Source organism: Tachysurus vachellii, chromosome 7 (assembly GCF_030014155.1).
Source record: "Tachysurus vachellii isolate PV-2020 chromosome 7, HZAU_Pvac_v1, whole genome shotgun sequence".
Lineage (NCBI taxonomy): Eukaryota > Metazoa > Chordata > Actinopteri > Siluriformes > Bagridae > Tachysurus > Tachysurus vachellii.
The window spans coordinates 10,323,642-10,467,820 of NC_083466.1; the positions used below are offsets into that span (position 1 = coordinate 10,323,642).

At 37.8% G+C, this 144,179-nt stretch overlaps 11 protein-coding genes and 1 non-coding gene across 21 annotated transcripts in view; 8 read left to right on the top strand and 4 right to left on the bottom strand.

Annotated features, from left to right (window-relative positions):
* myom1b (myomesin 1b) overlaps nt 1-7,195 on the bottom strand; it is a 32,308-nt gene extending 25,113 nt beyond the window's left edge. For 3 of the 6 annotated variants that reach the window (XM_060874186.1, XM_060874185.1, XM_060874182.1), the window contains exons 1-9: nt 7,055-7,195; nt 6,291-6,500; nt 3,673-3,807; nt 3,137-3,311; nt 1,945-2,102; nt 1,340-1,432; nt 477-565; nt 221-265; nt 45-68 (exon numbers count right to left, since the gene is read on the bottom strand). In XM_060874186.1, the coding sequence (XP_060730169.1) occupies nt 45-68; nt 221-265; nt 477-565; nt 1,340-1,432; nt 1,945-2,102; nt 3,137-3,311; nt 3,673-3,807; nt 6,291-6,430 (859 nt within the window). In that variant the 5' untranslated portion in view covers nt 6,431-6,500; nt 7,055-7,195. The remainder of the gene's footprint in view (nt 1-44; nt 69-220; nt 266-476; nt 566-1,339; nt 1,433-1,944; nt 2,103-3,136; nt 3,312-3,672; nt 3,808-6,290; nt 6,501-7,054) is intronic. The other 3 variants (XM_060874187.1, XM_060874183.1, XM_060874184.1) reach the window with 2 other exon arrangements.
* Nucleotides 7,196-10,716: 3,521 nt separating this feature from the next.
* Nucleotides 10,717-17,803, top strand: myl12.1 (myosin, light chain 12, genome duplicate 1). The gene is made up of 4 exons (XM_060874188.1): nt 10,717-10,818; nt 13,569-13,777; nt 16,047-16,208; nt 16,964-17,803. The coding sequence occupies exons 2-4, from the start codon at nt 13,591-13,593 to the stop codon at nt 17,134-17,136; spliced, it is 522 nt and encodes a 173-aa protein (XP_060730171.1). The 5' UTR covers nt 10,717-10,818; nt 13,569-13,590; the 3' UTR covers nt 17,137-17,803.
* Nucleotides 17,804-19,029: 1,226 nt separating this feature from the next.
* Nucleotides 19,030-24,483, top strand: fastkd3 (FAST kinase domains 3). 2 transcript variants are annotated; one of them, XM_060874190.1, is made up of 7 exons: nt 19,030-19,119; nt 20,790-22,243; nt 22,997-23,079; nt 23,171-23,345; nt 23,663-23,732; nt 23,815-23,929; nt 24,147-24,483. In XM_060874190.1, exons 2-7 carry the CDS (start codon nt 20,815-20,817, stop codon nt 24,243-24,245), a joined length of 1,971 nt encoding a protein of 656 aa, XP_060730173.1. In that variant the 5' UTR covers nt 19,030-19,119; nt 20,790-20,814; the 3' UTR covers nt 24,246-24,483. The 2 variants fall into 2 exon arrangements, 1 of the variants encoding a protein (XP_060730173.1); XR_009648737.1 differs by lacking the exon at nt 24,147-24,483 and having other exon boundaries at nt 23,171-23,263; nt 23,815-23,830.
* A 235-nt stretch (nt 24,484-24,718) lies between these two features.
* Nucleotides 24,719-30,910, bottom strand: chmp5b (charged multivesicular body protein 5b). The gene is made up of 8 exons (XM_060874192.1): nt 30,755-30,910; nt 29,081-29,185; nt 28,779-28,825; nt 28,607-28,700; nt 26,715-26,786; nt 26,437-26,545; nt 25,249-25,364; nt 24,719-25,112 (listed from the first exon to the last, which is right to left on the bottom strand). The coding sequence occupies exons 1-8, from the start codon at nt 30,821-30,823 to the stop codon at nt 25,062-25,064; spliced, it is 663 nt and encodes a 220-aa protein (XP_060730175.1). The 5' UTR covers nt 30,824-30,910; the 3' UTR covers nt 24,719-25,061.
* A 9,389-nt stretch (nt 30,911-40,299) lies between these two features.
* On the bottom strand, nt 40,300-45,918 carry LOC132847929 (delta-type opioid receptor-like). Its single transcript, XM_060873423.1, has 4 exons — nt 45,829-45,918; nt 45,244-45,461; nt 41,484-41,836; nt 40,300-40,832 (listed from the first exon to the last, which is right to left on the bottom strand). Exons 2-4 carry the CDS (start codon nt 45,450-45,452, stop codon nt 40,300-40,302), a joined length of 1,095 nt encoding a protein of 364 aa, XP_060729406.1. The 5' UTR covers nt 45,453-45,461; nt 45,829-45,918.
* Nucleotides 45,919-72,481: 26,563 nt separating this feature from the next.
* Nucleotides 72,482-76,315, top strand: LOC132847930 (regulator of G-protein signaling 20). The gene is made up of 5 exons (XM_060873425.1): nt 72,482-72,554; nt 73,594-73,781; nt 74,297-74,380; nt 75,013-75,247; nt 75,368-76,315. The coding sequence occupies exons 2-5, from the start codon at nt 73,597-73,599 to the stop codon at nt 75,557-75,559; spliced, it is 696 nt and encodes a 231-aa protein (XP_060729408.1). The 5' UTR covers nt 72,482-72,554; nt 73,594-73,596; the 3' UTR covers nt 75,560-76,315.
* Nucleotides 76,316-78,613: 2,298 nt separating this feature from the next.
* On the bottom strand, nt 78,614-85,689 carry lypla1 (lysophospholipase 1). Of its 4 annotated transcripts, none has more exons than XM_060873428.1 (10): nt 85,581-85,689; nt 85,229-85,390; nt 81,844-81,875; nt 81,688-81,753; nt 81,532-81,579; nt 81,365-81,435; nt 81,206-81,279; nt 79,430-79,531; nt 79,064-79,237; nt 78,614-78,926 (listed from the first exon to the last, which is right to left on the bottom strand). In XM_060873428.1, exons 2-10 carry the CDS (start codon nt 85,295-85,297, stop codon nt 78,873-78,875), a joined length of 690 nt encoding a protein of 229 aa, XP_060729411.1. In that variant the 5' UTR covers nt 85,298-85,390; nt 85,581-85,689; the 3' UTR covers nt 78,614-78,872. The 4 variants fall into 4 exon arrangements, with proteins under 4 accessions (XP_060729411.1, XP_060729409.1, XP_060729412.1 ...); XM_060873426.1 differs by having other exon boundaries at nt 85,229-85,368; nt 85,581-85,676; XM_060873429.1 differs by lacking the exon at nt 85,581-85,689 and adding an exon at nt 85,463-85,576 and having other exon boundaries at nt 85,229-85,368.
* Nucleotides 85,690-87,433: 1,744 nt separating this feature from the next.
* Nucleotides 87,434-87,505, top strand: trnaa-ugc (transfer RNA alanine (anticodon UGC)). Its single transcript has one exon. It is a non-coding gene; the product is annotated as a tRNA-Ala (tRNA).
* Nucleotides 87,506-87,784: 279 nt separating this feature from the next.
* Nucleotides 87,785-91,994, top strand: mrpl15 (mitochondrial ribosomal protein L15). The gene is made up of 5 exons (XM_060874191.1): nt 87,785-87,991; nt 89,413-89,570; nt 89,690-89,855; nt 90,415-90,538; nt 91,574-91,994. The coding sequence occupies exons 1-5, from the start codon at nt 87,887-87,889 to the stop codon at nt 91,909-91,911; spliced, it is 891 nt and encodes a 296-aa protein (XP_060730174.1). The 5' UTR covers nt 87,785-87,886; the 3' UTR covers nt 91,912-91,994.
* A 10,956-nt stretch (nt 91,995-102,950) lies between these two features.
* sox32 (SRY-box transcription factor 32) lies at nt 102,951-104,408 on the top strand. The gene is made up of 2 exons (XM_060873617.1): nt 102,951-103,221; nt 103,783-104,408. Exons 1-2 carry the CDS (start codon nt 102,951-102,953, stop codon nt 104,406-104,408), a joined length of 897 nt encoding a protein of 298 aa, XP_060729600.1.
* Nucleotides 104,409-120,595: 16,187 nt separating this feature from the next.
* On the top strand, nt 120,596-124,020 carry sox17 (SRY-box transcription factor 17). Its single transcript, XM_060874193.1, has 2 exons — nt 120,596-121,065; nt 122,691-124,020. The coding sequence occupies exons 1-2, from the start codon at nt 120,783-120,785 to the stop codon at nt 123,728-123,730; spliced, it is 1,323 nt and encodes a 440-aa protein (XP_060730176.1). The 5' UTR covers nt 120,596-120,782; the 3' UTR covers nt 123,731-124,020.
* Nucleotides 124,021-130,676: 6,656 nt separating this feature from the next.
* On the top strand, nt 130,677-143,853 carry LOC132848127 (oxygen-regulated protein 1-like). Its single transcript, XM_060873618.1, has 4 exons — nt 130,677-130,868; nt 132,541-133,205; nt 136,570-136,720; nt 138,461-143,853. Exons 2-4 carry the CDS (start codon nt 132,561-132,563, stop codon nt 143,713-143,715), a joined length of 6,051 nt encoding a protein of 2,016 aa, XP_060729601.1. The 5' UTR covers nt 130,677-130,868; nt 132,541-132,560; the 3' UTR covers nt 143,716-143,853.
* The last annotated feature ends 326 nt before the right edge of the window (nt 143,854-144,179 follow it).

Genomic DNA, 144,179 nt, shown 5'->3' on the forward strand with positions numbered 1-144,179 from the left:
GCAATGCTTAAAGAACAGAACACAAAAACCTTTAACCTGGTTACCTTCAGAGCCGGACCACCTCTTATCTGTGCCCAGTACATGGGAAACAAAACAACTGTTAGCATTAGTAACATTAGCCTTTGTCTGACTGCTGTACTTCTCCTTCACATAATGCACATCTTTAAAACAAGCTGTATTAAGTTAAGACAAAAATAACACTCAATCACTGGAAACTTACAGATTTTGGGAGTTGGGAGAGACTCATCAACTTCACCTTTGAATCCTAAATATCAAACCAATTAGAAGAAATCTTAAATATTTTCCAAAATATATTTTTATATAAAATGCAGTACATAAGAAAGAAATAAAAGATTTTCAAAGTACTGTTTGTAAAATTGAGTTGATTAAATGTTGCATTCATTTATACATTTATCTCAGGAAATGTTTGACATAGCTACATTTACTAGCTAACAAGAAGATCATTTTTGACATACTTTTAACCACGACAGAGGCAAAAGCTGAAAGCTCCCCCTTGCTGTTCATGGCAGACACACGATACTGGGCAGTGTCATCAAAGTCACATCTACAATGACAGAAATACATGTGACATTCACACACAGACAGTAGCATCACATGGACCTCTAGCAAGCACACATGAATTAATGCACTGTAAATCATTGAGGACGTTGCATGCCTACCATGTATCTCTGATGCGTGCAGCTACCGGAAGCCAGTGGTTCCAAAATTAATGTTCAAGGACAAAAATAGACCACAAGCAGTGATATCACCACACCAGGGCCAGATAAATTACCAGCACAGTAAACTATCATGTAGCCCATGAACTATGGCTCCGGTTTATCTAGAATGTGAAAGTATGAAAGCTGAATATAGTCAAAGTACAGTTCTATCCTTATTATTCCTTGTTTATTTATTGACTGTGTGTACGAGTGTGTAGACTTGTATGTGAGACAAAGAGATACCAAGGCTAAGAAGGAAGGAATGTCAATGATGCATGGCTTTATTTAGGTGTCCCTTAGGTTATGGCAAACTGACAGAGGAAAGTTTGGATCATGTGTCGGCATTAGCATGAACTATGAACTATGAACTATGAAAGACTCTGATTACTTTTTGGACAAAAGAAATTTACAACTATATATCACAGCTGATTTTTTCATCAATTTGCTCAAGTTTCATGCTGCGAGAGGTTTCATGTACTGTAGTTCCTAGATGATGTTTGGATATTTGGATATAATAAAATGACTGAAACTAACAGGTGTGGATTGTATAGTATGTGTGTGTGTGTGTGTGTGTGTGTGTGTGTATGTGTGTGAGTGCAGGGCTTTATGAGTGTGAGTACCTGTTAATTTCCAGAGAGTGAACATTGTAGCTGCTCACTAATTTGTACTTTCCTGGATGAGCCATTGGGTCAATGCTAACATTGTTCTTGTACCTGATTGATAAAATCACAATAGAGTGAAGAGATGGAGAAGAATCTTGAGAAACAGAGGCACTAAAAATTATATTACTTAAAAAATACTTCAAAATAAGTATTAGAACAAAATCATGCTGAAGTTATGTTGAAATACCTTGAATTAAGTCACATTTTGTTAGTATTTTTATATATATTTTCATTCCAGTTAACAATAAACCAAACATAAGGCAATTAAACCGATTTCAGATTTTTTTATGCTCATATCATGCTTTAAATAATCTTGTTATATTATCAGATGTTTTTAGCAAATATATTAATTTAAAATATTTTTTAATTAGCATGATTATCTAAACCAAAATAAGAAATATTGTAAATATAAAACTTACAAAATAAGCTGCATAATCTTTTACCTGTATGCCAGTAATACAATGCTGCTGATGGTGTGTGTGTGTGTGTGTATGTGTGTGAGTGTTTGTGTGTCTTATTGTGTGTGTGTGTGTGTGTGTGTTATTGTGTGTGTGTGTGCTCACCACACAATCCGGGGCTCAGGCCATCCTGTAACCGTGCAGTGCAGCCGCACACATTGTTTTTCCCACACAGTGTGTGAGCGAGGCTTGATCACAAACTCCGGTGTATGCATCAGGTTATCCTCGTTCAGGCGCTTGTGGTACTCTTCGTTGTCATGGATCTACAGGCATGTGGTCACACACAGGCTTCATATACAGCTAAAACAGAGTTTTGTTTTGTTTTTAAATGCCAACATTTCTACCATGCTCCTTATACTCTTACTGTCGGTGCTATTCCACATGCACCATTCATATTCATATTGTTACATTCCACAAACATGTAAATAACACAAAAACTTTGACAGACAATCATCATGCTTGTTTATTGTATATCTATCTGCAGTACGGTTGATTAGGCTTTGCTTTCGTGTGGATACTACAGCTTTCATCATTGAAACCTGATTCTCATTTGGGCTTCCCTTATTTTACAACATCATTCATAACATTAGCACACATGCCAGAGACATCAATACACTGCTGCAGTGTAAGAAACCTCAGGCATCTGGCACAAGGAGGGCATGGATTATTGACTCTGCTTATTTGAATGCAGTTATGATCTCTCTCTCTCTCTCTCTCTCTCTCTCTCTCTCTCATGATGATCTTGTCACAGGCTGGGCTTTAAAGTGTTCAGTGAGTGGAGACAGCTGAAGGTTCTAATGCAGCGATGCACCTTCAGCTAAAACGATTAACAGTTCGTTTCATATATACTTTTTGCAATGAGACATATGAATTATCATTACAAACAGCATAGATTCATTTATACACATTCATTTTAGAGAGATTAATGCTTATAAAATTCAAATACATATCTGAGTACATGAAACAACATATTGTATAACCAAAGCTGTACCACTGACACTGTTTCATGTATTTAAGCTATGGCATCAAAGTGAGTGATTCCGCAGCGGAAAAGTAATGAATCAGCTACATGGGTGCAAAGCTCCCACCCACTAGTCACCTACAGTATTCACATGTATCCACTACATACATAGAATCAATCAATCAATATCCAAATATTTTATTAGTTATCAATCTATTACTGTTTAAGTCACAATTATTGTTATGTTCATTTCTATGTATATCAGACTTAGTTATTAAAGAATGTATTACAGATCTAAAATTAAGGATGATTAACACGCTCCTGAACTGCACTGACCCTCTTGGTGAGGGAAATGCGTTCTGCAGACTCCCTCATGACGGTTCTGCGAGACTTGTGTTCCATGCGTTCCAACTCCACCCCACTGGAGAAGAGGTCCCTGCGTGCCAGGTAACCAGCAGTCTGTTTAGCCTGAGCCTCTTCAGTGTCTGACAGACCACTTGCAAACTCCTGACTTGGGTGGAGAAGGTGAGTGTGGAGGAGTAGGTGTGGATTGGGGTGTCAGTATCATGACAGAAGCAAAAAATACTCTATATATATATATATATATATATATATATATATATATATATATATATATATATATATACTATATATACATAACACATTTGCGTTTGGAAAAACCTTTCAAACGTTTTTAAATTAAGTTTGAAGTTAAAAAGGATGACAGCATTCCCAAATGCACTGCTATCAATATTGTATTTGTGCCTGAAAACCCAGTATCAACAGATTGATTACCCTTGAAGTCTAATAAATGCCTAGTTGTTTTGCCTATTATTATGACTATGTACACTCTCATGAGTCCTGGCTCATACCTTCCCCTGAAGATGGGCACCACATAGCCTATAATCTGGTTTTCTCTGTCCACAGCCAGGTAGGAGGGCTTGGCTCTCTTTGTCTTAGGACTCACCCCTGTCTCATCCAGAGAGGCAAAGGTGGTATCTCTGATGCTAAAATGCCCACAGCAAAAATATAATATATTAGGAAATGTCTGACATATATAAGAACATAGTGAGGGAATATATATGGAATGTTGGAGAGAAAGAAACGCAGAATTAGCAATTAGATGGGTGAGGGAGGGGAAAAAACGTTTAGTTCCCTTTAGTACTGTTGCCTAAAAGTAATATATACGATCTCTTAAAGAAAGCAAAATCCGACCCAAGATGGTCAACCAGAGCATTAAAATAGAAAAATATCAGTGTTCAAAAAAATTAATTATTTTAAAATATTTTACACTCTGGTATTGATATTCCAACCGATTTAGAATCATTATATTATACTGTACATTTGAATACACAAACCAGCAAGCACATTTGAGAGAAGGGAGCTCAAGAAAAGCTCCACAAAATACACAGAGTGGCTGTCTAAGTGCATACTGTGACCTTGGCATATGAGGCAGGTGTATTTACAGACTATAAAGAGGGAGGTGAAGAGAAGACGTAGGAGTAAGACTATCTGCTCAGACCTAAAGTGTCTGGACATGGCTATGTAAAAGAGTATCCATGTCTGGAAGGGCTTTTTGTATGAAACTTATCTTGCTTATAGCTCCACAAAACAGTTTAAAATGTACATAAATAATTGAGAGATTTCAAGTGCACATCTAGTTTAATATTCAGCAACATTTCTCACTTTTGCTGAGTATAAAAGTATGTCCTTGATGGATTCACACTTTTTTTGTGCATATTGTACATAAATAGCACTTTGGGATATGATAACTTTCCAGACCTGCTTATTGCCATTAAAATTCTCATGTGGTTATTTTGAGGATTCTGAGCTTTAGTTTGAACACATATTTGTTGAATCCATAGGTTATGTGTAAAAGCATTACACACTGTATAGTACAATTCCTTAAGATCCCAACACTGGCTCCAGATCAGGTCTAGGCTTTCGAAATCACAGCATTTTAGTTACTGAGCACAGAACCTTGAGTACGATGCTACAACTCTACACTTTACACATGTTTCTATGAATTCAGTTAACCTCTTAAACATCCAGGACTTGTAAGCAGAGCCAGAGTTAAATTCCCCACACTCATAACTATATATCATACTATTTGTTTTACTGTAATTACTCACACTCAATACTGTTTACACTCAATAACTGCATAATAAGTCAATAGGACAAATGCCTAAAATATAGTAAGTTCCATAAACTTCCTTGCAGTCAGACATTTGACATTACAAGTGACTGAAGAGTGTCTACTCATATCTTTTACTAATGTCCAGTATTATTAAGATATCCTGATAAATAATGAAATAATGTTAACTGACTCATTGGTTTGTGAAAACAAATTGTCTTTGCTTCCAGCAACACAAATGGTGCTTCTCCTATCTGTTTTTTGTATCTCTGCATCAGCATTCTTTTGTTTCATAATAAGCATTCATTTGCTTGCTCTCTTATAGACAAGGAATAGATCATCACTTTAGGTGAGCTTTAAGCTGATTTATTTTATTTGTCTTGAGAACAAAATTTTATGCATGTTTCACATTGCATACTCAAACCGGTTAAAAATCAAAACCAAAATCAAGACCAGAGTCGTCGGTATTCACCATTACATTTTTTGCAAAAGCCAAAGAAAGAAAGTAAAATCAAAATGCCTACTCGAGCGATTGTAAGACAAGTTCTTAATTTCAAATAAACAAAAAAATCCATGAATCCTGAATTTACAATTTATTAAAAATACAACCAAATTACAAATCACAATAAAAATGCAATTTTATATGTGCAAAGAACTAAAAACAAAAGTCCTCAAACCAAAAAATCTTTCCAAATCGCTATCAGTGTTGTAATTGCAAAAAACAGACAGACCCTTCAGATGTCTGTTAAAACATTAAAGCTGTTTATTTCTGTACACACTAAACTACAAGACAGTATTAAATACAGTATATTTAATGTACACCTAATGTTCTCCCAACTTATAGTATGTTAGTCAGGACTACCTAAAGATGTAATACCTCTAAGGTCTGTACTAAAAAGCTGTCAGTATTAACCTTACTCAGTCAAAACAAATGCAGTGTTTGGATATCATAAAAATCTCACAGGTAGACCACACTGTAAAATCAAGCTTCATCCTAAACTGTGACACCACAAACATGACAACTGAACCTACAATGATTCCCAAACTCAGACCTGAACATGGATCTGGAATAAATTTGCAGACGATCATTCTTGTGGTGTCAGCAATTACCACCAAAGGCAAAACAAAAAAAAAGCGAACAAATAAAGCATGCAGGATTCACAGACAAGTTGCTTGGTTTCAGATAGATTTAAATATATTTAGTGGGAAATGCAGGGAAATGCAAAGAAGCAAAGAATGATCAGCTAAAATGAATTACTGGGATTAATCAGTGATTAAACTGGATCAAGGAGATGTTAAACATGAGTTTAAGGATGGGACAAGATTATGTTTGTGGATTTCTCTCCTTGATCTTACCCTTTCGTGTTGGTTCTGTGGGCGGAGTAAGTGCTGGAACTCTGCTGATATTGGCTGATTGTAGACTCCGCCTCCCGGCTACGGTAGGCACGATCATAGTGACGGTGCTGCTTCTGGTAGAATGGGATCGATCCAGACATCGCCTTCTCCTTCTAGCTCAGTGCCTAGCTTCTGCTCTGAAGTTCTCTTACACTGAAGGCTTAAATGTTTCTACACACAAGTTAAATGAGTTCAATTATATCTGAATAGAGTTTTTTTATTCAGTAAGGAGCCTCATATTGTCAAGTTCTATTTTCTATTGCCAAATATTTTATTTAGAACATTGTTGTGTTTTTGAAATGTCTACAAATGTCATATTAGCTTTAGGTGTTTTCATTGTTGGATTTATTCAGCTATGAAAATGTTATAATTACAAATGAATTTATGATATTCTCCAATGTGTAAGGTGACGTTACTCAGATTTGTAGTTGGGACTGAGGGATAAATCAGAATTAAATCAGAATTTAGCTTTCTACTCATTTTACAATCCAAAGAGCCTGTGAATCCAAACCTTTGGTATAAATGTTTAAAGTTCAGGAAGCACATGCAAAAGGATCATGATGCACCAGCAAAATCCAAAGGACATTTTAGGCAAAATCATGCATCATAATAAATGTAATTTAATTCTCTGAGCATCTGACACAACATTCATTTTAACCATTATATATAACACTGCAATAACACTTTTTATTATAAAGTTAACACATACACTGAATCATTCTTACCTTAACCAAAGCTCTGTGGGCTGGAAGTCAGGTAGCACAAAAGCACAGGAGGTACAAACAAGGCTCCAGTTCTGAGGGAGGATCAACAAAGCTCAAAATTCACGCAAAGTACTGTGCAGTGAAGAAGCAATCTCCAACAACCAAAATAATACTGAGGCGGGCTGACATGCCTCAGCCCCGCGCGAGACCTTTTATGGCTAGAGAGGCGTTAAATATAGCTCTAGCTCAGTTATCCCAGTCATACAGATAGGCTGCTAAGGTATATGTTGATAAGGTAATGATGTGGAATCACTTAGTGAGGTCCATTAGAATCATTAGTGGTATTTATAAACTGATGGATGGGATTAATCTGACAAATTCTCAGCCCCTAAATGAAATCCGATGGAAAGAATCATTCTCTCCTACACACCAATAACAAGTCTGTCACTACCTCCCCTATCATACCTGTCACAGAATTGTTTCTCCAGAAGTTTTTTTCCCAATACAGTAACTTTTTTATGACCATAACTAGAAACTTACCAGAAACTAGTAAGCTATACTGGCCAACAGAGCTTTGTTCCACACTAACAATAGACATGCTATTGTTACCTCTGTTACGTACCAAAGATGCCATGTAAAAGTGTGTGTGTTTGGGGGGGAAGGTGGTGTTTGGGTGTTGGGTTTGCTGTCAAGTCTATTTCATTGTGTTTTTCTTGGACAACATTATAAGTCCCATGAACCTTTTCATACTGTGTACATTTTTTTTTTAATTATTTAACTTGAAGTAAAGTCACATAAATTTCCTTGTTATAAACTATAATTGTGAAAAATCCTTCACCGCTTCTACTCTCCTCTGTCACCCATATAAAACGTAGCTTAACTGTAAGCCATCTGAATGTAACATGCCAAGCTTTTGCAAAGTTGTAAGGCCTCTAAATATAAAAGGATTTACTAATGAAATGTTATGAAGAATTGACAAATTATGAAATCATTTCCAAAACAGTTCCAAAATGCAAATGTTTTTCCTCAATTGCTCTCAGGGCCCAGGACTTCTTGTACTGTAGCTTTAGACCATGTCCTGTTTCTCTGGGATATGAATGTAATAGGGATACCACATAGGAATAGTGCACAGATAATGTTTTTATTTTTGTTTTTAGAGAAAGATTTTCAGAAACATTCATAGTAACAATGAAAAAAGAACAATATCACTTACATCTCTAACTGAGAAATTAACATTTATGTCATTCGGAAGATACCCTAATCCAGAACAACTTACATTACCCAGACTTACCCAGCAGTGGCAGCACGGTGGATGTGGGATTCAAATTCACAACCTTCCAATTGGTAGAAAACACCTTAAATAATAGGGTACCATATCAAATTATAAACTTGAGTGTTGTGTCACAGTTTGAGGAACTGACAGAGCTGAACTGACAGATGAGGATGAAAATGTCTGCCATTTCTATCTCTGGGTTATCACTGGACAAATGTCCAGTGATTCCATGGAAAAAATAGTAGTGCTCATATTTACTATTTTACAAAAGCAGGTTTGCCTGCACAATTCATGCGATGGATATGAAAAATAAATAAACATTTCTAATCTTTTATATTTTCAGTTTTGCTAGTTTTCATGAAGGGTGCCAGCAATTCTGGAAGACACATAAATTCATGATGCAAGAGAAATAATGATAATAGCAGGAAAGACCACTCTTTTTTTGGAAATGGTGTCCACTGTCATATATATACGTTCACATCGCATCAGTATTAATACATTGTTAGACTTGACATACAGTACATACAGTACATACAGTATCTACATACAGTATTTACACTGGTCGGTCATCGCTGGTTCTGTTTGCTGTCTTTTGTGTATTGTCTTTTTTGTAATTTGTGCATTGTCTTGTAACTTTTTGTCTGCACTGCCTTTTGTCCTGCACTGTCTTGTCTGTCTTGTCCTGCACTGTCTTGTCCGGCACTGTTTGCACCAGGTTGCACAGTTGCACTTTATGTGGCTAGGACTGCTTACTTAAGTCCTAGCCCTGTCTTTGTTTTATGTAGCACCTTGATCCTGGAGAAACATTGTCTCATTTCACTGTGTACTGCAACAGCTATATATGGTTGAAATGACAATAAAAGCTTCTTGACTTGACTTGACTTTAATTGTACGTTATACTTGCTATATTTTAGCATGTATTATTTTGGCATTTTTATTATATACTTGTGCATTACTCACAATATATACTTGTACTCTTACTTTATTCATTTTGCAATAACATATCATTTTTTTACTCCTTAAAGGGCTTTAAACTATACATTAATATACTATACATTAATCAAATGGGCATGGTTTTTACATTCAATCAAGTTCATTAATATGGAGTGGCAGTTCATAGTCTGCTGAGACCTTCTCATGCTACACAATGTAATTAATACTGTATTTCTTCCCATGGCCCTTCCTCAACAAAATATTTCACTATGCTGGATAGAGACTCATATAAAATTGGAAGGCTCCTATGCCTCTCTAATAGTCATTAACTCCATCTAATATGAATAAACATATCAAGGAAATTTTGTTTATTTCGTAACATTCAATCTTCAAACAGTTAATCGAAGTATCAAAGTCATTTTTCACAAAAAAAACAACTGAATTTCTTCACATTAAATTTTTGAGTAAATTTAACCTTCGCTTTTGTACATATTCAGTTGGATACTTCCACTTTTAACTGAATAAACTTTTGACATATTATGTATTCTTTCACTTAAGTTTAATTTCTCAGTATTTTGTCCACCCCTGATTAAAATGCTGATGACACAATAACAAATGCAGCCACACAATTCTTGTGTTTCCTCTCACCTGTTTCCTTTCTTCACACATAAAAAACCTTTCAGGAATGAAATGACTCATATGAGCTGGTTTGGGATTTATATTACACCGATCCACTCCTGTACACATCCACTGTTGTACTGATGTCATCTCTGTGGCTCAAAGCATCTACAGTGACACTTTTCATTTTTCCTGTATGACATTTTTAAATGATAGTAAAACAGTATAGTATTTATTACTGATCAAAGTGCTTTATGGGATCATCTTTTTTAAAACTGAGATGATTTTGAATATGTTTGCAAACATGACAGTTTAAAACACTGTAAAATACAGGGGCTGAGCATGTTTTTATAACAGGTTTGTATAGTTGTATAGTTTGTATAGTTGTATAGTTTGTATAGTTGTTTTCACTAGCTATTAGGACTTTTTATAGGTAAAGTTTAAGGAAAAAAACATAGTATGTGGCTAACATTTGTATAGATTCGACTGAAATGGTGTTGCTAATAAGCAAGGGGTGATTTAGAGTCTGTGGAACAAAGGTACCGGACAGAAACAGCTGTTTTTCTAAACGCTCATTGTGTTGTGTTTGATTTTTAAGAAGTCACAACACCTTATATGGACATGTTGAACAGCCTACGTAGACTAGACTTTGGGTGAGCTTGGATGAACTAAGTCACATCACGCAGGGGTGTCGGTAATGTGTGTATTTAGTGTTTTTTTTATTGTCGTTAAGAGAAATGATGAGATTAATTATACATGCAAATAAGATGTTTTTTTTATGCTGTGTGTTTGATTAAAGCTTATTTAATCTTGTTATGTGTTGTTTTATTAATCCGCGTTGTCTTATCCACCCCTACGACCCTGGTTGAGCCGATCTAGATATCCTGTCCGGAAGCAGTCTCTTCTTTTATCAGGAAGTTTGGGCGGTGGTTGAACAGCCATCGGTTTTTTTGGGTTCCAGGTATGTGTTGTGTTTAATGTTTATTGATAATTGTCTGAATTGTTTTCGTGTGTCACGTTTTGTCAATGTACATCTGAAACCTGAATAGCCATTTTGGCTGTTTTCGCCAAATTCAGTCGTTTTGTTGATCTAGCGCTAGCTAGCAAAGTTTGCTAATCGTATTAGCTACGAGCCGGTTAGGTAGCGCGAGCGAAAACCAGTAATATTTGAATCATTTAAATTGACCAGATACGTTATTGACGTTATCGAGCGTTTTAGGTTTTAAACGACCGACTTGGTTTAACTACCGCTTAGTGTATGATATTTTCTGAACATCACGTAGTAAATAGTGTTTTGTCGGTGAGCTCCTTTTAATAAACCAAGGTGAATTGTTAGGAGTTAGCATAATGTTTTAAATTTTTCACGACAAATGAAACAATTTAACACAAAGTGAGTTTTTAAAATGCAATTATTAACCCACATGTTCTGATCATTTTGTCCCTCTGGCCCATGATATAACTGATGTTCTTGTAATGCAGATAAGAAGAGAAAAATGCCAGAAATCAGCTCACTGAACACAATCGCATGTCTATTTTTGTCCATCCTTTTCCTGAAATTGTTTTGTATTGAAGGCATGTATTATTGGGGCAGTACATTGTCACCTTTTATAAACATTCAAATCAAATTTATTTGTATGTCGGTTTATACAATTGACATCGTCTCAAAGCAGCTTTACAAAACAAACATGGAACAAAAGGTTATTATAAAGTATAATATAAAGATGAATATAATACAAAATTCAAGATTAATATTAGATATCTGTTTGAATGTGTATGAAGGGTAGTCAAGGAAGAAACCTTGAGAGGAACCAGACACAAAGGGGAACCTCATCCTCATATGGGTGACACTGGAGGGTGTGATTATAAATATACAGTCTGATTAATGTTGTAGTGATGAGGAGCTAATTATCCTCAAAAGACCACATGGAATTGGCATCTCCTCTTTAGTATCACAGAGTCCAACTGGAGCTGGTAGATCTCTAGATGTCTCAGGATCCTCACCGAGTCGTCCTCATCTCAGTAGTGTTCCAAAATCTTCATGGCATAGAAGACAAACATGACTCAAACATGCTTGTAAAGGGAGTAACACATGAAGTAAAGAATCATTTTAGTTTAGGTAAAATTGGTTCTCTTGAGGCAGACCAATAATGCACATGGGGGAAAATGTGTAGGTTTTATTAAAAATGATTTTTGTTAAGAATCTGTGTATAAATATCTGTGACAGAAAAGCACAAACGTGTTCCAGAGTAAAGTAGGTTGGCTTGTAGTGTGTCTATGTATAGAAGACTCAAGGGTGAAAATATAGGCCAGTTTCATCAATGCCTTTATATCTAGCTATCTTACTCCGTAAAGTTTTAGATGATCTCGATGCCTGTACTTTTTTGCTTTATCAATATTATAACTGGCTTATGCTATTTTAAAAGCGTGACTGTTTGGCATTATGAAGAATGAATTCCAGCATGCTGAGGAAATGGTGTGGTTTAGAACAACAGGTCTCTATCAAGCAGATTTCTTCCATCTGACTGGCAGCTGGTCCGTTTAATATAGTTTGTTAATCATCTCCTCATCCTCAGTGTCTTAGTGGTCCTGTAATGTAGGCATTTTTAATGTACATGCAAGCAGGAAATGGCCTACCACTGTATATAGCTGTAATTTCTTTGAAAGCATTTGTAACTTGTGCCTTATACTCTTATTTTTTGTGATACTCCCATTTTTTTTTTACTCTATTCACCTTTGTGTCCATTTATGAACCATTTTTATGTTGGCTTTGTAGAAGCCAACATTCTGTTTTCCTATTTCAGCTTAGACAAAAATTTATAAAATTTAATGCGGCCTAGGGCTTTCGAGCCACATGCACCAAATTCGGATATGTTGTAGATCCTGGTCTGAAGTTTGTTGCTATTACTTTTCTAAGCGATCCGAGTACCGGTACTTCTGGTACCGGGTCTCACAGTGGCCTTTTTTCCCATAGACTCCCATTATAAACTTTGGAGGTTTATAACTTGGCAAGCTTTCGAACTAATTACACCAAACTCGGCCAGCTCCTTTAGGGTGATACTCTGAACAAAATTGTAAATTGGTCTACCGACTGGCCTTTCGGTTGTGCCGCAGCCCCGCCCCCAAAATATGCAAAATCAAAAAACTTTTACGACATGGACAAGTGACGTCAAAATACTCAGAACAATGAGGGGAACTTCCTCGCGTGTATTCTGATGACGTCACGTGAAAATAAAAAAATTTGAACAACATGGGCATGTGACATATCAAAACACACATGATGACATCACATGCTCATCTCCACTTGCCTCCAAATGTTTTTGCACCCTATCTTTCTGTCCACTTGCCTCCAAAAGTAACACTGACCCTTATGTCCACTCGCCTCCAAAAAGCACCGGCCTTTGCGAATACTTGCCTCCTCAAAGCCAACATCAAAGTTTGTCGTGACAAACTTTACAAATCTAGTTATATATTTCCTTTTGAAGAGCTACTTTAGTATCAGCAGTGTCCAATTACATTTCTCTTAGACCTGCTTTGCCAGACAAGACAGGACAAATCCCCCTTTTTCCTCATAATGATATTTTACACAGATTGAACCAGGATGGATAATGACTACTAATGGCTGCTAAATTTGTGCTCAAAAAGGCAAATTTTCCCTTCATTAAACTGTTATGAATGCAACTGACATTTAATTACTTTTTGTTTTTTTATTAGGTAAAATCACAACAGAGCCAACATGTCCAGCAAAAGTCGTGTGAAGGCAAAGACTGCCAGGAAGCGCCCTCAGCGTGCCACCTCAAATGTCTTTGCTATGTTTGATCAGTCACAGATCCAGGAGTTTAAGGAAGCCTTCAACATGATCGACCAGAATCGTGATGGCTTTGTGGACAAGGAGGATCTGCATGACATGCTGGCATCTCTGGGTAATTTTCACCTCCTTTCACTGCCTGTTTTATTACCCTAAGAAAGGTAATGAAGCTAATTACTTTAGGGGGACTTTAACAGGAATAGGTGGAGTAGGTCTGAGGTTTTGTACATCTCTGCAGAGGGTGTAGCCTTTTGTGCCCTGTCACTTTGACTGGCTGATGACCTCATGAATGTGTATTGTCGTAACAAATATTTGGAATAGTTCACCACTAAGTGTCACCCTACTGGTAACAATAAGCAGTAAAAACATTTCTAGTTGCAGTGTGTCACCTAAAACATGTCAAGCTTTTTAACATCTTTTTTACTCTTACCTCTCTGATTGGTTTCCAGTTCACAGCAGACAACGCATCATGCAAGAGACGTATTATTTTTCTGCGATCAGCTATCACACAAATGATGGTTGGCTCCCATATCAGTGTTACCACTGTATACAGTTTCATATTTAACCTTCATGTTGTCCCTGGGTCTTTTTGACCCCGCTGGAAGAATTTAATGTGTCATAACTTTGGTTTTCTTCCACATATTTGCCTGAAATTTACCAGGATTGTTCCAAATTATGAACTTTGCAAGCAAAATTAATTTTGTCTATTTTCGTTGAACTATGTGTTCAGAACAATATATACTATGCGTTTGTTATCCTCTTGGGTCATTTTGACTTGGCCACATTTAGTGGGGCAATAGGTCACACTTTTGCCCTTTTCAGCGCAATGAACGAACATACAGACACAAAAATGCACACGTAAAATGTCCACTAACACACGCACCCAAAACACACACTCACACTCCACACACACATGCGCACACACACAATCACACACACAAATTGAGCATTGCATTTCATTAGGCCTCCAGAAAAGAAAAAAAGCCAAACATTTGTAAATATTTCACACTTTTGATATGCCTTCGCCTAGCAGAGGGCAAAATATGATCTTCCGAAATGATGCTACACACACACAAACACTGTTCAAAGCATTGGGCATTGCAATTCAGTTGGCCTCCAGACAAAAAAAAAGCTACACATTTGTAAACATTTCACACACACACACACGCGCGCGCGCACACACAAACACTCATACACACACATATTGGGCATTGCATTTCATTAGGCCTCCCGAAAAAAAAGCTACACATTTATAAATATTTCTCACTTTTGATATACCTTTGCCTAGCAGAGGGCAAAATATGATCTACCAAAATGATGCCACACACACACACACACAAGCACTTGGCATAGCAATTCATTAGGCCTCAAGAAAAAACAAAAGCTACTCATTTGCAAATATTTCACACTTGTTATATGCATTTGTCCAGCTGGGGACAATATCTTCTTCTCTTCTTCTACCAACAATCTTTACACACACACACGTTGTGTTTTCATATTCAAATCATATTTGTTTCCTCTCTTATTTATGAATTTAGTTGCATCAGTCAGCTTTGGCCTGGAGATATGCTGAGTAATGTTTGACATTCATCAGTCAGTGGTTATCCAAAATAATATTTAATAATTTCTGCTTATTTTACTCAAAACGTGGCAAAATTTCCATAAGGGTTATCCTTCATAAATTAAGTATAATAAAACAAAACATAAGGAGGTAAACAGTTTTATTCACATGAAATTATGGCGTGTGTGTGTAGCCTGTTGTTGGTTGATCAGATGACATCAGGTGGGCAAAATACATATTACAAGTGTAAGATATTATACACAGAATGGTGCTAATTGTAGAATTTTTGATTTATAAGCATTCAAGTCAATTTGGCCTGTAAAAAAAACAGGTTTTATTATTTGCTGACATATTAAAAATGGTCAAAATGGTTTCAAAACAATCTCCTGCCCTTGAAATATACCAGCCTGTAATCGTGCATCAACTTTTGTGCCTCTATAGTGAAAATAATTCAATTTTTTTTTTTTAACTAAAAAATGAGGCTTTTTTGTATATAAATAAGGTTTATTATACTATATATATATATATCTCCATCATATATAGTTCATTTTTTATAAGCAGTCAAAACAGACAAGGTCAAGTTGACTCAGTGCTCCTAATTTGTATAGGAGGACAACGCAAGGGTTAAATGAGATTTTTCACTCTTGTGCTCAGTGTTTAAAATTTTCAACTCTGTGAATTATCCTGATATTTAGACACCTAGGTATGTCCTCTATGATGATTTTAAAACCCGTGTAAGCAGGTAGCCTGATACTGTTCAGATACTGTAGTTTTATGTGCTGTCCCAAACCTCAGTCAAACTAACCCCTTTCTCTAATCTCAGGTAAGAACCCGACTGATGCATATTTGGAGGCGATGATGAATGAAGCTCCTGGGCCCATTAACTTCACCATGTTCCTCACCATGTTCGGAGAGAAACTGAATGGCACTGACCCAGAAGACGTCATCCGCAACGCCTTTGCCTGCTTTGACGAGGAAGGAACCGGTAAGCACCATTAACCAGCAGACTTTTACAAACAACTAATTTAGTTCAGACAACATAAAATGTGATTCTAAATGTTATAAACCATTAAAAACAAAAAGGAAATACTTTACCCCATAAAGAAGAAAAGTTAAAGCAGCTTTGAAGGTCCAGAGGTTTATGTCCAGAGAAGAAAAATGCATATGTTGATGTTTATTGCCAAAGCTCTATTAGGTAAACTGTATCTGTAGTCTCTTATCTTATTGTTCTGGTAGTTATAAAACTAGATTATCCTTTAAATTACTTTTAACTGTGCCTAGATCATACTCTGAGTTTGGTAAAACTGCCTTTTCTTGTTATGCACCTAGATTATGGAATGAAATGCAGAGTGTTTTGATGCTAGACGTGCTCCCATCTTTAAATGTTTTTATAACCCTTTTGGTGTCTCGTTTGAAGGAATCATGTTCTTATTTTAGTTAATATTTGTGTATTTTGTTGATTCTGAGTGCTGGACAGGATTTTTTTTTGTTTGTTTTGAAGTGTTTTTGTGTGGAACTTTGTGTGTTGCCATTTTGGCCAGGACTCCCTGGTAGAAGAGATTTTTTTATCTCAATGGGATATTTCCTGGTAAAATAAAAGATAAATAAAATAAAATGTTTAATAGCTTTTAAACAAACTGTTACCTCTATGATTGGATTGAGAAATCTGGGATTAAATATCGTCTGTGGTTTGTATAATCCTTCATCTTTTCACCCGTCATTCTTCTCATGCCTATTCAGGCTTTATCCAGGAAGACTACCTGCGGGAGCTTCTGACCACGATGGGTGACCGCTTCACAGACGAAGAAGTCGACGAGCTCTTCAGGGAGGCCCCAATTGACAAGAAGAACAACTTTAACTATGTGGAGTTCACACGTATCCTCAAACACGGAGCCAAAGACAAGGATGACTAAATCCAGAAACCTCCACGCATCATGAGTCCTTCCTTTTTAATCTTTATTCTCAGCTAAAGGAGCTTTATCTAATGTTTCTGAAAATATTCTGAGATAAATGCCAACCTCAAATCTGCCTGGCTGCTCCGTTTCTGTGATTTATTTTAAGGTAAACTTTAAGGGGGAAATGTGTCTAGATTAAGACTTAATCACTGAACATGGTAGGATAAGTATTTTTATCACCCTGTTGCTGAAGTTGTTTTGTATTGAAAATGTTTAGTACTGGACACAGCACAGTGGTTTGATTAGGGGGTGAGGGAGTCATTGGTTGTGGTTGGTTTAACAGTGGGTTACTTCACACTCTTTTAAATCCATACATGTGTTAAATTGGGTTTTGTATATGCATTATTAATTAGGATATTTGATGGTATATATTTTAGGTCTTTTTCTAAGTTTCCCATTAAAGTTTACCTTCCAGTAAATTCAGGACACTTAATTTGGATGCAGCAGAACTGCACATAACAGTATAGGACCTCATATAGGTTCAGTATCTCAGTGCTTTAAATGTGGTAAAATGTGAAGTGGTGGTGGGGTCTATAAGCATGTTTGCTGTTATGTCCCAATCTATCTGAATTTTTACATTGTATAATAAATATGAACTTTTTTTCAATAAATTACTCAAATTGTAGCATCTGCTATCTCTCATTTATTCATTCAACAGGATTTCTATTGGTAAGGAGGTGCATGAATACTACTGCATGACCTTTCTGAAACCCTGTTAGGTGTCGGTGTTTGATTAGTGAGATGTACCTAAAGTACTCCTCTAAAACTGTTACCATTACAGTGGTGATGTTTAAATTTCAGATTGTGTGGTTAGGTGTTTAGGTAACCCTCCATGTGCAGTGAGTTCATACATGGGTATGAGTGTTATGCTTTTTTAAACAAAAAAAAAATAAAAAATCAAAGCGGTTTCCCTCATACCAGGCAGCATGCCTTAGCTTGCTTGAGCTTAGCCACAGAAATGAGTGTCCCTGCAATTCTAGTTTTGTTTTTTGGTGGGTTACAAAACGTGACGAAAGTTAATGTTTAAATGGATTTAATTTGAGTTTCTGACACAATTTGAGTTCTTTTAAAAAAAAAACAAGTGATAAACCTTACAAGTGATAATAGTGTTATCACTATCTATGGTCCAACATCCAAAAAGTTACACCTTTTTAATTGATCTCCATTTACAGTTATATCCCTTAATCTGTTAGAGTTTACTACAAATTTGCTGACACAACATGCAACATCCATACAATGGGTTAAAAGGCAGTGATTTTTTTTTTTAATGTTTTTTAAAACACTGTATGACCAGAAGTATGTGGACACCATAGCTTTAGACCCATTTATGTTTTCTGGACATCCTTTTCTAGATTCAGCCTCTTCATTACTGTTACAATAAGTTCCATTCTTCTAGATTGACTTTCCACTAGATATTGGAGTGTGACTAGAGATCTGTGCTCGTTCCTACACAGGAGCTTTAGTGATTTGTGGCATTCAGAATACAACCACAAAGATCAGTGTTCATGAAGGTTGAGGTCAGGGATCTGTTGAGGTTTATACACTATAACCTTAGAAATCCATATAATAATATAGAGCCTGCTTTGTGCACTGATGCAGCGTCATGTTGTAACATGTCCCTGAATAAATGATACGCTGGACTGGAATTTATTAGTAGTAGATTTATTTTATTTACCTTTTGAAATGTACGTGTCTTAGTGAACGTTCCTCCTTACTTAATCTAAGGACGTGTCACAAAATCGATGCTCCCTACGTAAGGCTCGGTATCTTCACATGGACCACACGTGTGGCACGTTTCTTATCATGGGGTAAGCTCCGCCCACTATATCGTAGTTCAACCAATAGGAATTCAACATACCGCACATGCGTACTTTGCACGGAAACATGGCAAGATAGCACGCACACAGAGTCATACAGCTATAACCTCTGCTGATCATTCTGGTACAGTACTTTTTTTTTTATGTCGAGTTCATCTACATGTGAATCGAGCCGTATTTAAGGTGTTTTCTCGTTTCAGCTCAGATACCAGATCCATTTGATCCAGTAGATCATTAAATACATCAACTTCCGCGTGCACTCGGATCTAGTAAGATCACTGGCACGAGGGCACATAAAATTTATTCTAATGTGATCGTAGGAATGCTTAACTTTAAACAGTTGTTAGGTTCAAACTATACATAATGCAGGTTATCCTAGTACTACTTCTATTATTAGAAATAGGACTTCTAATGAACAAAAGTAGAATAATCCATCACAACACCTGTTATTATGAATAGACTTCATTTCCCCCAGTTTTTGTATTTGTAATAATTAAAATTAATTCAATTTCTTAAGTAAAATTCAGCCCCACATGTCCAAATTCTATATAACAAATACTTTCTACTGCTACTGTCAAAGTATAAACCATCATTAATACATTAAACTCTCAGCTTCTACTTTTTTCTTTTTCAGTTGAATTATTCACTACTAAAACAGGGAATGTTAGAGTAAGACTTTAGTGAGTTTAAGGGTGTTTTCACAAATATTTATATTTAGATGAAGCATAAACCATCTTTTTAAAGTGTAAAATTTCTCGTGTTTTTGGTTTTCAAAAAAAAAAAAAAAAAAAAAAAAGGACTCAGAAAAGACTCTTACTGGTTATTTTAGCATTGAGCTGATCTTAGATCACTTGTTCACACAACAGAAAGAGATTGAACAAGCTGGTTAGGAGATCCAGCCCTGTCCCATAGGACGCTGTGGAGGATGTGGATGACAGGAGGATGTGTATTAAACATTTCTTTCATTAAGTCTCTTATACCTGCATTTTAACTGTTGTGAGCTGCTGTAATAAGTGAATTTCCCCATTGTGGGATCAATAACGTTTATTTTAGCTTATGACACTTTTACCGTAGTAAATAGCTGTGTAATGCTGAATAATGTTATTTAAGGTGTTGGTTTAGTTGATACTATCGTTTGGCTTAAATGATATAATTTGACATAGCAGGGAAAGCATATTTGAGGCTGAACCAGAAAAATCAATTCAGGCATCATGCTATAGAGCTACTGACTGGAGCTACTGGTGGATTTTAGGGTTTGGGGTAAACCAAATATGTGTATACACTATATACTACACACATTCTGAATACTAATAGTATTATACATTAACTGTTGTTCCTGTCACTAACACAGTACTATTATTATTATTATTATTACAGATTAACAAATAAAGCTCAATAGCGTAATTGTTATTGCCACAGCTAGCCGATTTTCTTATCTTCCACGATGCTATCCAACATCTTGTGGGACCATATGGACCCAAGGAAAGCTGACAAAGTGTGAAAACACCTTAAAGGATTTCATTCACTAAAGCAGTAGCTTGTAATATGAAATAGGACAGTGTTTCAGTCTTAGCTTTATCTTTTTGCTTGTGCCTGAATCAAGCTGTCGTGAATACAGAACAGGGTTGGTAGTGGGGAGAACTGGGATTGCTCAGACATCTCAAATATATCAGACATCTAGTGGTCCACAAGGTCCGGGTTGGAAAATACTGCATTCTAAAATGAAGGAAATGCCTAATTCTGATTGAGCTTCTCCACGTTGGTTATTCATTTATTTATTTTTAATCACTGCAGGTGAAGGATGTCATAAAGCACTTTAATGGCTCTGAAAGCTGTGCGAAGGCTGCATGTGCTGAGGCAAGCGGCTCTTCCCCATCTGCTCTCTCCCACCACTCTGAATGCGTGTGCTCCAGGCAGTCTCACCTTGTTTCAGGGTTACCGGCATTCTCTTTCTGGGACAGAAGAAAAACTGCAAAAAAGGCAGCTGTGCATCACAACCCGCGAGCCTCTCTTTCTTGTAGCCGGATCCATCTGCCTTTCTCATGACCCATCTGCACGAGGTGCTTTCGCCTCTCTGCTGCATGGTCTGAGCTCTGATGAGGAACGTGCCTTTAAACAGCGCCTTTTTTCCAGAAAGACTTCTCAACAAGTGCTGCATCTTGTTCGCTCCACCCCACATCTCTCAAGTGCAGGTGCTGTTGCTGTTCTCCACCGACTGGCTGATCTGGAACAGGATGGAGCCAAAGGACTCAAGGAACCAGAGGTGCTGCTGTCTGATCCAGCTTTGAACAAGATGTGTCTGAAGTTACAGCGAGACGCAGGTGAGCTGGACGATGAGGTGGTGATACGAGCTTTGCTGGGATGCACACGTCTTTATTTAGACCCACAGAGTCACTTGGTGATGAGATTAATGTCCGAGAGTCAGGTACGGCTAAACACTGGCCGACTGAGCATTGAGACGTTATGTGAGTTAGTGCAAGCCATGTTTGCAGTCGATGGGCCGTATTGTGGCATCCTAGAGCAGGCTATGAGGCAGATCCAGAACAAAGATCCAGCTCACTGGAATCCAAGTGAGCTGACCTCTGTCTATAAAATGCTAGCTGCAGGGTTGGGTGAGAGTGGGCGTTACCAGGAATTGCTGAATGAAATGAACACTCAGGCACTCCGACTTTCCCCAAGAATGGACCCTGTAACAGTCAGTGAAACATTTGAAGCTCTTGTGATGCTGGACCAAACGCAGGCACTCCCACTGGTAATTGCTTTGTGCAAACAGGCCGTGCGTCACGTGCCGAACTTTGCAAACACACAACTGTCGAGTGTACTGTCTGCACTTATGCACTACGGACACAGTGATCACTTTCTCATCGAGGCTCTGGAGCGCCATGTACCCAAAATAGCCTTTACGGCTCATCCTGAGACGATAAGCAGGGTAATGCAATATTTTGGAAAACGGCGAATTTTTTCTCCCTCAGTATTTGATGCAGTGGCTGAAAGCTTTGTGTACAGGGCAGATGAGTATACCACAGAACAGGTATCTCGGCAGATAGTGGCACTGGGAGCATTGGGATATGTACCTCAGGAGGCTGGACGACTTTTCCGGAAGGTTGAGTCTGTCTTGAATGCGCGTTTTTCACACTTCCAGCCTCGGACCCTGCTTGACTTGCTGCACGCTTGTACCCTTCTACAGAGATTTCCACTCAACTATGTCTCGAAGGTCTTCAGCCCATTCTTCCTACAACAGCTTCAGGGTAAGAGGGTCTATCTTGTACCTGCACAATTTAGCCATTTCTATCAAGTACAACTAGAAAATATGTGCGCTTATAATCACCACAAAAAATATGCATTCAGCTCTGGTGCTGTGGTCAAAAAATTGGCATTGATGATGTACACCTACTAACAAGGGACAGAAAAAAATGATGAAAGTAATGACATGTCACTGCCACGGTTCCTTAAGTCATTTTGTACAGGGGTCCAGTGACGGTTTCTTTACATTAAAGGAGCTAACAAATTGCTAGCTATTAAATTTGGGGGCAGTGGTGGCTCAAGTGGTTAAGGCTCTGGGTTGTTGATTGGAGGGTAAAAATCCCCATAACCCTCTCTGCTCCAGGGGCACTGTATCATAGCTGCCCCTGCATTTGGACCCCAACCTCCTCGGTTGGCATACTGTAGGCAAAGAAAATAATTCCACTGTGCTCTAATGTATATGTGGTGATGATAAAGTCTTCTCTACCCCAATTTCATTTCATTTAATAAATAAAATACATAAATTCATACTATATTACATACAGTTACGCCCACAATCTCATGCCTGCCATTCAGTTGCTTTATACCAATGTGGAACAGTGAAGTTCATACACACACAGGCCATTTACATCACATGTACTTGATAACGTGGCTAGTGAGTGTAGCTGTAGTTTAAATGGACTTTAAATGCCAGCTGAGTGTATGTGTGCATGTACAGTAGTACATTTTGTTTACTGGCTCCCCCTGTATTCTGTCAGAGGGCAGTGTAATGGATCAAGGAGTGCTGGCTCAGCTTACACAGCTCTACATCACGATGAAATTGGAATGTCCGTTCTATCGGGTGTGTATTTATCTCATGCTGTATATTTACACCAACATGGCAAGTAAAAATACATTTAAAATGTAGTCTTTTTTGTATGATCATTGTTTAGGGTCCACAATTTTTACCCAAGCTGCGAGTGAAGTCATTTCTGTCTCCTGGTTGTTCCTTGGAAAGTCTGGTAGACCCTCATCTCTATAACAGGGTGAAGAACGGCCTAGTGGATTTGTTAGGGGATCGAACTTATTTTGCCTCCAGAGTCCTTACGCCATATTGTTACACACTTGGTAATGTATCTATACTTCTGTTAAAGAAAATGGTCAACACAAATACATGGAGTAGAATATGGCACGATAAATGTGCTTATATGTACAGTGTGGATAATCGCTGTAGAATGAGCTGTGTACTCCAGCACATGGGATTCATTTGAAATAGAAAAATGGCTGGTAATAAAGTGTAATATGTCATGAGTTTAAGATCAGCGGTTCACCATACTTACAAAATAACATTAATTTAAATCGCATGCAATGCTTTGTCTCCATCCCAAATGTGCTGGAATACAGACGCAAACTAATTCTGACTGTCTGAAAATGTTTTTCTACAGATGTAGAGATAAAACTAGATGAAGATGGCTATGTCTTGCCTGCTAGCCATGTTGAGGAAGTATATAAAAGGTAAGATGTGTTTAAAAGAGTATATTTTAAGTATGCCAGTGTTTTGGACTGTGTTAATAAGCATCTCTGTATGTACGTTCAGAATTGCTGTTTGTATCAATGGGCCAAAGCGCTTTGCTGCTAACGCCAGACAGCTTCTGGGGAAAGAAGCTATCAAGCAGCGACACCTAGAGATTCTGGGATATGAAGTTGTTCAGGTTGGTTTGTTTCTTTGCCTGTTCATTTCTTGCAGATTGTATTAATATTTCAAATTGAACTAACCGCAACTGTCAGTTTCCTTACTGGTTATTTATATTCTGATAAAAATCCTGTGATCAGTTCCTGTATTATTTTGTTGGTTAGCATAATAATAGAGCAGAATAATGAAAGATGTAGCTGTGCTTGTGGTAAAAGTCTACAATTATTTCTCTATAGATTCCCTATTATGAGATCGAAAACCTGAAGGACAAGGTACATACAGTTGAGTACCTGCACAAGAAGATTTTCCCGCACACATATCGACTCAGCTGGTGATCGCTAGTTTTCCACATGCAGCCTATTCTGATACTAGACTCACACAAAATACCTGCTTTTCACCTCTTGTCAAACATTCAGAACATAAACAGATAAGCCAGAGTTATGTTCTATACTGCTGATTTTTTTATCAATGTCCTAATCCTAGTATTTTTTTTTTAAACTTGAAAGTGCCATGATCCTACATTATATAACTTATTTATTTAAATAAAGGAAACAGACTCTGGTGCTTCAAAATGTCTTAATGTCTTGTCTATGTTGTCATTTCACACCCATCTATATTGATGCATTTGGAATCATTTTCTTCCGTGACTTTTAATTCCATTAAAAAAAAAAAAAAGGACAGAGCGAATGGCCTGTTTCGAGTGAATAGATAGATGCATTTGATGTCATCCGTAGCTTGTAGACTGGTCCTCAGTTCAACGAAGTTTTAGTGATACAATGCAGCATCTTTTCAAAGCCTGTACCCACACTGCCAAATATAGAATAATTTATTTGTTGGTAGTTGGAAACCCATTGTTGCTGTACAAAGTCAATGAGGTACATTGTGTATATGATGATGATCAAAATGGGAAGAAAAAAAAAAACTTAGTTACAGACTTTAACGATTATTCCTTACAATTAGTTAGACTACATTCCTTATAAAACAAGAAAATAAGCGAGAGAGATAAAGACTTGCTGTGTTTACCATTGCAAATACTTTTTTGAATTTTAACCCCAAAGAATTAATTTTTTATAAGCCGGTTTCATACAAAAGGATCGCAGTGTTGTAAATGTCAGATGCATAAGTGTAACATGATAAAATCTGTCGTGTTATTATGATGCTGGAATCTGAGGAAGTCCAAATTCATCGACCAGAACGCCATCCTGTGTCAGGGGATAAAAAAAAGTGTGTCAAATTGATTAAACTTTTATTTTGGCAAGGGAACAAAGACAAAGAAGAATATACCTAAATGTGGGACAAAAATGTGGCCATATAAATAATTCTAATGTTTGTCATTACCCGGTTGGTGCTCCTCTCTCCTGGAGTGCCTTCTGGTATAGCTGGAGCGGAGGAAGCCTCATCAAGGTAAGAGCTGTCATTGTCCATAAGCAGCTCATCACCAAGTGCATCAAGCTCTAACAAACACACCACAAAGCCATCAACGGAAATGGAAACTACATCAAAATGACACAAGGCATTATTAGGATGACTCCACCACCACAGTGACTAGTTAGTAATTTGCATGCCAAAATACTGTCCACTTTAATAGGAACACCTTCACTCTTGCACATTTATACAATCATCAAATCACGCAGCAGCAGCACAATGCTTAGTATCGTGCAGATACAGGTTCAGAGCTACATGTAATAATTCACATAAAACATCAGAAGGGGTATACAAATATTATATATATTTTGACTCCCCACCCCCCACTAGCCAAAAAAAAAAAAGTGCAGAGAGCCTGTAGGCTGAAACACCTTGTTGATCAGTGAAGAGTGGCCAGACTGGATCTGAGCTGACAGGAAATCTGTTGTATCTCAACTAGCACGGAAACTGTAAAGTTTAATCTTCATCTGTCCAGTTTGTGTGAGCCTGTTCCCATGACAGCCTCAGAAAAGAGGAGTAGAACCTAATGTGATGTGATGAGCTCATCCACCTGAAGGTTTGAGTTTGTGCATACAAATAGGCACCCTGTATTTGACAAAAAAAAAAAGGACTTCTGGAAGTTGCTATATCTTTCCTGATATCTCGAGGTTATCTGGCTGGTTAACTTTGACCTCTCTTAAAAACAGGGTGCTTCCACAGACAACTGTTGCTCATGATTTCTTCTTTCAGACCGTTCAATATAAACTGTAGAGACTGTTGTGTGTGAAAATCCCTGGAGGTCAGCAGTTTCTAGTAACAGCAACAGTGCTATGGGTAGCGTTACAGATATCACACTTTCCCCCCAACCTTATGTTTGATATGAACATTAAATAATGATTGGCTGATTGAATGAGTGCCTAAATAAGCAGGTGTTCTTATTAAAGTGGAGTTCACACATGAAGGAAGCTATTGAAGAAAAACTATTTTAGACATTTGATCGTGGATCAATTCCAACTTCTAGTTGGTAGATCTGCTGGGAACATAATGCCTCCATCACTCAGTGGCAGAAGCATAAACCATTATGCCTGGGTAGTATAAGTCTACACATCATTGTATAATAACCTGCTTCAAGATCATCTTCATCAATATCTGGTGTTCCATAGCTGCGACTCATTGCCTCCTGCACCTCATTAGCGTCCTCCATCATGTCCTCCAACTGGTCTTGAAGGTCCTGCAATAAACAATAAGCATTAGCCATATTTTTTTCACAACACGTCAGGTCACATTACTGGTTCACTTTATATACTTAAAGACTTAATAATGCATCAAATCATAGGAAGAGTAAATGTTTTCTGTAGATGGCTAATTTTGTGTGTAAAAATAGAAAGACTGTATTTTACCTCAATCTGATCAATCTTCACATTCTTGTAAGCTTTCTTCATTTCTTTGGCTCCAATCTTCATAGCGTCCACCTGTCAAATATGAATCCATCAAGAGTTAGATCATAGCCAACAAACATTACATGAGCCTTTAATTCAAGAAAACTAAATGTAATGCTATTTACTTTTTAAGAAACTATTTATGTGGCATAGCAATTTGCTGTACAGTTAGATGTGCTGTGGAATCTGACAGCAATATTTTAGCATCAGATCCTCTAAGGATTGTAAGTTGTTTCCTCCATGGATCAGACTTATTTGTCCAGCACATCCCACAAATGCTGGATTGGACTGAGATCTGGGAAATCTGGAGGCCAAGTCAACACCTCAAACATTTTGTCATGTTCCTCTAACCTTTCCTCAACAATGTTTGCAGTGTGGCAGAGTGTATTATCCTGTTAAAAGAGGCCACTGTCATCAGGGAATACCGTTGGAATTAAGGTGTATACTTCTTGTCTGCATCAATGTTTAGGTAAGTGGTACGCAAGAAAGTTATAGCCACATGAAAGCCAGGCTCGCAGGTTTCCTAGCAGAACTTTGTGCAGGATATCACGCTGCCTCAGCCGACCTGCCTTCCTACCGTAGTGCATGCTGGTGCCATCTCTTCCCCAGGTAAGCAGCTTACACACACACTGGGCCACTGACATGATGAAAAGTGATTCATCAGACCAGATCATCAGGCCACCTTCTTCCACTTTTCACAGTCCAGCCATGATGCTCATGTGAACATTGTAGGTGCTTTCATTTGTGGACAGTGATCAGCATGAGCACTCTGAGCATTTTGCATGTACGCAGCCACACTGCGTGTTCTGACGCCTTTATATCATAGCCAGAATGAACTTTTTCAGCAATTTGTGCTACAGTAAGGGGATGTGGTAACCTAGCGGTAAATGTATTGGCCTACCAATTGAAAGGTTGCAAGCTCAAATCCCAGGTCCAGCAAAGCCACTGCTGGGTCTGTGAGCAAGCAATTGACCCAGATACTGCGAGCAATCCTTTACTCCCAAGTGCATCAACGAGCCTTGAGTGAACATAGCACCATTTCATCATTATGCTTGATAATTTTTCCAGCTTCCAAAATACATCAAATTTGAAAATTGACTGTTCACTTGCTGCCTAAAAAATCCTACCCCTGACAGGTGCCAAGATGATCAGTGTTATTCCACCTGACAGTTGGTTTAGTATAACCGTGAGCGCTGTGGATAATCCGCGGGTCGGGTAATAAAAATGATATTTTCATTAATTTCGGGTGGGTCACAGGCGGATGAGATTATAATTCATTAATGATGTAAATATTAACTACATACTCTAAATATGAGAGGAAAATTTGCTTTCGTTCTGGGTGAAACAAGATCGATTCCCACGGCTGCAGCTGCTTGCTAGGAGAATCTTATGCATTCCTGCAACAAGCAGTGCAAGAGAACTTTTTATGGGAAAAATAACTCGCCTGTTCTGTAAGTTCAGAATCAGAATCATGGTTTAATCGAGGTAGTGTAGGTTCTACACTTACAGGAATATGTCTTGGTGTGTTGTTGCATCGTAATAATAAAGAAGCAAAGTTTATAAAACAAAGTTTATAAAAGTTGACAAACGGTGACATTCGAGGACACAACGGGGAATAAAGCATGTGTTAATGCTATTAATAAAATGTAGCTTAATCTGGACAAAGAAGAACGTTTGTTTAATAAATAAATAAATGTTCATTTAAAAGCAGCATCCGTCCAGCATGTTATGTTAAATGTAGATTGCTCTAACTGCACCGAACGTGCTGTTAAAAAAACCATCCATTGACAATATCATCATGCTGAAAACTAAGAATGATTTATGATTCATTTGAAGCAGAAGTGTATTCTTACAGTTGATTTGGTGTCTTTAAGAGTCTGGATGGTGTAGTTGGTCTGCTCCATGTTAAATGACTGCTGCATCAGTTGATCTCTCTGTCCTTCATACCTGCGCAGACACACACACACTATTTTAAAATCTAGTACCAATGGCAGAAAACCTGTGTTTACAGCTAAATATACTCACATTCTTTTCTGTTTAAGGACTCGCATGGCTTTCTGTTTTACCATGTTCTGAAAGAGACCATATCATTTGGTTTATACAGATGCCTGACATCTCATTTCAGTTACATTTCCTTTCTACTTTTAAATACTTGAGTACGTTACACATGGAGGCACATTTTAACTCAAGTAGCATTTTGAGATTTATTTTGAATGAATGGATGAATGAATAAAAAAATAGAATAAAATGTACACTGAATAGTAATTTGTATCCCTGATTATCGGGCATTTGTGAATGACAATACAAAGCTTCTATATCGTCCTTACCTTTGATGGCCCATCTCTCATCTTCTTCATCTGATCTTTATATTTCATCAATTCAGCATCAAGTCTGGATATCTTCTTATCAATGGACTCTGCCCGAGAGTCAACCTATGGTTAAAGGAAATTGAAAAGCCTGCAGTGAATACTTAAAGTGAAAAAAGATAATATTCATTACAATCAGTTGTGTGGTGAAATTTAGAGACTTGACGTGGTACAGGACGCACATAATGTCTTGGTGTCACTGTGATTCAATCATTTGTAAAAACACGAGGGACCGGTTTGACACACCCTTAAGGAAGTATTTAACACAGTCTACACTTTCTTAACTATGAACCTATTCAGTGAGATTTCTATTAAATAAAAATAATTCATGGCCATGACACATAGGAACACGGCATGACATGTACGCTTCCTAATGCATGACGTCAACTTAGAAAGGGATGGGAGCAAAATAATTAAAAGGAAAACACCACCCTGAAACATTAAATGCATTTAAATAAAACTATGTGCTGTTCTTAGCAATTCCGGCACTAATTTGTTGACCGATGCTGTATTTCCGTTATCTCTGCCAGACGTTACGTCTCACACTGACATCAAAAGTGCTTAAATGTGTGAAAAAACAAACACAAATCTTCAATCTCAAACATAAGGAATAATGCTCAGGCTTCAAGCAGCTCTTGAAAAAGGAACAGCTTCTTCACTATTTTCACTATTCACTTCACTTCTTTCACTATTTTCACTTCACCTCTTGTTCACTATTTAAATATTAAATCATCCGAGATCCCATGGTGAAGTGATAAAGATAGCAAAAGCTGTAGAATGTAACGCAGCTATGACAAGTTACATGCGAGACTTGGCTTACCTACTAGAGATCTATGAGATTACTAGATTCTAGACAGTGTGTGAATGTTGAAGCACCTTTATATATATATGTGCGTGTGTGTGTGTGTGTGTGTGTGTGTGTGTGACTCTATTTAGGGAGACATCCAAGTCAAATGTCTGTGTGGGAAAAAATACATGGAACCAACCAAAATAAATATAAAACTAATACATCAATAAAACGAGTTTTAAACAAAAGCTGGATTGTATGAACCTGAGACACAAAGGATAAGTTTTTCTACAAAAAAAAACAGTGTCAATTGATTTTATTTTATCTTCATTTTGGAATAAATAATAACTGTACACTTTAATCACTGAGTCGTCACCAGATGTTATTATTGATTTTTTTTTTAAGTAGAAACATCCCAAAAACAACTGAGACACGGCCCATCATATATAATTATACTTTATATATATTATGTGTATATATTCCTTTAATATTAATTTGTATCTCTAAATACACTGCACCATGACACAGCAAAAAAAACAAAAACGTAGCGCGAGACAAAAACACTTAGCAACAAGCTAACTGTCAGGGTGAAGCTAACGAGCTAAACTGTCAGGGCAAGTCTGATGAACCAAGCTTCAAAACACAACGGTGTAACTTTTACTCTCATAAAAACATACCCAATAACAAAAAGACAGGGTTCTATAGCAGATTACACGCAGTTAAAGGACGGTAACTCTATTGTGTTTGACAGCAAACCCACTTTACTGTAACATCAGGCTAGTCACCGAATCAGTTTCATTGTTATCACGTTAAACAGTTCATCAGAAGTTGGATAAACAAATACTTACGCTTCCTATACAGTCCGTAAGATTAGGAGGAGGTGCTTTGGGTTTGCCTTTGCCGAAAATCCGATTCATTTTCACACTTTTAATAAAAAAAAACTACAACAACAAACAATCAGGTCGTGCTTCCTAATAACACTAGCCACCTCAAAATCCCGGAAATAGACTCGCACTGATGTCACAACCCAATCACGTGACTAAAATTCATCCTAAGGCAAGAGAGGATTTAAGTGAATCATTGAATCTATTTTCATCAGAGTATTTGTTAAAATATTGTTTTAGTTAGATTTATTATTATTATTATTATTATTATTATTATTATTATTATTTAAAAAGTAGTTTTTAAAAGGAGATTTTTCTCTTTTTTCAGGTGTGTTTAGCTTCAGTCATATTTTAGCACTTTCTCATCGTCACATGTATCTTATCAGTTTTCTGTAGTGAATTATCTCTCATGTCCTTTCCCTTCCTTTACTTTGAATCGAACAACTCATTTATTGTGTTCCCAGGAGATCGATATTCCCCCTTCATCATCATTCCCAGTCTGCCATAAATTGCATATCTGTATAACTCACCTAAACAAATTACTGAGATTTTTTCTTTAGTAAGCAGATGTTTACTAAAACATTCTCTATAGTCCTTTCTCTCCAGCTGCTCAATACAGTTCTGCTGCTCTGTTCTCTTTTCTTGTTAGTAACGAAGACTTGAAAAGGACCAAGTGATCCCCACTTAGTCTTCAGCTTTCCTGTTTTAATGTGTCTCGATTCCTTCAGATTCCTGTCCTTGGCCGATGGGAGTGAAACCCAATGTGGTGTTCTGCTGTTATCGTGCATCCACCACAAGGTTTGATTTTTTTCGTGCATGCTGAGATACATTTCTGCCCTATATGACTGTAAATAGTGCATATATGAGGTACTATATCCTGCCTGTCACCTTTAAGCTGACATACAGTACGTGGGATGTGGTAGCCTGGTGGTTAAGGTGCTGGGCTACCAATCGGAAGGTTGTGAGTTTGATTCCCATGTTCACCAGGCTGCCACTGCTGGGCCAATTAGCAAGGCCCAGCAGTTGTGTAAAAAAGAAAAAGTAAGTTGCTCTGGATAAAGGTGTCTGCTAAATGCTGTAAATGTAATGTAATGTAACTTAAGCCAGTCCATCTAGTGCCAACATCCATGCCACAAAAGTCATAGAGATCATAATTTATCTTTATTCTCATTTTTGATGTAAACATTCCTCAAAGCTCTTGGACCTGTATCTGCATGATTTTTTACATAATTTACATGATTGGATTTTTACATAATCTAAATTAGAATCAGAATCAGAAGGGTCTTTATTGCCAAGTATGCTTGTGCATACAGGGAATTTGTTTCTGTGTGTTCAACAACACACAGTCAATAAAAATAATAGGAGAATAAAATAATAAAAATCAAAATACACAAATGTAAATACATTCATTCATTCATTCATTCATTCATTCATTCATCTTCTACCGCTTATCCGAACTACCTCGGGTCACGGGGAGCCTGTGCCTATCTCAGGTGTCATCGGGCATCAAGGCAGGATACACTGGATACCCTGGACGGAGTGCCAACTCATCACAGGGCACACACACTCTCATTCACTCACACAATCACACACTAGGGACAATTTTCCAGAGATGCCAATCAACCTACCATGCATGTCTTTGGACCGGGGGAGGAAAGCGGAGTACCCGGAGGAAACCCCCGAGGCACGGGGAGAACATGCAAACTCCACACACACAAGGCAGAGGCGGGAATCGAACCCCGACCCTGGAGGTGTAAGGCGAACGTGCTAACCACTAAGCCACTGTGCCCCCCCCAAATGTAAATACAAATTGACAAAAATAATATTGAAAAATAAATAAATTGTATGTAATAACTCATGGAAATAAAGGTGTACCCAGTTAAATGGAGTATCCTGAGCTCTCTGAAATATCTTAGATATTTTAACCTCCGGATGTAGACATCAACCTATAGGGGGAGACATGACGCCCTTAATACAAAAAAAGTAGACGTCCTAGCTAAAAAGTCCCATTCCAGATTGAATGAATCCCCATAGTCATAATAATCTCCAATCTTCTGGAAAGGCTTTCCACTAGATTTTGGAGCATAGCTGTGGAGATTTGCTCATTCAGCCACCAGCGCATTATTGAGGTCAATTCAACTCAGTAAAAATTTATTTGCATATCGCTTTTAACGATTGACATTGTCTCAAAGCAGCTTTACATAAGACATATAGCGCAAAAAGTTTAAGATTAATATTAGACAAAAGTTCAAGTTTAATATTAGACTTGTATTTGTACTAATGCCCAATGAGCAAGCCTAAGGCGATTGTGGCAATGAAACACTCCCTTAAATGAAAGCGGAAGAAACCTTGAGAGGGACCAGACTCATTTGGGTGACACTGGATGGTGTGATTATAAATTGTTATAAACACCAGAGAGTGTTGTGTATTGAATAGGACACATATTTTCTGGATAGTACAGGTCAGGAACTGATGACAGGTGAGAAGGTCTGGGGTGCGGCCTGTGTTCCAGTGCTCTAACCTTGAAAAATCATGGTTTTATAAAACACAATTTGTAGACAGGGGCACTGTTATGCTGTTTGAGCAACTTAATTCCAGTGAAGGGAAATTGTAACGATACAGCATACAAAGACTTTCGGGGAAGAACTGTATAAGAGTAGTGTGTTCAAAGTAAAGATACAGTTAAGTCTACACAGCTTAGATGAGATGAGACTTACAATGGTGAAGGACGTCAAGAAGAATTGTGAGATCTCTCACAGACCGTTAGATCAGTGATGAGTCATGACAGAGTTCAGTAGGCTATGCTATCAGTCATGCTGTACATAATGGAGCTGCCAAACATAACACACAACCAAACCAGAGGTTATTTATCAAATATGACAGATACCATTACTACTATCTGTTGGCCTTCAAAGAGCTTCATTTTCTCTTAAAGACCAGTCTTAATAAGTGTGTTCTGTATGTCGATTAAATTATGTTTAATGATGTTTTGTTTATGTTTAATGATGCAATTTTACAAAAGTAGCTGAAAAGTAGATGGAATGTGGGAAAATCATGTAGTTATTAAGTACAATAATTTGTATAATACAAAATGACAAAAAATGATGTATAATAAAAAATTTCAAAGCCCGAAAATTAGCCAATAAATTCTAATATTTATAAAACAATTATAATCTTGTAGGACAGACAGACTGTATCTAAATACATACAAATGTTTTTGCTCTACCTCTATTTCTATATATATATGTTAAATAAATAGGCAGTAGAGCGTTTTCGTATTTAGCTCCCAAACTTTGGAATAGTCTGATAGTGTTCGAGGCTCAGACACACTTGCCCAGTTTCAATGTAGATTGAAAATCTCTTTAGTCAGGTGTACACACAATACTTCCAATAATCTTGTGCTATAATACATCTGACCAAATGCACATTATCATCTAGTGCTTGCTAATATTATGAACAGCAGCTACGTTCATTCCTCTCCACCGTTTCTCTCTTTCTACCCATCCCAAGGCATCCAGAAATTGTACCAGATCCAACTGTCTTCGGTGCCATGAAGATTTTGGAACACTACTGAGATGAGGCCGACTCTGTGAGGATCCTGATACATCTAGAGATCAACCAGCTCCAGTTAGACTCTGAGATACTAAAGAAGAGATGCCAACTACATGTTGTCTGTGAGGACAACAATCTCCTCATCAATACAACTTTTATCAGACAGTATATTTCTTATCACACCCTCCAGTGTCACCCATATGAGGATATGAGTCTGGTTCCTCTTAAGGTTTCTTCTTTCGCCATTCAAGGGAGTTTTTCCTCACCACAGTCACCTGAGTCACCTCGGACTTGCTCATTGGGGATAAATACATACACATTCAAATAGATAACTAAGATTAATCTTCAATTTTGTATTATATTAATCTTTATAGTACACTTTATAATAACCTTTTGTTCTATGTTTATGTTTTGTAAAGCTGCTTTGAGATGATGTCAATTGTAAAAACAGCTATACAAATAATTTTGAACTGAATTGAATTGAAATAAAAAAAAACATTAATTTTTTTTGTAATCAGTGGATCTGCAGGCTGTAGCCAGTTTCATTTATCTCAATTATCTATTTTAATAATTGTAAAATGTAAATGAATGAAAAAGGATTACATTTAAATAAAAAAGAGCAATCATTAATTAAAATAAACCCTCACATTTGAATGGACCTTACACTGGGACTATTGAAACTCAACAGTAATTCTGATGAAATATCTATTAATCTACAGTCATAAGATAGCACCACTGTAAGCACCAGCAAATTTTACAGTTCAGAAAAGACATTGTTATGTTGGATTTTCTCTAAATGTAAACATGCTGTTATATGGAAAGTGACTTGACATACGGCTAAGTATGGTGACCCATACTCAGAATCTGTTCTCTGCATTTAACCCATCCAAAGTGCACACACACAGCAGTGAACACACACACACCGTGAACACACACCCGGAGCAGTGGGCAGCCATTTATGCTGCAGCGCCCGGGGAGCAGTTGGGGGGGTTTGGTGCCTTGCTCAAGGGCACCTCAGTCATGGCCGGCCCGAGACTCGAACCCACAACCTTTAGGGTTAAGAGTCAGACTCTCTAACCATTAGGCCACGACTTCCCCCACAAGGTGAGAAAGACCCTCAATGTAATAAAAAATTAATGGCCATGCATCATACAGCTCTCTCTCTCTCTCTCTCTCTCTCTCTCTCTCTCTCTTTCTCTCTCTTTTCAGCAGACACAGTAAAAACTACAAGAAAATGGATACATCTTTCAGTCATGTTCAAGTCTCTCATGCTAGTGTCCATTGATAAATAGGCCCAAACACGCTAGCGCAACAGAAATGGGATAAAGACAATAAAATCCCCCAAATCATATCACGCTGTTCATGTAAAAACTGACAATATTAAAACACAAAACAAGATTAATGAAAGGAGCAATTACCATGTGCACTTTTTGGATTACATGCAAAATATCTCTTCTGCAACAATGTCGGTTCTGACCCACAATGCCACAAACCTGCTCTCTAATAAACTCTAGTCATGTGACCCTATACAATCGCCATTAAATGAAACCTTACATAAACCCTAAGTTTTTAATCAAACATGTTTAAAAGTACATTTTTCGTACATCAGTATTTACCCTCTGAACATTATATTTATTACTTTTTAATTACTTTTTAAAGGCCATATAAAAATAAATTGAACATGAATTAATGACAGAAACATATAAACATCTCAAAGATTCATATCAGTGATGGTTACACTTAAACCTTCAATCCCTCAGCTGTGTACTGAATTGGAAAGTAATTAAAAAGCTAAATTTAGTGATTTGACTCAAATTAAACAAGTTATTCTATGCAATATAAGAGTTATAAAACCAGTATACATTTATTTCAATGTAATTATATTGTATTTAGGGTTAAATATCCTGGGTGTTATAATATCGCTGTGTTGCACATGCCATGTAATAACAGTAGGATTCGCTCTCATTAACATTCACCAAAGCAAGAATTTAGTTTTACATACATTAAAATACATGTAGTGAATGTTAGACAAATATATTTGTTTGTGTCCTTTTACTTTATTATTTTGCCTGAAACAATTCTGTACATTGGAAAGAATATAGAAAAACAATATAGACCTGAAGAATAAAACCAAAATGTATCTGATAATTTCAGCAATCATTTTATTAAGTCTAGAGATGACACCATGCAAGCACATAGAGACAACTTCACAGTCCCAGAACACCATATTCATTTTTAGAGTTTCTGTGCTCTATTTGTTTAGTCTAGTTACAAATTCATTAATTGGTCTTAACTAAAACTTTAGTATATATGTAACAGGATTTCTACGGCACACAGCTATGTATGTACAAGCGAATCTCATAGACGTGTTAGTCACCGTATGGCTGTGTCTTGTTTACAGCCCGATGACAACTTTACAGCCGCACTGACATGCACACAACACGGAAGCGAACGATATTTAGCGTATTTATGTGAGTATTTCTGCTCTTTACACTCTATAAGGAGAGGTTCAGGTGAATTCACTGCTAAAAATACACAAAAACAGTATGCTATTAAATACACCTGACAAACTGGTTAGTGACAGATAACTGTGCCTTATACAGTATGCACATTACTCTGTAAAAAATATGTACAAATACACAGACATTTTCATGTCAATACAATGTTTGTTGCTTGACCTGGAGATCTCCAGCATGTCAAGGTTAAGCCCTCTGCCCAATTAAAAAAAAATAAAATGAAATGACTGAAATGTTTTGCTGTATGTTGATACAGTAAGAAAGAATGGTAGATAAATACTGTGGTGAGCAAGTAGATGCATACTATAGCCATAGATGAAGAAATTAATACAGCAAAGAAAAATGAGACAGGAATCTTTAAGTTTTCTGAGATGTTTGTTCTTGCAAAATAAAATAAAATGTCCATTAGTATGTCAGTTCAACACTGGTCTTAATAGTGAGAATTTAAAGGGGAAAAAAGTTGCTTAGTAAGGTGTTGAGCTTACACAAGCCATCAGAACAGTTTCAGTACACCTTGGCATAGATGGTGAAAAGTCTCTGGAATGTTATTGCAGGGATGAGTATCGTTTATCCAAATGACACGACCCTTAATTGGTGTTTTGATTGCGATTTCGAGAGACGCTATCTAATGTTTTGGAGCAAAACCTCCCATAGGTGTTCCACTGAGATGAGTTCTGGTGACTAAGGTCATAGAATATGAGAACATTATTTTCATGTCAATCACACCATTCGGGGTATAATGTGGAAGGGGACAAAATCACTTTTCTTCTCTTTAATTTGTCTTTCATCCCTGTATATGTGTATGAGCAAAAAGTATAAGTTTACGATGTAAGAATGAACGAAGAATACAACAAAAGTCATTTTGAATTTTCATATCAAAGAGAACAAACGGCAAGAACTGAATTAAATGTATTGCGAGAACAGAGAGGTTTATGATCTGAAAAATGCTACACTGACTAAAATATGCCAAATGTGCACTTGACTTCAGTTGTGCTTGAGGCTCAAGATAAAACTTTCCTGCAGTTGTCATGGATTTGGTGCATTTAAAGTACACAAGTCTATATCTGATAGAAAAAGGCATGAAAAACACATCAAAAAACATGAATCATTACACACATCATTACCACTTATTTTGTATAATTACATGATTGGCTCATGTCAGATCAAAAGAAAATGACCTAAACAAATTAGCATTAAGAACCAACATGTGAAAATGCCAGCTAAACGTTTAAGTTGAATAATTGTCTGGCTAAATAAAGTCACAGCTAAATCGGTTGGCATTAAAATCTATGGGTAACAGACATGTAGCACAGGCTGCTCAAATCCAAGAAACATACTGTACAGTACATTATCCCTGAAACATTATTATCCCATATGTGATGTGACTAAGAATACAAACACCTGCTCCTAATTCATGCCAATTATGCCTCGGTAACACAATACATAAAAGCCTTCTGATACAAGTCAATCGCCTGGCCTGATCAACTGCCCCGGCCCGGCCAGTCTTCCTTGCAGCCCATCCTATGCTGTGCATGTAGATGCTTTAATCCTCACCACAGCTGTAAGTGGCTATTTATCAAAATCTTCCTGTGAAATCAAACCAGTCTCACCATTCTCCTCTGACCGCTATCATCAACAAGGCTTTTCAAACTCTATAAACTGCTGAAAATACACATGCCCATCTGGCACAAACTCTTGACCTGTGTTGGACTGCTTCCCTGTAATTGTTTTATCAGATAATTGCATGAATGTGCCGGTGTACATGTTTTCCAAATAAAGAAATCAGCGCATGTATATAGTTTCAATAAACATTTTTGTGAACCTGTTGTACTAATCCTTGCATTCATTACTCATAAGATGCAGTCAGATCTTACTAAGTCATTAAAAGAGACATCTGCCCGAACTCATAATACAGTTCTCCATACAAACATGTTTCATTTTAGCAATATTTCTGGGATTTCAGGTCATGCCACATAGCATCCCAATGGAATTAAGGTCTAGACACAGAATTGGCAGCTAGAAAACATGAATTTTGTTGCTTCAAGCTTAAGATGATGGACTGCTACTCTGATTTTGTCTTAATGTCTTAGTACAATTTGATTAAGAGCTAAAAGGTGGTTTTGTCTCATCTGTCTGCAGGACACATTGTAAGTTGGAATTAAACCTCCAGATGGATGCAAAATCTTTTTCAAACTAGTGATGAATACCAAGGTATTTTTTAAAGGAACAGCATACTTTTCCATCTCTTCCTTGTAATAACATCATTCTCATTTGGTGTATTTTTATAATAGACACAGACAATACACACAGTACAGTTAGTTCTAGAGATTTCACCTCCTTCTTCAGTGCACATTGTGCTCTTGGTGTAATATGATGGATGGCAGCTCCTTAGGAGAGTAGCAGCAGTACTGAATTTCCTTTACTTGTAGCCAGCTTGTCTTATCATGAATTGATTATCATCCACCTCTGCAACACACACATGCATTATCAAGAACCTCTACAACTCATGTCTCCAGTCTTATCTCATTATTTGGAACACCAGAAGCCAATTAGCTTTTGAAGTCAGTTGTTGTCCCAGAGTCTTTTTTAAAAAGTGTATGCTAAGTATTGACATGAACAAGTACAGTTGTTTGTAATTGTTTTAAATGTATTCATTTAGAATTGTGACCAAACAATATATTATGGGTAATCATCACAGATTTCCTAATAATTAATTTTTTTAGCTGCATTAGATTACTCGTATTCTCTTCGTGTCTAAGTGGGTTTTCTCCAGATTCTCCAGTTTCCTCCCATCTCCCAAAAACATGTCATGCTACATTCAATTACTCCAAGGTGTAAAAAAACGTATGTGAATGTGTCTACAGGGTGCCCTGTAATAGACTGACATCACATTCAGGCTGCTTTTCTGCCTTGGTCCTAATATGTATTGAATACACACCAGATCCATGTTACTCAGACCGGATTAAATGGTTATTTTAAGTTGTTTAAGATTAAATGAATGAATGAATACATCAATAAATGAAAAAAATGAATGAATAAACTGTTATAACTAATGCATTAGTAAATGAATCCTTGGGTGAGAGTCTCTGAATCTGAGATGTCAGAGATAAATCAAATGTTGTTAGCTGCACTTTGTAATGGTCAGCAGAACTAAAGCATATTTACATGTATATATCCATTACACAGAAGCAAAGCCATTTGCAGTCGATGGTAGAATACTCAGCAGACTTTAGTTGGCTCTCACATCATCACACTATATTCAGGGTGTAATATAGCAAGACTTGTCACAGAGCTCTTTCTCTTCGAGTGACACAATCACACCAACATTCACACCAACTGCAGGCTGCAGTATGATCAGAGAGCAGAAGAGACCTGCGTCAGTCCCATTGTGTTAGAGTCCTCCTTTCCAGATTGTGTGATGAAGGACAATTCCACGGCTAGTCATGCTGGCTTTGCTGTCCTTGGGGCACTCTCTGCAGCCTGGGGAGACTGCCTGGATGCAATCCTCCCTAGTCTGCTCCCTCCAACCCCTCTATCTCCCTTTCGTCTTGCTGGCAAACAGAAGTCCTTAAAGCACCTCTTAAAATTCTCGTCTAGAAATGCATAGAGAATAGGGTTGAGGCTGCTGTTGGTGTAACCAAGAGCAACACACAGAAAATAGGCAGCCATTAGTGGTGTGGTCTCAGGAATAGCCACTACAGCTTTCAGAAGAATGAAGATATGAATAGGGGTCCAGCAAATGATAAAAGCTGCCACAACCACTAGGACCAAACGAGTGATGCGGCGAAGGTTGCGGTCTTTCTCTCTTGAACCAGAAAGCAAGCGGACACTACGCAGTCGAAGCAGCATGAGAGAGTAGCAGATGCTAATGATGAGGACGGGAGCAACAAAAGCAAAGACGAACACACATATCTTCATTAGTGTGTCCCAGTATTCGTAAGGGTCAGGAAACTGCAGGGCACACTCTGTGGTGCCTGCAAGAAAAAGAAAGGAAATTGAAAATGAAAGGAGGCTAATTGGTTCATAAACTGTAAGAGAAGTACATATCAAGAGTAATCACTTGAGGTAAACTAGATGTAGCCAGTCATGCTTACATAAAAGATTTAAGAAGATCTGTCCAGGGTCTGCACAAGGTCATACTGAACTACCTTTTTAAAGATATACCCTGATTGCATACATATTTGGGAAGGCCATTACTAATTACCTGGAATGACTGTAGCTAACATTTTAGTTCAATATAATGTTCAGCCAGTTCAAAGTTCAAACATCTGTCCAACTGAAACTCGAATATCCTTATAAAAGATTCTTCAGTGATTCTTCTGGATAGTAAGCAGATTCAACTGGAAACTAAGATTCGCCCAGAGAGACAAACCAAAGAACCCTAATGTTCTAAGAGTGGTGTTCACAATCATCTCGGAAGATTGGGATGAGATTGTTAACTGCCACAATCTACGTCCTGTTGGTCACCCACTATTAGCTAGCACTACTATGTATTAACAAAGGCATATTACCAATAATCAGTATTAATCAGTCTGGCCCAAGTAATCTAAATTTGGTTGGTGGTTTATTTGGTGGATGTCCTTGTAAGCTTAACCCTGGACTTCTGTGATTCTAGCATAACTTACCATTATTAGTCTGCGTTCCTCCTAGCACCATCGCTGGTATTCCTGCTGCTGAGGACAGTACCCATATGCCCACATTGATGGTCTTAGCCATGAGTGGTGTACGGAAGTCTAGTGCCTTGACAGGATGGCAGACAGCTACATAACGGTCCACGCTCATCATGGTTAGTGTGAAAATGCTGGTAAACATGTTGTAGTAGTCGATGGAGATGAAAACTTTGCACACTATTTCACCAAACGGCCACGAGTTCAACAAGTAGTCTGCACTCTGAAAAGGCATTGTGGTGGTAATCAAAGCATCAGCCAAAGCCAGGTTGAAGATGTAGATGTTGGTTGCTGTCTTCATTTTGGTGTATCTAAGGAGGAGCAAAACAAAAGAAGGTGGTTAAATCATGAAAGATGGCAGATAGCAGGCTACCAGAAATTCCAAGCAATAAATGAATAAAATGTTGAAAGCAAATGACCCTGAGGGTAACCAATAATTTACCCAGCAACTAAGCCTTTATAAACTGTAAATGTCAAGTAATATCTATTTTTATTTAAATTGATACATTTCTATAAATGCATTTCCACATTTTTATTTCTTTGGAGTCTTTCATGTACAGACACTTTGACACCTTCTAAAGAGAAGCATTGAGAGCAAAGCGATTCATTTTAAGTCTCCAAATGGATAAATATGTCACTGCAATTAGGAGACAGAAGGAGGGTTTGAGTGTGAGAAATAGATACAAAGTGAGAAACAAGGCCTCTGATTAGTTTTTCAAGTGAAAGTCTCAGTGACAGATGCATCTGTTTGTGACTTCTTTTCTTTTCCCACTCAGTCATCTTCTCTCATCACTGACAAACATGCCAATGACAGAGGAAGGGCTTTTATGATCTTTAGACTGCATGACAAATGTACTATGCTGGGTAGACTGGATTATTTAGAAGTAATCGAAACAGACACATTTAGTTTAAAATGACATTTAAAAAGGAGTTCTTTAATTTAAAATACATTTTCTACGTAGATGATGGAACAAGATTCAACTGGATGAATGATGTACAGTATGTACATGCTAAAAAGTGTGGAATCAAATTTCCATCACTTTTTGTGGTGTTTTAATCCCAATGTGAGCAGAACCCTGAAACCGTTAATGATAGCTTAATCCTGATTATTGTATGTCTATTGTTACAGATAATTGTCACTATGATAACGGTATTTATTGTTCTGATATCTATATAATAATTGTTTTAGCACATAAACAATGTTTTTTGCTGATCAAGAATATGCTTAGGTGTTCGTGTTATCTATATGTTATGTGAAATGACTTGTATTAAAACAAATGACTTCACTTGTAATGGGTCATGCATTTATATGTTTCTTTGTTTTTTATATATAAAGCCAATGCCAAAATGTATTAATATACCCAATGAAGGCTTATCTAGAATTATCTAGATTAACAGAATGGTTATAGAGCATACCAGAAAATGTATGAATGTTTTTATTTTTAGAGTTCATATAAATGCCACTGTAGGAATGAAAACATCTGACTAGTAACTCTTCTTCTCTTAATCATTTGTGAGTTTCCATCCATGTCGCATTGTTTTTTTTTTTTTTGTAAAACAAACTTACTGTACATTGATAACTTAATGCAAAATAATTTGTGCTAAAATCAACAACATCGAAATTCCTTAAACATTAGCCTATTGTTCACTCAAAAATATGCCATACCATTTTTGTATTCCTGTCACCGTTTAACTCTTATCGTATAACCGTAAGAACCTAGAGTGTATTTCGTCTTTTAAATAAATAAACTAAATTATATAAGTCATTCAGACAGTGATGAAATCCCACTTGTGTGAGTGTCATTGTTTGTACTGTACGTTATACTCTAGTGGCACTGGCAATTTGTTTTCAAGGCTTTATTACTGATGTGATAAAAGAAAGCATGGAGAGGGAAATTATCTTAAAACATGAATAGCTGTGGGAACAAATGTAGATATTCACTCACAAGTGGTTGGTACTAAAATGTTATCTGGTACAGCAGATTTAACATTAAAATTCTAACTCTGTCCTTCATGTTTTTGAGTGACAGTACAATAGCGGTATTTACAGCTGTGATTTATAATAGATCTAGATCTATTATAGATCAATAAGATCTTTTATTAACGTTAATATGGATACACTAATATTCTTTCTAAATTTATTAACATTTGCTTTTTATTGGCCAGGTGATTTTCTAAAAGTGAGCTGAGCAGATGAGGGTCCAGAAGTGATAGTTTTGCAGAACCAGGATCAGGTGCTCAGAGCCCTAAATGCTGAGAAACACTGTGTAATTAGTTGTTTTGCAGATTCTTTTCTCTAACACAACTTAGAAATTATGTAGTATACAAATCTAAGCAAACTGTATACTGTAATTGCACCACTAATGGACCCAACCCTGACTTACTGGAAGGTCTGGGAATAAAGGTTAATCCATTCTGCTCACAGTTCCACAACTAGGTGAGCATCCTCTCAATCAATTAGTTACACTTCAAACTAGACTTGATTTTGAGGATGAATAAGCAGAAAGTAAAGCTATCCATTCCAGAGATAGCGATAAGTAAAGGGCAGGTAGAAGGTTTGTGACTTTTATACTGATAAGGGACGTTAGACTGAAAACAAATCACCAGTGAGTAATATTAGGGTGACTCGGGGGAAATCGGGAAAACCATCTCCCCATCCATACAGTCTCAGTTGATGTATCTCAGTTATAACTCATAAATTGAACTCTAGCTTCATACTTGTACAGCAATGCTATAAAAAAATCCTTTATCAGCATTCTGTGTATTACAGAAGACAACCACAGCTGTTTTAAATCACACACGTGCATGCACACACACACACTCTCTCTCTCTCTCACACACACACACACACACTCACATACACACACATACACACATACACGAACGACTGTGACAGGTTGTGTCCTCTGTACGTCTATGCTTTATCTCTATTGTGCCAAAATATGCAACAGATCCATAGTTTCAGTAATTTAGTGTGGACCCTAATATGGACACAGAACCTACTTAACACATTAGCCATTATCTTGCTTACTTTCCAAAGACTGTTCAGCTGTGAGATCCTATCACTTCTGGTGTCTGCACAATTTATAATGTCCGATTTCTATTTAACAATGCCTGTGGACATTTCTGTATGCATGAATTTATTGAACTCTTTTTTGCATATGTCTCGAGATTGATTTGTTTGTGTTAACGGAGTAGAGTTTGTGCCATAGGCTAAAATTGACTAGACCTGGTTTTAATTAGTTTTCACAGAGAGGTCCAGCCAGTCATACAAGAAAATTTGTTCGTAATGGTGTGTGTGTGTGTGTGTGTGTGTGTGTGTGTGTGTGTGTGAGAGAGAGAGAGAGAGAGAGAGAGAGAGAGAGAGAGAGAGAGAGAGAGAAAGAGAGAGAGAGCATAAATGTAGCTATCCAAATTTCCCCACAAGAATAGCAATTGCATGTTTATGAGTTTGATAGCAGTATTTATTTTTGATTGTTTTTTTTTTCCAAGTTCTGCTGCCCAGAGGCAAGAACCTCCTGTACTCATAAATCTAGATTGACAAATTGATTTGATTACTCTTTGATTATATTTGATTATTATGATTAAGCTTATGGTTAGATTGAGTTGAATCAAATTTCAGCAACATTTTGTCACTGGAGGGTCCTCACAAGGATAGTAATGTGTAATTCTGGATATCGTTTTACTCCTAACTGTGTTGACTGTGATTCCTTCTTACCTGATAATGACATACATTACGAGGCAGTTCCCCACCAGCCCCACCACGAACACTACGAAATAAACGGCGGTTATAACGGGCAGAAGAGGCGACATGCGCTCAGGCGGCACATTGCGCGGATCTGCCTCACTGCTCACAGACGCGTTCAGCTCACACTCAGATACACACTTATCCTCCTCTCTCATCATGTCCACCAGGTCCGAGTCCATGTCTCCGTGCTGGCAGAGAGAACAAACAAACTTAATTCTGCGCAAAATGGTGACATATTAAGTCACATAGCCGAATGCGCAATCACTTATTGCGCATTGGATATCGAAGCATTCGAACATTAGGGATAAAGTTGTATAAAAAGCCTTAAACCTCGCCCTTCACCCTAATCATAAAAACCTTAACTCTCCATACGAATGCGCAAATAAACTAAATTCGTTTAAAATGTAATAGTTGATAGTTCCGCAGATTAAATTGGATGCAAACTTATAATCGACGTCGCTTAAGATTGATCAATAACAACGCACAATTCACTCACAGTTTCGCATAAATACAATTTAACGTCTATTATTTAGAGCAGGTTTACAGTTCAGTTACCTGGATGGCAGAGTAAAGGCGCTAGAAGGTAAATACCGCAGTAAGAGGCAGATCTGCTCTTCTTTACGCGCAGTAAAACGCGCAGTAGCCAAACTTTGTCACTGTCGGTACGACTAGAGTGTAAAGGGTCCAATGAGTCCGATTCGTCCAGTCCCTCCTATTTCTCTCTCCTCATCCACCCTTTCCTCCAAACATGACATCACAGATCATGAGATTTATAGCAGGCATGATCTTCTTGCCTCCGTTCTCTGTATGCTCCATTTTACGCAGTTGAAAAAATCCAGGTATGATTTCCTCTGTTTTTGGACATTTCTAAATTACACGTACAAAAAAATAACCTTGTCAATTACCATCATTTCATTCTAATAATTTTCTCTTTAATGACACATTCCAGTGCCAGCCTTATTAAACATACACTCACCATCCACTTCAGTAGGAACACCTGTAAACGTGCAGGTTTATTCAGGTATCCAAGTCAAGTCAATTCACTTTTTATTGTCATTTCAACCATATATAGCTGTTGCAGTACACAGAGAAATGAGACAATGTTTCTCCAGGTTCATGGTGCTACATAAAACAAAGACAGGGCTAGGACTTAGTAAGTAGTACTATCCACATAAAGTGCAACTGTGCAACCTGGTGCAAACAGTGCAGGACTAGACAACAAGACAGTGCAGAACAAAAGACAGTGCAGACGAAAAGTTACAAGACAATACAAAAAATACAAAAAAAACAATACACAAAAGACAATAAACAGAAACAGCATCAACCGACCAGTGTAAATACTGTATGTTCAGCCGACCAGTGTAAATACTGTATGTTCAGACAATATTGTTCAATCCAATCTGTCATGTGGCAGCAGCACAAATCATGTGGATACGTTGAGTATTTTAAAATCCTAAGAGCAGAGGGTCTGCAAAATGAAACATTTTGAGAGGTCAGTGGAGAATGAGCAGACTGGTCTGAGCTGACAGGAACTCAAATAATCATTCACACCTGTGATGATTAATAAAGCATCTCAGAATGCACAACATGTAAAATTTTTACTTGCAGTGGATGAGCTACAATAGCACAAGACAACAACATCAGGCTCCACTCCTGTCAGCCAGGATCACAAAAACTGGACAGCTGAAGACTTCTTCTTCTAATCTTCAACTGTTCAGTTGTCATGATCGTCATTCAGTAGAGTTGTGTTCAACTCAACAGAGCTGAATTTAATAATGAGTCTGCTTGGCTATGGCAGTGTAAGTGTATAGATGGCAAACATGGACCAACGCTAAACGATCGCCCAACAATTCTCTTGTTAGCCCGATTTGAAAAGTCTTATCCATAATTCTGTACATAAAAAAAACCTTTATAGCGAGCATGGTGGCACAGCAGCTGGTGGTTTCAAAGCATAATGTTTTGTAGGTTCTGCTTATACTTTTTGTGGGGATTTCCTCTGGGATTTTGGTTCTGTGGACAAGCCAGGCTTTGTGCTATTGATTCAGTCCCACTCACTTTAGATACTGTATCATGGATAACATTATACTGTACTCTGATGCCAGGTTCTATCTGAGCCAGAATAGGATAAGAAATCTGTTGTACTAAATACATGTGCATGTGTATAATGGCTACAAAAGCTGATTATGTGCATACTATATGCAGTAAAAAATAAAGGATTTTATACTGTGCTTTTTAGTTACTGTAGGAAAGTGTTATTCAGGAGTTATCTGATTGACATGCAACTAGTGATTCTCATTAAAGCCCAGTCATCCTTGATTATTTTAATGACAATAACTCAGGGGAGCCTTTAGTTGATATTTAATGTGTTGTTTGTTGCATGGTCTTAATACATGATAGTTTCTTCTGGGTAAAATTGGGTTAGCTCTATTTAAAATTAGTGTCCATGATTTTCAGGGCAGGCTCCATGGAATAAACAATAAAGAGGCTGTATTATTGCATCAGCCCAAATTCATATGCAACATGCAACATATCTTAAAAAATGTAGTTTTATACAAAGGTATAAAATTGCATTCCACTTTATGTGTGCATTCCATTAATGGCTAATGGGAGAGCTAAAAATCTCATATCAATCAATAATATTATAATGAAGGTGATGAAACTGTTGGGGTTGAGCAATGCAAAATATTATACCTCATCAAAGGCATAGTAAGCAGTGGTGGGCAAAGTACACATCTCCTGTACTTGAGTGAAATTAGAGAAACCCCACTCAAAATGTTACTCCATTTAAATAGAAAATAAAACAGCTACAATTCTACACAACATTTCAGTATTTAGCTATACAATGCTTTTGTGTGTAAAAGGCCATGACAGCATTTGTGCAGTAATTGTATCCTGCTTTACAGGATATGAACCTATATGAGAATATGAGAATATGAACCTACTTAAATAAATTTTCAAATTTCAATAAAATTCAATAAAAGTTGACCTATTGGGTCATTGGGGCTGCTGTATAACATTATTAATGTTAACATACTACTGCTCAAGGGTTAATGATTACGTTAGCTTACTTAAAGCTAACTAAAGCCTAACTAGCCATGCGCAACATATGACATATTATGACAGATTTATTTACATGCACAATAAAAACATTCGTTGATGCTAGCTAACATTCAATTAGAGTAGATTTCACATTATTCAGAGCAGGCATACGAATATGAAAGTTCTTTCTTCTGTTCTATAGCTTGAAACAAATCCTTTAGGGAAGGCCGTGGGTGTGCAGGTGGTTTGATGGGGCAACAATATTTCAGGCTGTGACACTGCAATTTTAATGTACTGTACCGTTTGCACTTGATTAATTTATCAATACCAGAAAGTTACGTAGGTCAAAAATAATGCAGGCGCTGTATCTGCTTGCTGTACTTCGATTGGACAACTGTGTTTTTTATACAAGTAACAAGAAATGTGGCATAATGTAGAGGAGTATAAAGTAAGATTACTTTAAAATCTAGTGGAAAAAAAGCCTAATGTTTTATACTTTATTAAAGTACGGATAAAAAAGCAAAAGACACTTAAATGCAGTGACAAATTGCAGAGTAAAGAAGTTGCACTGGACCATTTCTAATTATGATAATAATTCAAATACAGAATAATAATAATATTTTCCAAAATAACAATAATATAACAATAATATAATCCAAATACAAAACCCAAATTATCAGGCAAAAAAAAAAAAATCCAAAGTAAAAAATTCACCTCATCCGTATACACTAGTGAAGTGAGACGAAAAATACCCATGAAATATAGGGGGGTGTTTTATATTCTCTAAAATGATCTGACATGACTGTCACTGAATCTATAGTATGCCCTAGAGAGAATCAGCTTCCTGGCATGCATTTTCTCATTTGAATAGTGTGTGTGTGTGTGTGTGTGTGTGTGTGTGTGTGTGTGTGTGTGTGTGTATACATTTCCATATTGTTCCACTATATAGCAAACTGGCTCACATAGGATCAACAATAGGTGGTACGTCCACTTCTTGTCACTGACATACACATATATCATAATAGTAATAGTGCAATTATACAAACATTAAAAAAAAGTTAATAACTTTGGAGGAAACCGTATATACAGTATCTTTGTTATGTGTATGAACACAGAGAGTAATGAGAAAAAAATCTTTATATCTATCTATCTATTAGTGGCGGCCACAAGGATATTGATATCTGACATTTGGCTGGTCCCCATGATATGTTGGATTTTAGTTGTTTGAGTACTGGTCGTGTCATCGTGTTGTCATCACTAATGTCTGCATCACACAATGTCTCAATCACACTTCACTCCCTCAATTACACAGCACTGCATTTGTCACAAGTTAACATGTACCTACATTAGGGCAAGGACGGGTGATGTCAGTAAGGTGTGGGTGTGTGAGCTGTCCTGCTGTGTGCCAAGTCTGACAAGCAGGTTCATATACCAATGATTTTTTTAAAGAATTTCATTCTTTTTTAACACCTATTTCTGTCTTTGTTCCTAAATGCTTTCAGACATTAACTCTCTCTCTCTCTCTCTCTCTCTCTCTCTCTCTCAGTGATTTAGGTATGCTTGACTAGCCTCACATGCTGTAATGAGCTCTGTATGTCGTCTCAGTGTTTGTGTGCTGCATAGCCTTCATGCTGCTAGACGAACCACCATTTTTCTGAGTACACAGGAAGGCTTTGGATTTCTTCCTCTTGTTGCTAGATTTATTGTTCACTACAGGCAATTACGTAGCAATATTTTCAGAGCAGGGCTATGGTCAAAACACCACTTCTGTAAGATTGAATTCACATCCATCTATTAACGATTTCTGTTGACCTCTGCAGAAGGTAAATTTATGATAACATTTCTAGGCATATAGCATGCAACAATTTACCAAAGGTCTTGTTGTAAATTTTTTATGTGGTTCAGGCTTCAGGCTCTTAAAGTGAGCTGACAGTCGCATGGAATATGCAGAGATAAACTGCATTCAACTGCATGGTGTGTGTGCACAGATTAAGGATAAAAATAAACAATAGTTCTCTATGGGCACGTTTCAATCCAGCATGAATTTGACACGTATAGTATCATGTGTGGTATGTAGTGATGAGACCTTCTCTGATGATCCTTGGATTACACTGTGTATGAATGTGTTGTAAAACACTGGTTTGCAATAATGTGAATCTAAAGTAAATATACATATAAAGTAATCATATGCATATGATTGACTGTAGACTTCTGCATGCAAACAACACAGTTTAATGCACTGTCGACTGCGCATGAGAGGAAAAAATAAGACCTTGGGTGCTGATTTGTCATTATGAAATGATTTGACTTAACTGAAGCAGTGGAAAGCAAGAAAACAGACTGATGGATCCTTTATCCTTTTGCATGAATGATGCCAGACCCTGAAGGCTTGGATCAAATGTCCTCACTGAGGAGCAGAGCACCAGGTCTTGCATCACAACACTACAGCAAACTACAAAACAGACAATCAAACAATAATAACAAGTAATAATGCTCAAACTTCTGATTGGAAATTATCCAAAAGCATAATGAAATGCTACATGTGAACCTATTGACATGAAACAGTATTCTATGTATACTATACACTGACCAGTACAGCAACATTAAAACCACTGACAGGATCTGCGTAACTTTGATGGCTAGACGACTGGATCAGAGCATACCCAAAAAAAAATCTGCAAATGGCTACAGTTCATATCTGAGTCTGGTGTACAGGTTTGAAAGTTGATCTTGTACTTCTGTACTGCTGCGTTAATGCATCAACCTCACAGTCTGCGGATTTTTCCTTCTTTATGCTCTATGGGCACAAGCTGTGGTGTCAAACAGATTTAACACAATAGAAACTCATTAGAGCTTTTCTTGTACTGTTGAACACAGAAAAACCTTTTATAGAACCAAATTTCTTAGAAAAGAAACAGTCCTTAGATTTCTTAGAAATGGGCTCAGTCCTTTTTAGTGCTTGCTCATTTGGTTGTGAGGACTGTGAGCATGAATCATAAAATTTGCAGAATGTTAACATGACAGACGTTAGCACATAAATATTATCACCTTCCAATATTATTACTGTACAAGATATTTGTGTATACTGACATCACTAAGCCCTGGCAACATACTGGCAGCCAGAAGGCACAATTTTTTTATTTTTTATTTATCCAGGCAAAAATCAGAGTAGCAGATGAAGATCTGGCATTTAGCATCACCCACAACCCTAAAAAACACACCAGTACAACAGAGCTGAACTGACTCAGTGTGAGTGTGTATGGGTTGATATGGGGCACAGAGGGTAGAGAGGATGCACAAATCTGAACAACATGAACAATAATGGATAATTTATGAGTCTTCATACACCTCACATCCCCTATCTCGAGGTCCACTAGCAACTGTATTGATGGACTAAAAAAATAAGCTCTGGATCTCTAATAGTATATGCGGCATTACAGGAGTGATATTAACATGCCACAAGCTATGGATTCTTAAGGAACTATTTTTGTTGAAGACAACAACAACAACAACAACAAACACCTTGAATTACATTTGTATCTGAATTTTTTTTAAATTGTCTAACAAAAGCCATATTTCACTTGCAAATCATGCTGTTGTGCACTTGTGCACATGTGCACTGTACTAGATTTATCTAGATTTATACACAAGCAATAAATCATGCTGTGTATATAACACAAAGTAAGCTGATAAGAACTGTTTCTCAGTAAAGGTTTGAAATAAACTACAATACTTCATGTCTGAAATAAACTGAATTGAATTCTAATTATAGGAAGCAAGCCCAGATCTCAGAGATAATCTCTCTTTTATAGAGACATATATGATTATATGTGATTGGTAAAGGACTTTATCTGTAAATTTAAAGATACATTTAAAAAAATATATCCTTGTTTGCATGTTGACTACAGAACTGAGATAAGTGCTGTAATTTCTGTATTTCTAGCAACTGAATTTTTATTTATTTTTTCCAAACTTTTATTTAAAATGTCAGAGGCATTATTATTATTATTATTATTATTATTATTATTATTATTATTATTATTATTATTATTATTATTATTATTGGTGGACTATTTGTTCAATATTCATTCAGTCCTTCATTCCTTTATCCCAATTAAGCACATTAACTGAACAGGAACACTGAATCTGAGGTGATGGGATGCCACATTCACACACTTCATGTCTAATGGCATTTTAGAATATTTTGGAATTTTAGAATAGTTAATACACCTACTGGAAAAGAGGAAACCCAGGTCAAGGAGATAAAGTAAAACTCTACAGTGACAGTAACACGAGTTCAGGATTAAAGACAATCTCTTAGGTCTTAATGGTAGCACCCACAGTAATCACATGTATCTCCATGCTGTCCGTTCAGAGCCGACCTCAGCAGCAGTGAGTGGCCCCTGTGATGAGAATTCCTACCGGAAGTAGGGCATCATGTTGGATCAGTGTGTGTGTATATGTGTGTGTGTGTGTGTGTGTGTGTGTGTGTGTCCATGTTTCACTTTCAAGTGTGAGTGAGTGACAGGTCTAGAGAGCAGAAAATGTCAGGATCACTGGTATATCAGGAGTAGCATGTGTTTCTATCTAAGTTGCATGTATAGTGTATACTCTGCTTTGTATAGTGAAGTGCCCTTCTATGTAAAATAATAATATGTAGTTTGGGGCACAATCTATTTGATGTTTCAGGTGTACTGTATGTTCACTTCAGCAATTACAGAAACATTGAAATAAATTACTTTTATTTTTGTCACCAATATAACTGCAATCAGTACAGATTTCATATTACTTCAATTTTGCTGCTGAGCCACACACACACACACACACACACACACACACACACACACAAGAAGCCACTTTTCCCAACCGAACCCCTTTGATGAGCTCCCGCTTTTTTCTTTCTTTATAACAGTAAGGATATGAGTCTCATTTTCAGTGTTGAGCCAGAAGACCTGTTGGCCTTCTATGCAGACAGTTCTTCAATCACAGGTCAAAGCTATGACAGCAGGCATTTGTCTTCCTAATAAACTCTGTCAGACAGAAAAACACACATATTGCATCTTCTTAAATACTAAAGAATAGGGGTCACACCAGGTGTTATTTTGCAGGCCAGTCTATCTAACATCCTTGGTTTGAATAAAGGACTATCTGCTAATCACACCTGCTATTCAAGCATTTGAAGGAAAATTTTATTTATTTAAGGTTTTTACATTGACTGGCCACAAAATAAGAGTACATGAAGAATCTAAGAAGACAGGGTTAAGAAAAATAAATCACAATGTATGGATTAGCATAGCTTGTGAGACAGTGATTGATACACCTTCCTATGAGTTGCAAGTCAGACAATCTGTCAAATGATTTATCTTTCAGTGTAATGTATTGGCCATAGAGCCAGAGAGTTGTGTTTATCATAGGCATATTGCTTTAAGAGATACTACTTAGAGCTCATCTTAATTTGTATCTTAAAATAAAAAAGGTTTGCTTAGGAGCAATGGAATCATTTATTGAAATACTAATGATGGTCTTGTGGGTCTGGACATATGATATTAGAGGAGAAGGATAAAATCTACACTTTCTACGATGAAATATGAAATATTAGCTTTGATCAACTCACTATAACTTGAGGTCTCACTAAGAGCATTAAAAGAACAGAGGACCAAAGTATTACATACATAGTGGATTACAGCTCAGTGTCAGATGAGAAATATCAGTCCAAATGAAGATGAAATCTTAGGGGCGTTTCATCTAATGTCAATCACAGAAACCAGCCTCAGTCTTCATACCATTATGTAAGGCTTGAGTCAACAAAAGTTCAAAATGACATACTATAGTATCTTTACCTTTACATTTCAGCATAAGATATGTGTGGAAAAAGATATGGGTGTTTTTTTAAAACCTGCCTTTAGAATTACAGTATTGTGAATGGGAAGATTTTTTTATTATCCTAATTCAACATAGACATAGTCACTTCAAAAAAGAGAGACCTGGAGAAATATTTCATGCTGTCTACAGCTCTAATTCTCTCTCTCTCTCTCTCTCTCTCTCTCTCTCTCTCTCTCTCTCTCTCTCTCTCTCTCTCTCTCATATAGAACAGCTCCAGCTCTCAGCACAGCCATGAGTCCTAGCAGTAATCAACACATGCACACTTTCCTGCATATCTCTAGCCCAATTGGTGTGTGTGTGTGTGTGTGTCTCACAGCAGCAGAAAAGGAGGACTGATAGAATGTCCGCATGAAACACGTTTTTCCTTTGACAGAATGAGACACTGTCTACTTTTCTCTCTCCCTGTCAGCACTATTCTCTTTTCCTAACTGCAGTGAAATAAGGATTGTTAATTACTAACCACCACTTATGTACGTGTAATTGTTCAACCAGAGAGTGTAATGTATTGACATTCCAGCTAGCAAAAGTCTGAAATAATGAAATTTACATTTTCAGCCTGCATCCAATTTACATAGAAATTCTGAGGCAGTTAGAAAATAAGACTTTTTGCCACTTGGGAGATAGAACACTAATATTTATCTTATTAGGACAATTACTGGTGTTTTTTTTACAAGTGTCTGTTTGTCTATTTCTTATTAAGTACTTTCTTATGACTACTCAGTGGTAATAAACTCAGCACGTCATGTCACAACATATTTAACTCAAAAAACTGAACAGGTTCCTCAACCATACAATAGCAATAAAACCTTTAAACAACACGTTTTTTATTACTCTAATGTAGCCCTGGTAGAACATCTACAACAAACAGTATGTTTTCCTCTTGGTTTGTCATACACAGGCTTCAAGTCTTTTTATTCTCTGTTATCGTGTAAATTAAACATGGCGATTGATTGTTCAATCAGATTAACCCATGTTCATCCTGCATACCGATTATAGCAATATGCCACATTCATATTCATGATACACCTATTGAATGTATAAGCTTTTACATCACCAAAAGGTTAATAAACCAACTGTCACATGAAGAGCAATGCACCCATATAATACAGAAGAAAATAATAAAGAACTGGACTTATAAAAATATACCAAAGGTATATGTCACTGTTTCCTATACAAATTACACTCCAGGAAATGTTATAAATACCCTTCAGGCTTCACTCTGTAACAAATAAAAGCAATGCATACACAAGCAATAAATCATGCTGTGTATATAATGCAACGTAGGCTGATAAGAACTGTTTCTCAGTAAAAGTTTGAAATAAACTGCAATACTTGTCTGCATTTAATTCTACTTATAAGAAGCAAGCTCAGATATATCTCAGAGATCTCTTTTATAGAGACACACACACACACACACACACACACACATATATATATATATATATATATATATATATATATATATATATATATATATATATATATATATATATATATATATATATCAATTATTTCATTGGCACATATATATCAATTATTTCATTGGCAAATTTGAAGACACATTTTAAAAAATATATTTTTTAGCAGTTGTAGTAGTAGCAATATTTTGTATTTAGATGAAAGAGGAAAAATACAAAGTAAGAAACCTCTTTTCAGGTCAAAAATATAATAGAATCTGTTGAGACCTTTTGAGGCGTATGAAAACAACATTTATTATTCTCAGCAACCTCAGACATAAGAACCATTGACTTCATTTCATTTCACCTTCACTTCATTTAAATTGATTTTATAGTCTGTTGCTTGCTTATGTTTTGTTGGCTCATTGTTAAAACATCTAAATAAGTTTGAGCGTGTTTGATGTAAATGTATACAGTATGTATGAGATGTATATGAGAGCAAATTTGTGCAAATTGTTTTCCATCCAGACAACTGATGCTAATAAGTTGCCCTCAGATCACTTCCAGTTTTAATGTTCTTCAACATTCTGATTCATGTTTTGAGTTCCTTCACAGATTCATTCATACAGTACATCATTGCAGCTTTAATAAAGATGAGATGCCAATAAGACTACAATGCTTAAGACTAAAAAGTTTTTGGACTTGGAAAGGAAACCAGTGTCCCAGGAGGAAAAAACCCAAAGCTCAGTGAGTCTCAGCTGACAGTCTGGAGTCATGGCCTTCAGGATCAGGTTGGAGGTAATCAACTATACTGTATCTAAACCATGATTCAGCTGAGTTGGAAAATTGAGAAGGCTTCAGTCGCCCATCAACAGTAAAATATTTTAAAATGCTTTAAAAACAAATTTAAAGAATTTACTGGATACAAACGGTATCCAGTTTCCGTTGTCGATTGCCTAGTTTTGACTTTGCCTTGTATTTTCTAATTCCTGTCTTTTGCTAAGTCCCGTTAATACTGTTTGCTGATCTGTGCGTGTTTTTAATTTGGCTGACCTTTTGGATTTGTTTGCTGACACTTGATTAAAACTGCTTTATCTGCATCTGAATCCTCTCAGCTTCTCATTATCTGGCATGTTCATTCTTTACAAACACAATGTCTGCCACAGTAAATACTGTGTTTAAAAATGACAAAATAAAGCAGCTAAACTAATTCTACTTCCTCAGATTTAGACTCATTGTATTAAAATAACTATTGTTTCTGATAGAATTTTTGTTCAATGTCTTCTAACAACTGCACTATTCAGACTACTCACAACCCACAGCATCTGATTCAGATTCAATCTCACACTACTGAAGAGAGATCTAGAGAACTATGATAATGACAAGTGATGAAATAATTGCAGACTATCTGCAACTCATAGTGAAACACAGAATCAAAAATAATAACTGCATCTCTGAATAAAGAACAACAGAAGAAAGAAAATAACATTATAGCACATAGATAAAGGTAAAATAGATACATTTACATTACATTTACATTACATGTGGGAGACGCCCTTATCCAGAGCGACGAGTGCTTTTAAGTCTCTATTAATGAATACGTTAACAGTGGTTCACTAGGTTACAAATGTAAGACACCATCAACCTAACTAAAGTCTGTTCAGGTTTTTTACACAGCCTGGCTTACGTGTTTCAAAAAGAAGTAGGTCTTCAAGATAGCCACTGACTCAGTACATCCTGGAGAAGTTCATTCCACCACCTTGTTGCCAGAACAGAAAATAGTCTTGCTGTATACCAACCTCTTACCCTAAGAGATGGTGGGACGAGTCGAGCGGTGTTGGTAGCTCTGAGGGAGCGAGGTGCAGTGCGAGGAGTGATAAGTGATCGTCATGATGGTCAAGAGCACCAAATTTCTCTGTGTTTATATGGCAGAGAACTTCAGCTGGTCACTCAACACCAGGTCCATCACCAAGAAAGCCCAACAGCATCTCTACATCTTACGAAGGCTGAGGAAAGCCCATCTCCCTCCCCCATCCTGCCTACATTTTACACAGGGACCATTCAGAGCATCCTGAGCAGCTGCATCACTGTCTGGTTTGGGGATTGTACCATATCATATCGCAAGACCCTGCAACAGATAGTGAGTACAGCTGAGAAAATCATTTTTCCCTCTATCACAGACATTTACACCACAAGCTGCATCAGCAAAGCCAACACCATTGTGGACCCCAAACACCACTCACACACACACTTCACACTCCTGCCATCTGGAAAAAGCATTCAGGCCCTCACGACCAGACTCTGTCTCAGTTTCTTGCCACAAGCCATCAGACTCCTCAATAACTGAACTGAACTGTGCTGAGCACAACACTCACACACGCACAATCAACTGTATAGACTGCACTGACCTACACCAAATACACACTCTTCCAATATACATCCATGTATACAGCGCCACCTATATCAAACTATTTACATTCTGTTCTGCACACTGTTTTCGCTCTTTACACATGCTGTCTTTGACATTTCAGTCGATTGCTGTTTTGCACAATACATTACAATACCTAATATAACTGCTGCTAGTATATTAAGTGTTCATTCCAGTATTTCTGCATATTTAGCATAGAACATACAGTGATTTTGTGTATTGTCTTTTGTGTAATGTCTTGTATTGTTTGATTGTGTATTACCTCTTTCCTTCACTGTTTGCACCAGGTTGCACAGTTGCACTTTACTGTATGTGGCTAAGACTAACTTACTTAAGTCCTTAGTTCTGTCTATGCTTTATGTAGCACCATGATCCTGGAGAAGCACTGTCTCATTTCATTGTGTACTGCATCAGCTATATATGGTTCAAATTACAATAAAAGCTTCTTGACTTGACTTGGAGAGTTTTAAAGTAAATTTTAGGCAGGTTGTTCATTTAGCGTTTAGATTTCTAGTGAGTTCATATAGCATCCAGTGAATTCATATAGCATTAACTTTTATGTTTAATATATACAGTACATCTAGAATCTGTACTGAATAGAACAATTAAATGACCATTATTTTATTTATGTATTTTTTTTACACGCCACTTTTTTTTTAGCCATCACAATGGAATTTTCCCAGACAATGTGTAATATTAGATTTAGTCATCTAGGTAGCTAACATTAATCTTCCTCTTTCTCTGAAATAAATTTTAATCTACTTTTTTTTTAATCAAAAGTAAATCAAGATCTTGTGTAAGGTGAAGGACAATCAAATAGGAAGGACACGAATTTTGAGTTCATAGTGACACCACAAATATTAATAATAATAACACCATGTCCTGTATTTCAATAAAATATAAATGAACTAAATATTTACAATTAAATAAAATTCCCTTTGTTCCAAGCTTTCATTAGACACAAAATTAGACTAAAAAACATGACAACTAACCTGTTGTCATGGTATAAATTATGTTGTTGTCCCCAACAACATACAACCCCCAACAACATAATTTATAGTCTGTATGTATTTATATATTTTTTCCAAAGTAAAGCCTTAAGATTGAACAGAATATCCTTTTTTCCAGATTAAACAAAATGCCATAGTTAATGAAAACCTATGTATTTAGATGCATGGTGCAATTAGACAGTGTTATGTTTGCCAGATAAATGTAGAAGTATGGACTAGAACATGGCATCATTCGTTTGCTTTCTGGCTTTTCTTATCCTGCATTAGCAGGAAAAAGTAGCTTTGTCATCCTGCTCCTGAACAGCAGTGATCTGATTGCCCTATTCATGGGTGTATTGTCACGTTTCACCGTAGCTATAGTTTCTTCCGACAGCAGGTTACTGCATAGAATTATGGATGGTTGCCACTCAAAGACAATCAAATAACCTATTTTCAAAGAGACTTTTATTTATTTGTTTGTTTGTTTGTTCATTTAGTTGGCTATTTATCTAATTATTAAAGCTCGGGACTAATATTGACGTAAACCTGATTGAAAAAAAATATATGTATAATTTTAAAACATGCTTTTAACATTTACCATCAAGCTACCTCAAGAGGACTCAACTTTGACACCCATATAAGCAATCCTATTGAATCACCTCAGCATTATAATATCTGATTTGAGGATGAGATTCATCCACACTAATGAATTTATAGATTTTGGTTTAAATAGTCAAGTCAAGAAGCTTTTATTGTTATTTCAAGCCCATATGGCTGATGCAGTTCATTGAAATGAAAACAACGTTTCTCCAGGACCATGGTGCTAAAACAAAAACAACACAGAGCTAAGGGCTTAAATTAAGTTGTCCTAGCCACATAAATTCTAGAAATAGCTAATATCTGTAAACAAATACCACCTTTTCTCAAAAAAAACGTTGTTTGAGGAAAGGTGTCTCTTTATTAAAGGCTTTTAAACTTCATTTGCACCAGGAATGAGACATGTTTTAAAAAGAGATACACAGGCTTTTGTGCATACAGCTTCCCTAGTAATGAGACCACCATCTAATCAAATTACACTGTGACCATAGTCACTAGGACTTTGTCCTGACAAAAACACTGTGAGAGAATCAGGGCCGACGTGCTGATGCTGAGCATCATGGGGATTTAAAGGGAGATTCAGGTTTCATTTTAACACCAATCCTGTCTAATCTCCCAGGTCCTTAATGCCTGTGAATAAATGGATAGATAGCATACCTTGTCTATCAAACCTTATTCCGTGGTTGTTCACATCTGACATGGATCTTGCATCTGAAATACATTAAAGTGTGTTTTTTTTTTCTAATGAGAGTTTTAATGAACCTAGATGTCACAAGCCAAACTTCTGTTTGCTGTGATGGTTACTGGGTCATTGTTTAGTATAAATAAAATTGTTTGTATTTTTCCATATGCACAATCAAAGAGTCTTTTTATGTTGCTAATTAAAATCTAATATAAAAGCAGAGTGATTCAGAGTGTTTGATAAATTTACTTGGAATTAATGCTTTTTGACTAGTCTGTAATGCTTATTATTAGCACTAACAAGTGTTTTGTTTCCCCTTGTTCCATTAACAGCTATTTGTAAGTGTATCTTGTACATTATTACATGAACAGGCTTGAACCCCAACCTTCCAATCAACAACCCAGAGCCTTAACCAATGCCCCAAAAGCATTGGCCATATGGAGATGCCAGGGATGGAACCCTCATGCAACTCATGCATGCATATATCTTCCATATTAAACTAATGTAATAATTTTCTCTCTACAGGCAAAGGGCAGGCAAAATCAGACACGAAATGACAGGCAAACAGGTCGGGGCAGGCGGCAAACAATCAGGGATGAGAATACAGAAACAAGGTCAAAAACCGGAATACAAGAAACACAAGAAAACGCTCAGAATGATTGCAACGCAAATCGAGACTTCGCACTGGGGGAAAGTTCAAGTTCAGTTTATATATCGTGGGAAATAGGAAACAGCTGGTGGTGTAATTAGCCCCGGTGAGGGGCTTGTGGGAACTCCAGTCCGGAAGCGCATAGTATTCCGGAGACGCTTCTCTCAGCAGCCGGATGGAAGGCGGGGCAGGTGCGCTGACCGTGACAGAGCCCCCCCTGCGAGCGGCTCCCGACGCGAGGGCGCGTGCGACGCCGGGGACGACCACGAGACCGGGGTGCTGGTTTGTCAGGATGCTGGCGGTGGAAGTCGGCGGTGAGCGAGGGGTCCAGGATATCCCCTGCTTTCACCCACGAGTGCTCTTCTGGACTGTACCCCTCCCAGTCGACTAGGTACTCCACGTGGCCCCCTCGGCGTCTGGAGTCCAGTAGCACACGGACCTGGTATGCCTCGGTGCCGTCGATCAGGAGCGGTGGTGGCTCCGGTGGGTCGGTGGTGCCTCCAGGGTCCATCGCCGGCCTGTTAGTGGGTTTCAGTAGTGAGGCGTGGAAGGTGGGTGAGATGCGATATGTGGGAGGTAGCGCCAGATACGATGTTCTGGTACGATACGGGGTTAATCTGCTTGACAATGCGGAACGGACCCACATACCTGGGGCTGAGCTTTCGGCTGGGTAGGCGGAGGCGGATGTCGCGGGTCGAAAGCCAGACCCATTTTTTGCGTGTATTCTGCCCACATTAAATATCTGCTCTATTCGGCTTGGTTGCTCTGACAGTACGAGTGGAGGAAGCGGATGAGTTCCTGGTTCAACCGCTCCGTCTGCCCATTGGCCTGAGGGTGATACCCCGAGGTGAGGCTGACATTGACGTTCAGCCTTTTGAAGAAGGCCGACCAGACGCGTGACGTGAACTGGGGTCCTCGATCAGAGATGATATCCTCGGGCAGGCCGTAGAAGCGAAACACGTGAGTGCACAGGGCTTCGGCAGTCTCGAACGCCGTGGGGAGCTTCGGCAGGGGCACCAGGCGGCAGGCTTTAGAGAATCGGTCTATGATGGTGAGAATAACCGTGTAGCTGTTCGACCGGGGGAGATCGGTAATAAAGTCAAGCGCGATGTGTGACCAGGGCCATTTTGGTGTCGGCAGTGGTAGCAGTAAGCCTATGGGGAGCTGATGAGAGGCTTTGGATGTGTTGCACACCGCGCAGCTTTGGACGAATTCTCGCGCATCCGCGGTCAGGGACGGCCACGAGAACTGGTTTTGGGTTAAGTGAATGGTTCCCGTGATACCGGGGTGGCCGGAGCTGGGATTGGCGTGCAGCAGCTCGCAGAGGGCCAAGAGGGCCGTGCGCAGGTTCTCGGGCACATAGGTTTTCAACAGGGGGCAGTCCGTGTGAGGCGGCATTCGCGCGTTGGCTTTGGAGATCTCCGTCATTATATCCCACTGAATGGGCGCAAGGATGTGAGTTTCAGGAATGATGATCTCGGCGGGTGCGTCCGGGCCGACCTCACGGCACATACAGGACAGAGTGTCGGCCTTGGCATTCTTGGTTCCTGGTCTGTAGGTAACGGTGAATTGGAAACGGGTGAAGAATATGGCCCATCGAGCCTGGTGCAGATTCATGCGTCTGGCGGCACAGAGATACTCAAGGTTCCTATGGTCGGTCAGGACCGTAAAGGGGTGCTGGGCACCCTCCAGCCAGTGTCGACACTCCTCGAACGCCGCCTTCATGGCTAGTAGCTCGCGGCCCCCCACGTCGTAATTGCGCTCCACCGGCGATAGCTTACGGGACAAGTATGCGCATGGGAACATCTTTTTGGCTGGGCCCTGGCATTGAGACAGCACGGCTCCAATGTCCGTGCTAGAGGCGTCTACCTCGACTATGAACGGCAGGTCCGGATCAGGGTGGCGGAGGATGGGAGCTGAGGTGAAGCTTTCTTTTAGGTGTTGGTGACCAGCTGAGGTGTGCGGGTGTCCTCTTCGTCATGGACTTTAGGGGCACTGCAATCGTGCTGAATCCGCGGATGAAGCGGTGGTAGAAGTTGGTGAATCGCAGAAAGCGCTGCAGCTCCTTGAGGTTCTGCGGTCGTGGCCATTGCAATACGGCCCACACTTTGGAGTCATCCATGGCCACTCCCTCGGCCGAAATGATGTAGCCTAGAAAGGCTGTTGAAGTCTGATGGAATTCACATTTCTCCGCCTTGGCGTAGAGCCGGTGTTGGATCAGGCGCTTTAACACCGCCCGAACGTGTCGGACGTGATCTTCCATGGTCTCAGAGTATATTAGGATGTTGTCGATGTATACGATCACCCAGCGGTCCAGCATGTCACGGAATACGTCGTTAATAAACAACTGAAACACTGCTGGACTGTTTGAAAGGCTGAACGGCATGACTAAGTATTCGTAGTGTCCAGACTGGGTCGAAAAGGCAGTCTTCCACTCGTCGCCCTCTTTGATTCGGATGAGGTTATAAGCACTGCGCAGGTCCAGCTTGGTGAAGAATCAGGCCCGGCAGAGCTGTTCCAGGGCCAACGGCACAAGGGGAAGGGGTCCGATGCACGGCCGGAGACCCCCATCCTGTTCCAGAATGAGTGCATGACGGGGGGAGTGTATAACGTGAAACTGGATGAGCTCGTGATGGTGAGGGCCCAGGTGAAGTCGGAGGTCCTCGGTGATGCGCGTGATGCATCCTTCTCCTAGAGGGTGGCTGTCTATCGCCTCCACTGCCAGGGGAAAGACATGGGGTTACCGGTATATTATGGGTCTGGACGAATTCCCCTGACATAAAGTTCCCGCCTGCGCCAGAATCGGTGAGAGCAGCCAGGCTAATCTTCTCCCCCCGTATCTCGACTTGTACTTGAATTTGCACACAGCGCAGCACGTGAGGAGGGAGGAGGTTTGAACTCACCGGAGTGTTTCGCCTGCTGGTCGGCCTGGTGGGGCAGGTGACAAATATCTGGAGACTACACAGAGAAATAGACAGTAGTTTAAAAAATACCATAAAACAGCATGTGAATTGATTTAAACAACATACACTGATATTTACTAAGCTATTTGATGCATTTAGGGGTGATATAACATATCAAGGGGGCAATTGTAGCTATCAACAGATAATGGAATTTCCTCAGTGGCAACAAGAAGCAAAAGTAAGATAGAGGGTGGTGCTGATGCTATAGAGCAGTGCTGAGCACAGCATTATGCTGTTTTATGCTGCTCACTACTGTGACATACATCTCAGGTAGAAAGTGGAAATTATAATCTAATGTTAAATCTTGATTTTTTCAGATTAAGTGGTATGCTTCATTTTCTGTCATGGTCTCGGATGGATGGATTGTGTGTATATTAGGGAAATTTTTGTAGCATTCATGTAGCATTCATACCATGCTTGGTACCTGCTGCTGAGAACAGAGCAATAACAAGGTCTCAACATCTGTCATACCTATATATATACAGTTAGGTCATTACAGTTAGGTCATTAGGACACAGGCACAATTTTTGTTTTTTTTAGGTATTTACCAAAAGATATTCAAGCTATAGTTGTATATGTATAGTGGGCTGAAAGTGCAGTCGCTCAGGTTTAATTTGAGGGTATTTAAATCCAAATTGGAGGAAGGGTTTAGGAATTACAGCTCTTGAGAGTAACCACCCCCCTTTTTCAAGGGACCAAAAGTAATTGGACAATTGAATCAAAAGCTGTTTCATGGACAGGTGTAGGCTATTCCTTCATTATTTCTTCATCAATTAAGCAGGTAAAAAGTCTGGAGTTGATTCTAAGTGTGGTATTTGCACTTGGACTCTGTTGCTGGGAACCTACATCATGCGTTCAAATGAGCTCTCCATGCAAGTCAAACAGGCCACCATTAGGCTTCAAAAACAAAACAAATCCATCAGAGAGATAGCAGGAACATTAGCAGTGGCCAGCTTGGTACATTTGGAGAAAAAAGAATGCAATGGTGAGCTCAGCAACATAAAAAGGCCTGCCCATCCATGGAAGACAAATTCACAACATTCAGCCAAGTGAAGGACACAAGATCTGTCATTGTCAAAGTCTACAATCAAGAGAAGACCACAAGACACATTTTTTGCCAAAATAGACTTTGCCAAAAAACATCTAAAAAAACCTGACCAGTTTTGAAAATGCATTCTTTGGACGGATGAAACTAAGATCAACCTTTACCAGATTGACGGGAAGAGAAAAGTATGGAGAAGGCTTGGAATAGCTCATGATCCAAAGCATGCAATGTCATCTGTAAAACATACTGCAGTGGAGGCAGTGTAATGGCATGGGCATGCATGGCTTCCAGTCGCACTGGGTCACTGGTGGTTATTAATGATGTGACAGAAGACAGAAGCAGCCGATGAATTCTGAAGTGTATAGGAATATACTGTCTGCCCAGATTAAGCCAAATGCAGCAAAGTTGATTGGATGGCATTTCACAGTACAGATCCAAAACGTACTGCAAAAGCAACCCAGGAGTTTTTTAAGGAAAAGAAATGGAATATTCTCCAATCACCTGATTTCAACCCGATTGAACATGCATTTCACTGCTGAAGGCAAAACTAAAAATGGTGGGCATAAAGTGGGCATAAAGACCCACGAACAGACATCAACTGAAGACAGCTGCAGTTAACTCCTGGCAAAGCATCAGAATTGCCTGCAAAGGATTTTAAACAAAATATTAAAAATGAACATTTTATTTATGATTATATCCATTTGTCCAATTACATTTGAGCCCCTAAAATTGGGGGACTGTGCATAAAAATGGTTGCAGTTCCTGAACCTTGTACATGATATTATTGTTCAACCCCTTGAATTAAAGCTGAATGTCTGCTCTTCAGATGCATCTTGGCTTTTTCATTTTCATTTTATTCTGGAAAAAGTATGAAAATTATGCCTGTGCCCAAATATATATATATATATATATATATATATATATATATATATATATATATATATATATATATATGGACCAAATATATATATATTTCTTCTAGAATTTATCTCCCATCCCTCCAATAGCAGGGATGATAATACAGAGGTCATTATTTTAAAATAAGTCTCCTTATTGCATTCTTCCAAACTTTTTTAAGACTGGAATTCAACAATGTAATGCAGAATATCATCTCAAAGCTCTGCACCACTTTTCAAGATTCTTGTCTTGTCCTGAATGATGGGATCCAGCATCTGAAATCAATATCTGGTACAGATGTTGCTGTTGGGGAAAATAATTTCCAGTGAGTGCAGGAACATCAAAATTGGACCAGTATGGCCTTGGAAAAGTTCATCCTCAGAATGTATCCTCTTTATTGTTAGAAAGAGTTTGAGAAAAAAATGTTCAAAGGCACATATTAATGTGATGCTGATTGCTGAGAACTTCTAGAACTTATTTTCAGTTCTTTTCAGGCTTCTTATTACATCACAATAAGCAAAATAAATATACGTATATCAACAATTTTCTACACTTTATCGTACCAATAGAAAGGAAGAAAATTGGCCTGAAATCAGTACATTAAGTACATTTCTGTGAGTCGTTTTTATTAATTTTATGTTCTGGGGCATGTTTTAGCATTTCAGCCCTACTTGGTTTTTTCATGGGTTTTGGCACAAATCTTGATTAAGGATCATTCTTATGCTGTCAGGGAACTGAATTTGGAAATTAATATCTATGAATGATTACACTGATTATTTTCCTCCTAAGGGCACTTATCACTTTCAATTTACGTCAGTAGTCATGAGAAAAGCAGCTGTTATATATGAGACACATGCACATGCACTTTTACGATTGCATTTATATAAAAATTTAATTTGATACTGGAACAAATGTACCATAAATTATCATAATGCATCTTTTTGAGTGGCAAATGTGTCAGACACTATGCACTCATTTGAAATTTACTCATCTTGAATTTTTAAATCTGGTACTGTGTGGACTCCACCTCCTATAGGTGTATTAAAATTTGTTGCTGATGTTTGGAATATAAACACATCCCTGCGCCGACTGTTTTTTTTTTCTTCTTTGCATGTTTCTCACAATGCATTTTCTTGTCCTGTATTTGTTTCACATTGGGTTTTTTTTCACTTAATTCCAAAGTCCATCCTTGAATTTCAATCCTGACAAAGAGCTTTTATCATTCCTTATTTTTACTTGTGGTTTATAGTAAATCTGTAGCATCAGAATCTACCAGCTTGACCTTGGTGTCTTTTACAGTATATACTCTTTAAATCATGTTGTGATTTTCACCTACTTTTGAATTTCACCTGGGGGCACCATGGGTGGAAATAATCACACACACATTACTCAGTCATTCACACACTACAGACAATTTATAGATGCCAATCAGCAAATAGTACATGCCTTTGGAGTTGGGAAGAAAACATGAATACCTGGAGGTAACCACTAAAGCATGGGGAGAACATGCAAATTCCATGCAGGATTCAGGAGGTAGGATTCAAACCCCCAACTCGAGAGGTGTGAGGCAAACCTGCTGAACACAAAGCCCTATACAATATGTTTTGTGATATATTTAATGTTATTTTTTCATCAAAGTTTATATTTTTTTTATTCAGAAAAGGTATCGTGGTCATTTCAGGTTTGATTCATGGACCAACTGCTATGTTCATCTGAACAACTGTCTTAAGTCTTTGGTGTTGCAGTGGCTGTTAATTCACTGTGAGCACTGTGCACTAAGGTACAAACAGAATAAATAAAAATATTAGAACAAAAAGCACATACCAATAAAAGGAATATTGAACGTGGTTGAATATATAGATTCTTTGGCACTTGAAAAGTGCCAAAAAAACTGGGGTCTCAAGTTGGAAGAATACTTTGGCTGTCATTGCAGTTCCCACTGGGAGCAGCCTTATACTGTAGCTGCCTACAACCATAAAGCCTAGATGTTATGATATGTTGGATCTCCCTTCTTCTCTGGCAAAAAATAAGAGCACAGTGACAGAGAGAGTGAGAAAACAGACAGAAGAGATCTGACAGGTCATTAGTACAGTTTCAGTCTTTCTCCTCATGTTCTTGCTCACACTATTCATGTTCCTGTCTGGAGAGCACAGCAGAGCCCAGGGACCTTGTCATGCTTCCTCTGCTGTAGAGCTGATTAGGTAATATAGCTAGTAATGAGCTTTCAGAAGCTTCAGCAAACTGCCATAGTACACTTACAAACTGAGGGCCCATTAAAGGCAGACATCCATAACTCTAAGACAGTTTACTACACTAAGTGTAACAATCAAACATTATATATTTTAGTCCTACAATAAAACTATTACATGGTGAAGATTGCACAAGCTCTGTACTTTCATTCTGTGTTGCTGTTCATAGTTATATCTAAATGCTAATGACTTGACTAACCTTAGAAACATCGTATTTATTTTATGATGCCTGGGATCGTCCTAAAGAGAACAAAATGGACATAAGCTGAGTGGGTCATTCACAGCATCAATTTAAACAATGTCACGAGAGAAATGAGCTATATTGCTCTATTCAGGGAAAATTCTTGAAAAAAGGAAGCTTCTGTGTAAGTAAAAGCCAATTCTACTCCAGCATTATTGGCACTCTTGGTAAAGGTGGCTATAAATGGGGTTGTGAAAAAAATGTTTGTGGTTAGTCAGTCAATTCCACTATGACATTATGAAAGATCTATACAAAACCATATGTCACAAATACTGATTGACTGGAATATGATACTATTTCAAGGTTTTCACATCTAGATTCACTCACTGACTTTGCTGTAATGTATGTTTTCTTCTACGGCATGGAGATTTTAAATGAACACCTAGCTGCCTCTGCTAATTGGATAAATTTGAGTCAGGGTTTAATATTTTAGCAGAATAATCAACTCAACACATACAGTACATCCAATGTCATGTGTCTTACCAATATTCCTATGACATTTGTAGACAAGTCAGCCAAACATTCTGATTCCCCTCCGAACTTAGAAAGGTTTAGATTTAGGTTCTTGAGTGGTTGTTGCCAAAATCCTAATAGTGTCATCAAACCATATATCTTTTTGGTAAAATCTGGAACCACTTAGTAAACTTGATGCACTTACATTTATGGATATATGAAAGAAACCTTTTGTTGGTAAAGACATGACATCTAATTATAGATTTGGTGACTTTTTTGGTGGTTGCAAATGTTTTCAGCTTCTGCAAATCTCCAAACATGAACCTTGGGGAAAATTGCCTCTAAACATCTGCATTACTGTGTGTATGTGGAGAAAAATACACTTGCATTGTTTTGCAGACATTTTTGTAAATGCTCGAGTTGTTTTACATTGAAATTATTGTAACCTTTTAATTATTGCAGTAAATATCATTATTTTCAGTCACATAGCTACAGTGTTTTCATAGCCATTTCCTGAAGCTAAACAGATGTATTATTTTGTTTGTGTATTCTTTAATTTCATGATGAGGAATGAAATTTGACCTCTGTGTATTTACCTGCTATTATTATTATTATTATTATTATTATTATTATTATTATTATTATTATTATTATTATTACTGGAATGGCAATAATTGTGAAATGTTTTGTTAAAAAGATGTTGCTTTTTTAGAATTATATAGAGAAATTATTTTTTTATGCCTTCAGTGGAATATTAAGTTTAATACCCTTAATAAAGCATTTTAGTAACCATTTACCCATCTTAACCAAGGCTACCAGTAATTCTGGAGATGTTTAACTACATTATGAGAATATTTTACTCATGTAAAAAAGTTTATGTGAACTTCTATTTGACTTTTTTTTTTTACAAAGAATACAGCATTGTTAATATTTAACATACAACATGTCGATGCATATATTATTGATTTCCAAAATTTCCAGACTTTTAACCTAAATTTTCTTATTTGACTGCCTTGCAAAGATGATGAAATAAGCAGTGTTGTTAAACAGTGGTTACAATATTCAGCCAGGAAAAAAGACTAACATTAGAAGCTAGGATTTTCTTACTTTTGCTCTTTTATGTGCTTATGTCCTTGTCATATTTACCCTTAGGACAACTCAAGAGAAATATCTGCTATGTTTTAGCAAGCTGGGATCTCCGAGAGGTACAAAGAATCTGTTGTTCCTTCCTAAATTATTTGGATGCAGATACATAGCTATACTGTGTCATCCAGCTACAGGTCATTAACACCTCCACAGTTTTGTGCTATCTGGTGTTCCCTTAATGGCCCTAAAGCAAGTCAAGTGGTCAGTGTGTTTCTTAATGAACATTAAAATCTAATTTGCAAAGCGATTTCTTTTCTTTTTTCTTTTCTTTTCTTTTTTTTTTTTTTACCAAAAGATAACGTTTTGCACATTTTTTCTCTTAATAATTATGAACAATTGGGAATTAGCTGTCAAAGATAGTAATACCTAGCAAGCACAGAAAATAGATATGTTTAAAATGCTAAATTATTTTACAAAAAGTAATAGATACATAGGGGATGTGGTAGCCTAGTCGTTAAGGTGTTAGACTAGTGAGTGGAAGGTCATGAGTTTAAATCCCAGGGCCACTAACCTGCCACTAACCCTCAATTGCTCAGCTGGATAAATTAGATAAATGAGATGACTGTACTTGGACACTTCAGATTTTTCTGGTTGTCACAGTTAATTCATAATTAATGTAATGAACTATACCATGGGGTTACTCTGCTGTCTAAAGCAGCAGTTTGAAATGGCAATTAATTGATCCCAAACACACCATATAAATTTACCAACTGTTTAAATGTAATTACAAAATGTATAAGAAGTACATTCTCAAAATGTACTCAAAACAGGCCACAGAATTGGCAAATGACGGGGCAGGATAATTGTGACTAAAATAAAAAAAATAAAATAAAAAAAGCAGCAGCTAGGATTGCTTCAGACATCAGTAAGAATTACCAGATACAACTAGATCACAAACTGTTTAAAACATGCTCAACAAACAGGGTTACATAGAGAGGGAGAGTAAAGCAGTGGAAACCATTCATCAGTCTCAAGAAATGGAACTCAGCAAAAGAACATGGACAGAATGACAGCAGCTTCTGGAGAACTGTCTTATTTTCAGATGAATCCAAATGTAATCTCTATGGATCTGATGGTGTTCATGTGCAGAATGCCAACCAAACTGGATGGAGGTAAAATGTCAAAGCCTGGGGCTGTTTTTCCTGTAGTGGTATTGGTGAGCTTGTGTTTATTGATACCAACACAAACTCAGAGGTGTATAGAGGCATATTGGATGCATACTTGCAGAAATCTGTGAAGACATTATGCAAGTGACAGAAGTGTTTTCTTCTGAAGGATAATGATCCAAATCACACCAGCTGCCATTTTTTGCCAAAACAGAATTTTAGGCTTTGCTTGCCCAAATCCACCAACCCAACACACTCCCTGAGTGCAAGGACAAAAACAAACAGCTTGTTGATGCTCTAGAGTGGATGAAGGTTTTGCTGCTTGAAACTTGAGAAAACCACACAGAAACTAGCTTATTTCTAGCTTAGTTATTAGGATCAAAAACTAAACACTAAAACACTGTAACTTTGTTCTAAAATGATGCCACAATGGACTGTCCAAATACTTTTTTGTCTCACTGTGAACAGTGCATCTGTAATGCTTAGAGTTTTGAACACAATTCATTTTGGGGAAATGTTTAGCCTGAAAAGAGGCTTGTGCTCTCATTCTGTAAAAGAAATGTCACATTTAACATATTTTTAAAATTCAAACAGTTCAGTTCAGTCTATAGATCTGCACATTTACCAGTTTAATAGTAACACCTGTACAAATGCATGCAGTTTTACCCAATTACTTTATGCTGAATGGAAGGCTAAAGGTACTCAAATAACCACTGTTTAAGTTGACTAGTAGAGTGTTTTGGTTTACACATACACATATTCAGAGAGAGAGAGAGAGAGAGAGAGAGAGAGAGAGAGAGAGAGAGAGAGAGAGAGACAGACAGACAGAGAAAGACAGACAGAGAGAGAGACAGAGACAGAGAAAGACAGAGAGAGAGACAAGAAAGACAGACAGAGAGAGAGACAGAGAAAGACAGAGAGAGAGGGGGGGAGAGAGAGAGAGAGAGAGAGAGACAGAGACAGAGACAGAGACAGAGGTTATTCATTTAATTTTAGATTGTGATTTTTATGTCCTCTTCTATAGAGAAATGATGCTGGCGCCCTCTGGTGTTGATTTGTTCTATCATTGGCTTTAATCCATCATTCAGTCAAGATTTCGAGTCTTTTCACACGAACAACAAACGCGCATAATTATTTCAGGATTGTATGTTTGTTCATTTATATTTCTGGTGATAATTTTTAAGTTTGAATGATCAACGTGTCACTTTTACGCACAACTTCAAACACATGACTTTTCTATGTAGTCAGAAAATCACAGGTTTGCCAAAAAAAATAGCCTCAGGTAGTTTAATGAAAAGAAAACCGTTGTGCTATTTTTCCGAAACATCTAGCAATCTTGCTGAGTCTGCGCTTTTAGGACGCAGTCTTCAGAAGAAAGCGCGTCCAGTTCAGGCGAGAGCTGCGCGCACATGCGCACTGGAGCGGGAGCGCACAAAGCAGTAAAGCGCACAGAGGATAATGGGCGTGTGAGTAGCGCGCCGTGAATATTATCCACACCTGATACCAGTGGTAATGCGGTAAGCAGTGCTCGAATTGACCAAAATGAACGTATTTAGACTATTCAGAATTTGACTATGCAGGTTAAATTGTACTGTAACGGTGTATCTCATCATGTATACGTGCTCTGGCAGATTCCTCTGGCTGTGTGAGGATGTGAGGATGCGCTGGAAGAGAAACGGCGCTATAAACAGCCTGTGTATGCGGAATAATAAGGGCTGATTTACTCTGTTATGCAGTTTAATTCTTTTCAACTTATGGATACATGAAAATGACTGAACTCATGAAATATGGTTTGGCATTTCTAGTTTTACACAAAGCCTTGTAAGCTTCAAACGAGGGCTGTTTTATGAGGTATGTATGAGGCTAGGATGCTATTATAAATGTAAAGCCTATGGATTTTGTCTTAAAACGCCAAACAAACATTTTATAGGACTTTAAATGTATTTTTTTAAGACAGTAATAATAATAAAAATAATAATAATAATGATGATGATGATGATGATGATGATGATGATGATGATAGAAATAATAATAATAATAATAATAATAATAATAATAATAATAAGTTGCTGATTTATTCACAAAATATTTTGCCCTATTGCTGTAAAGTCTTTTTTAATTTGGAAAATAACAGGTCGTAATGTTTGGAAATTGTTGTAAGAGGCGTGCATATGCATGTGTATGTTGTGGTTGTGCTCAGCTGCTGTGCTGTAATTGATCTCAATGGATTTTCGTTATTTGCTAAATGCCTGCTGTGTATTCTGGCATGCAGGCCTTTTTTTCCGGACTAGTCCCAGAGGACAGCTGCTTAAATGAATTAATAGTGTTACAGCTTGCAGAGTTTCTGCCTGTTTTAATTGCAGTACGTTCATCTGTACAGTTAGACTACAACCAACCAGCAAAGTACGATTACACGTTCTGCTTTTATAAATAAGACAGCGTCTTGCATTTGGATTGTGTTTCCTATTTGTATATCTAATCAGATCCAATGTATCTTGATTTATTGAGTCATTTTTTTATTTATAAAAACCATGCATTATTATTATTGTGTTGTAGCTCATGGGGTCCGAGCAGGTGGAGATGGGGAAATGTCCAGAACAGGACACTGGAAATGCCGTCCAGACGCATATGGCTTCTTCCAACAAAGATATGCAGGACAACGTAAATAGGTACACTCTCGGTTGGCTCAATGCACCTCCAAATGCTTGCTGCTTCTGTTGGTGCTGTTGCTGTAGCTGCTCCTGGTAAGAACCCTAAACATTTTGCACAACCCTAGATGGCACGACATACATTTGTTTATAATACAAACTACCGGGCCTGTAGATTAGACACAATTGATTGCACACAGAGGCTGCACTCAAGTCAGTTCACTTAAAAATCTAGAGTGAGTAGAGACTTCACACTAGGCAGACAAGCACATTTGTTCAAGCTAGCTGATTTAATCTTGTTTTTTGTTGCAGTAGCTTTTGGCAAAGTTTGTTTTTTTAAGTCATAAAAACTGTTGGTCTGTGGTGAATATGTATGCTGTGTTTTTTTATTTACTGTGTACCCTGTTGTAAACTATATAAACTGTGTATGAGTGTTAAGGAGTGTGTCAGAATTAGGTTCAGGTGTGCTTTATTAAGTTTACTAGAAGGACTATATGTTTACATGATAGTCCCAGTGGAGCTTTACACAGTGGGATACTGCTTATACTAATGTTTGTACAGTGTACAAAAAGAGGAAAAAACATGTTGTTACATCACACTCATGTATGTAGTCTTACAGTAAGACCTTCTAAGGCAGAGGCAGAAAAGATTCAGAAGATAAATGAAAAACAAATTGAAGCAACAGTTCAGGAACCGTAAGTACCATAATATATATATATGTGTGTGTGTGTGTGTGTGTGTGTGTGTGTGTGTGTGTGTGTGTGTGTGTGTGGATGTTTTTTGTTTACATGATACTATAACTCTAATTGACCAACAATCTGCCTCTAATGTAATAATAACTCTATTACATATTATTATTATTATTATTATTATTATTATTATTATTATTATTATTTTAATACTGTTTCAATATTGTGCACTCAAGGGAAAGTTTATCACCGGGCCCAAGTTAATGTCATGTCTTACCAAATCTATATCTATTAATGTCATGTCTTACCAAATCTACTATATTTTATTCCCTGCAACATCTTTTCAGCACTGGAGCAATAAGTAAAACATTTTTGGAGTAAAAAGCAGTGCAGTAAAATAATTAATAGTTAATCAATATCTATACAAAATCAGATCCAAATCAGTGTTTCCTTGTGTTAAACCACAAATTCATCACTCTGAGAAAGTAGTCTCATGTCTGAAAAGATTAATTAGGCTGATTTTGTTTTGTGTTATTAAATGTTCTAAATAAAAAAACGTAAACTTGTGACCCTTACAAACACAAACATGCTACGGATACACTAGTATTTATTTGTACTATGCTATTTTGGCTTTACAGAGCTGCTCCATCACTAGAGGAGACACAATCATGGGCAAAATCATTCGAACACTTGATTAAGAGCCCGAATGGCCGGAACAGTTTCCGTCATTTCCTTAAGAGTGAGTTCAGTGAGGAAAACCTGTTGTTCTGGCTGGCCTGTGAGGATCTAAAGAAAGAGACCAACAGAACTGTAGTGGAACAGACTGTTAAGCAAATATATGAGGACTACGTCTCTGTGCTGTCACCTAGAGAGGTATATGTACACCCAAAACACACACTGACACAAATGGGTTTATTAATTGGAGTTACAATAATATTATAAGTAGCATTGTTATTCCTTGTACGTTTTGCTGCCTGTTGTGTGTTCAACTAGGTGAGTCTGGATTCCCATGCACGGGAGGTGATTAGCAAGAACATGCTGAACCCGTCCTCTCAAACCTTTGATGAGGCACAGCAGCAAATATACACACTCATGCAACGAGACTCATATCCTCGCTACATGAGCTCCAGTGTTTATGCAGACCTTATTGCAAGTTTGGAAACAGCTAAAACAGAAGAGTCCTAACACACATGCACATACAGAGCATTGATCTATCTAGAGCTCTATCTATATAACTGTCTCTCTCTCTCTCTCTCTCTCTCTCTCTCTCTCTCACACACACACACACACACACACACACACACACTCACACACTCTATCTTTTTGTCTGTATCTCATTCTCACTATCAGACTACATTCATACGCCATTTTACACTGCCCCTTGACCACACTCATTTTCCAGTGTCCTGATGTACTGTTACATTGTTCTGGACTTTTGTAACACTTTGAGTCCACTAAGTTATTAGTTAGTGGTTAAACGGAAAACAACAGTATCTGGCTCTGATTTTAGCGTTGGAAGGATTGTATATAAATATTTAAATGAGATAAAGATATATTTGAATATTTGTCTGCCTCTGGTGTGCAACAGGTACTGAAATGGCAGATGAACACTTGTGCCTTGCTATAAATACAGAGAATCTATATTAGGATATATATAACAAATCAATTATAGTAGAACAGAACAAAAGTAATGACTACATTTAAAACATTACAATTTATGTACGTCTCTTTCACACACTCTCTCTCTCTCTTTCACACACACGCACACGCACACACACACACACATACACACACTCACACACACACACACACACACACACACACACACTATAGAACATCTGAAATAGGACTTGGACCAATAAAGTTAAGTTTTGTGATTTATTTATTACTACATGCATGTTTTTGAAGTTCAGAGGATGCATTTGATATGTTCACTTGTGTATACCGGGATAAACTGTATAAAGATATATACATCAATAATAAAGCACAAATATTTGTCAGTAAGTCTATGTACTATTTGATATATATTTTCGAATCTTCCACTGAATACAAATGAACTACAAGCTAGAAGTTCTCAACACTGGTGTTAAGAAGGAGATCAGTGGTCCAAACCTGGCCCAAAATTAAGTGACTTTATTTTCAGTTCTTTTATATGCTGCACATCTTTTGTGTAATTGAAATCTAAAGGATAGGTACTGAATATAATATTATTTTAAAGATTATGCACAACTATTAAAAGACTGGCATCTTGGCACTGTTCTTGTACCTGCCATCACTAGCAGGTTACTTGACATAAAAAACGTGTTTTCAAAGAAATTTCAGGATAGAAATGACTTTATCCATCATACTAAATGATTGTCTCTTTAAAATGTTTTTTTTACAACCCAGTGTTTTTTTTTTTACAACCCAGGTGATAGGGAGGCTACAATTATACAAATAATCACTCTTTACAGAAGTGATGAGCAGAAAAGCATTTCAGAACACATCTTCAAGCATTGAGGCAGATGTGCTAAAGCAGCAGTAGGTTCCACATCGGGTTCTACTCTGGTTTACGAAGCATAGGATTCTAAAGCTACATTCAAGATTATATCTATCTGTATTCTGTTTGATGCAAACATTCTGTATCTGCATAGTTAATGCATAATGCTGCCACATGATTGGCTGAGTGGATAAATATATGCACAATCAGGGGTGCAAATGTTCCTATTAAAGCATGTTATGTTATAATAGCATGACAGGATGCCGAAAGAGGAGCTATGGTACTGTATGGGGATGTCAGGAGTGGCAGAGAAGTATGTCAGAATAGTTCAGGATAAGTATGAGAGGAGTATGACAGCAGTGAGATGTGCTGGAGGTCAGAGAGAGGAGTTCAAGGTGGAGGTGGGGCTACATCAAGGATCGGCTTTGAGTCCGTTCTTGTTTGCTATGGTGATGGACAGGTTGATAGATGAAGTCATACAGAAATCTCTGTGGACAATGTTTGTGGATGACATTGTGATCTGTAATGAGAGTAGAGAGCAGGTGGAGGATCACCTGGAATGGTGGAGGGCTGCTCTGGAAAGAATAGAAAATGAAAGTCAGCCATAGTAAGACAGAATACATGTGTTTAAGAAGAACAGTGAGGTTACAGGGGGCTGAGGTCAAAAAGGTACAGGAGTTTAAGTATTTGGGGTCAACCGTTCAATGTGACTGGGAGTGTGGAAAAGAGGTGAAGAGGCGAGTGCAGACGGGTTAGAGGGGGTGGAGAAAACTGTCAGGAGTGTTGTGTGACAGAAGAGTGTCAGCAAGAATCAAAGGAAAGGTGTACAAGATAGTAGAGGGAGCAGCTTTGCTGTATGTGTTAAGAGACTGTAGCAGTGAGGAAAAGACATGAGGCAGAGATGGAGATAGAAGAGATGAGGATGCTGAGGTTCTCTTTAGGAGTGATGAGGATGGACAGGATTAGGAACAAGCACATCAGAAGAAGTGGTAGCTCGGTGGTAGCAGTGTTGGACTACTGATCAGAAGGTCATGAGTCGAATCCCTGTGCCACCAAGCTGCCACTCTTGGGCCCCTGAGCAAACCCTCAATTGCTCAACTGTATAAATGTCATATACATAAGTCAATTGCCGTAAATGTAAGGGACAGTGCAAATGAGATGGTTTGGACATGTACAGTGGAGGGAGATGATTATATTGGTAGAAGGATGTTGGAGATGGAGCTGCCAGGTAAGAGGTCAAGAGGAAAAACAGAGGAGATATATGAATGTGTTAAATGAGGACATGAAGTTAATTGGTGCAAGAGTAGAGGACGCTGAGTAAAGAGTTACGTGGAAACAGATGATTCGCTGTGGCGACCCCTTACAGGAAAAGCCAAAAGTAAAAAAAGAAGAAAATGTTACATTAGTATATTATAAATAAAGATGATATATAAAAACGTGTTAAACCAATAGCTAAAATCTGTGTATACAGTACAGAACCTTCCACATACATAATCAAAGCTAGTACAAGGCATGTCTTTTATTGTATAATTTTGTCAACAGAAACCTATTGTTTCTGTATAATCACACAGGTTATTTCACTGAGCTAGTCCCAAAACTAATGTTCAAAATGCTCAAAGCAAAACACCACAAGGCCAAAGGTTACTATGACCGGTTAATTTGTCTTAGCTCGATCATTGCTTTTAAGCTCACAGTACTCCTCAACCTAGTCGAGACTCTGTAGATATTTTCCCTTCTTTATCAAACACACATTTCACACATCAGGAAGTGCCAGTTTATTGAGTGATTTAATTAATCATGTTAAAGCAAGAAAAACTAACAAAATATGCAGGGTATGAGTATACCAGAACAAGAACTGAGAACCATTGTACTGTCTTGAATTTGCACAAGTTCAAGATCAGGATTAGTCCAGAATTTGGATTTGGTTGTTTTGTCGTCAGTTCAGTCAAATGACAAGACATTAGCTGGAAAGGGCTTGTAGCCACTGATCAACACAATGGATCATTAAGGCGTTGTTGATTAGTCAATGGGAGGTAGCTGCTTCTCAATGAATTGTTTTATATCCACCATTTCCTGTTGAGCAGAAAGAAAAAAAAAAAGGGTTGGTTATGAATCTACTAAAGCTATTCCTCCAATTTTAATACATATAGCATTAACTAAACAAAGTTCAAGAAAAAAGCAGACACTGTTTCATTCATTTGGGGACAGACCTCTGGGCAGGCGCTGTGGGGCATCCCAGGATATGTTTTGAAGGTGATGCTGTTAGGATTCAGCATGGTCTTAAGCTTCTCCACCGTAAGACGCCCAAAGATCAAAGGAACCAGAGGATCTGCTTCACCGTGACACTGTAGCACTGGTATATCCTTATTAGTGCCAATCGCTGACTATACAGGTAAATAGAGAGAGAGAGAGAGAGAGAGAGAGAGAGAGAGAGAGAGAGAGAGAGAGAGAGAGAGAGAGAGAGAGAGAGAGAGAGAGAGAGAAATATAAATACATCTAAATTTAGATGGGTTCATCCACCCACTAGCAGCAGAATGGTGAGAAAGGAGAAATATACACAGAAATGTACTCTATACCTTTGAGAGCGAGTTCCTGAGAGGCAGCCAGCAGCTTAGAGCAACAACACCAGCAAGTTTCTGATGGGTCTTTAGAGCCGTATAAAGTGATAGTGCACCACCCTAAAAACACACATTTTATATATTTATAGTTTATACTTTTTTATACAATTTTGTTGTGTTGCAGCCTGATACTACAATGGTTCAAATTAATTTTGTTTCTCATAATTCTACACTCAGTACCCCATAATGACAGACTGAAAACAAAGTGAAAACAGAATTCTAAAAATGTCTGTAAATTTATTAAAAGGAAAAAAAATTAACCCTGCGATGGGTTGGCACTCCATCCAGGGTGTATCCTGCCTTGATGCCCGATGACGCCTGAGATAGGCACAGGCTCCCCGTGACCCGAGGTAGTTCGGATAAGCGGTAGAAGATGAATGAATGAATGAATGAATGAAAAAAAATTAAATATTGCATGTACATATCTGCAAATTCACCCAAGCTTGGTCAGGTTGTATGGGGACAGTAGGTGGGCAGCCATTTTCAGGTCACTCCAGAGATGTTCAATACAGTTCAAGTCAGGGCTCTGGCTTAGCAACTCTATAACATTCATAGAGTTGTGTCTAAACTACTCCTGTGTTGTCTTGGCTGTGTGTTTATGGTCATTGTCATGTTGGAAGATGAACCTTCGGTCAGAGGTCCTGAGCGCTGTGGTTTTTACTGAGGATATTTCTGTATTTTGCTCCATTCAGCTTTCCCTCAACTCTGAACAGTCTCACAGTCCCTGCTGCTGAAAAACACCCCCAAAGTATGATGCTGCCACCACCATGCTTCACTGTTGAGATGGCATTGGGCAGGTGATTGAGCAGTTATTGGGCAGTGGTATTGGGCAGCTGTGCCTGGATTCCTCCAGACCTAATGTTTAGAATTTAGGCCAAACAGTTTAATCTTCGTTTCATCAGACCAGAGAATCTTGTTCCTCACAGTATGAGAGTGCGTCAGGTGGTTTTTTTGCAAACTCCATGCGGGCTTTCATGTGTTTTGCACTGAGGAGAATCTTCAGTCTAGCCACTCTTCCTTAAAGCCCAGATCGGTGGAAGGCTGCAGTGATGGTTGTCCTTCTGGAACTTTGTTCCGTCTCCACACAGGATTTCTGTAGCTCAGTCAGAGTGACCATCGGGCTCTTGGATACCTCCTAGAGTCCTGGTTCAATTTAAGAATTATGGAGGCTGCTGTGCTCTTGGAAATCTTCAGTGTAACCAAAAATTTTTTTAGCCTTCCCCAGATCAGTGCCTTGCAACAATCCTGTCTCTGGGCCCTGCAGGTTTTTCCTTTGATCTCATGGCTAGGTTTTTGCTCTGATATGCATTGTCAGCTGTGAGGCCTTCCAAGAAGAGGCGAGTGCCTTTCCACATAATGTCCAATCAGTTTAATTTTCCACAGGTGGGCTCCACTCGAGGTGTAGAATCATCTCAGCAACGATCAAGAGAAATGGGAGGCATCTGAGCTAAAGGGTCTTTGCAAGGCGTCCAAATACTTATGTACATGTGATATTTCAGTTTTTTCCTCTTTCATACATTTGCAAACATTTCTAGAATTCTGTTTTCAGTATTTCAGCACTGTAAATACACACATACATACAGTGCACACAAAAAGCATAGAGATTAAATCAAGAACATACTACAAGTATCATGAATGAGAATTTAATTAGCAAACAAATCTGTTTCATTCACAAACCATTCACAGAATTAATAATTACTTTTTGCAGTATTTAAATTTCACACATTTTCTCACCTGTGAGAAGCCACCCAATACGATGCGATGAGACGGAATTCCGTTCTTTACCTCCTGATCGATCAAAGCATTGACTGCAAAAGATAATAGAACATATCGCACTTAAAACATGTAGAAGAATGTTTTCACCTTTCATTAAAACATTGAAGATGTACCCACTGCTTTCTGCAGCCTTTTTAATCCCAGTCTCATCCTCCTCTGCATCTGGACCCAACCCAATGATATCAAACCTGTGATATAGGACACAAATCATATAATTAACCTGAACAGTGACTGGTTCTGAGAACTGGGTCAATGAGGTACAATTCCAAATCACTTATACTTACCAGGAAGGCATTGCCATGTTCATGTTAAGGGTAACTGGCATTACTGGTCTGGCATAATCCATGAAAGAAAGAAATAGAAAAGAAAATGAAATAACAACCTTGGAAATATATTTTAGGAATATGCTTGTATGTGATAATATTAAGCATTGTACATACGCGTGAGGGCAAATGTACTTGACATAAGGGGTCCTGATCCCAGCCATAGCCTCAGCCCAGCCATGTCTAATTTGAATAATGGCAAGTAATAGTTATATCAGTGTGGCAACTTAATTTTATTAATTCACACTTAACTCACAGGTGTGCACATCTTACCCTGTATCTCCCAGGCCATGGAGGAAGATTACCTGGGAATTTAAGCAAATATCCATGTCACTGCTAATTACTATAAAACAACATTTATAATTCTCTCACTATTGCACAGTAAGATCTAGGTGTCGACACTTTTTTAATAACAAAATATCTACAATATCTAATATCTGCACGTAGTGGCCTATTCATCAGATTAACCCATCATATACAGTATAGTGTTTAACATGTGCAATTATCGACTGTAGCATATTTCAGGCTAAGCACAGATTCTCAGCTAATCTATAAGCCCTGCATCACCAGATAAAAATATTTCATTTAGATGAGTGTATGCTGCTGGTAAAGGTGTTTCAGATAGATTATCATTTCTGTACTTTTTAAACACTGTCTACTTAGTGGGTACAGTGTTTTCTTGGAAGGTTTTCTATTTATTTTGGAACATGACTGCAGGGATTGCTCATTCATTCACAAGAGCATTAGTGAGGCCATGCAGTGACGTTGAGTGAGGAGTTTTATTGGACACAGTCTGTGTTGTGCTACGCTGACACATAGAGGTTATCGAAATGAACAGAGCGAATTCATTTTCAACTAAAGCTGGCGACTTCTAGCGACATAATGTCGATGGCTGATGTGGTGACAAAAGGTAAGAAATGTTCAACTTTATGCAAATCTGTGCAGGCCACAAGTTCTTCCACTTCAACCTTGACAACCTTGTCTTCATGGACCATGGAGGGAAATTGGAATGGTACAGCATACACACAGTATACAGCATACAAGACATTATACATAATTGTGTGCTTCCAATTTTGTGCCAATGGTTTAGAAGCACCATATATGGGCCTGATGGACTGGTGTCAATAGAGATTAATGGATATAGGTATAGTGCAGAGGTATTCAACTAAAATTTAAAGAGGTCCAGTAAGAGAAAATTTCTTGACGCAAAGGCCTGGAAGATCAAAATGTCTAACTAGTTAATGTGATATATATTTAAGTAGCCTAGTAGTATCAACATCTGCAAGCAATCAATACCTGACTGTCAAATCAAATAAATTCAGTACAATTCAAAATCCTTTTGACAATATTTATTGTCACATAACATAGAACTGAACATAGGTATCATTGTAGATATGTATAACCTTCTCTCATTAAATAAATAAAAGTAAGGCTACATTTCAAAATAAGAGAAAATAAATAAAATGTGAAAATTGTGTATGTTTAAATAAAGTGCTTAACTTTCTCTTTTATATATCAGTGAGAGAGCTGAGCTCTAGCTTGGCTTGGCTTAGGGATAAACCTGGGCTTGGGTTAGGGTTAAACCTGGGCTTGGGTTACGGTTAGGGTTAAACCTGGGCTTGAATGGAGTCAGGGCCGCTCTCATACACATGTGGAGGTGCTCATTAGTGAGCCTGGAACGATATTTAATTTTGATTATGTTCATTGTAGAGAAAGCTGCCTCGCAGTCGTATGTATAGGGCTACTTTCCTCAGACCTGGGAAAGCTGTCTCAGGGACGCTGTCTTCAGATTTGAGTGGATATGTTTGTTCAAATCCTTTGTTTTGTTTCATAATGGTGTTTCACATTGCCACTTTTAATAAGTGCCACGGTTTCTGAACATATGAGACACACTGGTTTAGTGTGAAGTGGGAAGTATGAACAGAAATGAGTCTGTCCATTCTGGATTAAATGCTCTATTTTTGCTGTCCACTTTTCTTTTTTTGGAGAGCGCCATTTGTTCTTTATCTCCCTTTCTTCGTCTCACTCATCTGTTTCTCTCCCTTTCTCCGTCTTACTCGACTGTTTCTCTCCCTTTCTCCATCTCACTCGACTGTTTCTCTCCCTTTCTCCATCTCACTCGACTGTTTCTCTCCCTTTCTCCATCTCACTCGACTGTTTCTCTCCCTTTCTCCATCTCACTCGACTGTTTCTCTCCCTTTCTCCGTCTCACTCGACTGTTTCTCTCCCTTTCTCCGTCTCACTCGACTGTTTCTCTCCCTTTCTCCGTCTCACTCGACTGTTTCTCTCCCTTTCTCCGTCTCACTCGACTGTTTCTCTCCCTTTCTCCGTCTCACTCGACTGTTTCTCTCCCTTTCTCCGTCTCACTCGACTGTTTCTCTCCCTTTCTCCGTCTCACTCGTCTGTTTCTCTCCCTTTCTCCATCTCACTCGACTGTTTCTCTCCCTTTCTCCGTCTCACTCGACTGTTTCTCTCCCTTTCTCCGTCTCACTCGACTGTTTCTCTCCCTTTCTCCGTCTCACTCGTCTGTTTCTCTCCCTTTCTCCGTCTCACTCGTCTGTTTCTCTCCCTTTCTCCGTCTCACTCGTGTTTCTCTCCCTTTCTCCGTCTCACTCGTGTTTCTCTCCCTTTCTCCGTCTCACTCGTGTTTCTCTCCCTTTCTCCGTCTCACTCATCTGTTTCTCTCCCTTTCTCCGTCTCACTCGACTGTTTCTCTCCCTTTCTCCGTCTCACTCGTCTGTTTCTCTCCCTTTCTCCGTCTCACTCGTGTTTCTCTCCCTTTCTCCGTCTCACTCGTGTTTCTCTCCCTTTCTCCGTCTCACTCGTGTTTCTCTCCCTTTCTCCGTCTCACTCGTGTTTCTCTCCCTTTCTCCGTCTCACTCGTGTTTCTCTCCCTTTCTCCGTCTCACTCGTGTTTCTCTCCCTTTCTCCGTCTCACTCGTCTGTTTCTCTCCCTTTCTCCGTCTCACTCGACTGTTTCTCTCCCTTTCTCCGTCTCACTCGTCTGTTTCTCTCCCTTTCTCTGTCTAACGCGACTGTTTCTCTCCCTTTCTCCGTCTCACTCATCTGTTTCTCTCCCTTTCTCCATCTCACTCGACTGTTTCTCTCCCTTTCTCCGTCTCACTCGACTGTTTCTCTCCCTTTCTCCGTCTCACTCGTCTGTTTCTCTCCCTTTGTTTTCTACATGTATCGCTATCTTTCTTTCACGTGTAACTTTACTCTAATTCTCTCTCACCTGTCTTGCACTGTTGAGTCGCAGTGTTTACTTCAGTAATGCACAGACTTGATTGGCTGAGTGGTATCACGTGGGATGGTTTAACTCGCATGCAATTGGTCTGTGCGTTTGCACTACCGCTACCGTAAAGCTGCGCCGATTAAATTAGAAGCGCTTCGTCAAGTTTTAAATCGTAAACTTTTGTTTTGTCTGTAGGTCCGGGGGCGGATTGGACAGCTTCTGGGTCCAGACCCGGACCGCGGTCCGCCTGTTAGTGACCTATGATGTAGAGTGTATATATCAAGTAAGTTTTTTCTGGTGACATGACAACATACCTTTACTACATTCCAATACAGAAGTGCAGACCAACCCCACTCCAACCCCACCAGCTCCACCTTTTGTCAGGTGTGTGTGTGTGTGTGTGTGTGTGTGTGTGTGTCTTACCGCCGCTGTAGCTTTGCGGGCGGCCGGCACAATGGAGGGAAGCGGCACGGACATGTTATTACCGCACATATACCGGAGATCAGGATGACTTTCAGTAGGAGAATAAACATGTACCCACGCCGACACCCACGCTGTGTCTCCTGCAAATAAGGACTGTGGTTTCTAATGCAAAAAAAGACAAAATCACATAAACTAAACTATTATAATTCAGTAAACCTTTTTCTCCTTTTGCACCTTAATCTAGTTTAGAGCCATGTAGATAGATCCTACAGCGCGTAAACCCTATATACAGACTCTAAAACAGCTCTCCGTTCAGCTCTAATCTTACATGGATATGTCTTAAATACGGTACCTGAATCAAAAGCCTGATCCGGGATCAGCACTCTAGGGGTGTGGCGTTTTGGACCAACCATATACCCTTCACTCCAAACTGACACAGGAAGTTCTGCCTTTTATGACGCATCATCTATGTGAACTCGGATTGGTGGAAGTTTATTATAACGCAGAGTCCGCCAGCTGCTATTGGTTCATCAAATACCGATAAGTTTGTGTTGGTGTGTAGTGTGTAGTTGTAGCTACATGTAGACCTGAAATTTGGTGACTTTTCCTAAATTAACTGAAAATGAAGAAAGATTTAAAAAAAAATCCAATCACTTAGTATTTGTTCACTTCTGTGTTGTGCAGGTTCTTATCATCTTCCATTTTTATCCTTATGTAATAATTAAATAACAGATTTAAATGGGGAAATATCAAAACTTTGAAAAAAATAAGCAAAAAAAAACCTTTCCCTTCAGGTATATCTGATCTTTTTCCATAGCAATGGTCAAATGTGTTAAGGCGAAGCGACTAAAGGTTCAGTGTTAAAATATATGTAGATTTTCTATTTTTCTTGTATTTCAGTGATATTTTTATCTTTAAAGGAAGATTTTAGTGGAATACTTTTGCTGATGTGACCGGAGGCGTTAGGAAAGAACGAACACACTCCTGACCATGTGGATAATTATATAATAATAATAATAATAATAATAATAATAATAATAATAAAAAGGTAAAGTGTTGACAATGTTTAAGGGACGCTTTTTGACAACGTGAAACAGTAAAGTTACAACATGGCATATTTACATTACCAGAATTTGGCATATGCCCTTATCTAGAGCAACTTACATAATCTAATTTTTATATATATTTATAACTGAGCATTAAGGGCCTTGCTCAGAGGCCCAATAGTGGCAGCTTGGTGAACCTGGGATCAAACTCATAACCTACCGATTGGTAGCCCAAGACCTTAACCACTAATCTACCACACACCCAATATGTGTTTATTGTTTGGACAAGAAAGTGCGGAGGCAGTTACAGGGGGCCTTGACAATGTCCCCAGGTTAACTTTGTAACACTGTGCACAAGGTGGAACAAATCACCCCAGATGGGTTGCATGAGACACCATGAACACACATTCACACACGGGTAATTTGGCGTAGAGAATCCATCAACATGCATGTGTTTTGAAGAGTGGGAGAAAGCTTGAGAACCCAGAGGATAAACTGGAATAAATTTAAAAAAGTATATAAGGAAATATCCAATAAGAATGATAAACATGCACTAAGAGGGTCCTAGGAGGCAGTTAACTTTTCATCGCCTGTGTGGGGGAAAAGCTGCTCTTGTGTCTGGATGCTCTTGTGCTCATTGCTTTCTGATCCCGGACATGTGCAGCAGTTTAAAGAGGCTGTGGGCAGTGTGAGTGAGGTCTGAAATGATTTTTCTCATTCTGTAAGTGTAGAGTTCCTGGAGAGTGTGATTCGCTCAGCAGACTGGACTTTCTGTTGTAGAATTCTTATGTCTGATTTGGGTAGTGAAACAAAACTAGACCATTAGTGATCTGCACAGAACAGACTCAATGGCAGCTAAAGAAAACTGGGTCAGAAGCTCCTGTGGCAGGTTGAATGTTTTCAACCTTCATGTACGTATTTACTGTCAGAGTTTAGCATGTTGATATAGCACCAACTCATTATGGATTATCTTCCTCCTAGGGTGCATCCCTTTTTTTTTTAGTAATTTCTTGCATTTTTAATATTATACTTCTTATAGTTATTGGTATTGTTATGAAAGTGCAAAAGCACATAATTATGCATATGTTATTTATTGATATCAAACACCTTTTCACAGGGATCCTATTTATTCGATACTTTTTCTTTCCTACTGCGCAGTGGGGATGTAGCTCAGTGGTAGAGCGCATGCTTTGCATGTATGAGGCCCCGGGTTCAATCCCCGGCATCTCCACAAGGTCAACATGTTTTGATGACTGTTTATTCACCATTATTTTAAAATAGTATTTTAACGTCATGAGGTATAATTATTGCTTTGTTACAAAACACATATGCATATATTATTATCTTTATTCTCACTGACGATTTTTAAATGGAATTTGCTCCAGGTATACAGTTCTTTCATAATATGCCTCGTTACCTCGTAAAACATGTCTGCTTAAAATATAGGCTTTAAATGCAACCTCTAGATACCCCCTCAGGTGTGCACAGAGATTTGACATTTTCCAGCACTTCCTCGTGCTGCATGTTTTTCCGGGGCGCTTTACCACGTGTTTGTCCGCCATGACACTTGCCCTTGAGTAGTAAGCTGACTAGCAAATGTGCAGCAAGGGAAATGTCTGTGTCCAAGACCACCGGGGGAAAAAGTATAGACATTGTGAGGAATTTACCACGGATAACCCTAGCTAACCTTCGGCCAAATCCCGGTGCAAGGATAAATGTAAGTCATGTTTCTGTATGAAGCATCAGTAAGATTTTTTAGCTAGCATGTTAGCCAGAACTAACAGGGTTTGGTTCTTTTAACTTTACTGGGTTAGGAATGACTAAATGAAAACGTGTCTCTAAACAGTTAAACATAGTGACTGAAGTCGGAAACAAAACATTTGTTACTTTAGTTGCTAGTTAAAACCTAGAAGTTCAATGACTTGGTATTATCCTGTTAGCCTTTCATACTAGCTACATGTATGAATATCGAGATTTAGGTTTAGATCCGTTCGAATCAGCATCACCATCATCATCACCATAATCATCATCATCATCACCACCACCATCATCAGAAAGATCTTTATTGCCAAGTATGTTTTCACATACGAGGAATTTGTTATAGTACAGAAGCTCCACAGTGTAAACAGAATGGCATTGACAAGACATGAAACCATATATAATATAGACAGTTCTATGTACAGTGGAAAAAATCCATCATCATCACCAGTGCAAGTAATTTGGAAAATGATCTAAATTGTATCCATTTTTTTTTTTTTTTTTTACCGACTTCACCTATAAATTTGAATAATGGAAAATTAGTGTAGTTTCAAATACTGAGCAGAATAAGTCTGGAAAAATGTATTTCTTTTGCTTTTATTTTATCAGTGACATACAATCTCTTTTAATAACAAGCCCTTAACAGAAGCATTTTATTTCAAACACACTGTTTGAAATCCTAGTTTTGGTTTTATGGTGAGTTTTAATAAATGTAACACTCTTCTCCATGTCCCATTCAGTCAGTGAGTTGTGTAGAGATTAAGGTGTTACTCCATTTAACAGCATCATGGTTAGAAACGTAGACATTGTGCTACATAACGTGTTCAGTGAAAATGCTTTTAGATAATGATATTTTGGGATTTTACTATTAAGTAAACAGGATGTTGTTGAACCCTGTAGAATCAACTTATCTACTTCAGTCACTCCAGATTGAGCAAGGTTTATATACTGCAATTCATTTTTACTGATAGTAGCTTGGAAGCTAACTGCAGGCACTTTTAACTATTATTAACAAACCAGCAGTGCTTAGATTATTTGTGAATATCTGGAATACACTTGCATTTGAAACCTGGGGGTGATCCTTAAGTGTTCTGCACACGCAGCCGGCTGCTGTAATTGAACTCTTGTCCTGAAACAACTTCGAGAATCATGTAGAGAAATAATCAGTCATCATGTTGCAATGGACTAATTGATCCCAAAGTTATGTGAAATAGGAATCTAATCTTCCTAGAGTTGACCCCTGAGTTACAGTATTTAGATCCTTTTTGACACCCAGTAAAGCAAAGACTGATCCGATGCTTAATATGAAGCAAAAATATGTTTGTGTTAAGTTGTGTGAGGACGTGTGAATTGTGCAGCTAAAATAATGCCTGTCTGTAGGAGAAGCGCCGGGGTCGGGGGCAGCATGGTGGGAATAAGAGTGGACGGGGACACAAAGGTGAACGGCAGCGAGGGAACCGTCCTCGCCTGGGCTTTGAAGGAGGCCAGACCCCATTCTACCTGCTCATTCCTAAATATGGCTACAATGAGGGGCACAGGTGGGGAAAATCTGTTACACTTTTTATGGGATGTTAGTGTGTGGAGGTTTTTCTTCACTCGTGATCCATATCCTTGTCATTGATTTAAATGTAACTGTATAGATTTTTTTCCTCTTCAGTCGTCGCCAACAATATCCACCACTCACTCTGCGGAGGCTGCAGTATTTAATAGACCTCGGCCGCGTGGATCCGTCTCAGCCCATAGACCTCACGCAGCTGGTCAACGGCAGAGGGGTCACCATTCAGCCTCTCAAACGTGACTATGGTGTCCATCTTGTAGAAGAGGTATGCGCATTATGATTAGTATGATGTGCTCATAATGACTAAAAGTGTGAGTGGGACACCACTGAAAACTGCATGATAACGAGAGGAGCAATCATAAGATGACATCATTACTTGGTGAAAAGAGAAAAGCAATGAAAATTTGGCATGATTTTTAGTAATACAAAGTTAAACGTTGATTTGAATGCTGAATTTTTGCTCAAATTTTGCCAACTCTCTGGGCTTTGATTAAATCCAAAGGATAATATCATTTATATTTCATTCCAGACAAAACAGTCCAGCATGCAAAGTGCATGTTCAGCATTTACTTCCAGCATGTGCTGACCACTGTAACCATGCTTATCCGATTGCATTTCAAATACTTTATTCTTTCTGTCTGGTTTGCTTATGTTCTTGAATTATATTTTCATAACGATTTTTTTTGAAATTGTTAATTTCTTCACTGTTATTTTGTTGAAATGATTCAGTTTGTCCAGAGGGGGGCAGCAGTCAGTCATTTTTAAGGTTTTTGTATTAAGAGCGCCGTCTTGCCCAACTAAAAGTGTTTTTGTGTCCATTTAAGGGAGCTGACATATTCTGCACTAAGGTGAATCTGGAGGTTCAGCGTGCTTCTGAAGCCGCCATCGCCGCAGTAGAACGTAACGGAGGCGTAATTTCAACCAGCTACTACGACCCTCGCAGCTTAGGTGAGTGACACGGCGTATATTCATGTTGCATGAAGCCAGCTTCTAATACATGTTGACAATTACAACATTTTTAGGACTATTTATAGAAGGAGTTGGTGATATCACTATTTTAGTACAATTCAAATATAGAATTTTCATGCTGTGACAAACATTTTCTTTGCATTTGAATCAATCCCTTAGACTTGGACTTTCTGAATCTGTTTGCTAGTCTAGCCCACTCTCTTCCTGACAGACACAAACAAACTAATAAAAATCAAGATTAAAGCAGTTCCTTAGATTATGTTTCCTTCTTGGTTTTTGTTTGGGAACATGGCAGCATGTTTGACAACACAGAGGAGCTGGAGCGAAAAAAAACATTTATGTGGAACTACCAAACTACACAATGGACACGGCACAAACAATGTAACTATAAAAAAATTTGTTTAACCGCTAAGAAAGCACCCAAAGAGTAAAGCAAAAAACTGAGAACTGCATGCTACCCATCAGAACAGTCAGAAACAACACAGTTAAGCCTTTTTTAGACTTGCGGAGTGACGTTTATTCATCTTACACCATCATACCTTAGATGTACACAGAATCCGGAGAAAAACTGGAACAATAAAACCAAATTTATCCTTATTTTAAAAATGCTAAATAAAAAAACTGATATATTCAGTATTCACTTCTGTATCAGTCTCCTTTTTGTTTACTTCACTTTAAATACAGAAGACATTAGTACAAGTGATGACTTTTTTATTTAGGATTTGTATTTAGGCAATCCATGCATGATTGTTGAAATTCAATTCAATTAAAACGATCTTTAGAAATGAATCGACATTTTGTCAGGAAGGTCAAGACTATCTTGATCCTTGCCCTAAGTAGTTATGCATTTTATTTCAGGATATGTTTCTGTCTAAAACCTGAAAAAAATCATGGATGCTAGTCTAACCAGAAAGCAAATCATCTTTTTCTTCATCTTTTAACCAAGGTTGTCCATCCATACAATATTGTGTAACATATCGTAACTTGCCCCTTTGTGTCTGTGTTTTGCTGCAGAAATCCTTGTCAAACCAGTGCCGTTCTTTATGACCGGCCAGCCCATTCCTAAGCGCATGCTCCCGGGTGAAGATCTCCTTCCATACTATGTAGATGCTAATAACCGTGGTTATCTTGCTGATCCAGAGCAGATCCAGGCTGCCCGGCTCGCACTGGCAAAGAAATACGGCTACACGTTACCAGACATATCGCCGGAAACAGTGTGCAAAATGTTAGCCGAGAGGAAGGACCCACGACAGATCTTTTTCGGTTTGTCCCCAGGCTGGGTTGTAAATTTGGCAGAGAAAAAGATCCTTAAACCCACTGACAAAGACGTATTGAAGTACTACAGTTCGTAATATGTGGCTTAATGATATTTGTGTAAATATGTATCATTGTTTTTGTTAATCAGTAATAAATTGTCACCATGTTTAAAACTTCACTGTGGAATTATTTTCTTTCCTGCTTCCGTTAAGTTCCCCAAGGTCGTCATTATGAAGACTTGGAGTACAAATGTATTACTAGCGTGTCTTATTCCCACTTATAGAGAATACAGTCAGAAATGTAAGTCACTGTTTTCCTTTTAGCTGCTTACTATAAAAGCAATTTTATTATTAATTAATTCATTAATTAATTCATACCCACTACTGACAAACAGTACTTTCCCTCAGCATTGAAGAAATGGAAAAAGATCAGTAAGAAACGCATGGATGAAAGTTATTTATTTCTACATTAGTGCCTACATTAATATTACAGTTTTATATGTGTAGGAACTTAGCAGTAATTAGCAGGGTTCCCATGCATCCTGGAAATCCTGGAAAATTAATGACCAATGTTCCAGTCCTGGAAAACACATGGAAAATGAGAGAAAACATAAATTGTCCTGGAAAAAATCTTCTTGTCCTGGAAGATTATTGTTTTTAAATGTTCTTGATCATTTAAAGAAGAGTTTACAACTGGTCAAAACAATTAACGTTAGTAACAGAAAGTGCTCTGTTTGGGGATGCTGAGTTTTGACGGTTTTTTGTTATGCTGTTTAATCTCGCTATGACGGATGACGCTGTCTTGTGTTGGCGGTTTCAGCTGCTAGGAATGGTTTAAGTGCTCGAATGTTTTCAGCAAATGGTGACGGGTAACCAGGTTATATTAACCTTGTTAATCTGAATATCATGTGCAAGGGGAATGCACAGCAAACGGTTTACGGCATTTGGAAGACGCTCTTATCTATAGCAACTTACATTTTTATCTCATTTTATACAAGTGAGCAGTTGAGGGTTATTAAGGGCCTTGCTCAGGTGCCCCAGCAGTGGCATCTTGGTGGACCTGAGATGCACAGCCTTCTGATTGGTCAGAAGAGCATTAAGTCAGGTCAAGCATTGATGTTGGCCAAAAAGACAGTGCATGCAGTCAGCACTCCAGTTGATCCCAAAAGGTTTTACTGAGGTTGCGTTCAGGACACTTTACATGTCATTGAAATTCTTCTGCAGCAAACTTGGCGAAGCATGTCTTCATGATTCTCATTTTATACGGTATAAAGGAGTATTATCATGCAAGAACAGGTTTAAGCTTGGCCACAATAACTCCCATAATAATCATTAATAAGAAGAACATAATAATTCCCCCATTCTTCAATAATAAGGGAAAGCATAATGATACACATACATTTTAGTCGACTGTGTGCCTCCAAGTTTGACATGTACTGTACCTTCCCAGGTAAGATTGACATACTAAAGCTAGAAAAGTTGTTCCTCTGGAGGTACCACAACGTAAACAAAGAAAAAGTTTGGGGTCTTTAATTCTGCCAGTGTACCAGTGAAGAAATTAGGATCAAGTGGAGCAGGTGAGCAGGAAACGCAGGGAAAATAAGAGGCTTTCGGATCTGAAAACAGGAACCAGCTGCATTTCTCCGGCCTCTGTTTTGTGTGTGTATGTAGAAAGCGACCAGGCAAAGCGGCTGTAAACGTGGTGTTACTCACATCCAGCTGTATCCGGCCTGAGGCGCTGATTCTCCATCAAAAAAAACAAAAAAAAAAAAAACAGCCAGGATGATGAATTGAAATACACGAGGTATAAAAATCTATTGGACTTCGCAATCACATCAAAGGTGCTAAAATATTTCCTATCTAATTTCCAAAGCACAGTGATGATCGCTTCATGATGTGGTGTCCTCCCTTACCCGACACATTCCTGACATTCTGACCGAATACCGACGGAAATGTCGCTACTGAAGCAAACGCAGCTGAAATCATGTCAATATAACATTATAGCACTGTATATTTCATCCACAATCATTTCTTGATAGCCAGAAGGAAAATGTATGCTATAAGACTCGATGGCTTTTCATTTATCAGATAGTTACGTTACATTTTCATGCTTTTATTTTCTTACCTCACGGGCGTTTCTTATAGACGATATTTCAGCACAGGTTTGCACACAGTCTATTAAAATGAGTTTAGTTCATATTCCAGGAAATCATATGAGATCACTTAATCCTTTGCGATTTTTCTGAGTTTTGCGCACAGAGGTTACTACAACCTATTTATAGCACAGGCTTACAGATATTGTCTCAAGGGACTCAGCCTCAGTCTCTGCTGACTTTATCGAAGGAAGCACATGTTTGTGTTGACGTTTGTGTGTGAGTGTGTGTGTGTGCTTGTGTGTGTGTATGCGTGTGTGTGTGTGTGTGAGAGAGAGAGAGAGAGAGAGAGAGAGAGAGAGAGAGTTGCCTACTTTGCTTAAATAATAATTTGCCTCATGCACAACTCAGATATCTTCATTTCACCAGTATGATTTATCAATTTTCCATATGTACAGTTTTCAATATCTTATGCTGGAGTATAGCTCATGCTACTAGTTATAGTATCTCTTTGTTCTTTAGGCCCTGCATTGTCTTATTGCTCATTTTTCACTCTGGTGTATATGGACAGTAAGACAATGAACTGAACTTCGACTTAAACACCAGAGCATTTTAATATTTTATTCCCATCAAAGTCCCAGTAGGCCATTCTTTTGGGCTGATGTGTCCGCACCGGGCCTTGAGGTGAAACTGAGGGTGGCGCAAGTGTATGATGGAGTGTTTTCCTGCCGCCAATAATAAAGCAAGATTTACATGGCCAGAAAAGGGCAGGAAGAGAGGTCCAACTGCTCTCAGCGCAACTCTCTAAATAAATCAAAATCTCAGGAAAGCGAGGCCACAATCAGTGTTTATGAGCGAACACCAGCGCTTATCTTCAAAGCAGCAGAGAACCAGTGTTCTGCTCACACTGAACACCAAACCCACTGAGTGTATGTGTGTATGCGTGTGTGCGTGCATGCATGTGCGTGCGTGTGTGTTTGTAGGCGTGTGCATGCATGTGTCCGTTTGTGTGTCCGTGTGTGTGTCCGTGTGTGTGTGGGGGAGGGGGGGGAGTGAAAGAGAAAGACAGGGCGAGAGAGAGAAAGTCTCAATAAAGTTGACTTCCCCTTACCTTTGACCTCAATTGAGGCCATGAATATCCCTCAGGTGTTGTAAAGTTAACCTATAATTTAATTTTATTTAACATACTCAGTGCTCAGTTTAAGTGAGAAGCAATAATCCTGTGAAAAATCAAACTCGCACTGATTTCCCTTGACTCAAATCAGCCTGTTTGTGTTTTGTGTCCAGTGTTTGGTTTTCTCACTTTTTCATTGGAGTTATTAAGAGAATAGTACATCCAGCATTGAAGGTAAACCAACAGCAGACCTTTCTTAGCTGATCTACTAATGTTGGTGTGTGAGAAAATTGTGAGATTATTTTTTTCCATGGTAAACAATGACAAAACACCACATTGGACATTGCTTTTATTGTGTGTAACATATTCAGCAGAACTGTCTTTTTTGGGTCCCTAGATTTGAAAATAAATGAATTAATTAATACATAAATAAATAAAATCACAATCTGAACACAAGAATCAGCATGTAAATATGTTTCTAAGAATTGGATCCATTGCTTGCTCTTTGAACTTCTAATGAACTTCCAATTTTGCCTCTGTGTTTTCTACCTAGATAAATCACTTGTGTCTTACAACCAATATGAAAACTAATCACCTAGCACTGATAATAACAATGGCAATCCTTTCTATCTTTTTTCTCAATATATACATGTGTCTTGTAAATGATTTTATCTCATTTCCTTTTTTTTACTTTTTTAACATTCTTTTTTGAAACACATTGCTGCTGCAAGGATTTGATCACGTGCTGTGTGCCACCATACTTAGTTATAATGTACATCATAGAGAAAACAATATTCTGCCTTAATATTTACAATAGTAGTGTTTAATTTGAGAAATTGGCGTGAGGAAACCTATGTGATCAGTCACACTCTTATTTCTAAGATGTACAAGGATTTATACAATTACTGTATATACTGTATGTATATATAAATTCTGTTATTTATTAAACTTGTTACTTAAGATAAACTCATTAAACCTGGTTGAGTCATATATGTCATTCGATTTACTTATGCTAAGAAGAAAATGATATACATCCCAGAAAATAAGAAGATAATTAGAAGATAACTGAAATATACATATATGTATAATATACATTGTTCACGTGGTATGAGGCTGTATGTTGTGAAGTCAAAATATTAGAATTACATTATTAAAAAAATAAAAACAGTGGCAATAAAACAGACAGAAATAATGGAAAAAAAGATTAACAATTTAATAGGAATGATAAAAAAAACTATATAAAATTTGCAGCTATTCAAATGAAGAGATCCGAAACATTTCTTTTATTAGCTTACATGTAGGTTATATAAGGCTAGTATTATGTTGCCTGGATATAAACAGCAACTCTGCATAAATTGTTCATTGGAAACCCCCTGTAAAAAGTGTGTGTGTGAACTGGAATGCCTCTTTGTATGCGTGTGTGTTAGGATCAGAGCTGAATACAGTGCAGTAGCCTGCTGTGACATACAGTAGTTGATCACAGCTGCTTGAGAGGTGAACAATAGTTTCAGGGGGTCCAGAGGCTGATAATGCCATCTTATCACATACACCAACTGGAATACAATTCAGCATTAGCACTGAATGCTAGTGTGCTATAAATCCTTTAACACACACACACACACACACAAACACACACACACACACACACACACACACACACACACACAGGGTCAGTTGGAATATGGTATATTTTCAGTTCGTAGGCAAAGAAATCACCCTTAATTTGTAATGCTATGATTTCAGAACGGAACTTAGATTAAGAGAGAGGCTGATATGGCAAAAATATCATATCCCAACATCTAATTTCACTCTGCACGTTATATATCATTCTATTACGTTGTGAGTGCAGAGTGAAAGAAGTAACTCTTTAATGTCCTACATTTATATAAATACCTTCTAAACTCAGATGGAGCATCAACAATATATTAATAAGGGCATTTTGACTAAATCAAAGTTTTCTCTGTATTAACAAATTAATCTATACACTGTGTGTGTGTGTGTGTGTGTGTGTGTGTGTGTGTGTGTGTGGTGGGTGCGTTCACATGCATGTGTATTTGTGTATTATCTACTTTGATAGGTGGGGTGTCATTGTGTTTCACTAATGAGGGCTCTGTAAGCACAGTGCCCCAGGGGTCTTGTAATCCTCTGTGGGTGTGTGCTTGTGTGTTGTCTTATGGGTCCCAGACCCCTGTTTGTGGAGGGGGCGTGGGGCAATACACTCAGCCTGTGTTCATACTCACCTGCTTATCTAGTGGAGAAACAGAGGGTGAAAGGATGATGTCTATGCACCTATCTGATTCCACTGCTTGCTGAAACAATGCAGTGTGATACAAACACAATGCCCATTTAATGCAGCTCTGTATGGAAGGGTGCAAATATCTACCTTTTGCTCTGTCTCTTTCTCTTTCACTCATACACACACACACACACACACACACACACACACACACACACACACACACATACACACATTTAGACTTATATGGAAATGTGCCAAAACATGGATGCCCTTCTCCTTTTTGTCATTCTCTATTTAACCTGAAAACTTTCACACTCTCAGATAAAGAACCTTCCCTAATTAATGCCAGCCATTAAATAGTATGCCATATACCAAATATACAAACGCTAGTACATTCAGGAATTCAACCGACACACTTTTCTGCTTCAGACTGTACATAAACACAAAATCTCATAACTTGTAAAACCCTTTAAATCAAAAAAGAAAAGAAATGCTTCTTCAGATTTCTAGGAGTCAGGAGAAACACTCAGTATTCCCCAAACACAAAAACGCCACTGAGTCCAAGTATCCAGTCCAAAGCAGCCCGGTGTTTTTGCATCGCCATATCCAGCAGGTAAATCCAAGCAGTTCTATAAGACCCATTATTTCCAAGAGGTACATCCCAGTTAAAGTGATCTAAACATCGGGACTGAGGTGCAGTTCTCCAGAGTTCCTCACACTTACTGACTCGGCTCTGTTCTGCTCAGACTCATATATGTCTTCTGTCCAATACAATGGAACATTGTGTTCAAGACAATCCCCATTCACACAGCACAGAGGCCATTCAACTGCACACAATCTAGCTGTGGATTACCACATTCCAGATGATTTGAGCCAACATTCAACATACACACACACACACACATATATATATATATAAAGGTGTAAAATGTAATATTCAAAACTGTATACCAAACTGATTAATTGTATATTTATTAATACAATTGTGATTAATTAATCAGAATGAATTTTATTATACTATATATTTTATGTCATTTTCTCACTATCTATATGATGTATTCTGGATCATTCATTTAAATGGCAATTTGAGTATTTTTTTTCTCTGTAATACAATTTTGATGAAAGTAAACATAAATATGTTAATATTTATTATTTGTACTGCAATGGTCTGGCATCCCATCCAGGATACAGATGCATTTACTTTAGCAGCAATTATGTGTGTGCTCTGTAATAATGATTTTTAAAAATACATCTATATTGATTGTTTTTATTTAAATTTACTACATTTATTATTATTATTATTATTATTATTATTATTATTATTATTATTATTATTATTATTGTGTTCTTATTACTGTCATTGTTGGTATTGTTATATTTTTGTTCTTATAGTAGTTGCAATTAAAGGAATTTTAAAAGTCTAGTGTACTGTAGCATCATCTCACCCCACTTCCATATTCCATATCCATGTTCCAGGATTTATTCCTACCCCATGCCCAGTTTTCCCTGGATAAGATCTATATTTACCCTACCCATAACTGTCTACCCATAAAAACATGACATACCCCAAATCTGTAAATCTGAGTCTAAACTGAAGTTTCATGGTGCACATGCTTGGCACTGGAGCGATACTATCAGGAGACTGATTGTCTCCTCAGTTAGGATAATATAATCAAAGAGGAACATTTATAAAGTATAGAATTGCACTGTACCTTCACTCCACCAAAAAATAAATAAATAAATAAATATATTAACGGAGCATTTACTTGTCACTAGTGATACATCTCTCTGACTGTGTTTTGTATCTGTCACATTTGAATCATTTGAATGTCCTTTTTTTCTGATGTTGATACATCACTGAACCATCAGCACCACACTTGTACCTTTGTTTAGGTTCTGGAATACACTCCATACCACATTGCAGCGAAAGGTACACTCTAAGCGTGCAGAAGATGTTAGTGACTCTCTCTCTCTCTTTATACTTTTGTGCAGGCTACAATACACTTCTGGAGGTATTTCCAAGTTAAAAGAAGTTCCACGATATTTCCTGCAATGTCAACCGAAACTACTAACATTATTGTATTCACGCTGAGCAGCTCGCTGTCATTAACTAACCCCATTAGCGGCCTGCGCTTGCGTTTACGCGCACATGTGGATTCCACACTTCTGCTCTACAGCGCAGTTTTACACAGAAAAAAAGGAATCACTTATTAGTGTAAACACGCATTAGGGCCACCAGAGGAATGTGTATTGGTGTGCTGTCATTTCGGTCCTTTTTGTATGCAAATTGCTACATCATAAGAAGTGTATTCACATTTGGGAAGTGTACAAGGTTAGGATGGAAATATGTGTTGTTTATTGCTTTGTCGATAGGACACTTCACTTTATTTACTGATTATTTTGTTGATGAGTCTAACTGATCTATAGAGATCTGTTGCACCACGGTATAATCAAATGAATGAATACAGCATGAACTCGGTTTATTTATTTATAGCCTATTAGGTTGCGCCTTTTACGCAACCAAAGAAACAGAAGATTTCAAACCATATATTTGGATTCTAGATTTTATTTTATTTTTTTTGGAGGAAAAAACAACCAAAAACAAACAAAGAAACAAACAAAAAGCCTTTGATCATTCCAAATCGCTTGATGTTGTGACGGTTGTCTAATGTACTTACGTGGCTGTGCGGTATTTTATCATTTCATCATCATCGCTTGCGCAAAAGATCAAATTAGTCTCCAATTAACAAATACACAATTATCCTCGGTCTCGTGACCTCCATGATAATAAAAAACACGAGCGCTTCACTTCAATTCGATTACCTGGAGTATCATTAGACTGTCTAACATGTATTATTCTTAAATTGTATCGATTAACGGACGCTCGTCTCTGCTTTGTCAGGAGGGGAAACAGGTTTCAGTGCCCCGGCCGGCGCGCAGACATGAGCCAGACCACACAGATAAAAATCTAAACCTTGATCATTGGCCTCATTGAATTAACTGAGAGACCATTTCTGTATTGATGACTGTGTGTTTGATCAAGGTGTCAACGCGATTCTGTCCATGATTATATTATGGCTGCTGAAGCGCGGAAGTATTAAACTGAATTGAAGTCTCTCTCTCTCTCTCTCTCTCTCTCTCTCTCTCTCTCTCTCTCTCTCTCTCTCTCTATGTGTCTGTCTCTCTCTCTCTCTCTCTCTCTCTCTCTCTCTCTGCAAAGTACTTCATTCACATAAGAGTTTCCATACAATATTGATTTGTGAATTAAAATATTAATCTATATAAAAAATGTTAGTTTTAAAATGTAAAACGAACGTGTAAAGGTTACAGAAATTATGTTACTTTACACAGCCCCCCACCTCCCCCACCTCCCCCCTTCACACACAAACACACACACAAACACACACAAACACACACACACACACACACACACACACACACACACACACACACACACACACAGTAACAACCAGCAGGTGCATTAATCAAACCAGCAGACAGCAGAGCAATCTCTCCGGCCAGTGATCTGTGTGTATTAGAGCTGAAAGATAAACATACAAACTCTATGCACCAAAACTCCAGTGCTGAATCAATTTGTAATGTAAATTAAAGACGTATAAACTTTTAAAATAAAGGGGATCAATACACACTCGAAAATGAAGGAACTAAATACATTCTCGAGCTCCTCAGTAACTAGATAACAGTATGAATTGTCCAGTATGAATTGTCCAACACATTTTCTCTTAAAATTGCTACACAATACACACACACACACACACACACACACATATATATATATACACACACACACACACACACATATATATATATATGTTTGTGTATATATATAAAAATATGTATATATACACGTATATATATATATATATATATATATATATATATATATATATATATACGTATATATACATATATATATACATATACATATATATGTGTGTGTGTGTGTGTGTGTGTGTGTGTGTGTGTGTTCTGCAGCAATTTTAAGAGAAAATGTGTTGGACAATTCTATTGAATTGAATAATTGAATATTGAATAAACAAACAAAATTCTCCAGTTTCCATATTACAGCATTCAGCAAAGTGATGAGCCACTCCATCACATACATACACATCTCAATGCTATTGCAAATATCAGAGGATAGAAGAACATTACAAAGTTAAAGCCATGGCAGAATGTTATGTTTCTGTGTGTGACTTATGGGACGTTCATTTCACCACCTGTGTGAAAGCACAAGAATGTGATTTCTTGCAATATATGAAAATAAAACATTACCTAACTTCAGCCAGGTTTTATGTTAATCTGCATTATTTTGCATTAGTTGTGATTTATTTCAGACACATTTTTGCTTAAAGCGTGCAATAAAAGCAGTTTCTGAGATTTAAAAATACAGTATAAAATATATAGTGTAAATTTATACACTTACTCAATTTTAATATTTACACAACTGAAGGATCTACCACAGTAATAGAGCAACATATATCCCCAGTTTCGTACAATATATTAGAGGCTATCGTGCAATGCTTCTGCTTCTCATGTAGTTAGATTGTACGATTGACTAAAGTTAGACACATTAAAGACTTAACTAAAATAAATACAGAACTTTGTTTTCATAACAAGATATTGACATTTCGGGTAACAAAGCCGCCCTTGGTTAATCCCACAGAGAGCTCTGTCAGGGAGTTTTGATGGTCAGGATTTTTCCGCAGGGAAAATAAAGTGCGCAAGGCCTGTTGGGCTCCTGCACCACTCCAAGGCCACGTTTCCTTCCTACAGTTACAGGTTTCCGTGAGCAAATCTTATCGTTCCCAAAAACCTGAGGCTTAGCAAAATAACCTTCACACATGCTCTTTCAAGTCTCAGCAGAGCCAAAGTCTCACGCACGTCTGTCGAAACATGCCTTTAAACGAATAGCACATATACATGTCAACATCTGGATCCTATGACTAGGTACATTCACTCACAATGTACATTATACTGAATGGGGACTGGATATGTAACAGCCTGGAAAACAGATATCTCAGCAGTGGTGGTATCGTGAGACTGCCCTGAACGTGAACCCTTTACTGCAGACCTGGCAAATATTTGAACATGTTCAAGTCTAGTAGCACATACAAGTAGCTGATCATGACTAATATGAGTGTTTGTGAAATCTGTTGAAGAAAAGGAGATCAATACACACTCGAAAAGCATGATAATGATTTGCAAATTAGAAAATGATCACTAGTTGAAATTAAATGGGGTTAGGGGGTTAAACACACGATAACTTGCCACTTTTCCTTTGAATATATTAGTAAAAAGTAGGTTATATCATGTAAAAAAAATAATAAAAAAAAAATGCAGTTATTGTTTGCTGTTTATACAACAAACTTACAGGTTTGGTGTAAAAGCATTTGTCCAGAAAAAAAAAAACCCGATAGGTTTATTTACTGGAATGAACTTATATAGATTTATTTTAAGGATTGATGATTCCTTTTGTTTATTATTTTTTTTTTTTAAACTGTGAGCCTTTGGAGTTCTCACTTAGGTGGGAAACCTGTGGAGGCTCGCACCTTTAATCCACTCCTCTGTGCGCCCATTGGTCCGCGCTCTGCTTAAAGTCCGACTGGAACTCTGGGATTGACATGAAGAGGCACAAGAAGTCTTAAAGACAGTCATGTACTTTGACAGAATGTTTCCTTCTCTGGAGATGCAAGAAATGCTGGAAAGCGAGCAGCGCTGTTACGCACCGTCTGAACAGCCCGAGGTTTCTGTCTCAGGGCCTTCTAGCCCAACATCGGCTGAGTCCGAGCTCAGCTGCTCCAGTCCGGAAACCAAACCGACAGCGGAAGGTCGAGTGAGGAGACCTCTGAACGCATTCATCATCTGGACTAAAGAGGAACGCAGACGTCTTGCGCAGCTCAACCCAGATCTGGAAAACACCGACCTGAGTAAAATACTTGGTAAGTGAAACAACAAGAGGTGTCCGATGCACTTTAACACTTAAGGTCGTGAGTATATTAACATTACTGGCATTTAGCAGACACCCTTATCAAGAGTCACTTACTATTTATTTCAATTTATACAACTGAGCAATTGTGGTTTAAGGGCCTTGCTCAAGGGGCCCAGAAGTAGCAGCTTGGTGGAACTGGGATTAAAACTCATGACCTTCCGGTCAGTAGTCTAACACATTAAACACTAGACTGCCACATCTGGTATATTTGTAACACTTTACAATGTTACAGATGGAACACGTACACATAATGTGCACAATATGTCCAATTCATCCATTTTATAAAGCTGTCGATGCCAGTCCAAGACCGCTACATCTATACAGAGATCAGTGCTTTCACTAGTCTAGTTCCAAATGTATCATGAAAATGCCTTGCTAATCAGTGGATTGATTGAATCAGGAATGCCATTACCCAGAGCTAAAATTAGACACTATTGCTTGTTTAAAGATTATTTTAAGCTGTCTGATCATATTTCTAATATTCACTTGTTCTGTGTCTCTTGTTCTCTAGGTAAGACCTGGAAAGCCATGTCTCTGGCAGAGAAACGTCCATACATGCAGGAGGCAGAAAGACTGAGGGTCCAACACACTATTGACCATCCCAACTACAAATACCGTCCCAGACGGCGCAAGACCAACAAACGTGCTGTCAAGATGCCTTCTAGTGAAACCAATATCTCACCCAACTTCCACAACTTTAGCTATATGGTCCCGAACCAAGATATTCAATATACATATACACACTCACACATGCTGCCAAACTCGTATTCACATGCTTATGGTCCCAGTTTCCAGCATCATCCTGCCCCATCACAGAATGGTGCAGCATTTACAAATAGAGGGTTAACATTTCCAGATGGAGCAGTGCTCTTAAACTCGTCTTTAACATGCCCACAGCAGTCTGTGTACTCAGCAGAACCCCAGCTGTACTACAGTTCCCAGCATGCAGTTCAGCAGAGAAGTGAGCAGTGGGATTTGCGAGGGGCAGAAGTGTGTGCTTGTGTCCTGTGCTCAGGCAGGCCATCGCTAGAATTTTATCTGGAACAGGTACGAGTGGACATGCTTGACCAGCTGGACCGCAGTGAGTTTGACCAGTATCTGAATCCTGTCCAGCCTAAAGACCAACACTTCCAATAAACACCACAAAGGAAACAACTTCTATGTTATAACCCAAGAGACTCTGCAGTAGGTCAAACCACAAACTTTTCTGTTGCTCCTGAAAATGAGATTTTTTTTTCAAAAAGTTGTGACTATGTATATAAATATTTGTATTTATTTATGAAGTTTAGGAGTAAATCTCACTGTCAGTGTGGACTCTAGAAAATCCATTATCTTATTCTAAGATGTGTCATCTACCTCACTTTAAATCATTTAAACGTTGCTGCTTTTTTGTCACAGAGATTTATATGATCACCAACATACATCATTGTACTTTTGGAATGTATATTTATTACTTGAATTGTGGGAAAGTCCAAATAAAGATTCTATAAATAAAATGTTTAAATCTAATTGTGTTTTTAATCCCTGAAAAATCTTGAATGATGTTAAAATGCTTGGATCTATTTCCTCATGTTCCAGAAACATCCCCAAGGTTCATGTGAGGTCAGAATACAGAGGTCCTGCTATTCTTTCATTGTTCTTCATTTAGACCTATTTGTCTGAGTGTTTGATCATGTCAGGAGTGTGATGCTGATTGGTTCATGGGGTAATCTCTACCACTTATCTTCCTCACCAGGTTAGGTTTTTCCACAAGTTTGTATTATTATATTATAAAAAAAATTAGATATTTTAAAGGAAAGCATTCTAATTATACTGTTTGTATACCAATGGGCTTGAAGCTACAGTATATTTGTATATCATTTAAAGAATTTGGAGTCCTCCTAACACATCTCACGCAAATGTTTGCATTCTGGGTGGAGCCGGAGTCCCTGATGTTCGTCAAAGAACAAAACTAACAACCTCCAGACTAGATCATACCAGGACAAAACAGAATTTTAGTTCAAAATTCATAAAAATACAAATAGCATAAATTAGCATCGGAATAAATACAACAAAATTACGTACTGATTTGTCAGATGGTTTTGTCTGAAATAAAACTACATAAAACTCAGTCAATTATTTTAGGTTGCTCAGGGCGTTTCAAGAAAGATGAAATTCAAACTCATTCAAACATTTTTCTAGTCACAAGCACAGAACTTTAAACATTCGTTCAAATGAACACACTCAGAAAAAACACTGAAATTAATCAGCATACTGACTAAATTCCGATCAATTCAAACTCAGATGTACTGAATGTGAACATTTTTTTCTCAACCAGCAAGCAGAATAAACATGATATTGCAATATTTGTATAATTTCCTGTTATTTGCTCAATGTCAATGATCTGGGGAATTTAAAGCATTTGTGGATTGTTATGTAAATGATGTGCTGTTTGGTGGGGAATCAAATCAATTTTCATTCAGCATTAAACTTTGGAACGTAAAAGATTGATTCTTACAAGTTATGTTTATAGAAATAATTAAACTTTATGGCTTTTCATGGTCCACATTTGCTCAGTATTAAACACTGCTTAGAGTTGTCTGTTAAAAGGAAATAACCCTCATTAGAACTGGAGTACTGAATATTTCCTGTTGGCCAAGCTGAGTGGGCTTGAAATTACATGTGTATCTGTGTGAAATAATGTCTATGCTTGAACTCTCCTGTGGCAAATGTTCCAGTAAATGCTTTGTAAATGCTTTGTAAAAGGGAAATGAGTATAGAAGGTGGAACATATTAGATGAGATTTTAACAATTGTTGAACTGAGGCACTAAAATGGAAGTGAGGCAATACAGCAACACAGGAACATTAAGGAAATATGAATATTTATTAAGATTTATTCAATAATAGCTCTAGCTCAAATGCCATCTACAGTAGATGTATAAAGAATAGCAATCAAATAACTATCAATTATCAATTAATTAAAGCATACTGGAATTACACACTTAATACATTCAAAGAGAAAAAAGTGCAAACAAAACATTATTTAGTTTATTGCTCTTTTCCATTCTCAGTATATAAACTAAATTATTTGACAATCCTTAAAATGCGTTTTATAATAAATAAAAAAAAGTTTATTTAGCATCTTGGAAATTACTCTACATTTCACACTTTTGTCGTAATTGCTATCAATTTTGCAGGTATTGAAACATGGTCTATTGCATATGTTACCGTTAAATATTTTTCTACAGCAGTTCATTTGGTTAGAAAAACAATGTTTGAAAATCTTATTTTTTTAAAAAGTTATTTTTCTACTGACCCAATATTACAGACATCACAAAATCTAAAAACATCTAGACCAAATTACTGTATTAAAAAAGAGTGTCCAGTACATTTTCGCAGGACTTAATCTGAACCCACTGACAATAGAAAGTGTTTAACGCAGTATAAAGTGTGATTTGCAGTCACAAACAAAACTTAAAAAAAAAATGCAATACAAAGAAATGTGAAAAGAAAGAGGACGTCAAAGACAATAAATGGTGTTACAACAATTATTAGGCTGAAAAAGCTGTTTTAAAGCGGGTAACAGAAAGGGCAGTGAGTATTAAAACAGATTGTGTAAAAATCTCAAAGGTTTGTGGAATCATTAAAAAAAATGCCTGCTTTATTACAGTTTTTGTTTTATGCTCTGGACATTTTCAGGTTTTTTTTAAGAATATTCCTTAATAGATATTTAATGATATATAATGATGTGCTAACCTATTGAAAACTTTTAAATAACTAATTATTAAAAAATATATATATTTAAAAAAAACTAAATTATTAGAAAAATCAGTGAAAACTGTAGATATCTTTTTTAATTAAAGCTAAAAGATCTTGGTTGGAAAAAAATATCCTTTTATCTTATGAATAAAAAAATGATCATTTGATCAAGAAGCATTCTTATATTGGTGTGGTTTTATCAGTCCAAGTTAATAAGTCATCGTCCTAAGCAGAGCTTCAGTAGCTGCAGGAGTGTGATCAGCCCATGTTTACTGATCCTCTCAACATCGATCTCCTTCCTCTGTGTGTCTGAGCTTGTGTCAAGTCTTTGATGTCCCCTGTGTGGTATTTTTATACCCCAAGACACCAGAAACTTGAATGTGAATCCAAGTGTGTGTATGTCGATGTAAGTAGTTGTGTGAAGTATGCAGAGCAATAGAAGTACAGAGGGAAAGACCTCTACATTTCCATACAATAGTAATGATAGAGACCCTGTGCCATGTTACAAATAAACATTTCTCCTTTCTTTGGTAGCTAATTACATCCTCTCTTAGTTAGTCCTGTCTTTGTTTGCATGTTAGAGGTAGATTAAGGTGAAGTGTGAAATCACGCTTTGTTATCTGTCCTGGTGTGTTTATATACTGTATGCATCTGAGCATGTTTGTGGGACATTACACTGAATATAATGATTCTAAATATGACCTGAATTAACATACAGGCTCTTTTACCAAACACATTCGGTCATTTTGAGGACACATACGACAGGTCAGATTTTAGAATGCTAGGATTTAATGTTCTTTAAAAGCAGTAGCTGAAAAAATATATACTGTTTGTGTGTGTGTGTGTGTGTGTGTGTGTGTGTGTGTGTGTGTGTGTGTGTGTGTGTGTGTGTGTGTGCTGTGTTCCATGAGTCACCATGTGAGGGAGTTATCAAGTTCCTGATATGACTGTGAACAGTAATGGCACCAATTTACACTCCAAATTACAGTAGTTATGAAACAAAGACAAAACCTGAACAATCCATTGGACATGTTTATGTTGTAAATATTAGAGTGTAAGAAAGACTTGTATTTTGTTCATGATATGTTTTGTTTATTTCTATTTTCCAGTGAATAAATGTCCCCATGTTGGTTTGTGCAATAACACAGTGAGACACTGAGATATTTGGGTCCACTTTATATTAGGTAACACCAACACCCATGTAGATACACACAAACTATAGAGGAGCTCCCGTGTGACTAATGAAGATGTTTTACACTATTACAGATATTGTATGTATATATAGACATGTCCTGTATATCAACCTTAGTTTGGGCTTGTGTAAATACACACTGTATCGCAACATTTTTAACATTAAGAGTAAAGATCGTAACCTTTCTCTAAGCGGACACACAGAGCAGGTCATTACATATATACAGGAATTAGATAGACCAAAGTGAGGTCAGTACACAACAAGCGTAATTCAATAAAACAAAATATACTAAATCGTTTTTTTTTTTTGCAATATCTGTTAGTTTAAAGTATTTTCCTTTTCCTTTTGTAACTGGTTGTTGATTACCAACAGGTTGCTGAAAAGATGCTCCAAACTGGTCACTCCTCTTTCTTTCCATTTGTGAGTGGAATACAATGTTTTATATATTGATTTATTTATTGCTGTAGATTTGATACCAAGGCGTGTGTCATAGTGGATTCTGAGTGAAAGGTGAATGATTACTGTTCAGTAATTTATTTGCTTCTCAACATGTGGTCACAGTTGTGTAAATTATGTGGCTTCTAGCTTTTATAACAGTTATGGGTTTTAATGGAATTATCTATAAATGGTATGTCTTTCAAAAGCAAATCATGGGCTATTGTCTCCTCAGCATCTAACCATATAATATTTGTATCAATTATCTGTTATCGAATGCAATGTGTTTGGTAAGAGAGGAAATAATAATATTAATTTGGAGCATTGAATACACCAGGGACTTTGATTTCTAAACAGTGGACAATCTTGAGAAAATTCTGGGATGTGTTGGTTTTCTTGAAAAATATGCTATTGGCTCATCTATGCATTTATTTTTTCTACTCTACTCTACTCTACTCTACTCCACTCTACTCTACTCTTCTACTAGGTGGTGAAGGCATAATGTTTTGTTTTGTTTGTGCACATATTATCTTTCTCATTTAATATAATTGCATCATAGTGCACTAATACACACACAGCATTGTATTCAGCAGATGAATGGATTGCATTTTGGAATTGATCAGTGCAAGGTCAAATGTCTGAAAGTGTATTTCTTTAATGGCTTCCTTCCTGTTTGACATATGTTTAAAGGGTATTACTAACAAGAAGGACTACATCTCTACTAATGCCACTGATGTTGACTTCTGCTTGTTCTTTCATATAATTCATAGCATTCCTGGTATTCATCAGCTTTTTTAAGCTTTTAACAATTTATCAATACTTTGAACAATCACTTGTAAGCAGTTAAGTGTAACATGTAGCTCAGTATTTCCTTTGTCATTTTTAACCAACTATTAAAATAAAGCAATATATTTTGCTTTATAGTCATTAAAGATGCTTTGGCAGTTTTAAATGTAACCTAGATATGTGGATAGCTTTTGTGTAGCTAGCTTGTAGTAATTGTGAAATTACAGAGTGGTGTTTATCCTCCGGATTCTGTTAGCACATTTCGAATCATATTTTCCAGTTGCCTGCGCATCACCTCTAACATAATCATCATCGTCTTTGTCACCATGTAAGCTGGTGTCAGTGTGTGAATTTGGAGCTATGATATCAAAGGCATTCTGTTCAAACATTCAGAATAGGTGTTGATTTGTGATTGCATTCTGATCTGTCAAAACGGGTATTTTTATCCAGCTACTAGCATTAGCAAAGAAAATGATTAACATCTGTGTATGTAAACATGATACATTATTGACATTGTTATTATATCCGAGTATATGGGTATATATAATTAGGAAAATCTTCTTATATATTTTGACAGGTTAGCTTATGCATAAAAATCTGACAGTGAAAGACTGATAAAATACAGATACACATGTGAATGGCAGTAAATTCTGTCTTCTTACTTGAAAGCATCCTTATATGGTCTTACTGACATCACAAAATTTCCATACAGTATGTAGACTACAGGAGTACATGGACTTTTCAAAAGGTTACAGAATGTCTATGTTTTCTTATGTAGAGTCATCACTGATGGAAATTTAAGGTATTCCCTCCATAAATCAGGGACTAAATACAGTAAAGTTGGTGTCAATGGGTTATGTGTATTGATGAGGTCTATTAACAAGACTGAAGTTTTACTTTACCCTGTTTGGAAGCAGGTGAGAAATAAACCTCAACATGTGAAAAGAAATTCATTAACTAATTATTTACATAAATAAAAAAACTATTTAAAAAGGTTCAATTGTTTAAATGTGTTCAATTCCCATTTCTGCCATGTGTGTAGATGTTCCTTCTATGCTTTGGGGGTTTTCATCAGGAACTCTGGTTTCCTCCCCAAGTCAAACTCAGGCATCTCTAAATTGTCTGTAGGGAGTGTGAGTGTGAGTGCCCTGTGATCCCATCCAGGGTGTCCACCTTGTGCCCTGAATCCCCGGATAGTCTCTGAGTTTCCCGCAACTGTGTGTATGATAAGCGGTTCAGACAATGGAAGCATTGGCGTATAAATGTGAACCTTTTGTTCTTGGGTAGTGAGGGTTGAACTATTGAATCAGTGCAACTTGCTCAAAGTAACAGAAGCCTTTATTTTGTCACATATACATTACAGCACAGTAAAAATCTTTCTTCACATATCTCAACTTTGGAAGTTGGGGTCAGAGCACACGGTCAGCCATGATAGAGAGCCCCTGGAGCAGAGATTGCTAAGGGCCATAGTCAAGGGCCCAACAGTGGCAGCTTGGCAGTTTTGAAGCTTGAATCTCGTTCCTTCAATCAATAACCAAGAGCCGTAACCACTTGAGCCACCATTGCCCTGTATACGACCAGGCATCGGCTTACATTTAGCCATATGATATACAACTTTTCTTTTTAAAATCACATTTTAGATCCATTGTATTAGGCTCAGATTATGTGAAATGTCTACCATACAAGATGGTGTAAATAAGAAATGATTGATTTCGATAGCTTTAATATAAGCCTGTGTTTATCCTTCTAGTGACACTTCTGTTAGAGCTGTGGAGTTATAGAAAATTAAACTTAACACCCTAATCAAAAATCACTAATCAGGACCATCCAACCAATCAAAATTAAGCATTCAACATTGCTGTGGAATTAAAATAGATGAAATCATCCACAGAATCAGTATCCAGTGGTGGTTGTGTGACCTACATGAGTATGCAGAGCAGAGCATGCAAAGCTGTGACTCTGCAAATTAATTTTGTAGAAAGGCTTTCCAGGTGTGTCTGCATATGTGTGTGCGTGTGTGTGTGTGTGTGTGTGTGTGTGTGTGTGTGTGTGTGTGTGTGTTGGTTTAGATAGGTTGGATAGGCTTATTTACATCTGCTGCTAGAGATTAACACAAACCCAGATTAAATGATCAGAGGAGCAAAATTATTTTAAAGGGATAGCATGAGAAGAAAAAAAAAATGAGTGTGTGTATACATCTGGGATATGACCAGAGCTAGTTAGGTACTTTCTTTTAGGCTTCCTACATACATAAATACATCTAATTGTACTGAGGAATCTAACCCTCAGAACACTCAGAACCTATTTGAGTAAATATCAAATAATAAATGAATCAAAATATTTATTTCATGTGGTCTAGTTAAAGTAACTGTGGTACTATGTATGTAAATTATTTCATGATCTAATAAGTAATGTTCCACTTCCTACTGGGTGTTTATAGACGTATGTATATGTTTAGGGACCACGCACAAGGCTGACTCAGGCTTAGTGGTGGTGGTGTGGGCGAGGAGGTTGTATGTTGTCTTGGGGATGCCTGAGTTTGGGAGAATAACTGTTGTGATGTATTTATTGTTGTTGTAGGCTCTGGTTGCCAGATTGAGCCTGTGCTCCGCTGATAGCGCCTGTGTTATTGTAAGGCCACAAGGCCATCTGATAAGCACATAGTCTGGAGATAAGGCCTGTTTAGGATGGTGCTGAGCCAGAAACCTCAAAAAACTCACAAAAGTTCAGGGCCCACACACACATACACAAGCATTAGCCAATTAAAAAAGGAATTATAAGGACCATTGACTTGTTACAGTAAGAGAGAGAGAGAGAGAGAGAGAGAGAGAGAGAGAGAGAGAGAGAGAGAGAGAGAGAGAGAGATTAGAGATTGTATGAGTGATCTGCACAGGCATCAGGGAAGGGAAGCTGGTCAGGGAAGTTAGAGCTGTAAGGTGCTAAAGCATGAAATGACATTCTGTGTGTGTGTGTGTGTGTGTGTGTGTGTGTGTGTGTGTGTGTGTGTGTGGTGTGTGTGTTATAATATACTGTAAATCCTTTTAAAGACGGGAACTAGATGAAGCTAAAGAACTCAGCTAATCATTATTGCTTTTTCAAAAGAAATTTGTTAAGTTTAAAATAAATATAAACTGTTCAGTTTTTCTTTTCTCTGTAACTGAAATAATGAGCCATCATTAAATCCTACTGGGTTAAATGATATTTCTCATTTCAAGTAGAACTGGTGCATCTTTTACTTATCCCAGTCCTCTGATGAACACCAAACTACAACAACACAAGGAATTTCATGTATATGTTTTTGTTATTATTTCATTCTTTTTCTGACTACTGATTTTAATAATTCACAGCACTCGTGTGTGCTGTTTGACAGTGCTTGTTGAATAGCTGCACTGTAAAATATTACAGATTGTTCATTAGTCAATGTCAGGTAAGAAGTAACACCCTTATAAACCCCCTGTAACACTTATGAGTAATCAGCCCTAGGCCATATGGAGTTCATTTAAAATCAATAACAGTTATGTGTGTGTGTGTGTGTGAGTGTGTGTGTGTGTGCTGAAGGGAGGAAGCAGTCATACACACAATCATGCTATGCATTTCCTCTATAAAAACTACAGCTGTGAGAACCAAAACACTTCTCTGTCCTCACCTTCTGTGTGTGTGTATGTATGTGCATGTGTGTGTGTGTGTTATTGTTGCAGAAGAGCAAGTTATATACATCCTCAATAAATTGAGTGACAGGAGTGAAAATCTGTGACATAAATGTGTGTGTGTGCGCGTGTGTGAGTGTGCGTTTGTGTTTGAGTGTGCGTGTGTGTTTGTGTGTGCGTGTGTGTGCGCATGCATGTGTGTGTCTGTGTTTGTGCGTGTGTTTGAGTGCATGTGTGTGTGCGTGTGTTTGAGTGCATGTGTGTGTGTGTGTGTGTGTGTGTGTGTGTTTGTGTACGTGTGTTTGAGTGCATGTGTGTGTGTGTGTGTGTACGTGTGTTTGTGCGTGTGTTTGAGTGCATGTGTGTGTGTGCGTGTGTTTGAGTGCATGTGTGTGTGTGTGTGTGTGTGTGTGTGTGTGTGTGAGAGCATGAGGTTCAATCCCCCACTCATTATTTACACAGAGAGACCCATAGAAGAACAAATTAGAAATGGAACACATTAAAATGAGAAACATGTTTTCAAAAAGAGAATAAAAGAGAATTTATTTAAAGATTCTGGTACATCCGAATCTAGAAAGATTCTGGTAAAATCAGACAAGAAACAGCCACTTTACACTGACCCAAAATGTGTGATGATATCATTTACTCACCATTAAGTGCTTCACAATACTTACATTCTTTTCATTCCTGTGGACAGCAAATCAGATCGCACCCTTCAAAATCTCTAGGTTTGTGCTCCCTAAAACGTATACAAAACATATTAAACACTCTCTAGAGATATCATGTTTAACAAGAGCTTATGTTTGAGCAGGTGAGCTACTGTCACGTTATCGCCTTCTTTGTCTATGTATTATTCCCATGCCTCAGAGCTTTGTTTGCAAATTCTGCAGGTAAAGTGATTTAGCTGGCTAATGTTATTAGCTGGTAGAACACAACATGTTAGAGGGGCTTTATGCAGCCCTGACATTAAAGTAATGAGTGAACTGGCAACAAAAATACAACAAAAAACAAATAATAATGAAATACAGAACTGTTTGATTCTTAAGCAAATTTTCATTATCTGATCTGCGTTATCAAAGTTTGCTATCCTGTGAGTGTGAGTGTGTGTGTGTGTGTGTGTGTGTGTGTGTGTGTGTGTGTGTGCAACTTCAGCCTTTCATCTCCACCCTTCTGTCTTTTAACACACAACTGGTGAAACAGCACACCTGACACTGGAGTAGGTGTGTGAGAGATCGATTCACACATGCACAAGAACACACACACAGATGATGATTAACTTCTATTTAAACTTGTATAACTCTGAATCAAAGAAACTCAATACAGTCTGAATCAATATAAAGTTTCTAATGCCTGTTTGTGTGTGTGTGTGGGGGGGGGGGTGTTAGGGGGAGGAGGTAGGGGAACTTGTTCTTTGGTCTACAATACTTTACTCTGATGTTTTTCTCTAAGAGATCAAACTCAGGTTAATGTACATAGGCTATCCTATCTTCATGCAGAAAAACAATGGGCAAGTTCAAGCACTATATATCACTCTCACTGATTTTATTCTTCCTTTCTCTGTGTGCATCTCTCTCTCTCTCTCTCTCTCTCTCTCTCATACTTATTCACAGCCTTGTCACAGGATGTTGGCTATTCCTCTTCTGTCTTTGCACAAATGCTCATAAAAATGATAAACTGTTACAATAATCAGTGTCAACCTGTCAGCTAGTGTGTGTGTGTGTGTGTGTGTGTGTGTGTGTGTGTGTGTGTGTGTCTGTGCGTGTGTTTTTTAGGCCAGGAAGGTGAAAGGTTGAAAGTGGAGCAAGATCCTAATCTTTGATGGAGCTTTTGGAAATATTTCTGATGAAAGCATCAGGTGTATTAAACCTAACAGTGAATTTAGTTTAGTGCATTGCACTGTTAATGTGTGTAAGGTATATCATAATATTAGCAACAATGTTTTCCATTTAGGATTTAACACGATTTAAAATGTGTAAAATACAAACATTTAAAAGAAAATTTCGTCTACAATATGTGTTGCATGTGACTGTAAAGGTTTGAGAAAAGAAGAGACAATCTGTAAACGAGATCACACACATTAGAACAGAAGAGCAGTTGGTAGAGCAGTCAATAGATAGATAGATAGATAGATAGATAGATAGATAGATAGATAGATAGATAGATAGATAGATAGATAGATAGATAGATAGATAGATAGATAGATAGATAGATAGTCCTTTATTGATCCCCACTGGGAAAAAGAGCAGCTGAACATATTCATACAATACAAAGGAAAAAAGATACAGAAAAAGGTGGATACAGTAGATACAGGAAGATACAACAATTTGCACTGTACAAAACTATACAAAATGTACATAAAAATATATTAATTTACAAATAAACAAAATGTACCAATATATAAACAAATACAGATTATGGATGAATTGTCCTTTAGGTTGTAATGGAATGAGTGTTTAGTTCACTAAAAACTAAAACGGTCAAAGGTACCTCTGCACATACGTAACCATATATAAATAACCATTTATATATAACAACAAATGTTTAAAACATGTTTTAACAATTTTTTTTATTAACATCCTTTGTAAACTGTAAACCTGTATATTAGAATTAATTTTTATGTGTAAATGATACACTTGTATGGGCTGACTGTGTATAATAAAACCTAGATCTAAATCCAGAGGGATTTAGAAAATTATTCAGATCCTTGTGGCTTTTTCACACTTTATTGTATTATAGATTTAATTTTGAATGGATCATACTGAATTTTTGCCCATTTACAATTATAGATAGGATAGAATAGAAGCCTTTATTTGTCACATATAGGGTTAAGGGACTTGCTTAAGGGTCCAACAGTGGCAGTGCCTCCAATCAACAACCCGGAGCCTTAACCACCTGCGCCACCTCAATGAATCTGACTGATCGCTAAAACATGATTTTAGAAACCAACAACACTTGTATAAAATTTTAAAAAAATTGAAAACAAGTTTGGGACTAAACTAAATCGATTAGACATGATTTAGAAAGGCACGCAACTTTCCTAATGGGGCATTCAGTCCTACAATTCACAGTGCACCTCAGAGCAAACAGACTCTCCATAGACTTCTAGAATCAAGACAACATCACGTTCAGGGATCAGTCAGATTCGATCAGGGATAATTGTAAATAAGCAAAAGTCAGTATAATCCGTTTAAAATGAAATCAGTGAAGTGTGACTATAACTGCTGTAAAAAAATAAAAGTGTGTGCGTGATCAGATAAATCAGAAAAGGAAACACTGACAGTAATAGGTTTAGTCTTGGTTTGGGCAACATCATTATATTAGGTGATCTAATGTATGGGTTTAAATGTTCATGTGTGTGAATACTTTTGGGCACATATCATACCTCTCAAATTACTATTACCACTTCTCAGATTAAAAGAGTGTAAATTAAAACATACAATTTACAAAGCATCCTTTACTTGACTGACATTTCATTGTAAACACCCACACAGAGTCGTCTCTCCCAACTTTCCTGTTAAATCCGTGGCAACCTTGCGACCTTCCTGATCCAGCCATGAGAATGATTCTTTTGTCTTAAAGACAACCTCAAAGGATTAAATCTTATTTGAATACACAGTATATGGACTATGGCTTGTCACATAATAACATAACAGTTTCTTATAATGTCACTGATCCTTCTGGAGATCACTGTTGCCTATATTATATTTAAGAGTTGCAACTGAAACAAAGTCTTTCACTGTACCTTTAAGTTTTTGTTTAGATAGCTTTTTTAAATCCTGCATACAATTAAATACCTGGGTATAAAAATACATACCCAAGTATTTATAAAAAATATATACCCAAAATATATATCTGTAGGGGGGCACGTGGCTTAGTGGTTAGCACATTCGCCTCACACCTCCAGGGTCGGGGTTTAATTCCCGCCTCCACCTTGTGTGTGTGGAGTTTGCATGTTCTCCCCGTGCCTCGGGGGTTTCCTCCGGGTACTCCGGTTTCCTCCCCCGGTCCAAAGACATGCATGGTAGGTTGATTGGCATCTCTGGAAAATTGTCCGTAGTGTGTGATTGTGTGAGTGAATGAGAGTGTGTGTGTGCCCTGCGATGGGTTGGCACTCCATCCAGGGTGTATCCTGCCTTGATGCCCGATGATGCCTGAGATAGGCACAGGCTCCCCATGACCCGAGGTAGTTTGGATAAGCGGTAGAAAATGAGTGAGTGAGTGAGTATATATCTGTAATCTGCATCTCTGGGGTTCTTCCTGGCAAAAATATACCAGTATGTGAACTATGATAAATTGTCCCTAGTTGTGAATAAGTGTGAAAATGTGTGTGCATTATTCCCTGTGATACATTGGCATCCCATCCATAGTGTATTCTCGCCTCATTTCAAGTTTCTAAGGATTGGCATCGTAACCAAGATCAAGATAAATCAGTGAAAAATAAGTGATAGAATGAGTGTTAGAAAGTTTATCTCCTCCAAAAAAGTTTTTAAAAAGTACTTCTTTTCTAAGAAGAGTACTCATTATCATAATCAATTAAAAATCTTTGGCTATTCTTATAGATATGTATCTCTTGTTATTGATGAAACATCTTAAGTGTGGAGACTATTAAAATGGCAGGAGACACTAAATCTTTCCGGACCTGAGAACCGACATGAAGTGAAAAACTGTAATCAATCTTTTACTCTGAAGTTAAAATAAAATTGCTGCTACTTTTCATACCAAAATTATACAGACCACTTAATCGGGCTCAGTAACTGGAGTTAGCTCTAACAATTCTCTATTGTTTTAAGTGTCACAAGAATAGCTATGCCAGAAACCAAGATTGAATCTTAATTGTTTAATATCTGGGTAACTTGGATGACCGATATATAATTTGGGTCAATGCAAGTGTAGAGCTTTACTTGTTCCGGCACCGATCCGAGATTCTATCTTAATGGATAAACAGTCTGTTTTGACTATTAATCACTGACACTTTCACTGACTGTCCCTTTCAGGTCTGTTAGGTCATTTTAACACTTTTAGAATTTCCAACAGATGCAGGGTGGGTAAGCAGGTCTGTATGGCACCAGCATGGCCTAGGGGAGTCTGGGGTGGAGTGAGGTGTGTGTGTATGATGGAGCAGTCTTTCATTCTTATCTGAGCTACTGCTTCAGCGTGCATTTCCTGTCCCCCACAAACTGCTTCCTGTCCTTGGTGCAGGAGCACACACTGTCCGCCTTCAGACATACAAACACACACACACACACACACGCATACACTCGCACACACTCCCACATGCACACACAGACTGTCGCCAGGCGAGTCTTTCTGGGGAATTACACAATAGCATTGGCTCCTGAGTGCTGCTTTTTACATGAGTCAAGCGGAAGCTGTATATGTGTTAGCACCGTGCACACACTAACACACACTCGCATACAACATATTTGGTCTCTGGTAGTAAAATAGATGATGACAGTAATACCGATCCAGCACTCCCTCTGTGCCCTTACTCAGGGGGACAATAGAGATGTGTAGAAGTCCAAATATACTGTATGGGTGTGGGTGAGTGAGTGTGTGTGTGATGGTGGGAGAGTTGATGAGGTGTTGCTGTGTGCCTGAGTGTGAAGACAGAGGTTGAATTTGTCTGTACTTACAAAAACTCAGACTTTTCACTTGTACCTAATCATATTTATAGAAATATACAGACTGTTTGCTCTCATCACACACACAAACACACACACACTCACACACACACACACACACACACACACACACACACACACATATATATGCATGCATATACACACAGAATATGGTTGTTGGAAAAATAGGATGTGGTTTAGGTAAGGTTCCCAGTTCTTCTCGTAACAGCATACACATAAGGTGTACTAACTTCTCATAATACACCTTCTGCTAAAATACTCCAGTAGATTACATGGTTCAGTGAAACATTAAATTAACAATATATAACAGACTGGTATAATAAAGAGTAATAATTCAGCATAGTATTGGTATTTCTTCAAACTAATATCAAATAATATTCTTTATGTTCATGTCATCCCTAAACCTCTCTTCTTCCAACACAGCAGTACATGGAGACATAGACACAACTGATTCTACTATATACTGTGTTTAAGCATTTCAAATAATTTATATAATTCATATTTTAAATAAGATGTGATGTAATAAATTATTAATAAATAAATTATTTTTCTTTTCAGAGAAAAGATATTTTTTATTCTGTCCAAATACATTTTTTATATTGGTTAGAAAGTGTCTAGGTAAGATGTTGTAGATTTACTGCTGTATGTTTGGATGTAGAATAATATTAACAGTTTCTTATATTGTTACCAGGCAGTCACTCCCTTCGTTAGACTCTGGAATATTACCAATAATAAGAATTATTTCATAATATTGTGGGAATCATTTAAAACACACATCCTCTTTTACGACAAATTGCGAAAAGTAATTGCAGAACCTCTCGTTAAACACACCTGCTGTGCAATCCCACCATCTCCACTTCCACCCGGAACAGACCTAACAGACATAACCTGGGACACACACACACACACACTACATTCTCTGTCAAGACTAAACCTATTACTGTCAGTATTACCTTATCTGATTTATCTGATTCCCCCCCTCTCACACACACCCACACCAACACACACACACACACACACAAGCAACTTTCAACTTTTTGATTGAAATATAGTAACATCATACTAATTAAGTGACTTGGCACATGTATTGAAGTGAAGTCAGTGTGTGAAGGCAAACAGGTTACTGTGTACATTAACAAGATGCTCTGGGAAGGTGTTTAATCTGTCTTCCAAGTCTCTATCACTGCTTTCTCTCTCTCTCGCCACTGTTTGCAAATGTAGACACACACACACACAGACAGAGAGAGAGAGAGAGAGAGAGAGAGAGAGAGAGAGAGAGAGAGAGAGAGAGAGAGAGAGACAGACAGACAGAGAGAGAGAGAGAGAGAGAGACAGAGAGAGAGAGAGAGACAGAGACAGACAGAGAGCGAGAGAGACAGAGAGACAGATAGACGGAGAGAGAGAGACAGAGACACAGACAGACAGAGAGAGAGATAGACAGAGAGACAGACAGACAGACAGAGAGAGAGAGAGAGAGAGAGAGAGAGAGAGAGAGAGAGAGAGAGAGAGAGAGAGACAGAGAGAGAGACTGATTTCTCTGCTGAAAAGTAAAATGCAGACCTTTTCTTTGTCTTGTGTTATCATTGTATAGTAAAATGAAGCTGTACAGCTGCTCATATCAGGTTTGACTGTCAGTACTGATGGGGAGTTTACACCCAGCCTACACTTCATTATTCTTACATTTAATTAATAAGGCTTATGATAAGAAGCACAGTAGAGCCCCAAAATGACATAACGACACAAATGTACAGCTTCATGCTGGGGGATTGTCCCAGGGCTGGTGTTCACAAGGTCCCAGAGGGGTCCTCCCACCGCACGCGCTATTGGTCGGTGCCGCGCTTTTAAAGCTCGCGGCTTCCCTCCGCGTTACTCCGACTGTTTCAGTGTCCCGGAGCGGGTCACCCGCATCTTCTTTTGCTCCAGCGCAAACACCTGCACCAGATCCGACTTTTCTCTTCACCCACGCGCTCGTGTTAAGTTTATCCAGCTCCACGAAAGTTTAGGGGAAAAAAAAGAAAAGAAAAGTGATTCTCGGCCCCGCGGTAATCGGAGGGAGAGGGTTATCGCGAGATGAGCAGTCCCGATGCGGGCTACGCCAGCGACGATCCGAGCCAGGCCCGCGGGACCAGCTCAGCCATGATGGCCGGCGCGGCTCAGTGCGCGTGGCCGGAGCCGCTCAGCCCGAGAGCGCATGCCAAAGCCAAGAGCGAAGCGTGCGCGGCGGCGCGCGGAAAAGGCGAAGCGCGCATCCGCCGGCCGATGAACGCCTTCATGGTGTGGGCTAAAGACGAGCGTAAGAGACTGGCACAGCAAAACCCAGACCTGCACAACGCCGAGCTCAGCAAAATGCTCGGTAAGCGGCGGCAGCTTCATGCGCAACATCATTATTTACTCCGTGCATGTTTTGTAGCATGACCTCGAACTCTGAAAACGATTTCAAACTATTTAACATTCACATCGACACCTATTACATAATATGTTATAACTTATACATCACCAACCTGTCCCAATAGACCTGCGCGCGCTCATGACATGTTATATAACCTCAATTCATTTAGAACCCAAAAATCCTTCCATCACAGATTCATTTCATTAGATTTAAAAAAAAATGTAGTTTTTTTTTGAGAGGAGAAGATTATTTTAAAATGAAACAAACTGTATTTTAACCAAGTGTTTTTTTTATTATTCGTTAACAATTTATTTAGCAAAACAATTTAGAAAATCAGGTTTTAGAAATCTTTAGAATTGCAACTTTCTCACTATACAGTGTAGAGATTTTAGATAAACAGCAGCATTTGCCTTTAAACCATCAGTCTAATCTTAAGCAGGTATTAAACAGTGGTGCTTCATGATACTGATAAAGTAATCAGGAGTTTTTCATGTAAAAGAAAGTATGAATTGCTGAATTTTTAATCTTTTGTTTTGTTAGAATTTATTTCCAAATTTAATTCTAAAAAAAAAATTGTTTTGATCAGAACTAAACAAAATTGCATTGAACATACCTAGATTTTTTTCTCTATAAACATTCCTTTCAATTGATTGAAATCTTTAGTACCACCCATTGATGTTTAACCTTGTCTCTAAACTCATTTTAATTTAATATAATTTTTAATGCAAACATTTTTTATTCAAAACTTAAGAGACGGTAATAAAAGCTAGTTGAAATTGTTTCTTGCATGGTTATGTGTCAAGTAACTTCATAAATGGATTTCTTAAGGGATTTGATCAAGGTTCGAATGGATATTTTTCTCAAATATTACAGCTAGGAGATGGAACTTTGCCATCGAAAGGTCATTGGTTTGATTGTAACTGATAACAGCCTGCTCCAGCCATTTTGCCCTTGAGGCACTTAACCTGCTCATGTGAGGTCTCTGTAATGGGACATTTTAAGATCTGATGAAAAAGTGAGCTAAATAGAATCATAAGATTGTTGTACATTATAATTGTTGTAGCTTATTCGAAATATTATTCGAAGCTGCGTTAACTATATTGCATTTATAAATAATACTTGAAGAATACTTGCAGTAGTGTCCACTGTGTGCTCTGTTTTATGCTTTTTTTAGGGGTTGTTAGTATTTCTTTCACCTTAACAACATCTGGTGCAAAGTAAAAACAGTTTCAAAATCAAAATCTCTAAAAAGAAAAATGCAAAATTTCTCCTTAATGCAGGAGTGAAATACGTGTATGGCTATAATCTTCAATTTTTTTTAATATCTATAGCATATTTGGGAAAATAGAGCTGCAATAATTTCCTTTTGTACGTTAGAATTTTGAGGTCAGTATAAAACATCACAGAAACTTAGCTAGAAATGATTACCTTTGTTTTACTAGCCAAGATATACCAGGTATGAAGTCTTATCCAGTTGTAACTTGATGCGTATTGTACATGATCTGACTGTTTAAGACAAACAGTTTACACAGTTGATGTTTTTGAATTTTTATTGGAGCTAAATTAACTGTATCTCCGTATTTTGTTAGGTAAGTCATGGAAAGCTCTGTCCATGTTGGATAAGCGACCATTTGTGGAGGAGGCAGAACGACTGCGTGTGCAACACATGCAGGATCATCCAAACTATAAGTACCGGCCTCGTCGCCGCAAACAGGTGAAGAGAATCAAGCGCCTGGAATCTGGATTCCTGATGCCTGGGGCAAGTGAGGCGCAGGGTGCTCTCAGTATGGAGAACATTGAGGTGGGCTACTCCCTTACCACTGGGGGTTTGCCTCAGGCTGGTTTCTCTCAGTACTGCGATGCCCAGGGCTTGTTTGAACACTACAGTATTCCAACTCCTGACTCCTCCCCAATGGATGCGATGGGAACAGAGAGTGTTTTCTTTTCTGGCCATTCTCAGGATGACAGCTCTCACATGGCATATAGCTACAATCACCAACAAGAGTACGCACCGCTAGGGCACCAGCACCCTCTCATTAGTACACAAGCTCAAGGCAGAGTACGAAATGATATACACCCGCATGCCACGACACACTCACAGGTCCACACGCACTCCACCTCCAACTTACATTTAGTACACACTCACAGTAACACACAAGTTAATCTGATGAGCAGTTCACACCCTCAGGAACTCGGTCATGCAAATGGCAGCACACACCACAATATCAGCCACAATATCAATTCTCACCATGCGCATTCAATATCCCTTTTTAACCGAAGTCTGTCGCCTGGCTCCAATCAGGCCCCACCCCCTGCGTACCTGGGTTGCCCATCTACTCTGGGTGTTTTTTACAACTCTGGATCTCAGGTAAAACGCACGCTTGAGCAGCAGTCACCTCCACAAGAAGGACCCACGCATTCTCACGCTACTTCTGATCAACACACCCATACACATGCAGAGACGTGCCGGCATGGTCCTGAGATGCTAAATGAAATGGCTTGTGGGGAATTTGAGCAGTACCTGTCATATGGGCTGCCTCATGCACCCATGCAGGGGTCTGACCTCATCTCTACTGTACTGTCTGATGCTAGCACTGCTGTTTACTACTCTAACTATAACAACACCTGAAGCTCCTAAATGACAGCAAACACTCCTGAGCCACCAATAATGACTGCTGTATGACTTCACACTGTCTGAACACACTGGTGCAACATCTTGCAGAGACACTCACACATATATATATATATATATTTGTAGAACATAATGAAGGGACTTATGAACTTAGAAATGTTTAGAATTGTATGGATTGTAGAAATTCACTGAAACATGCTTAAAACATGTTAAAATGTTTTAAAGAAGATAGTAATGCTGAAAAGCACTGTATATAAGTCATTTTTATAAAATAAATTGTCATTAATGTTTTAAAATGTAAGTTGATATTTTTTTTGCACTTTTGGAAAATAAAAATTTCAGTGAAAGCATTTTTTGTCATTTTTTTTGTTTTCTACCCCTCCTAATATTTCAATTGTGTAATTCTGACCTGTTTTTTCTCCCATTTCTGTGTTTGTGTGTGCAGGTGGTTGTTTGTGTGTGTGTACAGTATGTGTGTGTGTGCATGATTTAGTAACTGCGATTAGCACTTAACACACTTCTTCCTGTTTATTGCAGCTCTGCTGGCTTGATAACTTAAATATGATCACAATCTCTTCACATTTACTAAACAAACTCCATCATTAACATCAATAAGGACCTGGGCTCCAACCCCATTCCAACTTTACACACACACACACACACACACACACACTCACACGCACACACTCACACCTTCCTACACACAAACAAAGGCTTGTGAGAGCCTGAGAATAAAAGTCAGTCCAATGGAGGAACCACGTATTGCGCCTTGTCCCATAATAGAAACAATTAGTCTGCGTCTATCAGCATGTTGTTCAGAGTGTGCAGTATGACCACGTTCATTTCTGTTTGAAAAAGGAAGAGGCTTTTTCGGAGGAGGTCACCGACACTGACCCTGCATCCCTTTTTAGCCTACTGACGGAAACATGCAGCAGCTACAGGTTTTTGCACGAAGACCTCCAGATTCCCACACACACAAAAGTGTGGTCTACTTGGTAAGTGCGTGTGTGTTTTGTTTTTTGAATCTATGGCTAAACAATAGGCCCTGTCTCCACCCTGAAACACCTGTACTGGCGTGTTTGTGTGTGTAATAGAGAGTGAGCTGTACTGTATGTGGTGGAGGTTGGGGTTAGTTGACTATAGCATCTAACTAATACCCAAATTAACAGGCAACTAATGCAAATTGACCGCAGGCACAGAAAGACAATAAGGTCTTGCACATATCTTTCTGATAGCATTATTAAAAGAAAAAATAGTGTTGTGTATGTGCATACAGACACATTGTACGTTATAAACGTCTGTATTGACAAGTGCTCCTCACATGTACAACAATATGTAAATAAGGGAGTTGTGAGTGTGTACAGTCTTGTAAGCATGAGCTCTCTAAGCACAGAAGGGCACAATGTCCATCAGAGGAGGCAGCTGCAATAGACGGGGTGTCTCCGGCCTGAAACGGAATGTGTGTGTGAGTGCATGTGTACTTCAATGTATGTGTGTGTGTCATGTGTGTGGGGCTGAGTGACTCGCTTTCATAATCCTTGGAATATGAGTCTCCTTTCTGGCCTTATCACATTCATAGGCATGGCTTTCCCAAACCAAACCCAGTCGGTTCAGTTGCGCACTTCTAAATATAAGCTCATACTTGATCAACGCTCCCAGCTCTGACACAATAAGCTATTTTCAATGACCCTTAGAAATATATAGATAGAAAAACAAAAGTTTATTTTTGAATGTGTAGTAGATACCTGTATATGAATTGCCTTAAAATTAGAAATAAACCTTTGCCATCTTGGCTTTTAGACAAAATCTGTTGCAATGCATAAATGTAATGCTGTTGTTTTGTTACATGAGCTTCAAAGCAAGCGGCCAAAGGGAGAACAAGCGAACATATTCAAATGGCAATAATTATTATTATTATTATATATAATTATTATAATTATTATTTCAGTTTATCAGTCCACCTAAACAATGTAAATGGATGTATGCTCTTTGCCTGAACAGGATCCTTCATGGTGAGTAACAACAATTTTTGGGGTTCCCTGATGCCATGTATACAGCTTTAAGTTCTTATCTTATTTATTAACTTTGATATGTTTTACTGCTCTAAACTGTATACAGCCATTCAGGACATATCCAGGAAATGTACATTATTTGCTACTATGCTCCTTATATTTTTCTTGATCATTTATTTTTTAATTGATCATGACCATTAAATGTACAAATCAGTACTGTAATTGTTTTAATCTGTAATTCATATAAAATATTTTTATTATAATAATTTTAGAATCTTAAAAATTGGTCCTGTTTTGGAAGCTGTTGTCGATGGATTTCTGAACAAAAAAATGAATGTGCTTTATTGTGTTTAATATTGAAGATATTAAAATTTGTGGAAGCTTTTCAAGAGCAACCGTCTGCATTTCCTCGACTCAGATATTGTCTTGGCTACTTAACACATGAAAGATGAGCTGGGAACATCCTCAGCTGTGCAGGAAACAAAGTTCCCTAAAACTGACAGAACTTCCACTAGTCTGGGAAAAAGAGAAGGATTTCCTCCTAAATAAAAATACATCAAAAATAAAACTAAATAAAGAAGAAAGGTCAAAACATAACACAGGACAGACACCTTTGTCAGGGTCAGACAAAGTGTGTGCGTGTGTGTGTGTGTGTGTGTGTGTGTGTGCGTGTGTGTGTGTGTGACTTTCCCATGTATGTCCCAGACTGGGGTCACAACAACGTTCCTGTTTATTACTGAAGTTCCACATTCACACCTGAGCAGAACAGGAACTAACAAACCCAGTGTTTTTTTTCTGACTTTCTATAAGTGAAGCACATTTAAGCATGTAAATAATCAGAAAATAATTTCATAAAGCCTCAAACTATTTTCTCTACTCTGAAAAGTATAACATTAGCTAGTTTAGCTAAAATTGTTGTGCGCTTTGTCAATATTATATATAAACTGCATTTTAATTTCAGTTTATGCATTTAGGGCCATACTAACTACAAACTACAGAAATATATATTCCTGAACTTTCACTTGCCTTTTATTACATTTTTTTTATTACTCAAAATCATTACTACTTTTAATAACCATAAAAACCTAATTATATTTTACACATATATACATACATACATACATACAGACATGCACAAACATGCATGCACAGACACACACAAAGACTCGACTCATCCGACTCGTGTGTGGAGTTTCTATGGTCTTATCGTCCTTTGGGGTTTCTTTGGTGTTCTCTGGTATACTCACACAGTCAAGACATACACTGTAGGCCGAGTGTCATCTCTAAACTTTCCATAGTGTGTAAATGGGTGTGTGAGTGTGTGCATGGCTGTGCTCTGCAGTGGGTTGCCATCCCGTACAGGGTGTCCCTTGCCTTGTGCCCTGAGTCTGCTGGGATAGTCTTTATGCTCAATGTTACCTTGTGTAGGATAAATAATACAGAAAATACATGAAGAATCTACAAAAATAAAATCGACAATAAAATGGTAATAAATTGAACTAACAAACCAAAGGGTGAGAACTATGGTGTCTTAGATTGCTGAGAATCAATAATGTACTTCAGTCCATTCATTCAATAAAGTCCAGAAAAGGAAACTGTCCACCACGATAGACACAGGCTTCAGTAACTGTTAAATAACAACTAATAATATAATAACCGATTATATATTAATGCTTCATGAAGAATGTTTCCATACTGATACTATTATCGTGCTAGCATTTTAATAGTTATAAATTTAGCTAAAGCCTGAGAAACCAGTTATGCTGTGATTTGGATGTTTTGTGCAGTTAATGTGTAGAATACACACGTGTAGTGAATAAAATATTCTGAATTAAATGTCTAGTGAATAAAATACACTGATTAAAATGTGTACTGAATAAAATATAGAAGTCTTCAAATAAAAATAAGAAGAAATCTTCAGTGATGATGTCTGTTCAATATATAGTTTAAAAAAAAGTTTCGGTACCTAATGATTTACAGACATAGATTAAACAAAATAGATACATTAAGAAATAAATAAGTACATAAAAACGTGTCATTTTCCACGAATCACGTGTGAGCTCTGGGGATTTTGACCTCCAGAGGGCGCGCGCGCTGCATTAGTCAAGCAAGACGTCCATTAACTGAGAGAAAATGGCTGAAAACGCTTCATGTATTCAGCCTCGTTTAACGTATTGTGTACTGAAAATATTCATTTCAGAACGTTCATATTTCCTAGATAACATGACCTTATGATGGCCTGTATGACTGAGATTGTGAGCCAGCTGCTAAAACACAGGCTGAGCTGGAATAAGGATTGATGTTAGTAATAATTCAAATAGTGTTCATTCTGATGTGTAATTTATTTATCATGAACTTGAAACACTGAAAGTGTTTATGTATGTTTTATATTTATTAGCCAAGGAGCTACCAGTCAGACCTGGTGAAGCTTGAGGAAAAGAAACGTTCTCACTTAACACACAATGCTTCGTGATTGACAAGTCGTTTATTAAGAATAGAACACAACTCTAAAGCAATTTGAATAACACCCAGTTATTGATAAATTTGGTCTAGTAAGGAATCTAGGAAATTTCTTATGAAAAATCGTATTTTAAATTTTACACAACATCCAAGAGGAAAGAACAGTCTATTGAGTGGATTAGTGAAGTGTGTGTGTGTGTGTGTGTGTGTGTGTGTATGCGTGTGTGTGTGTAGCTTAAATTTATGGAGAGCAAGCTAAAGGTGAAGCTATTGTTCTGCTGTAATCTACTCTGATAGCTATTTCCTTATGACATAAAAATGGGTGTATCAGAAGTTTTATATAGCTCGCATGATATATAATGTGGTAATAGTCACTTAAGAAATATCTTACAGCTATGTATCATCAAAAATGTTAATAGGATGATGTGTTTCATCTCAAGTGTATCATGTTTATGTATGCGTGTTAATGACAGTTAAGTGCAGTAAGACCTGTGGGTAACCTGGGAAGATTGTCAGGATGGCATAGCGGGTGGTAGTAAGACAGCTCAGGGAATTCCAGTGGAAGATCGGTCAGGACCTGGAGCAGCGAGGAGCAGGAACAGCACAATCCTCTGCTTTCCTTCTCAAAAAAGAATTTAAAAATAAATTAAATTATCTCAATGTGTCAAACTGAGTTTTTCTTTCCAACAGTGCTTTTTAAAGGTGGTCATCCATTTGACGGGTCATGAGGAGTGTAGGTGAAAGTGGAAGAGGGAAAGAAGTTGGCAATGGCAGGTAGGGTGGGATAATGTCATTCTCTCTCTCTCTCTCTCTCTCTCTCTCTCTCTCTCTCTCTCTCTCTCTCTCTCTCTCTCTCTCTCTCTCTCTCTCTCTCTCTCTCTCTCTCTCTCTCTCACAAACACACACGCACACACAAGTTTCATATATCAAACATATCCCTTATTTCATCCTAAATGTGTCACAAATACTTTCCCACTGAAAGAGGGCTCAGGGCTCTGGAGCCGGCGCCGAGACTGCAGCGAAGTGTTAAATATAGATACACACATTCCATCCACACATCTAAATACTGCAGTGCTTAGATCTAAAAGGGAAGAGACCTCAGTTTGCCTTTGTGTGTGTGTGTGTGTGTGTGTGTGTGTGTGTGTGTGTGTGTGTGTGTGTGTGTGTATGTATGTATGTACATGTGTATGTGTACAGTATGTGCATGTTACAATAGTATAGTACAGCAATATTTTGTGCTGATTAAGTAATGAGTAAGCATAATTCTGATATTTATTTCATGAGACACGATTCTGCCACAGACACTCTTATCAGTAGCAGGAAAGCGCTTTCTTTTGGTGAATGTTTGACATTCCTCTTCTTAGTTTTGTTTTGGGAATAGGACACACTCAACAGGAGACCGCACCGGCTTTCCACACTTCTTCAGTTCCTTCACATTTTACATTCTTCCATGTGTATACACACACACAGTAGACAAAGGGTATATTGCTAGTGATAAAATGTTTTTCCTGAACTTATTCCTGCTTCATACTTTATATTCTGTGCATGTCTGCATCCACATCTATGTGTGCTGTATGTATTGTGTAGTGTGTGTATTGAGTCCAATGTTCCAAAATAAGCGAGTCAAAATTGAGCTTTACTCAATTTTCGTTTTTTCTGTCCGAAAGACACCTTAATACTTAAATAAATTTAGAGTGCTTTATTGCCAATACAGACAAAGGTACATTTGTATCATCAGTATTGGAAGAATGTATTTTAAGTGCATTAAGTGCATATCTTGTACAATATCAAATATTTTGATCAGTATTCTTATCAAGCTGTTTTGCCATCTCTCTCTCTCTCTCTCTCTCTCTCTCTCTCTCTCTCTCTCTCAGACAGACAGACAGACAGACAGAAACACAAAAACTCACACACACATACATGCACACACACACACATACTGTACACACACACACACACACACACACACACACACACACAGTGTGAGTCTTATCCTTTTAAAGCATAGAAATGAGATTAAGCACAGAACCAGTGGCCATCTGGAGTTAAAACATAGAGTTGTAATGACAGGAGCAAATATTGTAGTGTTATTTATCAGGTATTGTGCTTATGTAATTCTGTCTATTGCACAGAAATAAAAAAATATATATTTTTTTAAATGTAGCCTGACTCATTTATATATGGGCCACATAATTGTACTTAATGGCCCTGTGTATTGTTCGGTTATTTATATTAGATCATGTTATTCAGTAACTAATTTGTCTTATTTAGAAACCACAGTGAAGGTGATGGGAATGTATGTAGTGAAATTGAATGAAAGTGAGGAACGTCATGACCTGACATTGGGCACTGGCTGTGTAAATGCTTAAATTATATAGGATCTATAATCACCAGTTTAATCACCTATATCTTTGGAACTCTGTTCTTACTTTGGTACAGAGGCACTATTTGACATGTAAACGCCTATAAACACACATATACCTACACCCTTCTGTGATGTGTTTTCTCCTCCATGTAACTGGGATTAGCAGTGAGCATAGATTAAGCAAATTATTGGTGAAGCCATTGCTCAAAATAACTCTTAGTCTCCACAGACCAACTGTGCTTCACCGACCAACACGCGAGAGCAGTTAAACACCTTCCAGCTCAATATGGGAAACTTGGTAAGTGTGAAAATCCCTTTTTAGTGTGTTTTAAACTGAAAATTGTTGCTTTATTGTAAATGTATTGCATGCTGGCATTTCTGAATACTTGTTTACAGAGTTTATATAACAGTAACCTTCCTGTTGCTGTGTGTACCTTGTGCTCTAATATTATTGTTTGTTTAGTAGTCAAACGTAAAAAAAAAAAAAGAAATTGGCTATTAAAATATAGAATAGGAATGGTTCTTGTTAAATGATAGATTATCTTTATTAAGTAAATGTAGTCTCTTAATAGAAATATTTAAAATGTTTATGTAAATAAAATATTAAAATAATGTAAATATTAATAAAAACATTAAAATTATAACTAACAAATAATATAAGGAAACAGAAATGAAGTAATCTGTTATTTTAGCATTTTTACACAAAAAACAATTTCTATTAAGCTTGATTACGTTGTTTTACTTTGTTTAGTTACCTATTGATTTAAATGCATTGTGGTTCTGATAAATATCGCTTTGTGGTTGTGAAGACTATTTTTTAAGTGGTTGGTAGATTTGTTTCTCATTACTCATATCATTTCTTTAGTCGGATGGATTTGTATAATACGAATAGCCATAGGTGTGATTAGGTTTATACTTAAATATTGAAGGTTTTACTATAATTATTGAATTATTGATAGACATTTTAATGCATAAGACAGCAATAAATTGTTCATATGGTAAATCAGATTAAATTGAGTGCATGTTGATCAGTTTGCCTGCTGGATGCTGATTACAGTTAATCAGATAAAGAGATACTCAGTACACTGACGCATTCTGAATGCAGTCGTAGAAATTAGAGATGGCACTGTTTCCTTTCTGATACTGATACTAGAGCCTTCAAGAAGAAGAGGAAGGTTCTAGAAGCTATTAGAAAGCTGCATATTACACATTTTCAGTTCCAAAAAAAATACCCTTTTCATTTGCTAAAGGATGGGATCGAGTCATTTTTTTCTTCTTTTTTTCTCTGGTCTACCATTTTTTGCTGGTATCAGCCTAGTACAGATCCTTGGAATCAGATCCTGGTGTTACCTAAAAATGAAAACCTTTCTATACAAAATTATTGTTAATATTATTTGTTTGATTTACTTTCATTACTTTGATAATTGACAGAACTGACTACTTTAAACAAATTAAGAATTATATAACTGTAACATGAGCAAGTGCTTGATAATAATAAATAAACAAAAAACAAACAAAATTGCTGATTCTGTCTTATTTTAGTTTTCTGTTTATTCAGGAACCTGCCAAAGACTTGACGATTGTTGTTGACGATTCACTATGGACACACCATTCCTAGTGTTGTTCAATTCCAGTACATGGCTATATACAGTACTGCCTAGACCTCTGGCAGTCATTGTATAGTCTCCAATGTTTTTAACAGTTTTAGAAAGGGGTGGGGGTTGGTGTGGGGTTACTTTTCTACTGTGGAGAGTTTATTGATTGTTGGTTTGACTGAATGATATTAGTGATTTTGGACTTGAATAATGCTGGACTTTCCAGCTGGGTCATGTATGCTAAGTTGTATCATTAATATTATCGAAAAAAACATTTCTATACTGTCATACTGTCATATTTAATCTGTTTTTTGCATCTCCCTCTCTCTCTCTCTCTCTCTCTCTCTCTCTCTCTCTCTCTCTCTCTCCATATAGGTGACATTTACAGTGAGATTATGAATGACGCTTCAGCATTTCAGAAAGCTGCACTACAAGAACAGTCCCCTGCAAATAGCCACACCTTGGTACCTTTGTGGCAACCATACACGAGCAAACCTTTTGCCTCCAGGCGTGTGTGTTTCTATAAAAGCGGGGATGCCCAATTTAGTGGTTTGCCAGTGGTCATCAACAATCGCACTTTTAAAACCTTTGAGGCCCTGTTAGACAGTTTATCCAAGCGAGTTCCACTGCCATTTGGAGTACGCACTATTACAACACCACGTGGCCATACAGCAATTCAAGGCCTTGATCAGCTTCAGCACGGCCAATCGTATATCTGCTCAGACAAACGCACTGTCAAGCCCATCGACTTGGAGCAAGCACGACGCAAACCACCACCATGGTACCATGCCAGGCCTGTCACCAGCAAGCGCCCAAGAGAAAGGCAGAGTCCTCTCATGCGCAATTTAAGACGGAACGAGCATGCTGCCCTACTGCACACCCCAAAGCGGCTGGTGGTTTTCCGCAACGGAGATCCAGAAGTCAAGCATACGCTTCTGCTGCAAAAGAGGACCACACACTCTTTCGAGGCACTGCTTGATCACATCTCTGAGGTCATGTGCTTCCCTGTGCGCAGGTTGCACACACCAGATGGAAAAAGGGTGAGAACGTTTTTAGGCTTTTTTTTTTATTTCATTTGAATTTTTTTTTCTTTTCACCTTATTTTGTCACCTGCATTTCAGTTTAGCACGTGATCTGTAGTTGCCAGGAGTTGCTGATGCTGTTTGCCAAAATTGCCAACTGTGCTGTGAAGCTCCACGTTAATGTTTCTGTAATTCATTATAAAAATTATAAGACAAAACCTGAATAGATTATGATTATGTTATTCTTTTCATTTTCTAATTTGATTTGGAAAATATTCAGACCCACTTCACTTTTTTTCGATTTTGTTGTGTTGCAGTCTGATATTACTATTGTACAGATTCATTTTTTTACCTCATTAATCTACACTCAGGACCTCATAATGACAAACTGAAAACAGAATTCTAGAAATGTCTGTAAATATGTTTGTGTTTGTATAGACACACATACATATTGGGGTTTCAAATCAATAAACAAATTCGATTTAGTTAACAATCAGGTTTTTTAAACAGCAAATATCAATAACTGATAATGGAATTCTTTATCTAGTCATTTTAATGTATTTGTTGATCATTTAACAAAAATTCTGCACATAAATCTGTATTGCATTTTTTTAACAAGGCTGATCTAATTTAAGAAAAAGTCTTAAACTTCTTGGTGCATCACAGTAATTATGTATTATGTTTATTTAAAAAAAAATAGTAAATAGTTGGTTGACTAATGGGGGGCACGGTGGCTTAGTGGTTAGCACGTTCGCCTCACACCTCCAGGGTCGGGGTTTGATTCCCGCCTCCGCCTTGTGTGTGTGGAGTTTGCATGTTCTCCCTGTGCCTTGGGGGTTTCCTCCGGGTACTCCGGTTTCCTCCCCCGGTCCAAAGACATGCATGGTAGGTTGATTGGCATCTCTGGAAAATTGTCCGTAGTGTGTGATTGTGTGAGTGAATGAGTGTGTGCGATGGGTTGGCACTCCGTCCAGGGTGTATCCTGCCTTGATGCCCGATGACGCCTGAGAGGCACAGGCTCCCCGTGACCCGAGGTAGTTCGGATAAGCGATAGAAAATGAGTGAGAGTGAGTGAGTGAGTGGTTGACTAATAGTGTTTCTTTCTGATTTTACTTTGTTTTGTATTTTTCTCCTCTCTTCCTAAGTTGCTTAGCCTAAAATGTACAGTAATATCTATAACATTATTGTAAGTAACAAAATTCTAGCTTGATATTAGCTTGATATCTAGCTAATTTGATCTAACTAGTGCTAGAGACACACCTGATTAAATCCACTGGCAAATATAAAATACTTGACTTGCCTTTTCTTCACAAGAACAAATAGTAATAAAGTGATGTTAAACATATTCTTCTAAGCACTTTTTTAGAAAGTAATAATGATTTAGATGGGGTACTCGAATCTATTTAAGAGTTTCAAAGTGTAAACATAGAAATATCTACATGTATGTAAAAATGTTGAATGTTGACTTCATCGTCCTTATATGGAATTTTAGAAGGTGAAAAAGATCTGCTATGAGCCAAAAGTTGTACATTCTCAATGTTGTACATTGGCAAATTGTGGCTTAGATGGAGAAGATTAAGCTTAGCAATGTAACATCCACCATAGTAGCATAGTGTTATGCTTTACGCTTTCTGTTGGTTGCATAGTCATACACACGTTTGTTTTGTATTTGTCTTGTTTCTTTTAGGTTTTTAATGCATTTGTGCTCTTGTGGTCTCCCCATTTTTTATTTCTTAAAAGATATTCCAATAATATTTGAAAATATATTTATGTAGTTGTATTCTTTTTTCTTTATTTCTGTTATATCATTATGTGCAATATCCAAGCATTTGGTACTAGAAAACATTTTTTTTAATTACTGTAATACTGGAATTTATTAAAGTTTACTTATGCCAAATTCTCCAACACAATAAATTACAGCTTTTATACATTTAATTTATTATATTACATAATACATCCAGAAGACAAGTTCCTCCCCAAGAAAACCAAGGCCATTGTGAAAAAAGTCAACAATGGGGAAATCCATTTTTATAGGACTTTGGGTTGTCAAATACGCTTATATGTTATATGCAAATATGTTATAGGTTTTCCAAGAAGATTTGTCTATGTAACCATAGTGGTGTATGAAGATGTTTTTCACACATTATGTGCTTGTCTATGGTTGCTATGAGCGTAAATAACATGGTTAAAGAGTGTTCATCACCTTGCAGCATTAAGCTTCTTTACTGTTTCATCCTATTATGCTGGCCTGCATCCTGGAACAAAGTCTTTGAGTGGGAATGTCTTGAATACTCTGTAGTCTAGATAACTAACCACTAAACACTACTGCAGATTTTATTCCTTATTGCAACAAAACTTCACATTAACAATTGGCTCAAAATATGTCAGTGGATATGTGTCCGAATGTGTCAGAATCTAGCAATGTAAAATATAACAATGGTGGTTAGAGAACAATTACATTTTAATCACATAACATGTAAGCACCACATATTCAATTTTCAATTCATTTTATATATCTTGATAATTATTGGTGGAACTGTGGAAATATTAAATAAGACAGAATACATGTGTATGAACGAGAGGGAAGGAAGTAGAACAGTGAGGTTACAGGGTTAACAATGAGGTCATGACGGTGTATTAGTTTAAGTATTGTGACTGGGAGTGTGGAAAAGAGGTAAAGAGGCGAGTGCAGGCAGGTGGGTGGATAAGTGTCAGGAGTGTTGTGTGAAAGAAGAGTGTCAGCAAGAATCAAAGGAAAGACAGTGTACAAGACAGTAGTGCTGCTAGACCAGCTATGTAGACCAGCTATGCTGTATTGGTTAGAGACTGTAGCAGTGGGGAAAAGAAATAGTGATGCAGTGTAGCAGTGATGAGGATGCTGAGGTTCTCTTTAGGAGTGACGTTGATGGACAGGATTAGGAATGAGCACATCAGAGGGACAGTTCAGGTTGGCTGTTTTGGGGACAAGGTCAGAGAGGCTAGATTGAGATGGTTTGAACATGTACAGAGGAGGGAGATGGTTATATTGGTAGAAGGATGTTGGAGATGGAGCTGCCAGGTAAGAGGTCAAGAGGAAGAACAAAGAGGAGATATACAGTATGAATGTGTTAAATGAGGACATAAAGTTAATTGGTGCAAGAGTAGCGGATGCTGAGAATAGAGTTAGGTGGAAACAGTTGATTCGCTGTGGCGACCCCTTACAGGAAAAGCCGAAAGAAAAAGAAGACTAATAAGAAATATTGATAAAATATTGACTAAACAGGATTTTGGTTGGTGTCAGTTTTAAATTTGGTTTCACCTGGTATGCAGAATGTAATGCATTTCACTTATGTGCATAATTCAATAGTTAACTATTATGAAAATATGTTTTGCTGTATTACAGGTGGATGGACTTCCAGCTCTGATCTTGTGTTCTGGTGTCTTGGTAGCTGCTGGTCGTGAGCCTTTCAGAAAAGGAAACTATGATGTTCAAAAGCCCTTTGCTCCAACTTGGTTGCCTGCAAAAACCGTAGGAAGACTGCATCCAATCACTAGTAAGTCTACCATTCTTTATCCACTTCAAATAGTAAACAGAGATAGAATATTTTGATGAGTGTCCATTGATACACATTTACTTAATCTTTATCTGGCAAATATTCAATATGTTGTGGATTTAAAAATTTTTAAATAGTTTTTATGATGTTAAAAATGAAACCAAGGTTAATCCTTAATGTGATATAGCAACCAACAAAATTCACAAAACAAGATTATCCAGGCCAGGAAAAAGAAAAAGAAATCTTACAATACACTGGTTGCATTAGTGTGCTCACCCTTATATAATGAGGCACGTGCTCAGGGTTAAACAATCACATTCAAACTCACACAAAACAGTTTCATATACTTAAAGATCAGCTGATAAGATCATTAGGATTTTCTACATTTCTTGAATTACTTTTGCTGCTGAAGCCATGATCCAGATAGAGCTTACAAAGCATGTACAGAATCAAAGGATATTGATCAGCAGAGCGTTACAAAAAAATTTCTAAAACCAGCAATCAGCCATCATCAAGACTAGATCGCAACTTATCAGCGAAACTGCTAAGAGCCCTACAGCAACATTAAAGGAGCTGCAGGAATATCTGGTCACCCCTGCATGTGACAATATTCTAATTTTTTCCACATGTCTATGCTATGTGGTGGGGTGTTGAGAAGGAAGACTTACAATAGGTAAGATTTTTTTTCCTTCCATTAGGAAAAGAAATTGTTTGTTTTTGCACAAACAATTTATTTTCCTAATGGAAGGTAGAACAGGAATTTGTTTAAGGAATATTCTGTGTTTCAGAGAGTGGCACCAAAGATAAGAGAGACAGCTGTGTGTATCTATATAAGACGTCTGAATATTTCTGAAAAACAAACAAAAAAATAATAATCTTTTCAGCTCATACTAGGATTCTACTTAAAATAGAGGGAATCATGTCAGAAGGCCTTTGTTACACAGCTGAAGATAAAGAACATTTTAAATCTAAATCATGTGGAATGGACCAGTCAGAACCTACACAGAATTGAGCACCAATTTGTTAAAACTGGACACCCAATTTGATAGAACTTTGCAAGAATCTTGATTGACATCTCAAGATGTACTAATTTGGAAGACTCTTAGCCAAAAATACTCAATGCCATATTAACAGTGTTAGATTTAACAATGTATAAGGTAAGGGGTGTTCACTCTTTTGGAATTTTTGTTTTTAATTAAATTATTATTATCATTATAATATAATATTCTTATTATGATTTATCTTGGTTTCATTTTTCCTTCCATAACAAAAACCTGACATTTTAATAGGGGTGTGTAGACTTTTAAAATCTATTATATTGGATAAGATTTAAAAAAAACAACCAAGGCATTACAGCAAAAAATAAGGACTGCAAATTGGCTCCAACTGTAAAATATATATTGTAAATTAAATGGGTGCCTGTCTGTGTTTGAGATTATCTGAGGTAAATGCTGAGGCATTGATATCTGCACTAATAACCAGCTTGACCTATATTTTGCAACATGTATCACATACTCTTGCTAACACCTTTGTTGGTTCTAATCCCTTTCTCTGTTCCTTTTTTTTTCCTCTTAATGCTTTCATGATGATCTGGCCTGGATAATTAATTTGATATCCTGATATCTTCTTGATACATCTATTTTTCCATGTCTGTCATTTCTGGTAAAATTCTGTCCTGTTCTTCTTTTATTCTGTTGCATTGTTTATGGAAATCTGATCAATCATAATTTACCTTTAAAGGAAAAAAAAAATCTATTACAAGCAGCACCAAATCTCGTCCTTTCTCACCATCTTCAGAGCGTTACCTTGTAAATCAGTTACACAACAGTTTTGCAGAAAGTGCATATGACCCCACTGGTTCTGTGGAAATGGAGACTTGTCATCAACTTGAATCTGTTGCAGAGACAGATACAGTCACCTGTATGGATGGTGACCCTAATGAATACATTTGCATGCCCAAAGATGATGACATTGAGAAAACTTTTCGTGTCAATCAAGACGGCAGCATGACTGTAGAGATGAAGGTGCGCTTGACTATTAAAGAGGAGGAAACTGTTCACTGGACGACGACGGTCAGTCGGCAAAGTGTCATAAATCAAATGAAGTCTGGCTTGGAGTCACAATCTAATCTGGATGCAGCTTTATCTGACAAAATTACCCCAGATGTTGCCTCAGCAATCCAAAGAAGTCCTGAAGAATATAACAATGAATCTACTAATGAAGGTCTACAGGCAGAAGAAGGCTTCAGAACAAAAGAGCCCATGCAGCAATATCCAGATCAAATATTTGTTGAAAGTGAGAGCCAAGGTACTGTGCAAAGATTGGACAACTCAATGGATGACACAAGTATTGAGCAAGTGGAAGACACAAGTAGTGAGTTCAATAAACACCCAGTACCTAAACCACGTAGCTCCGGGATCTCACAATTGCAAGCTAGCCTCTATAAATCTGCAGAGGTCCTACAACTACAGGACAGTGGGCAGGAGACAGTGCTTCAAATCTATGAGCAGCAAACTTGCCAGAAGTGTTTCCTTGCGAATACAGAGTTCTATGATCAGGGGATACACACAAGTGATACTGTATTTTCTGCATACCCTGACACGATTCCATCTTCTGACAAAGAGTCTGATCATGGACTTGCCACTCATGTCTTCCCCTCATTGACGCTCCAGACATCAAGTGAAAGAAACAACTCTCCAGAGATAAAAAATAAAAAGTCAAAAATGCATATTGCTCTAAATGAATCTTCTAAAAAGCCAGCTCCTAGGATGTTGTCAATTGCAGATACTTGCAAGAAAAGAAAGAAAGTAAGAGTTATTGTAAAAAAGAGTCATATCTTCCACATTATGACTGATGAAAATAAGAGGAAAGATAACAAATTTGACATTCTGAAAGAGATAAAGAAATTAAGAGGCGCTATCTTTAGCCAAGCCGGTGTTATGAGAGCTACGAGTGAACCATGCAGAACCAGATCTGTCAAGAAATTATTAAAAGGTAAAAGAACCAATCTACCCAAGACATTTCTGATGCAAAAACAAAGTCCAATTGAATTATCTATGAAAGAATACAGTACAAATAACAAGCATCCTGCCAAAGCTGACATGAAACAAAGAGAAAGTTTTACCTCACAGAAGGAACGTTTACTTAATGTATCAACCAATAAATGTACCCTAACACGGCAAGCATCAATGCAAGAAGAGAATTTGACGCAGGCACAAAACACACAAGAGCTTAAAGAAAGCAACCCCTTTCCTGCACTACATTACTCTTCTTCAGTTTTAAATGAGTATGTAGAACTCTGGCTACAGAAGAATGAAACAGAACCACCCCCTGACCTGGAGCAGGTGCCACCATCCAAGCCTTCAGAGGAGTTAGTGATAACTTGTGCGACTCCAGTTGCTAAAGTGGCATCAACAAAGAATTTAACATCTCCTATTCCACTAGATAGTACTGCCAGAAATGTGAGAGAGTTGTCAGTGAAAGAGTCATTCAGTTCCTCCCCAAAAAGAATAATATTGCCCAGAGATTCTGCCCAAGATAGTTTATCCCTATCCCAAATTAGCACAGTGAAAGGAGAAATTATGTCATCTGAAAGTAACATGTCAGTCAACATGAATTTACCAATGACACAATCTCTGAGAAATAATCATTGGGAAAGAATGTCTTTGGAAGATAATTCATCACCAAATGGAAGTCCAGTTTGCAAGACTATTGGCCGTAGTATGTCGAAAGAAAATGTGCAATTGACTAGTTATGCTGTTTTAGATAATACGTTTTCCACATGTGAAAAATTATCTTCGAAGCAAGAAATAATCCAACTTCCTCAAAATGTAAAAAAAGATAAAACCTCAGATGGGTCTATAGGTGACGCACGGAGATGTGCAAACAACTATTTAATGCCAACATCTATTACTAGAGAGCATTATTCAGAAAAGTCTCTTTCTACTCAAGACTCCATAGAACAAATACCCAAAAACAACACATTATCAAAGGCATCACTATTCAGCAGTCAAGTTGTAGAGAAAACAGCCATTTCTCAGAATGGAACATTTCATAAAAAGCCAAAACCTGGACCATCAGGTAAGATCAAGGGATCTACATCTATAATCGCACAGGGATTAGTAGACTCATGGCAAAATGATAAACACACATCATTAAGTCCAATGCCAAAGAACAAAATTTTAGTCTTTCCAGCAGAAAAACCATACACAGTTAAAATATCAGCAAGGCCTGATATGAGGCATGTTCTAGATGAGCTCTGCCATTCAATTAATTCACTCCGTGAAGCAGCACAGCACAAGCAGCGGTCCTGTTTGGAGAAATCCAACAGCCTGCCAGACTTTTCCTCACACTTGGCCTCTACTTTTGGTTCTTCATCACGAGTGCTCCTAGCATTCCTTTCAGTCATGACTTTGAGGGATGGTCTGGATAATCTGAATACACTCCAAGAGGAGAACAGTCTGAGCTGCTCCGAGGCTTTGCTAATGCTTCAGTCTCTTAAGGAGATGGCAGCTATTGAGGATGCAGAGCAGCTAAGAGCCAACTTAAATGATCTGCAGAAATCAACATCTGATCAGTTGCTGCAGAGCTGGAAATGTTTTCAACAACTGAGCAACATGTGCATGAGTTCCAGTGTCACACCAGAGTGCACTCAAGGTGGGTCTTACAATGCATCAAGCTCTGAGGAGGAGGCAATTCAAGGTCTCATGGAAGAACTAGGTGTTCCAGACATAGTTCGAGAAGAGTTGGCTGCTCTCCACACGCAAGGAAAGGAAAAAGGTAACCAGATTGAGAGATCAGAAGAGCTGTGTGAGTCACTCCCACAGGAAAAGGTAAAAAGATATACAGAATCAGGCTTAAACAAAGATACATTCAGATTCCCTGACTCTGTGCTTCAAGATATAAAATCCTATGTTAAATTTGTCATTGACGAAGCAGTTTATGCACATATCAATTCAGGGGTCTGTAGGGCACATTCATTGCTTAGCAATGAAAAAGAAATCAAAGTGGCAACTTGTGAACAGGAAAGAAATTCTTGTCCAGCAAAGAGAATACAACAGGTAGACTACATATTAGATTCTAACATCTGTCAAAACATCTTGGAAGAAAAGCAACAAAGAATTGAGGATGAAGATATAAGTCATGAAGAGAAACAAGAAGCATTTGCAAAGCAGGAAATAAATATGAAAGAGATCAAGTACGGGGTAGTGTGTGAACAGAGTGGAATGACACAAGGAACAATTATATCTGACAGTGTAGAGGAAAATTACATAAGGGAGACTGATCATAAATATTCTCATAAAGAAATGAAGGAAGTGAAAAACCTGATATACGCAAATGAAATAGATAATGGTAGAATTCTTGAAGTGTACACCAAATTATCAGAGCCAGGGAGGAGTAAAGAAAGTCTGACTACCTGTGAAGAGGAGAAATCCAGCATAGAAGAATATAGTTGTGATGAAGAACATATGAACTTTTCTGAAGATCAGGTCAGTGATTCCCGAATAGAACCTCAAGCAAAATGGCAAAGTAAAGGATTGTTGAATCAAGACCACACACAGTTTTACAGTAAAACAGAGCATGTGAAGAACACTGCAGAATCTGAACCACAAACTACTTTGATTGCTGTTTGTCTGGAACATGAGACAGGACATCGATCCGAGAAGATGAAGCAGCAGGTGGTTGTGGAGGTACCAGAAGGTAACACAGTTCAAAAAGAATATAGTCCCAACGAAGCTGCATTATGTGAGAGAAAGACAGTACAGGCTAAAAAGAAAAATAGTTCAGTAGCAAAGCTCATCAGTAACCTGGAAACATGCACACAAAGGCCAAGCAGTAAACCTGAGAAGCCAGCACGCAGATTTGTAGGTCACACTGAAGTATCAGACCCAGATAACTTAAATAATGTTTCTTTAACAGATAAGCTCATAGACACAAACTCAGAAACCAACTCATCTTCATTAGCATTTAGCTATGATTCCCAAAGCAGCTCTGTAGCACAAGACTCAGAAAGAAGTGTGCAGGCTCATAGAGTGAAGTTCATTAGGGACATGTTTCTTGCTAAGAGCCAAACTAGAACCCAGAATGGGCAAAGACAACTACATAGTCCAAATTCTGATCTGTCTGATCCCCAACCAGAATCTACAGACAGTGGAGGTAACTGGTCACAAGAGACATCCAGTGGGGAGGATGATGCAAGCCGGTTAGCTATTGCCAAGGGTTTTGTCAGGAGAACCATTGAAAGGCTCTATGGAAGAAGTAATTCAAGTAGTGTAAGTGCAGATAACATGAGATCCCCAACTGCCTTGAAAGCCAAGCAAAGAGAAGGTCCAGGAAGAACGAATGTATCTAGTTTGGCCTCCTACCATGAAGCTCGCACTCGAGTAATGACTGACTTATCATACTTTAGTGCCACAAACGCATCTGATATCTTCAGTGTTGCAACTGATTGCGCCACACTGATCGAAGAGGTGCAATCTGGAGACGCTAATCTTATTGACAAAGGGCACTGGTTACTTGCAGAGAACCAACTTTGTGAATGCTCTCCAGAACTCAAGGAAGGTCACAGAAATGAGAACAACAAAAGCATATCAGCTGAGCCTGAGCAACATTGTGGGCAGGAAGATTCTCTGCATGGGACACAGCATTCTACTAATCTTGAGAAATCAGGATCAACGTTTACTTATTTCAACCTTCCAAATGCAAGTGACTCCGACCTGGAGACAGAAGAAAAAAGGGAAGTGAAAGTGGCCCCTGCAACACAGGTACAAAAAACCAGGGCTGAGAGAAACAGCTTTCTACCTGCCTTCTGCCCACCAGTCTTAAAGAAAGCAGATAATAAGGTGCACCCATTGACAGATTCTACAACCCCTACTGTGGTTACTCAGCCAGTCAAAGCACAGCATACACAAACAGGACTCATAAAACAATCTGCAGAACCTGATGCCCTGGAGATGCTGTTTGTATTTTGTGGGCAACACTGCCCCATACTGTAAACTACATATTTATCAATTCACATTGCTGTAGTAGTAATACTTGAATATATAACATATAACTCATGATGACTTAAGCTGCCTTACATTCCTTGTTAACATAATGGCTTTTTGAAAGGCAACAATTTCTGGAGGTGCTGAAAATGATCGTGTGCATCACCTTGATTTATGAAGCACATCTGTTGGTTACTGATTAGCACTTAAGGTGACAGAACATGAATAATTTAGTGCCTGATCTCTCATCATAACGCTGAACTGTCAATTGTTCAGTGCTTGTGTTCATACCTTTTTTAATGAAGAAAAAAAAAATAATTAATAATTAATTAATTAAGTAATTAATATAATAAACTGAAAAAAAAAAACATGTTTTTTATGTCTTCCTTTATGGAAACCTGCCCAGTGATGTTTGTTAATAATAAAGAGATGCAGGTTTGTTTACATCATGACTGCCTCGCCTGTTTGAGGCA

What these genes read in the sequence shown, in the direction of transcription:
- myl12.1 (XM_060874188.1), top strand. Translation starts at nt 13,591, where the DNA reads ATGTCCAGCAAAAGTCGTGTGAAGGCAAAGACTGCCAGGAAGCGCCCT. An exon ending in TGACATGCTGGCATCTCTGG is followed by an intron (nt 13,778 to 16,046) that starts GTAATTTTCACC and finishes CTCTAATCTCAG; the next exon opens with GTAAGAACCCGACTGATGCA. An exon ending in CTTTGACGAGGAAGGAACCG is followed by an intron (nt 16,209 to 16,963) that starts GTAAGCACCATT and finishes ATGCCTATTCAG; the next exon opens with GCTTTATCCAGGAAGACTAC.
- fastkd3 (XM_060874190.1), top strand. Translation starts at nt 20,815, where the DNA reads ATGGCTCTGAAAGCTGTGCGAAGGCTGCATGTGCTGAGGCAAGCGGCT. An exon ending in TGGAATGTCCGTTCTATCGG is followed by an intron (nt 23,080 to 23,170) that starts GTGTGTATTTAT and finishes ATCATTGTTTAG; the next exon opens with GGTCCACAATTTTTACCCAA. An exon ending in GCCATATTGTTACACACTTG is followed by an intron (nt 23,346 to 23,662) that starts GTAATGTATCTA and finishes GTTTTTCTACAG; the next exon opens with ATGTAGAGATAAAACTAGAT.
- chmp5b (XM_060874192.1), bottom strand. Translation starts at nt 30,823, where the DNA reads ATGAATCGGATTTTCGGCAAAGGCAAACCCAAAGCACCTCCTCCTAAT. An exon ending in GTCCTTAAACAGAAAAGAAT is followed by an intron (nt 28,701 to 28,778) that starts GTGAGTATATTT and finishes GTGTCTGCGCAG; the next exon opens with GTATGAAGGACAGAGAGATC. An exon ending in TGAAGATTGATCAGATTGAG is followed by an intron (nt 26,546 to 26,714) that starts GTAAAATACAGT and finishes TGTTTATTGCAG; the next exon opens with GACCTTCAAGACCAGTTGGA.
- LOC132847929 (XM_060873423.1), bottom strand. Translation starts at nt 45,452, where the DNA reads ATGGACTCGGACCTGGTGGACATGATGAGAGAGGAGGATAAGTGTGTA. An exon ending in GTAATGTATGTCATTATCAG is followed by an intron (nt 41,837 to 45,243) that starts GTAAGAAGGAAT and finishes GCTCCTCCTTAG; the next exon opens with ATACACCAAAATGAAGACAG. An exon ending in AGGAACGCAGACTAATAATG is followed by an intron (nt 40,833 to 41,483) that starts GTAAGTTATGCT and finishes TTTTTCTTGCAG; the next exon opens with GCACCACAGAGTGTGCCCTG.
- LOC132847930 (XM_060873425.1), top strand. Translation starts at nt 73,597, where the DNA reads ATGGGGTCCGAGCAGGTGGAGATGGGGAAATGTCCAGAACAGGACACT. An exon ending in GAAGCAACAGTTCAGGAACC is followed by an intron (nt 74,381 to 75,012) that starts GTAAGTACCATA and finishes TTGGCTTTACAG; the next exon opens with AGCTGCTCCATCACTAGAGG. An exon ending in CTGTGCTGTCACCTAGAGAG is followed by an intron (nt 75,248 to 75,367) that starts GTATATGTACAC and finishes GTGTTCAACTAG; the next exon opens with GTGAGTCTGGATTCCCATGC.
- lypla1 (XM_060873426.1), bottom strand. Translation starts at nt 85,641, where the DNA reads ATGGTTGGTCCAAAACGCCACACCCCTAGAGTGCTGATCCCGGATCAG. An exon ending in AACATGGCAATGCCTTCCTG is followed by an intron (nt 81,436 to 81,531) that starts GTAAGTATAAGT and finishes CCTATATCACAG; the next exon opens with GTTTGATATCATTGGGTTGG. An exon ending in CCCACAGCGCCTGCCCAGAG is followed by an intron (nt 78,927 to 79,063) that starts GTCTGTCCCCAA and finishes TCTGCTCAACAG; the next exon opens with GAAATGGTGGATATAAAACA.
- mrpl15 (XM_060874191.1), top strand. Translation starts at nt 87,887, where the DNA reads ATGTCTGTGTCCAAGACCACCGGGGGAAAAAGTATAGACATTGTGAGG. An exon ending in GTGTCCATCTTGTAGAAGAG is followed by an intron (nt 89,856 to 90,414) that starts GTATGCGCATTA and finishes TGTCCATTTAAG; the next exon opens with GGAGCTGACATATTCTGCAC. An exon ending in CTACGACCCTCGCAGCTTAG is followed by an intron (nt 90,539 to 91,573) that starts GTGAGTGACACG and finishes GTTTTGCTGCAG; the next exon opens with AAATCCTTGTCAAACCAGTG.
- sox32 (XM_060873617.1), top strand. Translation starts at nt 102,951, where the DNA reads ATGTTTCCTTCTCTGGAGATGCAAGAAATGCTGGAAAGCGAGCAGCGC. An exon ending in CGACCTGAGTAAAATACTTG is followed by an intron (nt 103,222 to 103,782) that starts GTAAGTGAAACA and finishes CTTGTTCTCTAG; the next exon opens with GTAAGACCTGGAAAGCCATG.
- sox17 (XM_060874193.1), top strand. Translation starts at nt 120,783, where the DNA reads ATGAGCAGTCCCGATGCGGGCTACGCCAGCGACGATCCGAGCCAGGCC. An exon ending in CGAGCTCAGCAAAATGCTCG is followed by an intron (nt 121,066 to 122,690) that starts GTAAGCGGCGGC and finishes GTATTTTGTTAG; the next exon opens with GTAAGTCATGGAAAGCTCTG.
- LOC132848127 (XM_060873618.1), top strand. Translation starts at nt 132,561, where the DNA reads ATGAATGACGCTTCAGCATTTCAGAAAGCTGCACTACAAGAACAGTCC. An exon ending in ACACACCAGATGGAAAAAGG is followed by an intron (nt 133,206 to 136,569) that starts GTGAGAACGTTT and finishes GCTGTATTACAG; the next exon opens with GTGGATGGACTTCCAGCTCT. An exon ending in AAGACTGCATCCAATCACTA is followed by an intron (nt 136,721 to 138,460) that starts GTAAGTCTACCA and finishes TTACCTTTAAAG; the next exon opens with GAAAAAAAAAATCTATTACA.